Source organism: Macrotis lagotis, chromosome X (genome assembly GCF_037893015.1).
Source record: "Macrotis lagotis isolate mMagLag1 chromosome X, bilby.v1.9.chrom.fasta, whole genome shotgun sequence".
Lineage (NCBI taxonomy): Eukaryota > Metazoa > Chordata > Mammalia > Peramelemorphia > Peramelidae > Macrotis > Macrotis lagotis.
The window spans coordinates 75,037,222-75,144,466 of record NC_133666.1 but is presented as its reverse complement, the minus strand read 5'-3'; the positions used below and the strand labels follow the sequence as shown (position 1 = coordinate 75,144,466).

At 43.6% G+C, this 107,245-nt stretch overlaps 3 protein-coding genes across 8 annotated transcripts; 2 read left to right on the top strand and 1 right to left on the bottom strand.

The window, feature by feature from the left end:
- The first annotated feature begins 11,503 nt into the window (after window positions 1-11,503).
- OGT (O-linked N-acetylglucosamine (GlcNAc) transferase) lies at window positions 11,504-48,280 on the top strand. Of its 5 annotated transcripts, XM_074206750.1 has the most exons (24): window positions 11,504-11,611; window positions 13,697-13,847; window positions 15,678-15,921; window positions 20,230-20,298; window positions 23,420-23,536; window positions 29,362-29,441; window positions 31,088-31,283; window positions 31,817-31,957; window positions 32,427-32,527; window positions 32,703-32,856; window positions 32,985-33,086; window positions 33,209-33,388; window positions 33,819-33,977; window positions 35,809-35,898; window positions 36,655-36,780; window positions 37,863-38,033; window positions 38,159-38,275; window positions 38,431-38,598; window positions 40,880-40,979; window positions 41,164-41,513; window positions 45,774-45,926; window positions 46,755-47,007; window positions 47,168-47,291; window positions 47,776-48,280. In XM_074206750.1, the coding sequence occupies exons 1-24, from the start codon at window positions 11,575-11,577 to the stop codon at window positions 47,948-47,950; spliced, it is 3,558 nt and encodes a 1,185-aa protein (XP_074062851.1). In that variant the 5' UTR covers window positions 11,504-11,574; the 3' UTR covers window positions 47,951-48,280. The 5 variants fall into 5 exon arrangements, with proteins under 5 accessions (XP_074062851.1, XP_074062852.1, XP_074062854.1 ...); XM_074206751.1 differs by lacking the exons at window positions 40,880-40,979; window positions 41,164-41,513; XM_074206752.1 differs by lacking the exons at window positions 11,504-11,611; window positions 13,697-13,847; window positions 15,678-15,921; window positions 20,230-20,298 and adding an exon at window positions 20,309-22,137.
- Window positions 48,281-49,572: 1,292 nt separating this feature from the next.
- Window positions 49,573-81,090, top strand: GCNA (germ cell nuclear acidic peptidase). The gene is made up of 12 exons (XM_074201863.1): window positions 49,573-49,588; window positions 56,323-56,935; window positions 56,978-57,186; window positions 59,568-59,616; window positions 66,008-66,051; window positions 66,428-66,485; window positions 67,245-67,312; window positions 71,530-71,692; window positions 75,249-75,393; window positions 77,246-77,384; window positions 80,301-80,505; window positions 80,665-81,090. Exons 1-12 carry the CDS (start codon window positions 49,573-49,575, stop codon window positions 80,897-80,899), a joined length of 1,944 nt encoding a protein of 647 aa, XP_074057964.1. The 3' UTR covers window positions 80,900-81,090.
- A 101-nt stretch (window positions 81,091-81,191) lies between these two features.
- CXCR3 (C-X-C motif chemokine receptor 3) lies at window positions 81,192-93,546 on the bottom strand. Of its 2 annotated transcripts, XM_074202496.1 has the most exons (4): window positions 90,610-93,546; window positions 84,558-84,797; window positions 82,923-83,010; window positions 81,192-82,650 (listed from the first exon to the last, which is right to left on the bottom strand). In XM_074202496.1, exons 3-4 carry the CDS (start codon window positions 82,929-82,931, stop codon window positions 81,562-81,564), a joined length of 1,098 nt encoding a protein of 365 aa, XP_074058597.1. In that variant the 5' UTR covers window positions 82,932-83,010; window positions 84,558-84,797; window positions 90,610-93,546; the 3' UTR covers window positions 81,192-81,561. The 2 variants fall into 2 exon arrangements, with proteins under 2 accessions (XP_074058597.1, XP_074058598.1); XM_074202497.1 differs by lacking the exon at window positions 90,610-93,546 and having other exon boundaries at window positions 84,558-84,846.
- Between the last annotated feature and the right edge of the window lie 13,699 nt (window positions 93,547-107,245).

Here is a 107,245-nt window from a genome sequence, read left to right as displayed (position 1 = left end):
CTTGACTCTTATCTATCAGATTGTTCCCTCTGTAATCCCCATTTTCTCACTTATTTTCAAGCTCTCCCTGTCTTCTCTCCCCTAACCTCAAAAACCCTTCCCTTGATCCTTCCATTCCCGCTATCATCCCATATCTCTGCTGTCTCTTGTGGCTAAGATCCTTGAGAAGACCTCCACTTTGTCTTCTTCCACTCTAACAGCAACATGGGGGTGATGGTCAACCTTGATGGACTTGCTCATTCCATCTGTGCAACAATCAGGGACAATTTGGGGCCGTCTGCAATGCAGAATACCATCCTGTATCCAGAGAAAGAACTGTGGAGTTTGAACAAAGACCAAGGACCTTATTGTCTGATCTTGCTATCTCTTATACTTTGTTTCTTCCTTAAGGATATGATTTCTCTCTCATCACATTCAAGTGAGATCAAAGTATAACATGAAAACAATGTAAAGACTAACAGAATGCCTTCTGTAGGGGGTGGGGGAGGGAAGTAAGATTGGGGGAGAATTGTGAAACTAAAAATAAATAAAATCTTTAAAAAAAAAAAAACCTTTGTTCCTGCTCCTTTCATGCCAACCATAGGCTGGGATCACAGATCTAATGGATACATTGGTTCCTATACATTTCCCCACCCTGCTCATTATACTAATGAGCAAGAACAGGTAGATCTCCTTGAGCACATGCAAAGGAGAAGGGCCAGACTGGGCTGTTCTAATCTAGTTTGTAGGTTTTGGAATGGGATTAGGAGAACTCTCCCAGTTTTGTGATTGACTGGGGCCATTCCCCCTTTGTAATGGAATTCAAAGGGGCCCCCTCCACACCCTGTGAAGACCAACAAAGCCCTTCATTCCTCACAACTCTCTTCTTTTACATAACTACTCGGTCTTCACACTTCACCAGCAGTGTTTTCCTCAAATTAATTCATAATCCTCATCTTCCATAGCACTACTGACTTTTTCTATCAATATTTTTACCTCTTCATTATTGAAGCCATACACCGGTCCTAATTTGTTGATAGAATTTTGTACTATTCGAGTTATTAATTGGATCATACACGGGAGACACACCTAACTAATAGGATTCTCCCACTTAGGGCCAATAGTTAAGATACCCAGTAACTATTTCCACCTTGAACCAGTAAACCCATTCCTCCAAAGAGGTACTAAAGGGGCTTGGCCAGGTTTGGACTGGCACATGTGCCAACTTTCTGATATCCCTGGTTATCTCCTTTACCACTTTACCATTGTCATCTATCTTTAGACAACAATCTGATAAATTCAGTTTGCCACAGACTGCTCCTTCAGCCAAAAGGTAGTCTAATACCAACCTATGTTGAATAATGGCCTCTTTTGTTAGCAAGGTTTGATCATTCAGTAAGTCCAAGGCCCTAGCTGGTCATTTTTTCCACTACAGCTGGAAGTCTTATTAATCTATTCAAGGATATAAACGGGTTCCATAGCCCCAACTCCCATCCTGTGCCCAGGTAGTAGGCCCTTAAGTCTAGATAACTCTCTGACCAACTCTGTGGACAACTGGGTGTAGGCAGTGGTCCTACAAATCCAATAATGCCCCTCTAGTGCTAGTTGGTCTTCCAGGAATATAGTTTCCAACAAATGGATAATACTGTTCCACTTTACTTCCAAGGAGCCTTCTTAAATAGGTCATATAATCTTCATGATAACAGGTACATTTCCAAAGTTGCTGTTCCTCCTTCCGCTGCAAGTTTTTATACCAATGTCTTTAGAAAGGTCTCCCTGGCTCCAAAATTGATCAAACCAAATTCCTGATTTTGTGCCATTGGATCAACCCCAAGAATAGCTAATATACCTAGTGATGTTCCTTAAACTATTTCTTGCAAATGGCCATTTCAGCACTTTCCTCGTAGTCTATACTAAGTCATAATCAGTTTCCTTGAACAAATGCCCCAGTTTTCTTGTCTTTACAAGGGATTCAGATCCCATCATTAATCTCACATAAGTCTGAGACCACCTATTTCTTAAGTAGCTTTAATATATGCACCCTGATTCTGGACATGTCCAGACATTTGCTATTCCCCAGGCAAATATCCTGGCCAGTAAGTTATAAACAATAGTCACCCTGAACTGACTCAGTCATATGCCACCAGTGTCTCTCCTCTGGATTAGAATCCTGTGCCACCATGCACCTCTGATCAGGGACTGAGAATCTAGACCAGGCACAGGGGTACTGTCACCCAAGGTCAATTCTCAAACTGTGGTGAACTACCTCAAGTCCAGCAGTTAGCCATGCCAAAAAACTGGGCATTGACTTCTGCCAGCTAGACTCTCCTCCCACCTTTACTAACACCCTGTTATCTAAATCCAAGATAGGACTCACTCCCTAGATAGGATATACAGATTTATGTAGATATAATCCTGCCACCCAATAATCTCCCTCTTTCTGTCTCAATAGAAAACATTTTCACCCCGCCTCCCCTCTTCCTTTCCATAAGGAGAAGGACATAAGTAGGGGTGTCATACTTACAGAGTCAAGGGGAAGTTACAGAGAAACAATGTATACATAGGCGACAGATGGTGGAGATGAACTGCTGCAGTGTCTCCTCTTCTCTTCTCCCTTGGAGGCATCCAATGTCCTTCAGCATCTTCTGAATCTGTTCCAAAAAGTCCTCTCCAGCTCAGGTGACTAGTTGAGACCTTGTCTTCTGGGAAAGAAACGGCTTAACATCTTATAGATCAAAACCCATGTTTCCATCACAAAACAATGAGATTTCTAGAGCTTATTACAATTTACATTTTTCCTTATTGCCAATTGACACACAGACTTCACTTTTAACTTTTAACACAAACATGAGCAAACTCCCAATGAGAATGATCACATTGACTCAAGCTTGTAACACATTCAACAGTCACCTTTAGGGGCAGCTAGGTGGCACAGTGGATAGAGCACCGACCCTGGAGTCAGGAGGACCTGAGTTCAAATCCAGCCTCAGATGCTTAAAATTACCTAGCCGTGTAGCCATGGGCAAACCACTTAACTCCATTTCCTTGTAAAAACCTTAAAAAAAAAAAACCAGTCACCTTGGTTCTAAGGGTACCCAGCATCTGGTTTAAAATAAAACAGTTTTAACATTTGCTCTCAAACATCCTTAACCAAAATGCATTTTTCCCAAATATTCCCATATTTTCCTTTCCCTGATATACTTATCTAACTCACAGTCCTTTTCTCAAACTAGACCTTGAAACTGTAATTAGCCTAAGAATTTCCCATTCTTCTTATCTAAATATTCCCTCTACCACAAAAACTAAGGAAACTTAATTCCCATCTTAGCATGTAGCTAATGGCAGGTGTCATAGCCAGACACCTAACCCATCTCTGGCTATTAGATCCAATTCACCTTAAAGGAAAATTCCTTTATAGTATTTAATGTCAGTGTCCAGGCAGAGGTCCCATGGGTAAATCAAATGTCTTAGGCCAGATTTATTCTTCCAGATGAGATATTATCCAAATAACATTTTAGGGAACTTAAGTCAAAAGGGTTCAAGCTCAGCCATATGGAGAAGCCATCCCTTTGGCTGCCCATCCCTGTCACCTAACATCTTTAGCCCATTGACTTCCTTGGCTCCAAGAACATAACATTTACCCAGTAGCATTTCTTTTTGTTGACCATCCTGGTATCTGACATGAGAGAAAATCAATTAAAAGTACTGTGATCTAAAATAGTTGTTTTACCTAGTTAGAACTTCCAGGGAATACAATTCCCTAAATTCCAATTATAATCTTAATGGAGTCCCAATGAATGAAACCCCTACCTAAAGTTCTATGAGTATCCTTCCTGGGTCTTTGCCTAAAGCCTTGTATTCTAACTATGACTGGCTCTGCAAGCCTGTCTCCTACCTCTTACTAGACATCTCTTTGTGGGAAATCATATCCACTCCATCTCTTTATAAAGATGACATATCAGATTGCCCTTGGCTAGAGAAACCTTCTAGCCTGTTGTATTTTACAACAAAGAAATGCCTCCTTTGTTCAGGAGATTGCACAGAGAAATCTCAAATGATCTTGTGTTTATTGTTCTCATATTACATGCTTTTGCTTCAAAGCAAACAACCACCACTTCGGAATATACATTTTAGATCCAAACTATTCCCAATTCACATATATAGCAAGAAACTTCCATACATAAACTTGTTTACCTAGTAGCCATCCTCACCATACAAATGGTTATTTTTGTTTTTAGTAGTTTAGTAACACAATATCACATTTCTGTAACCCAGGTATTACAATTGAGTTTACAAAAGTTTACAATCCCAAATCACTTAACTTCTTGCAAAAGTTACAATAATGAGGGTGGCTAGGTGGCGTAGTGAATAAAGTACCGGCCTTGGAGTCAGGAGTACCTGGGCTCAAATCCGGTCTCAGACACTTAATAATTACCTAGCTGTGTGACCTTGGGCAAGCCACTTAACCCCATTTGCCTTGCAAAAAAAACCTAAAAAAAGTTACAATAGTGTCAAAATAGTTTAATTTTCAGCTAATTTAACAATCGAGGTTATTTACTTACTCCCATTCTGTACAAATTTCCTCAGAATGTTACAACACTAAAAACCCTCAGAGTGCTTCCCAAAACTCTAGTTGAGAAACCTTAAAAACAAGGATGTGAGGTCTGATTTGAACTCAGGTCTCCTGACTCCAGGGCCTAGTGCTTCATCCTCTGTACCACCTAACTGCCCCCTACATACAAATTACTTTTCAGAATTCTTTAAAACCATTAAATCATACCTAGCACAGCTACCACTGGCTCAGTGAAGGAGGGGCTGATTTTCACATGGGGGTCACTCTACAATACTTCCTTCTCCCCCACCTTCTGAAACTCCTGGGTCCAACTTCCAGCTATCAGGGGCGGCTAGGTGGCGCAGTGGATAGAGCACCGGCCTTGGAGTCAGGAGTACCTCAGTTCAAATGTGGCCTCAGACATTTAATAATTACCTAGCTGTGTGGCCTTGGGCAAGCCACTTAACCCCATTTCCTTGCCAAAACCAACTCCCAGCTATCCCTCTTTTAAAACTGAAGCTGAGTCCTCAGACCCCAAAATGCCTAAAACAGACACTTACACCAGACAGGACATAGAACAAAGGCACACACTCCTGAGGGAACATTCAAGCTCACTCACACAGCACTGGATCTAATCGGCTTCCTTCCCTCTGGCTTCCTTAGCTTCTAGCTAGCAGCCACGTGGCTCCCTTGCCCCCCAAACCTGGAGGCAACCTTCCCCTTTAAGACTTCTCCCTCTATACTGTTGCACTTGGTTGCCTCTTCAGTTCCTATGAATTGAATGATCATTTCTATGCAAGGAATATCTCCCTAACCTGTCCCAACTTCTCCTCAACCAACTGCCTTTCAGAATCTTCAGACTTGACATGTCCCACATTGATCTCATTCCATCACACCCCTCAAGCATCCTCCCCTTCCAAAGTCCCTACTTGAATCTCCCTTCTCCAGGAAGCCTTTCATGATCTCTGAAATGCCAGAGCCTTCCTGCCATTGATCTCACATCTTGTTGGTACCTAGTGGTTTGCATGCTGTCTTCCCCCATTCGCCTGGGAGTTCCTTGAGGGCAAGGCTATCTTTTGCTTTACTTTGTTTCCTTAGTGTCTAGTACATAGTAAGTTAAAAAATGTGTGGTGACTAACTGGCCAAGGTTCTTAGCTAAGAGTGTGGGGGAAGGGGCTGGATGCTAAAGTTTGGAAAATTTGCTATGATGAGTGAGAAAGTAAACAGAACCAGGGCCAGGTCTTGCTGCTGCTGATTCACATAAATCTGTAGAAGCCCAACCCCCCTTTTCCCCAGCTATGTTAAGCAGCACACAAATAAGATTGAAATCCTGTTCCCTCTCTCTAGTCCCCCCATTGATCTTCTCAACTTCAGTGGGGTCACTCATGCAAATGTCCCCCCACAGTCACACCAGCCAGTGCTTGCTGGACAGCTTCATGTGGCTGGCCCAGGGTCATCTTGAAATCAGTGGGTCCTGAGCTCAGCACCTTTTTCCCCAAGCCCAGCCTTTTTCTGAATTTCCCTATTTATGGCAAGGCTCTGAGCACTTTAGTCACCTAGGGACTCATCCTTGAACATGCTCCCTTGAACCTTCTTGTATTCAGTCTGTTAGCAAATATCACCTTCACACTTCTACTTCCATAACAGGTTTCATCTCTTCTCTTCTTCACCCCAATAGGTGCCACCTTCGTCCTCTTGCTTAGACTATTAGAATAGCCTCCTAATAACTTTCTTGTCTCCTGACCCTTCCCTCTGTAATCCATCTCTCACAAAACTGTCAGACTGATAGCCTTAAATCACAGGCCTGGGTCAAGAAACTTTGGTGGCTTTCTAAATATAACTCGTCTGTCATTGAAAGCCCTTCACAATCTGATTTCAGCTTGCCTCTCCAAACTCATTTCACATTGCTCCCTTCCATGGCAGTGGGGCCCTTACTCTGTCCCAAACAGTGTCATAAGTGCTGAGAATAAAGAGAAAGTTCAAAAAGATCAATCAACCAACCCCCCCAAACTGGACTTTGCCCTCACACGTAAATAAGTAGGCTAAGGGTTCTTCGCTTTTTTTTGTGGCTTGTGCCCCTTGTATTGTTTGGTGACAATTATGGACCCATCTCAGAATCACATGTAAATAATGGAAAAAAATTCTAGATTTCACTTCCAGGTTGGTGAAAATAAAGATTGAACTTTTTATTTCCAAGTTCATAGACACCCTGCACCCGATCTCTCCATGAATACCAGATTAAGAACCCTTGAACTCCATGCAAAGAAACTGAGACCTGAGACTGTTCATCATGTTCACAGAGAAGCAAAGGACTGCTTGGTATAGTTGGACCCTAAATTTCAGGGAAGGTAGAAAAGCTTAAGAAGAGTGGAAAGAGCCTGGTTAGGAAAAGCTTTAAAAGCCAAAGAACTATGGTGTCTGAATGCAGATTATTTTCACTTGTTTTTATTTTAGGTTTTTTAAAAGGCAAATGGGGTTAAGTGACTTGCCCAAGGCCACACAGCTAGGTAATTATTAAGTGTCTGAGGCCATATTTGAACTCAGGTATTCCTGACTCCAGGGCCGGTGCTCTATCCTCTGCGCCACCTAGCCACCCCCATTTTCACTTTTTAAAATTTTGTTTTTTCTTTTTTCTTCCTCATGGTTTTTTCCCTTTTGTTCTGATCCTTCTTTTACAACTTGACTAATAGGAAAATATGTTTAATATAATCATACATGAATAACCTGTATCAGATTACTTGTTGTCTGGGGGAGGGAGGAAAATGTGGAATGCAAAATCTTATCAACAATGAATGTTGAAAACTATTTTGACATGTAATTGGAAAACAATAAAATACAAAAAGAAAAGAAGTGGGAAAAAATTGCCCTGGCAGCTAAATGGTGGATAGATTTGGGTGGAGAAGAGATCTAAGGCCTCTGTGCAAAGTCCACTGCAATGTGTATCCTGCAGTCCAGCCCAGTCTACTATAATGTTTCCTGTCTCCTGTCTCTCATACCCGGAATGCTCTTAGGTTTCATCTCTGCTTTTTGGAACCTTTCCCTTCCTTCACAGCTGCTGCCCACACAAAGGCTTTCCTGCTCTGCCCCCTTGCCCTCTCTTGTGCTGAGCATTCATTCCCCCCACCTAGATCACTTCAGGGTAACTTTATGTACAGCACAGTTTTATTTGCCTCCTAGTCAAATGAATGCAGGACCTGGCACTTAGAAGACTCCAAAGGAATCTCTGCTGAATCCAATCCATCCCACTGAGGCAGGGGCAGGATTCAAATGTAAGGCTTTCTGATTCCCAATTCAACCCTTTTTTTTATCCTGTCTCTCTAATGGCGTTTATTTGACATCCAAATATGTCAAATACTGATGAGATGGCACAGGAGACAGCTCCTGGGGGACTCAGGAACAGTTTCTCTTTGGATGTTAACCATTCTGGCTTCAAGATGAGGTGGTGGATCAAAGCTGGAGAAAGGGTGGGCTTTTGACACCATTTATTTCTTCTGCAAATGCCCAGTATGGGCAGTGAATTGGAGGAAATATAAAGTTCAGTCACCTTGTGGTCCTTGCCCTCCTGGATATTACGCATCCCCTTGGCAGAAAAGAGCAGTTGTGCAATGGGAGACAAGCAGAATCAGGAAAGATGCTTTTGATTTCAGCTCTGGAGGAGGTTTAGGGCTAAGGGTGAGGCTGAGCTTGGTGGGCTAAAGGAAGGGAGGGCTGGGGATCTGGGGTCTGAAGAGCATGGGCCAAAGCAGAGGCAGGAAAGGGTCAGGAACGGGTGAGAGTTGGGAAGTGCTCCAGTATGACCAGGAGCCTGAAGTGGTTGAGATTGGAGAGAATGGCCAGCAAAGAATTTTCAGCTTGCTTTGGGACACAAAAGATGAGGAATTGAATGCCAAAGAGGGTGAGGCAGTAGAGCTAGACCTGCTTGTTTCCTGATCCCCAGTGCCTTCCTACTAACAGCCTCCCTTTCTTTGAAGACTTAAGGAGAACACAGGTTTCAAACCTGGGTGGTGGCTGGGTGGAAGTGGGGTACCTCTAGCAAAATGAAGTTGAGAGAAAGAACAGGTTTTTGAGGGAAAGAATCACATGAGTCTGGGACCTGCTGCTGGGGGACTCAGGATGGGTAGGGGGTCTTTTAGGCTGTTAGAGAAGATGGTACAGGACTTGCAAGAGTGGTCAGGCTTGGAAATAGATGGGGAGTCATTTGCATGGAAGTGGTTTAAAGAGTGAGGCCTTTTTAAGGAAGAGGGTCAAGTGAAAGAGAATTCATCAATCAGGGGCAATTTATGAGATGTTGATGCCGAGGCAGGGAGTAGTGAGAGCTGATGTGAGGAAAGGGAAAAGAATGGAGGCTAGAAGGCTCAGAAGGCTTCCAATTGGGGCTAACCCCTTCCCTCACTGTTAAGCTGTAGAGCAGTTGCTAGGAAGAACCAGCAGCCAGTAGCTAAGCATTGACCTTCCAACTACTCAAATGGTGGCTCCAGGATTACACCCACACCCACTTGCAGGAGGCTGCACCGATAGGAAATGTACTTCCCTCCTTTCCCTTTATCTTCAGCACACAGCACCAGACCTAGAAGGGATGTTTCAGGTGGGGTGTATGCTGGTCTGAACTAAACTGGTTTACTGAAGCCAGTGGAGAGCCTGTGCAAATGCAGATCCTCAACCTCTCCATTTTTGCAAAGCATCTCTATGACCCAAGGTAAATCCTTTGTAAGGGACCTTCCTTATTTCTCTGCACATCCAGTCTGTAGGCTACAACCTCCCCATCTGATTGGACCATGCTGTTTGGTTTTCTTCTGCGATTTTCCTTTTTGTCCTTGGCCAAAGGAATTGGGATTTCCGTGAATACTTTTCATGAAGTGAGACTATGCAAGCAACACAACCCTTCCATTTCCTTCATGTTTCTTTGGAAAAGGGCTCAGAGTCTAGAGAGCCTGGGGGGGGGGGGGGTCAAAAGCCTTAGTGCTGGTTGTTACTACCTGTGTGGGTAGGGCCAAGTCTCTCTTCCTTTCTCTGGGTCTCAGGTTCCTTCTCTGTAACTTGCTTTTACAGCCTTTCACTCTACTGATGTGATCTGGGCTACAGTTTATGTCAGAGCTCTTCCCTAATTTAGGATTCCCATTTACCATTAGGAATATGAAGAGGATAAAGTTAAGGAAGATGCTGATTTTTTAATTGACTTTCTTTAAAGCTGTTGCCAGTACAAGGACTGAGTCCTTTAAATCAGTATTCAGAAAAGCAAAGGTGGGTCTTTTGAAAGTGGTCTCATTCTCCACTTTGAGATGAGGAAAGGTGGCCTCAAATGTTATGGCTGGCCATTTTTACCTGGAAACTGATAATCTATGAGGTGCGATGTGACCCTTCACTATGGAGGTATTGCCGATTAGACCCCAAGTTTCCTCGTATATGGTATTTAGCCCAGCTTTGGATTGGGATTCTGATCTTAGTTTGAACTGTCCTGGGCATGATGCCTTGTCCCTTCTACAGGGAGGTGATTCTTTTCCAAAACATTTTAGAATTGTGTCCCTGGCAGGAAGGCCAGAGGGGATTCCTGTCTTAAGGGAATGTGTGTTCTCTTAGCCATCTTTCTGGAGGGGTGAATATGAAGATAGGTCAAGAAACAGAGCTGTGACAGCATGCAGCCTTCCTGCTGGAGAGGAGGGTTGGGCTAGAGAGAAAGGCAGCTTGTCAGTGAAGGGCAGCTGCCCAGGAAGGAGCTTTTGCCCAGGCTGCTGAAGGAAAGGGGACCGGCCTCTGAGCCATTTTGGCATTCTTGCAGGTCCCTTCTAACCCAAGGCCTGGAGTCTTTCCTCAGCGTTCATTGGCCTTTTCTTTGAGCCTCCTTCCCTGTGACCTTGGCTCTCCCTGCCTCCAGTCTGGCATTTTCCTGGGAAATGTTTTCCCCACGTGGTGGGGGTTCTTGGCCCTATCTGCATTTTCCCTCCTGCCCCAGTCCTTTGGCCTCTGGTCCCATCCCAGCACAAAGTCTTCTGGCCAGCCCGCTTCAAGGTCACTGGCCGGCCGGCCCTGGTGTCCCAGACGCCCCCCCCATGGGGCTCTGGGGAGGCCTTCAGCCTGCTGCTCCTGCTGCTCCTGCCGATCTGCTTCTCTCCCAGCCTCTCTCCCCAGTCTCCTGGGCCCCTCCCCTGCCCACCAGGCCTGACTTCCCCTTTCTTCCCTGAAGACACCAGAACTCGGCAGCCCCGGCCCGCCTTCCATTCTCTTTGGGTCTCTCGCCTCAACTTCCCCAGCGGTGCCCATTCCCGGGGGAGGGGAGGGGAGCCAGGGCCGGCCCAAATGGAGCGGGTGGCGCGGGGTTGGGCCGGCCTTCCTCATCCTCCTTCTCCTGGGCCCAGTCCCGGCGGGGAATGGGGGGGGGGGGGGAATGACGAAGCCCAGGGCAGGGCGGTGGCGGGGGGGGGGGGGGGGGGCAGGCCGGGAGGGGACCGCAGAGGACGGCCGGGGCGCCGGGGGGAGCGCCACCGCGTGGCCTCGCGGGCTGTCACCGAGACCCCGCCCTGCCGTCGGCTCAGTCTCCGCTCCCTGGCGCCGCGGCGCGTCGGGGCCTGGCTCCCGGAGGCCGCGCGAAGGTTCGGGCGCGAAGCCGGGCCCGGGGGGCCCCAGGGACACGCATGCGCCCCGCCCCACCTCCCGTTTGTCGCAATGCCCGTCCCCCCTCCCCCCCGGGCCGCGGAAGGCTCCGCCTGTGCTGCGGCCGTCCCGGTAGCGCCTACCGAGGGGGCCCCGGGGCCGCCGCCTCCGCCCAGGGACTCTTTGGCGGCCGCAACTAGATCCGGCCGGTGTTGTCTCGGGTTGCCAGCCGCCAGCCCTGCCGCCATTTCGAGCACCCGCCAGCCCAGGCCCCCAGCGGAGGTAACCCGGCGCAGCGGTGCTCGACTGAAAGCAGCCGCTGGCTGCGGCGTTCCACCCGCCCTGCCGCTCGCCGCCCGGCCCTCCGCGTCGCCGGCCTCGGAGGCCGCCCCGCCGGCGGCGGGACGCGGCGGCGCGGGGCTCCCCCTGCTCCGCCTTCCCTCTGGAGGCTCCCGATGGCGTCTTCGGTGGGCAACGTGGCCGACAGCACAGGTACCTGGCGCGCACCCCGGGGCGCCGGCGCCGGACAGCCCCCCCCAACCGCGGCTTCCCCCCCAAGCCCCTTTCATGCCGCGCCCCGCAGCCTCCACTGAGGCAGCTCCCCGCACAGCGCCTTGGCGCCGGGCCCGGAGCCGCTGCCAGTCACCGGCTCCGCGGCCACCCCCCCCCGACCCGCTCGGCCGCCCTTCCTTGCCCTTTCCGCACCCCCCCTTCTTGGGGGTGGCGGGGTGTGGCAGAGGCGCGGGCGGTGGGGGCAGCTTGGCCAGGCGGCTCCCCTCCGGAGGGAGCGGGAGGGGGGAGCTGGGGAGAGAGGAGGAAATTTCCAGGGGCGGCGGGCCCCACCCCGCCCTGCAGCCGATCGGGCAGCGCACCCTGAGGTGCCCGTTCCTTAGCGGCTGAAGTTGGCAGCCCTCACCCCCCCCCGCCCCGAGCTTCCTGGCTGGCCGAGGGCCATTTGACTTGTGCCCACCTGGGTCCCAGCAGCCGCCTCGCCGCCCGCTTTGTTAACTGAGCCCAGCCGGGAGCCCCGATCGCTTAGCCGCGGTCCCGGACGCGGCTGCTCCCGTCTCCCTTCTCAGCCCCCCTCCATGCTGACCCGTGCAGGGACCCGCGCCGCAGAGGAATAGCCCCCCGAGGCTCCAGGCCCTCCCTGGAGTCCGAAAAGTGGTGGGTCGAGCCATTCTCCCCCCCTCCCCCGCCGCCGCCCTTTGGGGCTGATGAGGAAGGGAGGGAGCCCTGGAGCCCGGGAACGGGGCTGAAGCTGCCCGTGGCCGGAGCACGTTCTCTCCCCGCCCCATGTGGTCGTGGGGGAGGGGGCCAGGGCACTTATCCAGCGACTCTTGCCCCTTCGATGCTTTGGGGCTGGCCTCTCGGGCAGCTGCTAGAACAGGCAGACTCCCCCCCCCCCACTTTCTTGCTCTGGCCCTACACATGCCCATAGATGGCCCTTGGCCTTGGGTCCTCCCGAGTGCGCGGCCAAAAAGGTCCTCGTGGAGGGCTCTTGGAGAGGCGCCATGATGGCTGGGGTTGGGGCTCACCCAGTTTGGGCCCCGGAGAAAGCCAAGTTCATGCCTCACACCCGAACCAAAGCTCTGGCAGGCTGCTTCACCGGGGCCCTCTGCCTCGGCCGGTGGGGGGGAACACCCAAGGTGGCCTCTAGGAATCGAGCACCGTCCCGGCTATTGGCTACTCAGATTTCTGAGGGCTCCCTTAGCCTGGCATTCACCGGGGACCCCTCGCAACAGGTCGATGTATGCGGACACGGTCTGAGAGACCCCGGGCCCTGATCTAAAACACTTGGCTGACCTACTTCCAGAATCTGGGCTTATTGAACTGCCTCAAAAATCTCAGTTTCAGCTCGAAGTTAGCTCTCTCTCTCTGCTGTTCCCCCGACCCCACTCGATGACAGTCTCATGCTTGACTTTCTGTCTTTCACCTGGAATTGGCTATTTTCCAGAAGACATTGAGCAAACCCCAGAAACCTTCCTTGGGGAAAGCATGTGAGAAAAATTCCCTAAGAAGCACACTGACCCACAAAGATGATTCCAGCCAATATCATTAAACGTTTTTCCATCTGTTTCAGAACTACATGGTTTTATCTTGTTTCTTCCTAGAACCCAATGTTGAAAGATGGTAAGGTTGGGAGGACTGTCAATCTAGAGGAAACTCCAGAAATAGCTCCTAGAATCCAATGGCACCTAGTGTCTGTTCTAAAAAAAGATCTAAAAATAACTTGGGACTAATTTCTGGCACCTGAATATTGACCTGATATCTTGTCAAGTAGTCTGAAAAAAATAAAGTCCTGGGTACAGTCCTGACACAGTAATTTTATGTTGCAGATGCAGAAGGGCCGGGGAGAGCAGGCATTGGTAGAGTTAGGACATGCTAGTGCTTTATTTAACTTCAAGAGTTTTGATCTTTTCATTTGATTTGCCCCATTTTTCTTTTTCTCTTTTTTGTGGTTTGTGCTTTGTATTTTTTTTTAATGTTTTGTGTGTCCCCTGCCCCTTCCCCCATAAAAAAGAACGATTTGGTGATTCTCCAAAACCAATGAAATATGTATGCTTTCCTCCTAAGGGTTAGCTGAGTTGGCTCATCGAGAATATCAGGCAGGAGACTTTGAGGCAGCTGAGAGACACTGCATGCAGCTATGGAGACAAGAGCCAGATAACACTGGGGTGCTTTTATTACTATCGTCCATACACTTCCAGTGTCGAAGACTGGACAGGTAGGAGACTTGCCTTTATCCCCCAGGTACTGAAATTCAAGAATCTCCCATTTTTACCAAGCCAGCCGGAAGCCGAGCTATGGCTCACTTGTCCTTCACACCTGGATGCCAAAATACTTCCGAGCTACTTTGTTTCACTCTAATACTCCTCAGGGGGAAGGCACCACTCACAGCTGCTCTTCATGTTTATCGGTAGAAACAGTTGGGGAGGGGAGGGCTAAAGGGCTAAACTTTGCAGACTTCACCACCTGGGGCCATTGTTTCCTTTTCAGGTTACAAATTGGTCTTACTGCTACTTCCTTTGATACTTGAAAGGTCTGTCATGGTAGGGAGGGAGGGGAAATGGGCATGAAAGGAAGCATATAGAGACTTGAAATGAGAGTTACTACTAAACCAGACATTTGAACCTGGGCTGAATTGAATTAAGGAACAAGTAAAATAATTATGCCAGGATATCATAAATGCTGTCTTGACACAGGGGTCTAGGGTTCCTTGCATGCTGACCTTTGGGATTATATTAGAATGGAAATCTACCTATTAAGTACTATATGTTAATCACTCTGGGGTACCAAGAATAAGAGGGTGAAATTGGAATAGTTTTTGCTCACATTCCACATCCTCATTAAAGAAGACTACTCAATACCATGGGAACAATGTAAAGACTGGCAAATTGCCTTCTCTGGGGGGTGGGGGAGGGAAGTAAGCTTAGGGGAAAAATTGTGAAACTCAAAATAAATAAAATCTTGGGCAGCTAGGTGGCGCAGTGGATAGAGCACCAGCCCTGGAATCAGGAATACCTGAGTTCAAATGTGAACTCAGACACTTCATAATGACCTAGCTGTGTGACCTTGGGCAAGACACTTAACCCCACTGCCTTGCAAAAACTAAAAAAAAAAAAAAAAAAAAATTAAAATAAAATAAATAAAATCTTAAAAAAAAAAGACTATACAGACACTCAGGGTTAGCTCCAGGATCAGAGGAAAGGCCAGATGATTCTTGGGGTCACCTTGTCATATTTGACACTACCATAGAGGATGGTCTGAAACTATCACATATTCTCCTTGGTGAGAGATATAAAATGTTGAGAAGAAAGCAACCCATCTCTGTAGGAAAGACAAACTAAATCAGCACCTATCATCCTGACTGATGTGCAGTTGAATGGCTAGCTCATGGAGTTTGTATATCTATACAAACTATACCAACATCTATAGGGATCTGTCTGGGACAGGTCCTATATCTATGTAAGGAATTTGACCCAGAAATGAATAAGAAATTGAATGGGTTAAATTGTGATTGGGAAACCAGAGTACACCTGGATTCCATATTACTTCGTGATAACATGATCCTTTCCAAAACCATTCTTCTACTCATGTAAGGTTGTGAATGCTCAACATCTAGGTTGAAAATTCGATTCATTAACACTTGATTTCCTGAGAATCTATGATCAGCTTAAGTAGAAGATCATGCTGTACTTAGAAGAATAGAGACTGAATAGTGGAGTTGTCCCCTATAGCTCTCCCCCCAACCCAGGCTTCTGAATGTGCTTTTCTTGTTTTTAAAGTTATGTGATTCCCAAGTGCCTCCCAGTTATGTGGATAATTGGCACGTAATGCCCTTGGAGGAAGCCAGAAGAGCTTGGCTTTTGGTATGTCCATTATGGAGCCCAACTTTGCCAATGAGTTACACTCTGATACTGTGGGCTTGAGGTGGTAGGGCAGGTTGGGCTTCAGGATATGTGTCTTTTGAGCTCCTCCTCCTCCTCCTCCTCCTCCTCCTCCTCCTCCTCCTCCTCCTCCTCCTCCTCCTCACTGTTCTTCTCTCTTCTTCCAGGTCTGCTCATTTTAGCACTTTGGCCATTAAGCAGAACCCACTTCTGGCAGAAGCCTATTCCAATTTGGGAAACGTGTACAAGGAGCGTGGACAGTTGCAGGAAGCTATTGAGCATTACCGACATGCACTGCGTCTCAAACCTGATTTCATCGATGGCTATATTAATCTGGCAGCCGCTTTGGTTGCTGCAGGAGACATGGAAGGGGCAGTGCAAGCTTATGTGTCTGCCCTTCAGTACAATCCTGTGAGTAGAATTTGGTAGTGCCTATCTTACTCCCACAGAAACCCAAGAAGCTGCTTTGGGGAGCTCCACTGCAAAACCAAAACAACTTTTTGTGTTTAGGAATGGGGTCTTTCTAGGAAATGAACACAGTTCCTTTAAGCTGGGCTCTTAAATAAGAAAATTCCTCTAATAAGCAGAAAATGAGAAAGATAAAATCCAACCCTTGCTAGGGATGCTTTGTCTAGTGTGATAGGCAAGGGACCAGACATTGAAATATGCACAATTCTTCTTATAGGTCATTCTGGTAAGTCTTGATGAATTCTGGAAAATTCTCTCATCCAAGTAGATGTCTGAAGTCCCTCACTATAGAACAATTGCAATGACAATAGTTAGCTTGGGGATGCTAAATCTTTGTGATGGTGATTATGGAAATCTGGCCATACATCAGTTTAATAAACACATTTCATTTGTAACACAACTGTTCAATGAACTGGCTCCATCCATCTAGTTGGATCTTAAAAATTCTGTAATGGGGGGGCAAGGTTTGAGTCGGGGCAAATCTTTGTTATCTGCCAGATAGGAGCTAGTAGGTAGGAAATTTGGTCTAGTGGTGCTACTAATTAATTTAAGGGTTCAAATTAGTTGCATAAGTGACTTAAAAGTCACTTACATTGTATGCTTTATTTACCTCTAAAATTGGATTGCTGCTCGCCTGCCTTCCTCACAGGATTATACTGCTAATGGTGACTATGTTCTATACACTTCAGCTTCTAAGTGATTTTGGGGCAGTACCTGAAAATCTGCATTGCCTCTGAAATTTCTTTAAAAAAGTGATGTCAAAGTATAAGAGATCCGTTTTTTTCCTCATTCTGTCATATCCAGCCTGCCTAGAAGGTAGAATTGCTAATGAAGTGAAAAGAGTTCACGTGACTTTTTGTTTAGTCCCCATATTTTTCCTTATAATTGAAAATCAGTCACCAGATTCATTGTACATCCGTCCTGTAAAAGATAAAAAGAAGTGTGAGAGAGAGCCCTTCCTCTCCAGGTCTTTGCAAGCTAATTGAGGAGTCATGACATGTAGAACTAGCACTAGCAATATAAGGCATTATATATAAGGTAAGTGCTGACTGAATGAATCCAGAAAACAATACTCTGTGAGTATAAGGATGCCCCAGATCTAGTGGCCATAAAGAGGGAGGGGGTAGTCTCTTTCTAAGCTACCCTGATGTTAGAAACTGTCTGAGTATTGTCTTCAGGGCTGTGTGCTGCCTTTAAAGTATTTTTAACAAGCTAAGGTACATCTAGGATGGTGTGGGAGACTGGAAACTATGCTTTCAAATGAGGCTAGATTACAAGGAACTGGAGCTGGCAGACTGGCAAAAAAAATGGCATGTGATTGTTGTCTTCATATAGCTGAAGACCTGCCAGTCATTTGGAAGAGAATTCCTCTAATACCTCTACTCTTATCTTCATTATACTAGTCACTGGCTCTTTGGATTCTCATTCTGTCAAGTCAGCAAATGAAGAAGACCTTAGCCTTCATACTCTGCTGTTATCAGTACTGGCAACTAAAGACCTGAACTAGACTTCTTATTTGATTTGGGAAGGCAAAACTAAGAGCGATAGGTTGTAGAGAGATATTTGAACACAATAAAAGAAAAACACCAGACTCTCAGAGTGAACCTGGATTGCCAGGTCTTCAATCCTGGAAGATTCATGTGACAACTACATGCCCAATAGTGGAGTGGTATTGTTTATTAAATGGGGTGGGGGGGGATGAGTGGTGGTGTTTCCTATTCCAGAATAAGTTGCCTTAAAAAATAGGTGCTTTCCAACTCTTGAGACTAATATGGAAATGAGATGATGAGAAAAGGAGATGTTAGGAAGAGAACTGTGATTTTTGAAGGACCAGCCCATTAGTGCAAAACTCAACAGAAATCTGTCCTTCCCTGCCAGAGAAGCTGAACAATGTCTCTAAAGAAAGTCAGGTCCTGGATGGTCTCATGCAGTACTCAAACCCCATGACCCAGGAAAGGACCTGCTTGTTTCCCCTGGGGTGGATTGGCAACCTTGACCTGATTTCAACTTTTTGTGATTATTCATCACAAATAAATGTTTTGGGCAACCTCAGTTGCTTTAGTGACCTTGACTGACTGATCTGTAAAGCTTGATATATTACCAGTGCCTCATGGGTCCAAGATATCACTCACTGACTTTGCAGAGCAATTGTTACATTTATATGGTGCTTATTTAACACTTTGCTGGACACTTCACAAACACGATGATCTCATTTGATCCTCACAATAATCCCAGGAGGAGGGTACTGTTCTGATCCCCAGTTTACAGTTGAGGAAATGAGTCAGATCCATGGGTTAAGTGACTTGCCTCGAGTCACATGCCTAGTAAGTGTCTGTGACTGCATTTGAGCTCCTGTCTTCCTGACTCCAGTTCTAGTATTTTTAGGGTTTTTTTTTTTTTTTTTGCAAGGCAAATGGCGTTAAGTGGCTTGCCCAAGGCCACACAGCTAGGTAATTATTAAGTGTCTGAGACCGGATTTGAACCCAGGTACTCCTGACTCCAAGGTCGGTGCCTTATCCACTACGCCACCTAGCTGCCCCAGTTCCAGTATTCTATTTACTGTGCCACCAGCTGCCTCTAAATGATCCAAGACACTCAAGACAATTTTGATTTTTGCATTGGCAAAGAAAGGCAGGATTAATGACTGACAGTCATAAAAGTGCTTTATTTTTATGAGCAGTGAGTGACCTAGGTAACTTGTAACTTAGGGGTATTTCATTTTTAATGAAAAGGTTTGTCACATTTGGGCCTGATTTTTGACTTGATTGGAAAAATTGCCCCCATCCACTGAGCTGTTTGATTTTTGCCTTTTGCATCATCAGCTTTTCAAAGCTCCTTTTAAGGTTTGGTGCATCGATGTGCTGGGAATACAAAGCCTGGCATTGTAAAGGGGCTTTTCCTAACAGTCTTGATCATGGAAGTGATGGGTCTGATTTGTGGTCATTTCTCAGCAAGCGGTAATGGACATTATGAGGTTGTCCTCAGTGCTTTTGCTGCTGTTCCTGTGATTCCCCTCCTTCCAGTGACCAGTTCATTGAGCATTGTTTTGGCATCCTGATGTCATAAGTGTAAGGAGCTCTTTGTCAGCTGAGCTCCGGAGAACCATTCATTTCTATGCTTTTGCTGCTGTTGGTTAAGTTTAGCACATGTCTCCAAGGTCAGTAAATATCTGAGTGCCTACTAGATGTACATTGATCGAAGCTCTGGAGTTTAGAAAAACTAATGGGGTGTTTTGCTTATGATCTAATGAGACTGGATACTAACATAAATGAGGCACCAGATACCAAGGCAGGATGATTTGGGTAGGCATGCTGGAGAAATGTGGCGAAAGGAAGGGTATCCAAAGCATCGTTATAAATCCTCTCCAAGGAATTCTCTTGTTGTGGACATCTATGCCACCCTACTAAAATGATCTCCTGCCGAAACCCTGAAACAAAGTCTTAAGTTGGCTTAATCAGGAGATCATGCTAGTGTGGCAGCTTGTGCTTTAAGGGCAGAGCCTCTCCCTTTCCTCATCTTGGCTTCTAGTTAAGACTTGCTGATGCTGAGAAACAATTCAGAAATCAGTACCGTGCATAGTGTCCCACTCATGGCACAGTGAAAATACTAGTTCTTGGATGACAGTTGCTAGGATATTTAATTAAGGCAGGGCCATTTATGGGTCAGGTTGTTTGTGTAAAATAGGACAAATGGTAGAAATAGTCCTTAATGACACCCTGCACTCCAGTTTGGAGGAATGTATCAGGTGAGCCACAAGTTTCTCTTAAGGAGCAGGATCAATAGTTGTCAATGGTAGTTGCCCCCCATTAGCTGCCCACTGGCCTTGCACTGAGAGGGCGAATGAATAATACAGTGGTAAGCAGCAGGGGGAAAATGAGGACAAGGAATTGAATGATTTATTCTTGCCTGATGGCTAAGTATAATGGTTAAGTTTCTAAACTTATCTAGGAAGCCTAGGTTCTAGTTATTTTTTGTCTCACAGATTGTTCTGTTTTAGTGGAAGTGCAATCTTTGGTGTGATTCAACACTGCCTTGCTTATAACGGATAATTAAATTGTCTTGAATCTGGTTATTTGGTTTATGACAGCTGATCTTTTGAGGGGCAGAGAAGCTATTTACTTAACTGATTTTCTGCTTCCACCCTAAGTGACTGGATAGAATCGAACCGTAGAACTCCCGAAATGTTATTGCAAGGTTTCTGAAGTTACGCCACTGGAGTTCAGTTAATGATAAAATGTCTCTGATTTCTAGGATTTGTACTGTGTTCGCAGTGACCTGGGGAACCTGCTCAAAGCCCTGGGTCGCTTGGAAGAAGCCAAGGTAGGTGATCATTAGAATGCATTTAAACATCAGCGTTTTGAAAACTTGAATGTACTCTTTGCCAAATCTTCAAATCTTCATTGAGCTATCTTCACAAACAGTCCTGTGAAACTGAGGAAAGCTTGAGAGCCTGAATGGCCTGAGCCTAGAGCAAGGCCAAATTTTGGCGCTCCTGCTCTAAATATGGGGGTAAAATGAGGACCCGAACATTGTGGAGCCCTTCTGCTGAGCTAGCTCCCCTTATATGATTGGGCTCCAGCAGCATCTTAACTGGGAATAAATAAGATTCCTTCAAATCTGAGACTTGCCTGCTGGTGATGAGCAGTGCTGCAGGGGCCATTGAAAGTGCAGCACTTTGTGGCTTGTAAGTGGAGAAGAAAGTCATCCAAATGATACCCTGTTAATATACTGGCACATTTCAACTTCGTATTCTTTAACCTCCCTCCCCTCCTCCCCACCTACCCCTTTTGACAGTGGAAGAAAGGCTGGTAAATGATCCCAAATTGAATGATTGGCGCGTCCCTTCCCTTCCTCCCCCCTCCCCACCTCTTTCCAGTCCTTCTGTTTTCCCTCTCTTTAGCCTCCTCCTTCCCTCCCTTCTTTCCTTCTCTCTCCCTGGCCTTACTCCCTTTCCAAAAACGTCAAAGGGCAGAAGGACGAAGCTGGTTTGTTTGGGAAATGGACTGATCGAAAGAAAACTTGCTAAAGTGGAAAGGTGGCTTTTAGCAGTCTTTGTTTCCAAAGGATGAGAATTTGAATATCAGGTTGGGTTTGAAAGCTTTTGGCCTTATTTCAAACAGAAATTACCAAATGCAATTAATTGTCTTGTTACAAGCCACCTTACGCAACCAACCGCGCTGCAGGGGTGAGGAGTGGGGAGAAACCAGAGCGCCTCTGCAACTCCCACCTGTTGCTCTGAGCCCCACGCGCATGCTGATGCGTGGAGTGTATGCGCAGCGTAGCTGTCTGTTTGATCACCTCATTGTAGGGAGACCATCTGACGGTAAAAAGCACTGGGTTCATAAATTCATGATACCAGCCATTTGGATGAACCGACATAGGTTTCCACCCTATGAATTCCATCTGACTGATAAAAAACAAGTGGAAAAGATGCCTCGTTGGTGATTTTGGGAGGAGATCTTCCAGGCCCCGTTCATTTTCATCCCACCAAGCGGACAGCTAACACGAATTGCACTTCACTGCAGCTTTAGAGACTGGTTTAGGCTGAGACACTGCGCCTGCCTTAGGTTGCTGACTTCTTTATTTCAGAGCTCTGGAGACACCTAGTTTGAAAAGCGTTAAACTGTTTTTGTGAGACCTTAGGAATAAACAAGACAACTATGGAGTGAAATGCAATGTATTTCTTTTGTAATCAGTGCATTTAAAAATTCAAGCCAGCAACTTCTTTGTAGCTAGAGCAAATTTGTTTTACAGAAATTTCAGAGCCTTTCTTCCAGCAAAGCCCCCGTCCCATCCACCTTCCCAGCCCCCACCCCACCCCTCTGCTGTATGCAATAGTCCTGATTAACCCTCTCCCTTCTGCATGACTCCCATGTTACAGACTGAGACTGTCCTCATTCCCATATGTTGTAGACATTTCCAAAGAATTTCAATTGCTTTGTTGAACTTTTACTAATGATCTTGTTTTATTTTCTCTCTTGTTTTTGGTTTTTCACCATTGATATTGTATTTAGAAGGTTTCAGGTGGGTGAAACCTCCTATTCCATGCGTAAGGTGCCTCGCTGAAGGGAGCTCGAGGCCTGGATCTAGGGCAGACACACACCTCCTCCTCCTCTTCCAGCAAGGAACGCACCGAAAAGTCACATGATGAGAAATATGGTAACGGGTTTGTAACTGCCACAGCAAAACAATTTGCCTCCATGCCTGAATCTTCTGTCTTGTGGCTTCAGAAAAAGCTTAAAACTATTTTATTTACAAGCAAGTAATGTAAGAGAATGTTTTATACTTTAGCCACAATTCTTTCAAAGAAATAAAGTTAAAAGTAAATTAAACTATTAAAAATTAATTGGAGATAATTTACTAGTAAAAGCTTCTAACTCTCCTTGTTGTTCATTTTTTTTTCCTTTTTTCTTCTTTGTTTGGATTGCAGCGTTCTGCTCTTCTGATGACGCGCTGTGACCCTGCAGTAGCGCAAAGGCTGCGCAGCGTTATTGCGCTATGCGTGCGAATGAACCCCCGGTGAACGGTTGACTAGATGAGTAATCTGATTGACTGGCTCCCTCAGTCCTATTCTGTAGCCTTTTTGGACCAAATTGGGTTTTAGCCTCAGCATTTTTGAGTCAAGCTGATCTCATCACCAACAAACATGCATTGTGGGCCTGTCTAGTAGATTAATGGATCTCGTTGGCCGTTTGCTGTGGCCTAAGGGTGTTCCGCGAAGCGCAGCAGCAGCAGCAGCAGCAGTCGCAGCGATGGCGCAGCGCAATGCTGTTAGGAGCCGCTAGCGATGTTTGCGCTCGCATTACAGGGACCTCAACCCAGGTACATTCCTGTCATGTGAGGTTTTAGCCTTCTGACCCCTCTGGGGGTGGGCCCAGTTGAAGTAGAGCCTAGCTAGAAGTTTGGCCTGATGTGGCTGACTGGGGAAGGGAATGGCTTAGTTCTTTACATGAGGAGACATTAGAGAAGGAAGAAAGCCCCTGTTGCTTGATTTGGGTTTTGCTGAAAGATTCTTTAATATTGGGGAGAACGGTTGATTTGCTGACCCCCAGAAGAAGATTTTTCTATTGATAATAAGCAGGCCCAGGAGTCGGGAAGAGAAACAATGGTGAGTGAGAGAAGTCCAGCTCTGGACTTGAGGCAACTGGCTTTCCAGGTGAGTTCCCAGCTGAAAGGTTCATCCTTCTTTGGCAGAACTGAACATGGTGGTTTGTACTTGGGTTCTGGTTGGCGCAGGCGCAGGAACAGCCAGCTGTGGCAGCGCAATTTAGTTTTGGCGCAAGCGAGCCTATGCTGCAGGGTCACTTTTGGCCGGTCAGAGAAGGAATACTGACATCGACTTTTTTTTTCCCCTTGATCTTTTTTTTTCTTTACAAATTTTCCCCTTTCCCTATACCTTTTCCCCTCCCATCTTTTTTCTTCTTTCATTAACCCTTCCAAGGCATGTTACTTGAAAGCAATTGAGACGCAACCAAACTTTGCAGTAGCTTGGAGTAATCTTGGCTGTGTTTTTAATGCCCAAGGGGAGATTTGGCTGGCAATTCATCATTTTGAAAAGGTAAGTCATTGAACTGTTCCTTTCTAAAGTATCTACATATCCAGAAAACCTGACACTTGAATCTGTTAATAAACTGTATACACTGATTGTCTCACTGTCTAGATTGGGGGGCGGGGGGGGGGGGAGTGTGTCCTGATGTTCTATGTATATATATGGATCCATCAATTCACATGCACACATATCTAGACATTCACTGCATCTCTAATGTAGCAATCCCTCAGTATAGATAGCATAAGGCCCATTCACTCTTTAGTGAGAATTCTATCTCGAGCCATTTCAAGTAGCTCCGAATTGATTAGTAATCTGTCCACAGGTGGGTCTGATTTTTATGCTGAGGATGTAGTCCTAGGTCCCCTCTGATGCACTTTAATGACACAAATGACTTGATGACAGATATTTTCACTTTTATCCTCACAGCCTTGGAGGTAGATGCTATTCCAATACCACACCACCCTCCTCTTCCTTTTTTTTTTTTTTTTTTTTTTTTGGGAACAGTTCAGGAGAATGAGGCAAGCAAGTTAAGTGATTTGTACAAGTTCAGAGAGCTAGTATCTGAAGCCAGATTTGAATTCAAGGTCATATGGACTTGTCCCTTAAATCAGTTGTTACACTCTGCTCAGAAACCCTCTGGTGCTGTGGTGATGAAGGCCAGCATCTTAAGTTGGCATTCAAGGTCCTCTGTCATCTGTACTCATCTGGGCATCCTGTTCGATCTTAGCTCAGGGAATCCTTTACATACAACCCAGCCCAGTTTGTTTTATTCTGAGCTTTTCTATGTTCAAAGTAGACTATAGAATGGATTGTACATCTAACTTTGAATCTCTCCCGTACAGCTTGGTTTTCCTTTGAATTATATAATCATTTGAACATGGCACTGTCTTCTGTCTTTAGCCGCCATCAAGTTACTATCTTGCTTCTGTTTCCTTCTGGCTTCTGTTCTCCTCTGTGCATCTTTTTAAAAAAAAGTTCTGCAGTGACCCTGTTTTTCTTTAGCGGCCCATTGATAGCCTTCCTTTCTCCCCCCTCCAATTGGCAAACCAAACCCATGTAAGAAATAGACATAGTCAAGCCAAACAGATTCCCACATTGGCTGTGTCTGAAAATATCTGTCACATGCCCGAATCCATCTCTCCTCTCTGTGGCAGGAGGTGGGTGGGGAGCTGACTTCTAGTTCAGGCCTCTGGAATCCTGGGTGGCCTTCCTAAGTCTTTCAGAGTTGTTATCATCGTATAAATTTTTCTGTTTCTGCTCCCATCACCCGGGAGCTCTGATTGCAAGTCTGAGTTTCTTATCATCAAAGAACCCTTTCTTTCCCTTCATATACCATAATTTGTTTAGAGATAGTGATGGAAATGCCAAATCAAAAAAAAAAGAAACTTATATCAACCAAACACTTGAAAAAGACACAAAACAAAAACAATTCAGAACTTAGGCTATTATGTTATCATTGTATTAAATTTTAATAAAGACTTTTAAAATAAAACTACTGCATATCTAGGCCTATGACCCAAAGAGAGCAAAGAAATAAGAAAAAGACCCATGTATACAAAACTAGCAGTTCTGTTACAGCAAGGGTCTGGAAACTAAGGGTCCCTGTCCCTTGGGCCCAGCTAAACAAATTATGCTATGAGATGAAAGCCATGCTCTTAGTTGTCTGAGAATTCTTCTCCTTTCCTTTAGGTGGTTATTCCAACCCACTTTCTCTTAGGACTGCTCCTTTTGCCCTGCATTAGTTCATATGCTTCTTCCTAAGTTGCCTCAAGTGGATTTTTAAAGAAGGCAGAGAATGGTGGTGTGTGCCAAGCACTTCCAAATGAATGCTGCTTGTACTCGGTCAAACCCAATTTGGGAGAGATTCTTTTGGATTTAGATGATTGGTCATTTGAAAGATAATTTCTATTTTCTGAGACAAAACTTGGGCCTGGGCATCAGAGGGAGTTTTCTTGCTTATTTTCCATACAATTGTGTCAGGCGACCTCTTTAAATCTGTGTGGAGCATTTCCTCCCAAAGGCACCACTCCTTTAATAAGATGGGGGCCAGGGGCATCTGGGTGGTACTGTGGTTAGAGCACTGGCCCTGTGGTCAGGAGGACCTAGGTTCAGATCTGGCCTCAAGACAGTTGGTGATTCCCTAGCTGTGTGACCTTGGGCAGGTCATTTAAACCCCATTGCCTTAAACAAATAAAAAGTAAAATAAAATGTGGGCTGATTCTCTTTGGCTTTTTATACCAGGCCTTCTCCCTTCCCCTCTTTAAAAGGTAACCCAATGACTGAATCAGCACCTGGGAATACTATCACACTCCAGTTCTTGCCCAAAGATGATGTACATACAGAGCTTGAAAGAACTGAAGAGGGTATATAGTTGAGTGACCTCATTTTATAGGTGAGGAATTGAGGTCCAGTGAGGTGAAGTGCTTGCCCAAGTAAGTACCAGAGTTGAGATTTGAACCGGGTCTTCTGATTCTGCTCTTTCAAGTGTACATACTGTCTCCTGGAGGCATTAAAATGAGCGATCCCAAATTTTGACTTCACTCCAGGCTTGGAAATCCCAAAGGTCACTTGTCTAGCCCCTTTGTTTAACTGGCATTTGACTTTTTTTTTAAAGATTTTATTTAGTTTATTGTATATTGTTATTTATTATATGTAGATTTATTGTTTCCATGTATACATTGATCCAAATTGAATGTTATGAGAGAGAAATCAGGTCCTTAAGGAAGAAACATAAAGTATAAAACAATAAGATATCAGATTTTTTTTCCTAAATTAAAGGTAATAGTCCTTGGTCTTGGTTCAAACTCCACAGTTCTTTCTCTGGATACAGATGGCATTCTCCATCGCAGAGAGCCCCAAATTGTCCCTGGTTGTTGCACTGATGGAACAAGCTAGTCCATCCAGGTTGATCATCGCCCCCATGTTGCTGTTAGGGTGTACAATGTTCTTGTTCTGCTGATCTCACTCAGGATCAGTTCATGGCATTTGACTTTTTGCCAGAGCTTTGGGAGTGACTCCCCATGGTGACTGTTTGCCCATTTCCCTTGCAATTGGGCTATTCCATGTCCTCCAAACAAAGTTGCTGAGTTGGACAAGGAAGTGAGTCTGAGCTGCAAAGGGACCTCTTAAGACAATCCAATATGTCTGCTTGGTTTAGTTTTGATTTCTTTTCAACCAAACTTCTGTATATTACTTAAAAGATGTTTCTTTGTAACTACCTACACTTGGGGCTACATCAGTGTAGTGTCTCCCCCAAACTCCAGGATTTGGATTTCTATAACTCTTAAATGTCAATTTCTAGGACATCGTGAGTAATATAATAACTCTGGGAATGTTATTTTTCTTTCAAACTAATGGAATTTTCCAACTTTGTAGATCTCACATTGAGAGGCATAATACAGTAATTTTGGTAGTGGTTATTGCAAATGGTTACAATTTCTCTCTCCTTGCAAACCCAAATAGGCTGTTCCAAGGAGGCTTGTGATTCTTGTGCTTCTTCTGAAAGGACTAGTTAGCTATGAAGTTAGAGAATCGGGGCATTACTTTAGTCTGTTACCTATCTACACTTCATCACTTTGTGCTTGATGGGTGGAATCATCAGGAAGTTGGTGCTGAAGAATTACCCATTTAGTGGCTAGGTGACCAACTTTAGCTGAATCTCCACATGTTTTTAATCTCTTGGGTGATGACCTTTGCCAACATGACCCCAGGTAAGCCAACTGCACTTTTGGGATGGTGGTGATCGTTAAGGAAACTTTCCCTCTTTGCTTCTCTTCTTATTCTTCCTAATTCTTGCCTCTTGGACCAAGAAAATAGCCTTTCAGTTACTTGAAGGCAACTCTCCTATACCCCCTAAGGTCTTTTCCCCCTTGACTCCATAATAAAACTGCCATCGAGAATAAGACTATAGATTAAAAGCTCAGAGACCTTCTATTTCTGCTTTATAGTTTTCTTTTTTTTTCCTTAAAGAATCTGAAGCATCAACTCATATACCCATGGAACCAAAAGAGAGGGTGGTGGATGGGCCCTGAAATCATTTCCATCCAGTAGAGTTATAGAGTTATAGAGATATAGAGATATAGAGTTATAGAGATAATAGAGTTCAGCAATTTTGCTTGTCCATGACCCTTTCTTGGCCCTCAATTTGGAACATTACAAACACTTCCATGACCTTTTTTCCCCCCCCTCTCTTTCTCCTTCTCCCCTGTTCTATACTCCCAACCCTCAAATTGAGAGAGAAGATAAATAAAACCTTTGTAACAGTCATCCATCATCAAGCAATACAAGTTCCTACAAATTAAAATGTGTTCCATTCTGTTTTTAAGTTACTCCCCTTGTCAGGAGGTGTGGGTAGCAGGCTCCATCATCTATCCTCTGGGAAAGAGAATCCTAGAGATGCAATGACTTGAACTTTGGTCCTCTCCCTCTAGAACCAGATTGAGGGGCAAGGGCAGATAGGTAAGACATTCTATCAACCTTCCATCAAGGTTAAAAAAGATCCAGTCATCACTTTTTTGGTATAATCATTGAACCTTGTTTGTTTAAGCATAGTATTATTTAGCCCACTACATCTTGTTTGCAAGGATTTAGTTAATCTCTATCTGTGGCTTTCTCCTGATGATAACAATCCAAAGGAAGAAATGTTAAATCGAAACCTTACAGACTACACCTTTAATAATTTGTTTATTTGTCCAGGACTTAAGTAGAGCTATGGTTTTAGAAAGCTTCCTTTTTTTTTTTCTTTAAAGTGATTTTACCTTCTCTGATGCCCATTGGAATCCCTTTCTCCCTAAGCATCAGTCTTAACCCTTCTTGGATCATCCATTTTTTTTTTAAATTTTTTTAAAATTTTTTTTGGATCATCCATTTTCACCCAGAGTAGCTTTAAAAGCAAATCTTTGGGGGTTTTTTTTTTGCCCTTAGTAATAATTCCCAAGGCTTTGCTTTGCTCACTTTAGTTTTCTGATAGTTGCTTCTCTCTTTTGTATGTTTTTCTTTTTTTTTTTTTTTTTTGTTTTGTTTTTGCAAGGTAACAGGGTTTAGTGACTTGCCCAAGGTCACACAACTAGGTAATTAAGTTTCTGAGGCCACTTTTGAACTCAGGTACTGACACCAGGGCCCATGCTCCATCCACTGTGCAACCTAGCTGCCCCCCCTTTGGTATGTTTTTATTTTGTTTTTAGATTTTTTTTTTCAAGGCAATGGGGTTAAGTGGCTTGCCCAAGGCAAGGTAAATATTAACTGTCTGAGGCCGAATTTGAACTCAGGTACTCCTGACTTAAAGGCCAGTGCTCTATCCACTGCACCACCTAGCTGCCCCTTTTGTATGTTTTTAAAGATTTTTCTTTTCTTATACTGTAATTGCTTCCAACAATTGCTCTCCCCCTTGGTACCTTAAACCCTGGCAAAAGAGTGAAGCAAAACCTTGTGATATCACACCTGAAAAAATGGACCATTCTTTCCTGTAACTCATCTTTTTCCTGAGAGGGGAAATTCTGTTTCCAAGATAAGTTACTTTGGAACCTTGGTTCATTGTTGCATCTCTCATTGAAAGGAATGAAATAAAGGAGATTAAGAAGGTTTGGTTCTGGAGGCCTTGCATTCTTTCTCAGTAAAATGAGAACTGTAGACTATGTGGGTCATATATCATTTACTGAGTAGTAAAAAATGAAATTGCAGGAGATGGGAATATAATAATTTGTACCCATAATTGAAGATACTATGTTTACCTGTACTCAGGAAACTTATATTTGAGGAGTTCTTGTGAAAACATTTTACCTAATTGTTACAAAATGGGACAGTGCACATTTTCTAAGTATTTCAATTATTTTTAGGCCGTGACTCTTGATCCCAATTTTCTCGATGCCTACATTAATTTGGGAAATGTCCTAAAGGAGGCCCGCATCTTTGACAGGTGAGGGAATGTGTGTCAGAATTAATGTTTAGGGAGATATCCTTGTTTTCTTTGGACTCCCTTTTTAGGGGGCGTTGGAATTTTTTTTATTATTATGAAAGATCTTTATTTATTTTGAATTTTACAATGTTCTCCCTTGGACTCACTTGTTAATACTTCACAGGCTTTTAGTTTATGTGTAATTTCTTTTTCTTGCTTTTTCAGTAAAATTTGACAGTTTTTTCATAGTGTTCATTGTTCCGTTGTTGGCCCTTACATAGCACTACTCCTCTGTAACTCATTGAGCTAACAATGAGCTCCTGTTTACATCATGCCTAATGGTCTTTTTTTTTTTTTTTTTTTTTTTTAGGTTTTTGCAAGGCAAACGGGGTTAAAGTGGCTTGCCCAAGGCCACACAGCTAGGTAATTATTAAGTGTCTGAGACCGGATTTGAACCCAGATGCTCCTGACTCCAGGGCCGGTGCTTTATCCACTACACCACCTAGCCACCCCATCATCACGCCTAATGGTGACCTAATATTAGGGAGGAGTTTGGAGACAGCAGGAGGGTCAAAACCCCAAACCTGGTTCTCTCTCTCCAAGCTAGCTTAGACAGCGAATGACCCAGGAGTCCTAAAGCTTCAGACCTCACACATCAAAAAGCTATGAAAGGGGGCAGCTAGGTTCAAATCTCAGACACTTAATAATTACCTAGCCCTGTGGCCTTGGGCAAGCCACTTAACCCCATTGCCTTGCAACCCCCCCCCAAAAAAAAAAGCTATGAAAGCACAGAAGGGAAATAGAAAGAGGAAGGGAAATTGTTTTGCAGCAATTCTAAGCCTAGGAATACCTTCAGGCTTAGTGGGAAGGAATACAGTGACCTGTCACCCTGTCTTTTGTGTGGAACGTAAGTGTTCTTCCGTTTTTTAATGCTATGCTTTTAAGGAGCCCAGCCTCATTGTGAAAGAGTTGCCTTTTCATTGTGGATTCATGTGGATAATTAAGTTCCCTTGTCTAGAGTTAGACCCTTTTAAAGCAATGTCTTCATAATGAACCCCCCAACTATGAAAGGGCTCTTTAACATGATCAGACTTAAAACTAGAAGACGGGGGTGGCTAGGTGGCGTAGTGGATAAAGCACCAGCCTTGGAGTCAGGAGTACCTGGGTTCAAATCCGGTCTCAGACACTTAATAATGACCTAGCTGTGTGGCCTTGGGCAAGCCACTTAACCCCATTTGCCTTGCAAAAAAAAAAAAAGAAATGTCTTCACTTTGGAGGTGTTTTTTTTTACTTTGAGATATTAATTGGGACTCAGTCTTGAAAATTCATTGGTGGCAGGTTGACATTCCAAATGTCTTCTGTGCCCCAATCACTGGGCTGACTTGCCCCCAACTTAGGTCTGGTAGAGCAATTGAATGAGATTTGTGTTACTGCCAACATAGCAGGGCAAGCCAGTCTGCTCAAGCAGTGACACCTTGTCCTTGTTAATCAACAAAGACTCAGTCTTCCATATGGTGTAGGAAATAGTTTATGGGTAGGAGAGTGTGTCTCTGAGGCCCAAATCTGGGCTCAGGCTAGAGCAGGGGCTATCATCTGGAACAAGTTTTGCCCCTTTAGAATGAAGTTAAAGCAAGTTTTTTACCTTAAATGTGCTTTTATGTTTCCAGAGCTGTAGCAGCCTACCTTCGAGCCCTGAGCCTGAGTCCTAATCATGCAGTGGTACATGGCAACTTGGCGTGTGTATATTATGAACAAGGCCTCATAGACCTTGCCATAGACACCTACAGGCGTGCTATTGAACTCCAACCACATTTTCCAGACGCTTACTGCAACCTTGCCAACGCTTTGAAAGAGAAAGGCAGTGTAAGGAGGATTTTTTCTTTTTTTCTCCATGGTCCAGGAGGCTCAAAAAAGAGCAGCATGCTTTTTTATTAGGAGTGCTGGGGAGGTAAAGGTTGAACAAAAAAGCAAGATTAAGTTGGTATTTTCAGAGGGCAAATGAGGCAAACATCCTCTCAGAACTGTCCTGTACTTCTTAGATACTAATTTCTTTTTTTTTCCTGGGAAATTTCACAGGATGGGATGAAGGATGGGCTGGGTGGAATGATGGTAATGGTAGTTAAAAAAATATTTGGGGGCAGCGAGGTGGCGTAGTGGATAAAGCACCGGCCGGCCTTGGAGTCAGGATTACCTGGGTTCAAATCCAGCCTCAGACACTTAATTACCTAGCTGTGTGGCCATGGGCAAAGCCACTTAACTCCATTTGCCTTGCAAAAACCTAAAAAAAAAATATTTGGAAAGAAACTGATTCTCCAGTCATTGACTTAAAAGTAGATAAGTATAGCATCAACTCTGAGATTCATTGGCTTCTGAATAATCTCTGTTTCATTTTCTAGGTTGCTGAGGCAGAGGATTGTTATAATACAGCTCTCCGTCTTTGTCCCACCCATGCAGACTCTCTAAATAATCTGGCCAACATTAAACGTGAACAGGGGAATATTGAAGAAGCAGTTCGCCTGTATCGTAAGGCACTTGAAGTATGTTGTGGTTTGTATTGTACGTGGTAGTGGAGTTTGGTAACCTGATTATAGCCTGGTCACATGAGCTATGAGAAGAGATAGTTTCGAAAAGGTAGTTCATTTTTGAGTGTCTCCTGGTATATGACTATGCTGTGTCCTGTGTGGGAGAAGAACAAGGATGCGATCCTCAAGGAACCTATTTTAGTGGAGGGACAAGATGTACTGAGAGATCTGAGTAAGAATGAAAAGAATTTGCCAGATGGCGTCCAATGAGTAATTTGTGACCTGATGAAAACAATACAGTGCGCCTATCAAAGTGTCCAGTTAAGAGGAGGGGAACCTACCCTTGGAGAATGTGGGAACCAGAACTGGGGGTCCTCTGCATTGCAGGCATGAGTGAGGATTGCATGGGCAAAGATGTTAATAATTAGTGCAAATGGTGAGAACAATAAACTCAATCTCAGACATTTGTGATGACTTTTTCTAGGTGTTTCCGGAGTTTGCTGCTGCCCATTCAAATTTAGCAAGTGTATTACAACAGCAAGGAAAACTGCAGGAAGCCCTGATGCATTATAAGGAGGCCATTAGGTAAGGATGTAGAGCCTAAAATTCTGGTAAGAGCCACTGAAGTGCATTAAGCATGGGAAACTAACCAGATGTATGTGGGTTTGGGATTGTGGCTTCTAGCGGGAGGATGGGGGAAAGGAATGTTTCTAAGAACTTGAAAAGGAGAAGGAAGATTTTTGATTTTCTCTCAACTCAGGATCAGCCCTACCTTTGCTGATGCTTATTCCAACATGGGAAACACTCTGAAGGAGATGCAGGATGTTCAGGGGGCCTTGCAGTGTTACACTCGTGCTATCCAGATTAATCCAGCCTTTGCTGATGCTCATAGTAATCTGGCTTCCATTCACAAGGTAACCATTAGGAGAGTTTCTCCACTTCTCTTTCTCTCCCTCATTTTCTTTGTCTCTGCCTCTTTTTCTCTTCCCCCCCTTCTTTTTTTTGGGGGGAGCTTTCATTTTTTTTTTCCTTCCACTCGTAGGATTCAGGTAACATTCCAGAAGCAATAGCTTCTTACCGAACTGCTCTGAAACTAAAGCCAGATTTTCCTGATGCTTACTGTAATTTGGCTCATTGCCTGCAGGTAAGGCATGTGAGACTACAGCTGACTAGCCTGATGATTCATTTCTCAATAAGACACATCAGAACTTAAAGCCTGTCTTTAAGGGTAGGAAATTCACTTTTCCCCCCTCCCTTCCCCTTCAGATCGTCTGTGACTGGACAGATTATGATGAACGGATGAAGAAATTAGTTAGTATTGTTGCTGACCAGCTGGAGAAGAATAGGCTTCCCTCTGTGCATCCTCATCACAGCATGCTCTATCCTCTGTCACATGGCTTTAGGAAGGCGATTGCCGAGAGGCATGGAAACCTCTGCTTGGACAAGGTGGGGCCTTTGGAATCCGGGGTTTGATTAGATCTCCACTTTGACTGCATTGGGCATATTTGCACTACTTCATAGGATGCTGTTCCATGGGATACTGCTCCCTAGGATGCCGAAATGGTTTTGTGGGATGGTTTGTTTAAAAGGTTGGGGCAGAGCGGGAAAACCTTGTTTGCTTGAATCTGTTTCCCCTCCAGGAGTGTGGCTATTCCTTTATAGTAGTTTCTAACCTACTGGAGTTGCTTCATTGACTCCAGGGACAAATCAGAGTGTAAGGCCCATTGGCCAGACTTAAGAGTTTCAGGGGGGCATTCACTTGGCTTGATAAGAAGAAAGTTTCCTAGCAGGTGAGGCTTGGAGTTGAGTTTGAATTTTTATTTATGAAGTAAGGATTCTTTAGACTTGACCAACATGTACTGGATTTCTTTGTTAGATTAATGTCCTTCACAAGCCACCATATGAACATCCAAAAGACTTGAAAGTCAGCGAAGGTCGACTTCGTGTGGGATATGTGAGTTCTGACTTTGGAAACCATCCGACTTCCCATCTCATGCAGTCTATTCCAGGGATGCATAACTCGGATAAATTTGAGGTAGGCATCGGGCCTCATTAGGCACCTTAGGCAATGGGCATTAAATGCTTCCTATGGGCCTGCCACCAAAGGACAATTCCTGACAGCAAACCCTCTGGCAGGGAGCTTAACCTCAGTAGAGGAAAGGCAGCATCGTGGACTTGTAGTCAGTGAGCTGGGTTTGAATGAGCCTCTGGGTCTTGAAACAAGTCACTTGAACTTTGGTCTCCTCTTCTTCCTTTCCTCTGCGAGGCTTCATATTAATCTAAAACCCTTTGGTTACTCTAGGACAGTACCAGAGATTCCAGAGGTAGAAATGTGCCTCAGCTGGAGTAATTGGCATCTCTTTTCCGGCTCTTGATTCCTTATTCTTTTGCTCAGGGGAATTTTACCAGAGAAAGCAGTGTGGCCCCTTGCAGAAATTAAGGAATGTTTTTGTTTCTAAATTCTTGCTCGGGGCAAGTCTCCTCAATTGTCATTTAGAGATAATGTCTGGATTGTCTGTGTTGCTCATATAATTGCATTAAGAAACACCATGTGGAACTGAACAGTTTCCTGGATTAAGGCCCATTTGGCCTTCTTTGGATGACAAATTAGATCTATGGATTGAATCTAAGGTGAAATTTGTTAGGGGTCTATGTAGAGTCTCATGTAGTAGGCTTTGTGCACCCAAGTATAAGAGGGAAAGAGCCCTGTGGTCAGACTGTAGCTTTTCCAAAAGATCTGGGACTTCTAGTGGAATCCAAAGAGTCTGGCAATAAGCATTTAAGTGATCTGTCAGGCACTGTTCCAAGGACTGAGGAATACAGAAGGAGGCCAAAGACAGTCCTTGCCCTCCAGGGGCTCACAATTTAATAGGGGAAACAATATGCAAGCATGTATATGAAGCAAGCTAGAGACAGGAGAAACAGGAAATAACTCATAGAGGGAAGGGATGAGACAAAGGCTTCTGGGGAAGGGAGGATTTGAGTTGGACCTTAACAGTAGGCTTGGAAGGTCCAGGCAGAGCCCCCCAGACCCTGGAGAGGTGTCACAGAAGGTTAGATTGAAGTGAGAAAGGAAATGCTTCCTCCTGTCCTGCCCTCCCTGGCCTCTCTCCTGCTCAGAACACATAAGGAATGTTCAATTCCAGGTACCACATTTTAAGGAAGGACATTCATAGACTATAATATATTCAGAATAGGACAATCAAGATCATTGTCTGGGATGTGAATACCAAGAGCAATGTCTTGGGTTTTAGGTGAGGGGCCTGGGCAGTGAGGCAATCTTGGGCTTGTATGGAAACACTTCATTACAATCACAGCTCTCCAAAAATGCAATGAACCTGTCTGGGGGAGGTAGGCAGTGTTATTTTCCTCTTCCCCCTCTTGGGGGAGAAAGGAAGAAAGATTCTTGTTTGTGTACACTGGTCTGGAGACCCTTGACACCTCATCTAACTGAGATTTCCCATTCTATTGGATTGGCTCAAGTTCTCAAAGTGGTCTGCTGATGCAATTTGGAATAAACCCAGGAGCCCTTGCCTAAATCCTCTTTCACATCACTTAACTGAGATGTGCTTCTACCTAGGAACTACATGTTAGAACTGCCAGCTGGGTGGTGCGGTGGCTAGAGTTAGGGCTTGGAGTCAGGACGACCTGAGTTCAAATTTGGATTCAGAAACTTAGTAGCTAAGTGACTTCTGGGCAAGTCATTCAAACCACTCTAGGATCTTTGTCAAGAAAACCCCAGATGGGGTCACGAAGAGTCAGACATGACTGAAATGATGGAACAAAATGTGTTTGAAGCAACATGAGGTTTAAGTTGTATCTCCTTTATTAGGACACTACTGACAGACATTGTCCTTGATTTCTAGGTATTCTGTTACGCCCTTAGCCCAGATGATGGAACTAACTTTCGTGTGAAGGTGATGGCAGAAGCAAATCATTTCATTGACCTTTCTCAGGTGAGCTTCTCCCAAGTAGTCTCAGACAAGGTTTCAGTGGAATCAGGAGATAGTTTTATGTCTGCGTCTAGTATTGTAAAGCACCTAGAACACTGGCCCTGGAGTCAGGAGGACCTGAGTTCAAATTCGGCCTCTTGGCCACTTCAGAATTACTTAGCTGTGTAGCCTTGGGCAAGCCACTTAACCCCACTGCCTTGCAAAAGCCTAAAACAAAAGAAAAAAAAAGACTGAGGAGGAATTAGCTTTTGATCTTTGAGCACTTTGGTTTTATTTGGACTTGAACAGCTGTTTACCTGGATCTATAGAATAAAAACCTCCCCCAACACCAGTGGAATGGAATGGTGCCTTAGTGGAGGATCCACACCCATTGGCATCTGGCTTTCCTATCTCCTGGCCTGTTTTTTTTTTGGTTCTTCTCTTGTTACCAACCCCCATTATGTACTTCAGATCAGTGGATGGTAAGGTAAGGACCAAAACTGCTGAGGAGGAAGATGCCTTGTTTCTGGCATGTTTCCTTGTTAGCCAGATGTGAGAAGCCAGAGTTGATGAAGTTGTGAGGGTTGGACTGGATGACCTCTGGGGGCCTTTTTCCTGTTCCACATTTGGAGTACTGTGAAGTTCCAGCAGAAGAACCTTTCTAGTCAGGGTCACGTGAAGTTTTCCCAATAATTTCTTGGCTAGTGGTTCTTCAGTGTTAACAGACCTTCTTGAGAAGCTTTGAAAATAAAACTGTTCTCTCCCTTTATCATTTCTTAGATTCCATGTAATGGGAAAGCAGCAGACAGAATTCATCAAGATGGGATCCATATCCTAGTGAATATGAACGGCTACACCAAGGGTGCCCGCAATGAACTCTTTGCTCTGAGGCCAGCTCCTATTCAGGTAGTGCTGCTCAGTGTTGATCATTGCCCAGAAAGAGTTGGAATTCCGGGAAGACCCTTGCTCTCTAGCTCTTGCTATATACCAGACCAATTAGATGGGCTGATGATTTTGGCTAAAAGGCCCAGATCTCTTTGGGCAGGGACCATGGCTTTATTTTAAAAAAACAAACACTATTCTGGACATTGTGGTCTCCATGTTTTTAGTCACCATCCTCTTGCTAAAGAATTGCATTCTTGGTTTAGTGTTTGCCTGTCTTTGGGACCTTTTCAGAATTTTCTATGAAGATCCTTGGTGTTTTTTTTTTTTTTGTCTTAAATGCACTTTAATCTTTGTATAAGCAAGTACAAATAGTAAAGAGTGAGATTATACTTAAGAAAATGTCTTCTCCCACCCCACCCCCAGGGCTTTAATTGGCATTTAAAAAAAAATTTTTAAATTTATTTTTATTAAAGATATTGAGTTTTACAATTTTCCCCCCAATCTTACTTCCCTCCCTCCCCCCCCCAGTGAAAGCAATCTGTCAGTCTTTACTTTGTTTCCATGTTGTACATTGATCCAAATTGGGTGTGAAGAGAGAGAAATCATATCTTTAAGGAAGAAACATAAAGTATAAGAGATAACAAGATCCAGCAATAAGATAGCTGTTTTTTTTTTTTCCTAAATTAGAAGGAATAGTCCTTGAACTTTGTTCAAACTCTGTGGCTCTTTATCTGGATACAGATGGTATTCTCCATTGCAGACAGCCAAAAATTGTTCCCGATTGTTGCACTGATGGAATGAGCGAGTCCTTCAAGGTTGAACATCACTCCCATGTTGTTGTTAGGGTGTACAGTGTTTTTCTGGTTCTGCTCATCTCACTCAGCATCAGTTCATGCAAATCCCTTCAGGTTTCCCTGAAATCCTGTCCCTTCTGGTTTCTAATAGAACAAAAGTGTTCCATGACATACATATACCACAGTTTACTAAGCCATTCCCCAATTGAAGGACATTTACTTGATTTCCAATTCTTTGCCACCACAAACAGGGCTGCTACAAGATCCTTGTTTTTAATGCATAGATATTTTGGTTGACTTTTTTTCTAGGCGATGTGGCTGGGATACCCTGGAACTAGTGGTGCACTTTTCATGGATTATATTATCACAGATCAGGAAACTTCTCCAGCGGAGGTTGCTGAGCAGTACTCTGAGAAGTTGGCATATATGCCCAACACTTTCTTTATCGGTGATCATGCCAACATGTTTCCTCACCTTAAGGTTTGTAGAGAACACAGGGATTTGGGAAATACCAAACAACTCAAGTTTTCGGTATCAGTTTGGGTAAAACTGGAAGAAAGACTCTTGGCATTTCCTTTAATGAAATCTCCTTTTCCTCCCATCAGAAAAAAGCAGTCATTGATTTTAAATCCAATGGACACATTTATGACAACCGGATTGTCCTGAATGGCATTGACCTCAAAGCATTTCTTGATAGTCTACCTGATGTCAAAATTGTTAAGGTGAGAGAGTCTTACATAGCAAAGAAAACCCCTATGGGGTTTCTTCCCTAATTTAGGGTATTAACCTTTATGTTCTGTGGAGAGTGCTCTGTGAACCTTTAAGAACTGTTAACATTGATGAGCTAGCTCCTCATTGTCATGATTGTTATTATTAGATGAAGTGCCCCGATGGAGGAGACAGCACAGACTGCAATGCAGCTCTCAGTATGCCAGTTATTCCTATGAATACTATTGCAGAAGCTGTGATCGAGATGATTAACAGAGGACAAATTCAAATAACTATCAATGGATTCAATATTAGTAACGGACTAGCAACCACTCAGGTGAGTGAGGCCTGGCAGACATCTGCTGGCTGAATTTTTTTTTTTTTTTTTTGGTTTTTGCAAGGCAGTGGGATTAAAGTGGCTTGCCCAAGGCCACACAGCTAGGTAATTATTAAGTGTCTGAGACCAAATTTAAACTCAGTTCCTCCTGACTCCAGGGCCGGTGCTTTATCCACTGCGCCACCTAGCCACCCTAAGGAATGGACTTTTGAAGTTGATTAGGGAGTTGAGACCTTCAAAGCCTCATGTTGTCTGTGAGCAGTGGCCAAGGTAGAGAGGTTGGAGCCTTGATATTCATTTCTTTCTCCTGTTGCTCCATCTAGCAGTGATGAGATAGGTGTGTGTCCTTAGCAGGATTCTGGTCATTGGTTTAGATGAGTGGATACTGCTCAGTTGGGCCTTTTTGGTTATCAGCAGGACCCCTGGGACCAGACCCAGTCTCTCATTCAAGTGAAATGCTAATTTTTGCCCAGATGGACTCTCTTGCATTCATTTCTCTTTAGGGCTCTTTCCTCCTGGTTCCTGGTCATCTTTGTCCTTGCTGAGTCCTTTCTCTCTTTTATTTTGTTTTTCTTAGCATTTATCTTCTGACAGTGTAATAATTTTCTTCTTTAAGGCAAACCACCCCCCACCACCACCACAACCAATGAACCAAAATTAAAATGATCCAAGAGCAACAGTGATTTTGGCCCCGACAAAACTTTCTTTTATTTCTTGAAACCTTTGTTGTTTTTTCCCCAGAACCATGATGCTTGGTCAACTTGCTGTTTAGTAACTCCATAGAGTGCTATCAATGGTGTTAACTGTACTTAGAGAGTGTGTGTGGGGTGAGAAGGGGGTGGTGTTAGGGCCCGGACCAGTGGTCTCCTTGGTGTACAGGGACACTGCTCTATCACTTCGTCTTACAGACTCTCTAGAGCAACAAGAAATTGAGTGACTCAGGCAGCTAGGTGGCACAGTGGATAGAGCACTGGTCTTGGAGTCAGGAAGACCTCAGTTCAAATCCAGACTCAGATACTTACTAATTACCTAGTGCATTACCTTGGGCAAGTCACTTAACCCCATTGCCTTGTAAAAATAAAGGAAAAAAGGGGGTGGAACTCTTAGGCACTTTCTCATAAAACTTGGAAACTAAGGATTCTAACTAAACTTTTGAGAGACAGAACCCACAGGGGGACTCAGTGAGGCAGCTCTCCTACTCAAGGTAACCTGGAAAAGAGCAGAAAGGCTCTGCTCCCCGGGGTTGGAGGGGCGGCTGTCCCAAAAGCTCAGGAAGCACCCCCAAAACCAGGCTCAGGCTGGGAAAATGAGCAAGCAGAGAAACAAGAGGAAGACTATTGAGAAATATTTTGCATATGAGCCCAAGAAGGATCAAAATACTCAGTCTGAAGATGAGGAAGCACAAGCTCCTGCATCTAAAGACTCTAAGAAAAACAGAAATTGGACTCAGGCTATGACAGAGCTCAAAAAGACTTTGAAAATCAAATGAGGGAGTTAGAAGAAAAACTGAGAAAAGAAAGGAGAGAGATGTAGGAAAACATGAAAATGAAGTCAGCAGCCTAGTGAAGGAAATCCAAAAAAATGCTGAAGAAAATAGCATGCTAAAAACCAGCTTAGGTCAAATGGATAAAACAGTTCAAAAAGTTATGGAGGAGAAGAATGCTTTAAAAAGCAAAATTGGCCAGATGGAAAAAGAGATAAGAAAACTCTTGAGGAGAACAAATCCTTCAGACAAAGAATGGAACACAGGGAGACTGATGAATTTACGAGAAAACAGGATTCATTACTTCAAAACCAAAAAAAAATGAAAAATTAGCAGAAAATGTGAAACATCTCATTGAAAAAACAACTGATATGGAAAACAGACTTAGGAAAGATAATTTAAAATATTGGAATACCTGAAAGTCATGATCAGGAAAAGAGCATTGACATCATTTTCAAAGAATTACTACAGGAAAATTGCCCTGATAGCCTAGAAGCAGAGGGCAAAATAGAAATGGAGAGAATCCACTGATCCCCCTGAGAAAGAGATCCCAAAAAACCAACCCCTAGGAATATCATAGCCAAGTTTCAGAACTCCCAAGTCAAAGAGAAAATATTTTACAAGCAGCCAGAAGGACACAGTTCAGATATCATGGAGCTGCAGTCAGGATCACACAGGACTTAGCAGCCAACTACATTGGAAGCTTGTAGGGCTTGGAATGTAACATACCGGAAGGCAAAAGAGCTTAGAATGCAGCCAAGAATCAACTACCCAGCAAGGCTGAATGTCCTCTTCCAGGGGAAAAGATGGATTTTCAATGAACCAGGGGACTTTCAAATGTTCCTTTTGGAATGGCCAGAGCTGAACAGAAGGTTTGATCTCCAGATACAGGACTCAGGTGAAGCATGGAGATTGGAGGAGAGGGGGGAAATATGAGGGACTTAATGATGATGAACTGCATGTATTCCTGCATAGAAAAATGACACTGGGAGGGCGGAGCCAAGATGGCGACAATAAAGGATCTAGTCTTAGGCGGTATCTGATAAAACTCATAAGCTAAGGACTCTAACTACACTTTCCAGAGACAGAACCCACAGAGGGACCCAATGAGGCAGTTCTCCTATTCAAGGTAACCTGGAAAAGAGCAGAAAGGCTCTGCTTCCTGGGGTCAGAGGGGTGGCCCACCAGAGGGGTGGCCCACTGGAGTGAAAGAACCTCAGCCTCCTGGAGGCAGCCCCAGGGCGCTGGGAGCCGCAGCTCACAGCAGCGGGGGAGTCTCCTGAGCTGCACCCCAGGGAGCAGCAGGCACAAAGTGGGGGAACAGCAGGGGACCTCCGCCAGAGGGAGCACGTGGAGCCCAGCCTTCAGGACACACAGCAAGCAACATGGTCTTTCTGCAGCCCTGATCCAGGAACAGAAGCAGGCAGAGCGGGTAAGCAGGAGCCCCCAGGGGATGAGCCCATTGAGCTGAGGGAGGGGAGTGAAAAGAGAGAGACTGCAGAGCTTTGTCCTCAGCCCCAGGAACAGGACTCTGGGCCTCTGACCACATTCAGATCCTGATTGCAGTCTAGGCCCCCCCGGAAGAGCAGCAGGCCCCCCCCCCCACCTTAGCCCCGTGGTAGAGGGAGGTGCTTATGGTCATTCACAGACCAGGAGGGGAGGACAGAGCCTTACACACTGAGACCCTTGTGGGAATGTCCCAAAAGATCAGGAAGCACCCCAAAACAGGCGTAGGTTGGGAAAAATGAGCAAGCAGAGAAAAAAGAGGAACACAATTGAGAAATATTTTGCAAATGAGCCCAAGAAGGATCAAAACACTCAGTCTGAAGATGAGGAAGCACAAGCTCCTGCATCTAAAGACTCCAAGAAAAACAGAAATTGGGCTCAGGCTATGACAGAGCTCAAAAAAGACTTTGAAAATCAAATGAGGGAGTTGGAAGAAAAACTGGGAAAAGGAAGGAGAGAGATGCAGGAAAAACATGAAAATGAAGTCAGCAGCTTAGTCAAGGAAATCCAAAAAAAATGCTGAAGAAAATAGCATGCTAAAAAACAGCTTAGGTCAAATGGATAAAACAGTTCAAAAAGTTATGGAGAAGAATGCTTTAAAAAGCAGAATGAGCCAGATGGAAAAAGAGATAAGAAAACTCTCTGAGGAGAACAAATCCTTCAGACAAAGAATAGAATTCAGGGAGATTGATGAATTTGCCAGAAATCAGGAATCAATACTTCAAAACCAAAAAAATGAAAAATTAGAAGAAAATGTGAAATATCTCATTGAAAAAACAACTGATATGGAAAACAGGAAAGATAATTTAAAAATTATTGGAATACCTGAAAGTCATGATCAGGAAAAGAGCCTTGACATCATTTTCAAAGAATTACTACAGGAAAATTGCCCTGATATCCTAGAAGCAGAGGGCAAAATAGAAATGGAGAGAATCCACTGATCCCCCCAAGAAAGGGATCCCAAAAAACCAACCCCTAGGAATATCATAGCTACGTTCCAGAACTCCCAAGTCAAGGAGAAAATATTACAAGCAGCCAGAAGGACACAATTCAAATACCGTGGAGCTGCAGTCAGGATCACACAGGACTTAGCAGCCAACTACATTGGAAGCTTGTAGGGCTTGGAATAGAATATACCGGAAGGCAAAAGAGCTTGGAATGCAACCGAGAATCAACTACCCAGCAAGGCTGAATGTCCTCTTCCAGGGAAAAAGATGGACTTTCAATGAACCAGGGGAATTTCAAATGTTCCTTTTGGAATGGCCAGAGCTGAACAGAAGGTTTGATCTCCAGATACAGGACTCAGGTGAAGCATGGAGATTGGAGGAGAGGGGGGAAATATGAGGGACTTAATGATGATGAACTGCATATATTCCTGCATAGAAAAATGACACTGATAATACTCATGAACCTTCTCAGTTAATAGAGCAGGTGAAGAGAGCTTTTATAGTTGAAGCACAAGAGAAAGCTGAATTCGAGGATAAAATATGGTGTAAAAATGGAGTTAATAGAAAAAAAGGGAAATGCAATGGGAGAAAGAAAAAGGAGAGGGGGAATAGGTCAAGAAATTCCATATAATCAGACTTTTCTTTATCATAATGAGCTATTGCAATGATATAGAAGGGGGGAAGGCAAGGGGGAATGAGGGAAACTTTGCTCTCATTAGAGGTGGCTAGGAGAGGAAACAGCATACATACTCAGTGGGGTATAGGCATTCGGAGTAAGGAGAGGGGGCGACAGGGGGAAGGGGGGGATGTGAGTGATGGGGGGATAGTGTTCAGATAATAGCACATTTTCTTTTTTACTTATTGCAAGGGGCTGGGATTGGATGGCCTGTCCAGGACTACAGGGCCAGGTGGATTCTGGGCCTAAGGGGTGGTATGGGGACTCGGGGCTTCTTGGCCCCAGGGCCAGGGATCTATCTGCTGCACCACTCAGCTACCCTACAGCAGAGTCCGAGTGAAAGGAGAGAGAAAATATAGTACATGGTAGTGGAGAAATACCAAAGGAGGGAGTTGCGATCAGCAATGGCAACGTTGGAAAAATATGGAAGTAACTTTTGCCATGGACTAATCATAAAGAATGTGATACACGCACAACAGAGTTATTGGTGTTAGAACAAAGACTGAAGCACATTTTTTAATATTATTATTTTTTTGGGGGGGTACAGGGCAAATGGGACTGGGTGGCCTGCCTGGGGCCACATAGCAGGGTGATCCTTGGGTGTCTGAGACCAGATTGGGACCCGGGTGCTCCTGGCTCAAGGGCCAATGCTCTGTCCACCACCCAGCCACCCCTACTATTATTACTATTTTATTTTATTTTGGGTCTTTTTTTTTTTTTTTTATCTCTGCAAGGCAGTGGGGATTGTGTGGCTTGAATGTCACACGGCTGGGTGATTGTTGGGTGTACGGGGTCTGATGTGGGCTCGGGTGCTCGTGGTTCCAGGGCTGGTGCTCTGTTCATTGCGCCACCTGGCCATACCTACAATTATTACTATTTTTTTTTAATTTTAATTTTTTTCTCTCCCCTTTATCGCTGAAGCAAGTCTATATTTATGGGGGGAGGGGGTATCTCGCTTACTCTTAAACAAGAATATTTTACTAATGTAAAAATAACATTAATTGTACAAAATGAGAATAAATATTAAATTAAAAAAAATGACACTGATAATACTCATATGAACCTTCTCAGTTAACAGAGCAGGTAGAGGGAGCTTTTATAGTTGAAGCACAGGAGAAAGCTGAATTTGAAGATAAAATATAGTATAAGAATGGGAGTCAATAGAAAAAAAGGGAAATGTGATGGGAGAAAGAAAAAGGAGAGGGGGAATAGTCCAAGATATCTCATATAATAAGTTTTTTTCTTCATTACAGTGAGCTATTGCAATGATATGGAAGGGGGAAGGCAAGGGGGAATGAGGGAATCTTCGCTCTCATCAGATGTGGCTAGGAGAGGAAACAGCATATATACTCAGTGGGGTATAGACATCTGGAGTAAGAAGAAAAGGGGGGGATGTGAGTGATGGAGGAGAGGATGGACCATGGGGGGGAGAGTGGTCAGATATAATACATTTTCCTTTTTACTTCTAGCAAGGGGTTGGGATTGGATGGCCTGTCCGGGACCATAGGGCCAGGTGGATGCTGGGCCTAAGGGGTGGTAGGGGGGCTTGGGGCCTCTTGGCCCCAGGACCAGGCAGGGATCTGTCTGTTGCGCCACTCAACTACCCTACAGCAAAGTCAGAGTGAAAGGTGAGAGAAAATATAGTACATGGTAGTGGAGAAATACAAGAGGAGGGCGCTGCGATCAGCAGTGGCAATGTTGGAAAAATATGGAAGTAACTTTTGCGATGGACTTGCCATAAAGAATGTGATCCACCTGCGACAGAGTTGTTGGTGTTGGAACAAAGACTGAAGCACATTTATTATTATTATTATTATTTGGGGGGGGTACAGGGCAAATGGGGCTGGGTGGCCTGCCTGGAGCCGCATAGCAGGGTGATCTTTAGGTGTCTGAGGCTGGAATCGGACCCGGGTGCTCCTGGCTCAAGGGTCAATGCTCTGGTGTCCGCCACCCAGCCACCCCTACTATTATTACTATTTTATTTTATTTTTGGTCTTTTTCTTTTTTTTTTTTTTTTTTTTTGGTTTTTGCAGGGCATTGGGGTTGGGGTGGCTTGCATGACACATGGCTGGGTGATTGTTGGGTGTATGGGGCCAGATATTGGCTCTGGTGCTCCTGTCTCCAGGGCTGGGGCTCCATCCATTGCACCACCTGGCCATGCCTACAATTATTACTATTATTTTTTTTAAAAATTTTTTCTCTCCCCTTTATTGCTGAAGCGAGTCTGTGGGTTGAGGGGGCATTCTGTTTACTCTTAAACAAGAATATTTTATTAATGTACAAAAAAACATTATTTGTACAAAAAGAGAATAAATAAATATAAAATAAAGGGGAAAAAAATAAAGGAAAAAGAAAAAGAAATTGAGTGACTTTCCCAGGCTCACCTGACTAGGGTGGCTCAGAGACTGAGCTCCAGGCCAGGCCAGGCCACCTCATGGCCCACTCTAGCTCTCTACTATTTTTCCAAGCCTCTGAGTGATCACCAGGTTACAGCCTTTGAATCTTGTTTCATTGCTTTGTGACTTGGAAACTTTTGGCAGATAAAAGTTTATTTTTATTACAGATAAACAACAAGGCTGCAACAGGAGAGGAGGTTCCTCGGACCATTATTGTTACCACTCGCTCTCAGTACGGCTTACCAGAGGATGCCATTGTGTACTGTAACTTTAACCAGCTGTATAAAATTGACCCCTCCACATTGCAGATGTGGGCAAATGTGAGTATCTGCAGCTGCTGGTCAGACCTGGTCACACTGTTTGTTGTGGTTGCTGGCAATTTCCTTTTGTTCCAGGAATGACCATTGGGGGAGAGAGAGGAGGAGTTGCTTTTCCCAGACAATCTAAACTCCTGAATGTTTTTAGAATCAGCCTGCTTTACAGAAGTGTTTTGAGTTATGGGAGTAGGAGGCAGATTGCAGTCTGATCAAATGAAGCCTTTGCCTGCTTAGGTTTGTTTGTTTCTAAGGTTTCCTAGTGCAAAGTTTGAAGTTTGAAATTTGAAATGGGAAATTGGCCCTTCTGGGAAAGCTGCTATTACTACATTGACAGACTGCGACAAAAATCTCCAAGTGCTTCTGAAGCAGCTGAGAAGAGGGAGTCTAGAATCGGTTTCATTAGGTAGGAGGAGGAAAGGCTGAGTGAGCTGCTGCTTAGATGAGAAGGATGGGGCACTCTTGCCTTCAGGAGTGGGCCTTTGAGGCAAGAGAAGAAAGAAGGGAAGTCAGAGGGAAGGAATTCGTACAAACCCAGAAGGAAATCGGCGCTTTGGGTTTAGGGATGTTGAATTTTCACTGAACTGGGCAGATCTGTGTTTGACAGGGTTTCAAAGAGAAAATTGGTTGCCTTTTCTTTGCCGAGCTTTCTTTGTCCCTTCTGAGGAGAAAGCAAAGCTAGCCTCAGACAGCCCTTTTTTTTTTGGCGGGGGGGGGGGGGTGGTGGTGGTGGTGGTGGTGGTGGTGGTGGTGGTGGTGGTGGTGGTGGTGGTGGCGGCGGCAGCATGGATGAAGGAGAGCAACAGAGCTTACTTGTCTTCTCCTGGTTTACAGATTCTCAAGCGGGTTCCCAATAGTGTGCTGTGGCTGTTGCGTTTCCCAGCTGTAGGAGAACCCAATATTCAGCAGTATGCACAGAATATGGGCCTCCCCCAGAATCGGATCATCTTTTCTCCAGTTGCTCCCAAGGAAGAGCATGTGAGGCGAGGTCAGCTAGCTGACGTCTGCCTAGATACCCCACTCTGTAATGGGCACACCACTGGCATGGATGTGCTGTGGGCAGGAACCCCCATGGTGACTATGCCAGGTAAGCCTCCCCCTCTGCTTGCCTTTGTTTGGGGGATAATCCTAAGAGGAGAGAGCTCTGTATTATTCAAGGATGTCCTTCTCAAGGACGTTTACTCTTCCAAGTCGTACTTGAGGAGATTATCTGCAAGAAGCATAAAATGTTACCCTTCCTATTTCAGGAGAGACTCTTGCTTCCCGGGTTGCTGCCTCTCAGCTCACTTGCCTTGGTTGCCTTGAGCTTATTGCTAAAAATAGGCAAGAGTATGAAGACATTGCTGTGAAACTGGGAACTGATCTAGAATAGTAAGTAATTGTTTTGATGGCTGAGGTCCCATTGTAGTGGAGGGAATAGAAGAATTTTGAGACCCTTGCAAAGTTCAGACATCCCTCTAAGCCATTTTACACACCTGAAAAAAGGTGACGCAAGTTTTGTTTTTAATGTGACCTGTCTTGCTGCCATCCTACCAATTCTCTTTCCCCTTTCCAGACCTTGAAAAGGTCCAAGTTGGGTGAAATAAGGAAAGAACCATGGCCTTTTGGCTCTAGGGTCTTGGGGGAGGGAGGAAGCAAATGAAACAAATCCTGTTGCAAGTAGTTGGGAGTGGGCAGTGAATGAAGCTTTGTTCCAGACTCTGTTCAGTAATGAGACAGTGGGAGGCAGGCCAGAGAACAGAAGTGATGCTCAGGATTTGCTTTCCAAAGCATCCCTTAGTTATGTCAGCTTAAGTCCATCTGGGACTTTTTTCGGTTTTGAGTTTATTAGCTCTCTTCTCTTTCCTTTGCACAGCCTGAAGAAAATCCGTGGCAAAGTCTGGAAGCAGAGAATATCCAGCCCTCTTTTCAACACCAAACAGTACACAATGGAACTTGAACGCCTTTACCTTCAAATGTGGGATCACTATGCAGCCGGAAACAAACCAGACCACATGATTAAGCCAGTAGAAACCACAGAATCGGCATAAAAGTTTCTGGATGCATAGGAGAATCAGGCCAAGACATGAGCCTCTCAAGCCTCTATTGCAAAGGGCAGAGGAACTAGAGACCCTTCATTTCTACCTGTCAGCTCAATGCCATGTGACCTACACAATGGTGATAAAATAGCACAGCACGACCTACTTCCCACACAATAGGGAGAGACAGTAGAGATGGGAAAGTGCTGTTCCCCAAGGAGTCTGCACACGGGTGTTGTGTAGGTATGGGAGACCTGATGGAATGGGATGCTTGGTAGGAGAGACAGAGACAGAGACAGACAGAGACAGAGACAGACAGAGACAGAGACAGACAGAGACAGACAGAGACAGAGACAGAGACAGAGACAGAGACAGAGAGAGAGAGAGAGAGAGAGAGAGAGAGAGAGAGTGTGTGAGTGGGAGAGGGAGAGGGAGAGGGAGAGATGGCCCAGCCGCTTGCAATTCTAAGGATTGATTGAATCTTCTATGAATTATTTTTTTCTTCTCTTGGGGATTGGAGCTTTTTAAAATGTTTAATTGCAGGTATTCCCATTGGCGTGTGTGCTTCTCTTTCCAGGATTTGGTTTCCAGCTAAAATGTTGTTCCTTACTCCATCAATGATGTTTCAGCTTTTGAGCCACAGATTGAGAGGGCATCTTTGCTGATGTAGGCTTTTTATAGGTTTTATAAACCACTTGAGTCTATGTCAGCCTTGGAGTGTCTGACCTGATGATTAGAGCTGCATGTGCCGTTGCTTTTGGAGGATGACTTTTGGTTCTGTTGTTTTGTTTTTGTCCTTCCAGTCTTCCTCTGCTTTTTGGTTTTTATTTAAAACAAAGGCAAAAAGAGACACATGTCCACACGTCCACACTTCCACACGTCCACATGCTGTCTTCTCAAACTCAAACCTAATTGACTTCTTTGGCAGGGAAAAGCAGACTAAGGATTTCACACAAATCTTCCATAGCGTTGGTGCTAAACGCCAGTTTTTTAGAAGTGATGCTTAATTATGGAAAGTCACAGTCAGGGTAATGGCGTAGACAAGAAATCATTTTTGTATTCCAAGTTTTGTCCCACCCCCACCCCCCCAATCCCCCATTCCCAGCGCTTACTGTTGTCAGAAAATGATAAGTGTGCACAACATTCTGGCTCCATTTGGATGGTTTGGATTGTTCTTGTTCTTCCTATTTCTCTTAGCAGAAATGAAAGCCCAGGTAAGTATTCAGTCATTTGATTCAGTAAGTCATGATTGCCTCCAATACATTGAATTAATTTCATTCAGAAATAGTGTCGTTTGAGAAGCTCTGCAGGCCCACTGCAGAACATTCAAAGACATTGCATCAAACCAGTCTTTCCATTTGGACCTTTCAAGTATGTGATGTACAGATTTTGCCTTAATAGTGGCTTGACTGCATTGCTACTTGAATTATGAATCAGACTTCAGCCCTGCGGGCGCTGGAGTGTCTTCCATGAAACCACAGGAATAGAAGTATTCCAGAATTTCAGCAAAGGGCTTTAATTTTAAAACAAGCCAACATATGAGCGCGTATCATGTCTAGCCGTTCTCTTCTTATTGCTACTTGCTAAGAAGTAAGGATTTGTCCGCTAGCATTGCTGCTTGTGGGTGATCGGCCATGGCCGAGGCCCTGGGTTGACTTTCACCTGTTTAGTAGCAGCTGATGCTTTGATGGCTCCTAGCCGACAAATTCTTGTAAAGTCGCTGTCAGATGCTTTGGGGTTCTGACACAAGCTGAGCAGGAATCCTCTGAGAATTCTGGATCCCAAATTCCTTCCAGCAGTTTGGGAACTCCCTAATTTATTCTTCACCTTTTCCGACCAGTAAAGGATGGCAGAGCATTTCCACGAATTATGTTTCATTGATTGCCGAAAATGAATTAGGATCCAAACTGTACCTTTCTGATGCCCTCAAGGCTGTGAGCTCCAACCTTTTCACATAGCACATCACTCCTGCATTGGAGAATTTTTTTTTCTGGTTTGGAAAGTATCTGCTGTGGTTGAAGCTTTGCTTAATGTAACAAACAGATTTTTGTTTCCAGGTAACATGTCTGACGAAGACTTAATTCTGAATAGAAATATAGGTATTACTGGAAACTAATTGTCTTTTCTATTGTATTCTGCTTTATCAAAACCAGTAAAATATTTAAATTGTGCTACAGAAATACAAATATTGTCTTGCAGTCTTTAAACAAATAAACAGCAACATTTTCCTCTCAATTAAAAGTCTGTGGTATGTTTAATGCTGTTGTGTACAGTTTGAGAAAGAATTTCTTCTGTTTGAGAGAATGATGGTAGTGTGGAGAATAGCAGTGCGAGGCGTGGGGGGTTGCAGCAGGGGTGCTTCTTGACTATCTTTGGCAGAGTTGTTTCATTCAAAGTATGACTTAGCTATCCTGTCCCCTGCCCTGGCTGCCTTGACAAGTGAGTGCAGAGAAACCTTTTAGCCCACAGTCCTAGAATCTCATTTACCTCCATTCCAGCTGTGAAGATGATGATGATTTATATTCCACTTGAAGGTTTACAGAGTACTCAGCAAACATTGTCATTTGATCCTGAAAACCTCCCCTGTGGTTGATGTTCTTACTCCAACTTCAGAATAAGGGGATAAGGAGATGGCATTCAGAGGGGAAGGGACTCATCCAGTGTCACAAAGCTAGTAAGTTCCTGTGGCTAGATGGGAATTCAGTTCTTGACTCCCAAGGCCAGGTCAGTACTCATCTCCCTTGGGCCACCTGCTTTGAATTTGAAGAAAGTAGAGCCCCCCCTCCTCACTTTGCTCAGGTTAATTAAGATCATTTTTTCTCTTGGCTTACTTTGTAGGTCAAAGCCTAGTTCTGTTTTTCTGCTAAAGATGAAGTCTACTTGCAACTACAAGTCTCAGCTCAATCAAAAATTTTTATTAAGCAGTTGATAATGTGCCACTGGCCCACACACTTAAGGAGCTTCCCATCTAAGGGGAGAAGAGTGCACGTAAAGGAAAGCTAAAAATAGAGGTGAAGGTGGGGGCCATAAGGGAGTGTAGGGTTAGGATAACTTTTCTACTACCTAAAAAAAAAAATCAACCTCTCCCCCCACTATTAGTATAATCCAGATTTATAGGAATTATGCCTTTTATTTCATGGCTTTAGTGTAGACGGTGTTAGAGTTGGAGCGGCCAGAACATCATCCACCTCTAAGCCAATTTGTTTTTAGGTTTCCCTAAATCCAGATGTAGGTACGTTGCCACCACCTGGGTGTGTCCCACGGATCAGAGGCAAGTTTGGTAGGCACTGGGATTTCATTGAGTGGGGGACTATACAGTTGGTCCTTTGCTGTTATAACTCTTGGGAAGATTCTAAAGGAGGGGATCAACTGACTAAAGAGTCAAGGACTAAGTGCTTCTTAATGCATAAGGTCTGGGCACCTAGGGGGCATTGCAACAACAGAATGTTGGGCCTGGGCTCAGCACTTGTCTTCCCGAGTTCAAATCTAAGGTCAGGCACTTGTAATCCTGAATAAGTCACTTAAACCTGCTTGCCAAATGAGCTGGAGAAGGAAATGGGATCTCCAAGAGTGTAAAGCAACTGGACTACAAAAGGCAAAACCCCTGGGCTAACTTCTAGAGGTAAAAGAGAGGCCTAAGATAGTTCTCTACTCCTCAAGAACCAGTCATCTAAAAGCAGCTTTGGAATGGCCCCATGGTGACATCCTGAACTTGAAAAACAGTTATTCATTGAGAAAGAAAAGTGGAAGTAATCGAAACCTACTTTCTACCTTGGTTGGGGAGAGGGGCGGCGGGGGGGGGGGGGGGGTCTTAGTAAAAGAAAGCTACCCCTGTAGTGAGGGACTGAACAAAATGGCTTCATCTGCTTTGGTCCCCAGCTTTCCTGCCAGGCTAGTCTGATTCTGGCTTCCTTTTGGGTGGTTCTTGGCACTGCCACCCTTGGGAGTGAGTTGGGTGTTCTCTTTTAGCAAGGCTCCTAGCAAACAACTGCAAAGCCGGACTTTTGGATAACTTCATCTCTTATTTTTTCTTTATTTACAAGTGATGTTTTTGTTTGAGTAAACATAATACCCCCTTCTACCAAAAAATATAGACCTTCATGAGAAATAAAAGAAAGGAAAGGGAAAAAAAAATGTGTTTCAGTCTGTTCTGATACCATCAGCTCTGTCTGGTGGATCACATTCTTCATGATAAGTCTGTCATAAAAGTTACTAACATATTTTTGCACTATTGCTGATTGTAATTGGCTCCATCCATTCCTCCCCACTACCATCTATTATATTTTCTCTCTCACTGTCCCTCTTTTAAAATGTTCTGTAGGGTTATTAATGAGGGTGAAGGTTCGCTCATTCTTTGTTGCCTTCCCCCTTCTCATATCATTGTAAAAGCTCATTATAAAAGATATATATATATATATATATATAAAATATGAATTTTTTTAGCCTATTCCACCTCTCCTTCCTCTTACTCCCATTACATTTCCCTTTTAGCCATTGACTCCATTTTTACAATATATTGTATCTTCGGATTCAGCTCTCCCCTGTGCTGCATCTATAAAAGCTCTTTCTACCTGCTCTAGTAAATGAGAAGCTTCTCATGAATATCATCAGTATCATTTCTCTATGCAGGAATAGATGCAATTCATCATTATTAAGTCCCTCCTATTTTCCCCTTCTCCTCCACTCTATGCTTCACCTAAGTCCTGCATTTGAAGGTCAACCTTTCTGTTCAGCTCTGGCCATTTCAACAGGAACATTTGAAATTCCTCTGGTTCATTGAAAGTCCATCTTTTCCCTTGGAAGAGGATGTTCAGTTTTGCTGGGTAGTTGATTCTCGGTTGCATTCTAAGCTCTTTTGCCTTCTGGAATATTATATTCCAAGCCCTATGAGCTTTTAATGTAGTTGCTGCTAAGTCCTGTGTGATCCTGACTGCAGCTCCTTCTGGCTGCTTGTAATATTTTCTCTTTGACTTGGGAGTTCTGGAACTTGGCTATACTATTCCTGGGGGTTGGTTTTTTTGGGATCTCTTTCTTGGGGAGATCGGTGGATTCTCTCCATTTCTATTTTGCCCTCTGCTTCTAGGATATCAGGGCAATTTTCCTGTAGGAATTCTTTAAAAATAATGTCAAAGGGGGAAGCTAGGTGGCATTAGTGGATAAAGCACTGGCCCTGGAGTCAGGAGTACCTGGGTTCAAATGTGGTCTCAGACACTTAATAATTACCTAGCTGTGTGGCCTTGGGCAAGCCACTTAACCTCATTTGCCTTGCAAAAACCTAAAACACAAAACAAACAAACAAAAAAAAATGATGTCAAGGCTATCTTCCTGATCATGACTTTCAAGTATCCCAATAATTTTTAAATTATCTTTCCTGAATCTGTTTTCCAAATAAGTTGTTTTTTTCAATGAGATGTTTCACATTTTCTTCTAATTTTTCATTTTTTTTTTTGGTGTTGAACTATTGTGTCTTGGGTTCTCATAAAGTTATCAGCTTTCTTTATGCCTGTGGGTACACAGGCTATTCTAACAGCCATGACACAAATCATCTCCAAGTAAACTGCCACCTGGACAGTCTCAGGAGCTGGCTTGCCACCCTGAGAGATAAGGTGAGCTGGAGTCCTTGGGAGTTGGACATTCTGCCCCACTGTCCAAGGGCACTAGACACAGCTGTGCCTTATCATCTCCTCCCTAACGTATCCTCCTATCCTGTAATGCAAGAAGCTGCACATACACATTGCTTGTACCCCTAACAATTACCTCATTATTCTTTCTTCTACCCCAGAAGACCTAACAGTATATATGTAATAGCTAAGCAATAATAAAATTGAGCTGGAGGCATAAGGCTTGACTCCTTATTCTCAGCTCCCCTCCTGGAGGGAGGTCGCCGCTGTGGGCCCCAAGGAAGCAAGCCACAACATATGCCCATTCTACATCTGAAGGATTTGTTTTCCTCAGAGTTTTCTTATCTCTTTTTCCATCTGGCCAATTTTGCTTTTTAAAGCATTCCTCTCCTCCATAACTTTTTTGAACTGTTTTATCCATCTGACCTATGCTGGTTTCTAACATGTTATTTTCTTCAGCATTTTTTTAGATCTCCTTGACTAAGCTGCTGACTTCTTTTTCATGTTTTTCCCGCATCTCTCTCATTTCTTTTCCCAATTTTTCTTCTATGCTCCTCACTTGATTTTCAAAATCTTTCTTGAGCTCTGTCATAGCCTGAGCCCAATTTCCGTTTTTCATGGAGTCTTTTGATGCAGGAGCTTGTACTTCATCATCTTTAGATGAGTATTTGATCCTTCCTGGGATCATAGACCATGTATTTCTCAATGGTGTTTTTCTTTTGTTTACTCATTTCTCCAGCTTGTGCCTGGTTTTGGGGTGCTTCCGGAGCTGCAGGCTGGTTTCCCTTGATTCTTTTTTTTCTTTTTTGTAAGGCAGTGGGGTTAAGTGGCTTGCCCACATAGCCACAAAGGTAGGTAATTAAGTGTCTGGGGCCAGATTTGAACTCAGGTTCTCTTGACTGCAGGGCTGGTGCTCTATCCACTGTGCCACCCAGCTGCCCTGTTTCCCTTGATTGTTGCTTCAGGTTCTGTGGCTGGTGCTCCTCACTCTGCAGTTATTGTGGTGTAGCATATTTCTCTCATGGCCCCTTCAAGCTGTTGCCAGTGATCCCTGTGTTGGGCAGGGTGCTTTTTTTCCAACCTCCATTTTCAGTGAAACACACCTTTGCCACTGAACTTTTAATTTATCTTGGAATTGGAAAATGTATCAATCAATCTTTCTGTGGGTTTTGCCCTCTAAATTTTGGGTAGAGTCATCATTTGTTTGCTTTTTGGAGTTTTGGGGAGGAGGATGTTCTGGGAAATGCTGCTTTCACGCTGCCATCTTGGCTCTGCTCCTGGATCCCTCATATCTTAAACATTAGAGAGGAGCAAAGGCAGCCTGTGCAAGGCCTACTTCTGGGTCACCTTGTCCACTCTGCTTCCTATAAGCACTTTCTCCTGAGCCTTCATAGCTTCTCTGCCTAGCTGTTTTTGACTTCTCTACTCATTCTTTTCCTCACATCAACTGTGGGTACTAGTCTCATGCTAGACTCATTCTGAGCAGTAATTTAGTTGGACCTTAACTTGGAAAAAAAAAGCAAAAAGGCCAGAAGCATGATTGGAACAGCTGTTGGAGCCACTGGAGTCCTTTTCCCAGTTTAAGAATTATGATTTATCATGTTTCTGGTGTTCTTTGTCAAATCCCTGAAGCCATATTTAAATGAGCTGCTGGACAACAATACCAGGAGGCTTTCTTCATCTCTAATGTTAACTATATTTTTCTTCAGCTAAAAATGAATTAACTGAAGGTTTTATCTATGAAATGTTATTTTGTGGGGTTTCGGCCAACCCATGGTGGATGGGATCATTACAGACTCCAACCCTTTATATGGAGTTTTGGCAATATACAGAAGAGACAATGAAATAAACGAATTCTGGCAAGTTACAGGTCATTATAAAAAGGGGTCTGTAATGTGACTTATAACTTCTTTTATCCCGTGACAGTGTCATTTATGGTAATAATGGCAATGAGAGTGAAGCAAGACTATTGTCTCTTTTTCTGGATCCAGCTGTGCAAACTAAACTTGCAAGCTAGCAGAGGAAACAGGAAACAGACCATTGTGAAACAGCTAGAATCTGTGTTCAGCTCCTTATGGATAGAGATACAGACTTTGAAGGGGGCAGAGGTTAATATTCAGGTTTGCAAAGTGTGCTTACCACCAGTGAAGCCTTGTAAGGTCACTTGATCAGCGGCTGACAGAAGGCTTTTTCTGCCTTTCAGCTGCCCAAATGTTCACACCCAAAAAGTATGGCCCTTTGACAAATCAGTTGTTTTGCCCTGCTGAAGCATCCTTTAATAACCTAGGGACTGTTCAGGGATTCGAATAGGCATTCTGGGAAGGGGGGCCTAGAGGAGAGCACCACAGTCAGGGGTCCCCCTGGTTCACTGTAGGTTTCAGGAGACAATGCAAGTAGAGGCAAGCCATTTTGTTTTCATCAGCCTTTGTTTGATTGACCCTCTACCTCCCCCCACAAGCCAATTGCTTGGCTCAAAGTCATGGAGAGAGAGCTGGTAGCAGTCAGTCAGCTGGCCATGCCCATATTAGCAATTCTCCCCTGGGGTCCCCCCGGGCCCCCCCCCCCCCCGCAGGGTCGGAGCCAAGCTCTTTTTTCGTTTAGTTTGTTGTCACAAGGCAGTGGAGTTAGGTGGCTCGCCCAAGGCCGCACGCCATTCTTCAGTGGCGCAGGTCGCATTGCCACTCAGGTCCTCCTGCCTCCAGGGCGGGGCTCTGAAGTCCTTTTACCAGCCAAGTTAAGTGGGGGGTCTGCTGCGGGGTCCAGGGGAGGCCGCCGTGCTGCACGGCTGGCTGCCGAAGCTCCAAGGAGCGGCAGCGGCCCAGCCGCCTGGCCGGGGCCAGCTTCTCCCTGCCCCCGCTCGGGCCTGCCGGGGGCGGCTTCTCCCAGCTTGGCCTGGTCCGTGCAGGCTTTTCCCCGCTCCCTGCTCGGCCCGCCCCGGTGCGGCTTCTCCTCGCCCCCGCTCGGGCCCGCCGGATTCTGCTTCTCCTCGCCCCCGCTCGGGCCGGGGAGGCTTCTCCTCGCTCCCTGCTCGGCCCGGCCCGGGGGCGGCTTCTCCCCGCCCCCGCTCGGGCCCCGCCGGATTCGGCTTCTCCCCGCCCCCGCTCGAGCCCGCCGGATTCGGCTTCTCCCCGCCCCCACTCGGCCCAGCCGGAGGCTTCTCCCCGCTCCCTCTCGGGCCCGCCAGATTCGGCTTCTCCCCGCCCCCGCTCGGCCCAGCCGGGGGCGGCTTCTCCCCGCCCCCGCTCGGGCCGGCCGGATCCGGCTTCTCTCTGCTCCGCCCGGCCGGGGGCGGCTTAAGCCGGTCCGGCCTCCCCTGTCGCTGTCGCTTTGAGGAACGCGTTCCAGGAGAGGCCCCGCCCCCTTGCGCCTGCGCAGTGTAGGCTGCGGGGGCGGCTCCCTTTTTCGAACCCTGAGGCAGCCGCGGCGACGGACCATTGTCTCGGGGGCTCTACGGCATAGGGGCGGGGCCGTCGGCAAGATTCGCAGAGACTGCTGTGGTGGCTTTCAGCAGGCTGAAAGCGCCGGAAGAGGGGCCGGGCCAGCGCTCCATCCCAGAGAGCCTCGGGAGCTGCTCCTTCGCTCGGCGACGGCGACGCCACCGGAAGGGGCTCGGTCTACAAGTAAGCGGTAAATTCAAATGGCGGCTCGGCCCATAGCAGCCGAGCCGCAACCTCGGGGGGGGATTTCTCGGCGGGGCCCGGGGCGTCATGGCGAGAGGGGCGACCCGGGCGGCCGAGGAGGCCCGCCCCGGTGAGGAGGGGGCGAGCACACGGCCGCCTCGGCCTGCCTTACCACGGGGCGAAGCGGGGGCGGGGGCCGGGGAGGGGCGGGGGGCCGAGCCCAAGGCCGCGGGGGGAGGGGAAAGGGGGGCAGAGCCGCGGGGAGTGGGGGAGCCCCTCGCCGGGGCGGCGGGGGGAGGGGGAGCGAGCACGTGGCGGGGGGGCGGGGGGGCCCGAGGGGCCGGAGCCGAAGCCGAAGCCGAGGGCGGCCGAGCAGGGGGAGGGGCGGCGGAGGAGAACCCCGGAAGTGCCGGAGCGGGCCTTCCCTCCGCTCCCTGGCCTCCGCCTCTTCCTCGCTAGGGCCGCGGGCCCGAGGGAGCCCCAGCCCCCCCCCCCCCAACTGGGCCAGCGGCCCGGCGCTCCGGGGCCTGCGACCCGGAGCTCCCAGCCCGGCCCCCCGCTGGCCAATGGCTAGAAAGGAGGCCTTGGGGCCCCGGCCTGAGGGCTAGGGGGGAGGGGCTACCGAGAAAGCTGGAGAAGGGGGCCTGGCCCTCCTTGCGGTTCACCCGGGCCTTCCTTTGATCTTAATTGGTGTCTTGGTTTTCGGGCGGGGGGGGGGGGCAAAGAAGGGCCGGAAACCTAGCGACCCTCGCCCCTTCTCTTTCTTTTTTTTTGTTTTTTGTTTTGGTATTTTTTGCAAGGCAATGGGGTTAAGTGGCTTGCCCCAGACCACACGGCTAGGTAATTATTAAGTGTCTGAGGCCGGATTTGAACCCAGATGCTCCTGACTCCTGGGCCAGTGCTTTATCCACTACACCACCTAGCCACCCCATCATCACGCCTAATGGTGACCTAATATTAGGGAGGAGTTTGGAGACAGCAGGAGGGTCAAAACCCCAAACTTGGTTCTCTCTCTCCAAGCTAGCTTAGACAGCGAATGACTATGCCACCTAGCCGCCCCTTCACCCCTTCTCTTACTTGCTCCCTCCTTCCCCAGAGCCGCAAAGGCAAGCCAGGCAAATTCCCCCATTTGCCCTGTAGAAAGAAGTCTGGCGGCCAGCACCTAGAACCTGCCACCAAATGAGTCATGGGGGCCGAGCCGCCTCTGTGGTCTTGTGGGGGACTAGGACTCATTCTGAAATCTTTTTAGCTTTTTGCACTTATCCTGGGACAGATTGTTCTGCCAGCCTGCTCACCTCGCTCTGCATCAGTTGATGCCAGTCTCCCCAAGGCCATTTCTCAAGGGGTGATACCACTGCTTCTCTTGGAATGGAGCAAACCATGGACGGTTCAGGCTATTCTCCACTTCCACTTACCATGACAGGAAATGCTGCTCTAAATACTTTGGGACTTACCACTCTGCTTTCTAGGATTTATTGCGTGGTCTGCATCTGCTGATGACTGCCCAGTCAAAAGCTTTATGGCCATGGTTCCAAATGACTTGCCAGAATGACTGGACTACTTCACAGCTCTCCGAATAACTCTCTTTCCCTCTAACATTGCCATATTCCCTTTTTGGGCATCTTTATTTTAGTAGGATGACTGTGGTAGATCTTAAAATTGCTTTAGTTTACTTTTTTCAAATTTATTTCTTTATTTTGAATTTTATAATTTTTCCCCTAATCTCACTTCCTCCCCCCACAGAAGACAGTCTGTTACTCTTTACATTTTTTTCTAATTATTAGTTCAATCTTTTTTTTTATGTCAGTTGAGGAATAGTTCTTGTTTTTATAAATTTTATATCTCTAGATTAAGGGACTTTTATCACAGAAACATCTTCCAAAGGTATTTTCCCCAAATAACTTTCCCCTCATACTTTTTAACTACATTGATTTTACTTCTAACATAAACTTACAAATCCATGTAATCAAAATGGATAATTTTATTGTCATTAATCATTTCCCCTTGTAGCAAAATGTACTTTCCTGATGACTTTTTTTTGCTCATGTGTGGTGTCATTTTTGTACCAAGTCATTTACCTATCTTGCTATATGGCCTGACATTTGGTCGAGAACTTTATGCTTCAGGGTTTTTCCTCAGAAGTTTTGTTGAATAGTGAGTCCAACATGTCAAGGGAAGGGAGATGGTAGATAGCCATTTTCTCTTGGCTCAAACAGCTCTTGACCAGGGGAAAATATGTCTCACAAGTTTCTGTTTCTATAAACTTTGCCAGTTTTGAGATAAATAGGAATTAGGAATGTGGTAGGGCAGCTATGGCTATTTTGCCCTTGTTTCCTGTGCCTTTTCCTCTCCACCTAAAACAGCATGTGTCCTATGTTTTTCCTACAGATATGGAGACTGAAGAAAAACATGAAGAGAATAACCAGCAGGCTTCTCGGTAAGAGAAATTCAGGAAACTCTGTTTCCTGTTCTGCTCATGTCTCTGGCTTGACTCTCCTCTGAGCTGATGTGACAGTTATTCCCTCATTTTCTCCCTAAGGACAACGGAGAAATAACCGGAATTTTAAAATGACAACTCTAGCAAGAGCATAGGCAACGTTCTGGAGTTCTTAGAGACCTGAGTTTGGAATTCAGACACCTGGATTTAACCTTTCTGTTATTTCTTTAGTTCCAAGGAAGTTTCTTTGCTTTTCTGAGGGATTATGCTAAATGATTGCTGTTGTCTCTGCCAGTTCACAATCCTTGAATTGAACCGAATTATTTCTTCAGACTGGCAAGTAGTCAAGATTGTTATCCCAAACCTTGATTTGAGAAGTTCAAAACACTATTTACTATGCCTTGAACACAATAGCCAGCAGCATATGGCCCTTTAGTGGGAGGCATCATTTCTCTTTTCTACAGAGGAGTGTAAGCTTGTTGAGGGCAAAAACTGGAACAGTTTCCTTTTTGTCTTGCATTCCCAGATTTTAGCCTGGCACACAGCATAGATAATGAATACATATCTAATCTTTTTTTTTTTTATTGTTGTGTTTTTTTATTTCGTTAAATACTTTCCAGTAACATTTTAATATGATGCCAACACATTCAGGAGAGTTGTGAGCTGTGTGTTTGACACCTTTCACATAGTTCAGACAACTCATTTTTATACATGAGAAAACAGTTCAAAAAAATTGTCACTTGCCCAAGGTCATACAGGTATAGATAGCAGGGAGATCTTTTAAAAAGATGGTACAAATGGAATGGAATGAGAAAGGGGAGGGAAAAGGTGGTGGTGGTTGTTTGTCTTTCATTCTTTTTTATTTTTTTTGATTGAATTTTTTTTTCAATTACATTCAAAGGTAGTTTTCCACATTTCATTCATATGCAAATTTATGAGAGCCACATTTTCCTACCACTCTCCCTTCCCTCCCCACTCCCCATGGTAGTAATCTAATAAAAGTTGTGCATGTGCAATTGTGTTTAACATATTTCCATATTATTCACATTGTAAAAGAGGAATTAGAACTAAAGTGAACATACTATGCATTCAGATTCCATAGTTTTTTTTTCCTCTAGATGTGTATGGCATTATCCATAGCATGATTGTCCTTGATCCCTGAACTGCCAAGAGCAGCTGCATTCCTTAAGGTTGACCATCTCACAGTGCCATTGTTAATATGTATTGTGTTCTCTTGGTTCTGCTCACTTCACTCAATATCAGTTCATACGAGTCTTTCCATGCTTCTCTAAAGTCTGAAAATAATACTTCCAGAACTAGTAATACTTAATACATGTTGTTGAATTCTAAAGTGAATGTTGTCACTGCACGTGATTTTTTTTTTTTTTTTTTTTCAGTTTTTGCAAGGCAATGGGGTTAAGTGGCTTGCTCAAGGCCACATGGCTAGGTAATTATTAAGTATCTAAGCCGGATTTGAACCCAGGTACTCCTGACTCCAGGGCCAGTGCCCTATCCATTGTGCCACCTAGCTGCCCCAGCACCTGAATTGTTAATGAAACATTTTATTGTTGAAAACGGATATTTGGGCAACTCTTGATGCTCTGCTAACATCGCTGTCAAGTTTGTTACTAATTAGTAGTAAGTGGTTACCATTTTTATTGAGCTTCTCATAAATTGAGATTTTAAGCAGCTAAACCTAATGTTGTACCAACCACACTATCTAGAGCAAGCTATTTCTAATGCTGACATGGGAGTGCTGGGGGAAAAAATCAATGCTGCCCCTGTTGTTTGAAGGTTATTTTACTTGAATTGGAAATTAATGCTGGGATGAGGGGATAATCAGTAGGTCCTGGGCTGCTTATTTCTAGGAAAACTTAATGATGCTAGCTGGGAACTTGGAACTCAGAAACTTCAGTGAAGTACTTGTTGAGAAGACGTAAGTCATTCAGAGTTGATCATGGTTACAGTATTGCTGTCACTGTGTACAACTTTCTCCTGGATCTGTTCCCTTCACTGTGCATCATATAAGACTTAAGTCCTGAATACTGTCCAGTTTCCCCATTTTACCCTACTCCAATGTACTATTCCCCAATGATTAAGGTTGGTCCAACAAAAGGTTTAGCTGCCTAAAATCTCAACAAAATGGTACCTACTTAATACTACCACCACCACCACTACTACTACTAATAATAATGGTAAACTTGACAGCAAATGTCATCCTGCTCATGTTTGGACACGGTTGTTCTTTCGTGTTGGCTCTCATGTTTCTTCCTGTGTATGTATACAGACAACAGTGGCAACTTTCCAATAATTAACAGTATGATGTTTTCTGTACCTTGTGGCTGTCTGTATAGTTATGTCTGCATGTCTGTTTTATAATTGAAATATACTTCTAATTCTGTAGTGTTCTAATTCGTCTTCGATTCGCTTTGCATATTTAGTAATAGACCTTTCCATATTTCTGTATATTAATTTGTATTTTTCATTTCCTGTGTCTAGAATGCTATCCAATTGTATTTTTTGCATTTTTACAACATTTTTAAAGTTTTGATTGCCACATTCTATCTTTCCTTTTCTTCCCCACTTCCCTCTCTTTGAGATGGTAAGCAATCAGATATAGGTTATATATGTACAATATGTAAAATATTTCCATATTACATTTTACAGAAGACAATTTGAATAGATAATTTTAGAAAAAAATAGCCTGCTTCAGGCTGTATTCAGTCACTATCAGTTCTTCCCCTTCACTATGCATCACTTCATAGAAGACTTTCCAGCTTTTTCCTGATAATACCCTGCTTGTCATTCCTTACAGCATAATACTTCATTATAATCATACCACAGCTTGTATAGTCATTCCCCAAATGACAGACGTCCTTTCAATTTTAAATTCTTAGCCACCACAGAAAGAGCCACTGTAAATATTTTATATACCAATAGGTTCTTTCCCTCTTTTTCTGTGTCACTGGAATACAAAACTGGATCAGAGGGTATGCAGTTTTCTTGCCCTTTGGGCATAGTTCCAAATCCCTCTTCAGAATGGTTGGATCAGTTCACACTCCAACAGCAATGCATTAGTGTCCCAGTTTCCCCCTTCAACATGATCATTTTCCATTTTTATCATTTCAGCCAATCTGATAGGTGTGATACCCCAAAGCTGTTTAATTTTCATTTTTTCTGTTCAGTAGTGGTTTTTTAAAATAACTTCATATGATGATAGATAGCTTTCATTTTTTTGTCTGAAACTGCCTGTTCATGATATCCTTTGATCATTCATTAATTGGGGAATTACTTATATTTTTATAAATTTGACTCAGTTTTCTATATATTTGAGAAATGAGGCTTTTATCAGAGATACTTATTGCAAAAATTTTCCCCATTTTCTGCTTGCCTTATAATTTGATTGCATTGATTTTGTTTGTACAAAACCTTTTTAATTTTATATAATCAAAATGAATTGTTTTACATTTTGTAGTGCTCTCCATATCTTCTTTGGTCCTAAAGTTTTCCCTTATTCCAAAAATCTAACAGAGAAACTTACTATTACATGCTTTCTTAATTTGCTTTATAGTATCACCTTTTATTTGTAAATCACGTACCCATTTTGATCTTATCTTGGTGTGAGATGTTGGTCTATACTTAGTTTCTGCCATACTGTTTTCCAGTTTTCTTAGCAGATTTTTGTCTTGTTGGTTACCACTTTATAAGAGAGTTTGAGATCTCATATGACTAGACCACCTTCTTTTACAATTGTTTTTTTCGATTCCCTTGTTATCCTTGAACTTTTATTCTTCCAGAACAACTTTGTTGGTATGTTTTCTAGCTCTAGAAAGTAATTTTTTGATAGTTTGATTGGTATGGCACTAAAAAATTAGATTAATTGAGGTAGAATTGTCACTTTTAGTATTTTTCCAGTTGTTTAGATATGACTTTACTTGTGTGAAAAGTGTTTTATAGTTGTGTTTCTATAGTTCCCAGGTTTGTCTTGGCAGGCAGGTCGACTCCCAAGTATTTTACATTTTCTGTAGTTATTTCAAGTGGAATTTTTCTTTCTGTCTCTTACTGCTGGACTTTGTTGGTAATATATAGAAATGCTGATAATCTACGTGGGTTTATTTTGTATCCCTCAACCTTGCTAAAGTTAATAAATTCAAGTAATTTTCTAGTTGGTTCTCTAGAATTTTCTAAGTATAACATTATATCATCTGCAAAGAGTGGGTTAATATTTGTTGATGATTTTAGATGGAATAACACTTAAAAATTTTAAGGGAAGCTCCATTTATTCCCATGCTGTCTAGTATTTTTAATAGAAAGGGGTGTTGTATTTTGTCAAAGGCTTTTTCTGCATGTTGAGATAGTCATATGATTTCTTTTGGTATTATTGATGATGGTCAATTTTGCTGATGGTTTTCCTAATATTGAACCAGCTCAACATTCCTCATATAAATTCCATCTGTTCATAGTATATGATCCTTGTGACATATTGCTGTAATCTCTTTGCTAGTATTTTATTTAAAATGTTTACATCAATATTCTTTAGGAAAATTGGTCTTAAATTTTCTTTTCTGTTTTGGCTCTTCCTGGTTAGGGTGTGAGGACCCTATTTGTGTTGTTAAAGAAGTTTTGTAGGACTCCACCTATTTTTCCAAAGAATTTATATATAGTATTGGGATGACTTCTTTTTAAATGTGATAGAATGTGCTGGTCCTGGGGATTTTTTCTTAGGAAGTTCATTGATGCCTTAATTTCTTTTCTAAGATTGGGTTACTTAAGTATTTTATTTCTTCTGTTAATCTGGGTAATTTATATTTTTGTAGATATTCATCCATTTTACTTAGATTGTCTATTTACTGACATAAAATTGGGCAAAATAGTTCCTTGCAATTCCCTTAATTTCCTTTTCTTTGGTGGTGAATTCACCTCTTTCATTTTTGATACTAGGAATTTGGTTTTCTTCTTTCCTTTTTAAGGTTTTTTTAAAAATTTTTTTTGCAAGGTAGTGGGGGGGGGATTAAGTGGCTTGCCTGAGGCCACACAGCTAGGCAATTATTAAGTGTCTGAGGCTGGATTTGAACTCAGGTACTCTGACTCCAGGGCCAGTGCTCTATCCACTGTGCCACCTAGCCACCTCCATAATGGTTTTCTTACTTTCAGTTTTATTGATCTCTCCTTTGATTTTCAGTATTTTCAATTTGCTTTTCTTAATCTTTATTTATTTAGTTTTAGATTTTTGCAAGGCAATGGGGTAAGTGGCTTGCCCAAGGCCACACAGCTAGGTAATTCTGAAGTGTCTGAGGCCGAATTTGAACTCAGGTCCTCCTGACTCCAGGACCAGTGCTCTATCCACTGCACCACCTAGCTGCCCCTCAATTTGCTTTTTAATTGGGGATTATTTTTCACTTTGCTTTTTTAATTGGATATTATTTTTTTTCTTTTTCTAGGTTTTTTAGTTGCAGGCCCAATTCATTCATCTGCTTTTTCTCTATTTTATAGAGTAAGCAATTTGATTAAATATCTCATATGTCCCACTTTAGCTGCATCTCATAAATGCCAGTATGTTGTCTCATTTTCTTGAATGATTATCTATTGATTGTTTCTTTGATTTGTTTAATCCATTTGTTTTTTAGGATTACAGTTTTAAATTTCCAATTATTTTTTCCTCTCTCTTTTTATTGTCTATTGTGGAGTAGAATAATTGAATAAAGTTTTTTTGACAACATAGAAACTGGTTTGGACCTCTAATTGAATAGAAAGGGGTAACTGAGTTGGTTTCAGCACTGAATTCAATTTCCTCGATTCACCACTTGCCATTGTAATTCTCTCAATTCCTTTACCCAGTCGTAGTTTGCTCATCTAGACCAGAGGTTTTTTAAGTTTCTTTGCAGATTCTTGTGCCAACATGTAATCCTACTACAGTCTTTATTATCTCAGGGTGGACAGGATTGTTTTATCAGTCCCAAATGACCCTCACAAGGAGTTTGGTTTCTTGGAGAGGAAAAGCTGACTTTACCGTCTTGGTATATAGTCTTCTGGTTTTCATAAGGAACTATGTAAATGATGCCCTTCCACCTCTCTGCTTGTGACCTTTTTCTCAGGGTTCAGATGGAAATCTCTATTGTAGACATTTTCCCAGATGATGAAATCAATTGTGAAAAGTGTAATGGAACAAGAAAGTTAAGATCCCATGGTGGGGAGCCTGAGTGGACTTCTCACTTGTCAGGGTCTTAATCGTATGTTGAAGGTCCAAGCAAAGTTCTTTTAAATTTTTTTTATCTCTTATTTCCAGACACAGAAAATGATGCTCAGATTCATTTGAAAGCACATGATGTTGGTGTTCCTGGAAATTAAATAAACAAACACCTGTTTTAATTCCTCCCTTTTATGTTTGCAGTCCTGCAGCTTTCGAGTCTAGCAGTGATGAAGAGTTTGAAATGGGTAAGTAGAGCCCATTCCGCTATGATTTACAGTTTCATTGACAGATTAGAGGACATGATTGTAGATCAAGTTATGCTGTTATGTGGAGAGATTTAGCATGAATGGACTGCAGGTTAGTCAGAACTCTGTGTTAAAAATTTGAAGAGTCTTGCTTTTTTTCCTGGCCGTGCTCTGCTTGTTGTCTTGGGTCCCTGACCTTTCTTTTCCTTTTGCTTTGCCTGAGGACCAGCACCTGCTGGACAGCTTTCCACAGTCTGAGCTTTGTGACTTTTCCTGTGTCAGTGTCCTTTGGCTGTTTGACCAGATTTTGCTAAATTGTTATTTTTCAAATGTAATCTGTTATTTAATGCTTAATGTTTCCTTCTTTATGATTTAGTGTTGTCCAAAATAAAAATTCTGAAGATTTCTTCATGTTGGGAGAAAAGAAATGACCAGTGAGTATGAGAATTATGGAAAGAACTTTTAACTGGGCAATGTGTATAGTGGACATGGAGTTTGGAAACTGTAGGTTTGACTCCATCCTGAAATGTTTATTAGTACTATGACTTTGAGCAGGTCACTGTACCACCCTGGGCCTTTGTTGACTCATGGGTGAAATGAAGAAACTGGACTAGATGATCTCTCAAGTCCCTTCTGGTTCTAACCTTGCATGATTTATAAGAGGATTTTATAATGCAGACTTTAAGGGCAGAGTATAGTGTAGGAGTCGTAAGGGACTTCAGTCACCATCTAGGCCAGCCCATACCACAGTCTGACATATTAAACATATGTGTCTTCTCTTGAGGTAATGGAATCTCAAATTCTTGTTTTGTGGGGGAACTCTCGTTGTGAGTCTTTTTCTTTATGCTAGACCCTAAATCTGCCTCTTTGCATGACAGACCTTCACATACTTGAGGATGGTGATCATGTTTTCTCTTCACCAGGCTAAGCATTCTTGACTCTTAACTCATATTTCTATGGCATGATTGGGAGCCCCCTTCCTTGTCTCAGTTGCTGTTTTTCAGATTCTTTAAGTATTCATCCTAAAACATTGCATCCAGAACTGAGTCAGTAGTTTATTGACTAGTATTACTGTTTTATGGCTAGTCAGTAAACTTTGCACTCCTATGGATAATTGGGTTAAAGAAAAGTTGCATTTACATTTGCACTAGTCTTGAAACTTGCCTTACCAATTCTCTAATACTGCCTTGCAGATGGGATGAAGCTGCCAGCTCCGTTGATGAGTCGGTGAAAGGAAAAAAATCTAGAGAGAAATCCAAAGGCAAGTGGTCTCTCCTCCTTTCTTAACACTTAACTCAACCTCAGAGCAGTGTTAGCCAAGGCGGAAGTCCTTCCTCACACACCCAGAGCTCTCTGTGTACCCTGTTGTACTCTGTTCCAAAGAAATAAATTTTCCTGGGTTCCTCTGAAACACTCTTTTGCCTTTTCTTGCATTACATTTCATATGCCAGCATTTGTTCAGTCGTTCTTAATGTGATACTCTTTCTTACTTTTGCTATACAAAAAGAGCTGCTCTAGATAGTTTTGTACTTAGGAATCCTTTTCTTCTTTCTTTGATCTCTTTGAGATCTAGGCCTAGTAGTATTGCTGGTACCAAGTGTGCACAAGTTCTGTGAGGCAAAGTATGTGCCAGTTGAGAGACTTAGTGAGAAGAGTTCCAAATTTTTCAGGAATTTCTGCACCAATTTGCAGCTCCAGTGACAGTGTATAAATGTGCCTATTTTCCTACAGCCTTACCAACATTTGCATTTTTTCCTTTTTTTTTGGTTATCTTTTCCAATCTGATGAGTATGATTGTAGAACCTCAGACTTGCTTTAATTTGACTTCTTCTGATTATATTTTATTTTATGATATTATAAGATATTGTATGATTTGAAGCATTTTTTTCCCATATGGTTCATATTTCTTGATAGTTTGGACTTCTTCCTTTGAGAATTGCTAAATTATATCCTTTAAAAACCATCTATTAGATAATGGCTTTTTCCCCCCATTATTTATTTATTTATTTAAAAGTTTTCTTCAGTTTCTTATATATCTTGAATAGGAGACCTTTATCAGAGAAATTTCTTGCAAGGATTTTTTTTTTTTCCCCGCTAAAGATATCCCTTTTCATTTTAACTGCATTGGGGGCGGCTAGGTGGTGCAGTGGATAAAGTACCGGCCCTGGAGTCAGGAGTACCTGGGTTCAAATCCGGTCTCAGACATTTAATAATTACCTAGCTGTGTGGCCTTGGGCAAGCCACTTAACCCCATTGCCTTGCAAAAAAACAAAACAAAACAAAACATTTTAACTGCATTGGTTTTGTTTATGCCAAATCTGCATAATTCTATGTTATTGAAATGGTCCATCTTCTCTCTTGTGTGCGACCCCTTCTGTCTCTCATTTGCTCTTGTTGAGCCTTGCAGAGGAAGCATGCCATCTGTTAGTTGCCTATTCATTTTGAAATTTGGGGAGTTTGTCATGACAGCAAAGTCCCATTTTGGTTTACAAATTGAATTTTTTTTTTATTAAGAACTTAACCATCTCCAAATAAAATGAGCATGTCTACATACAAAGCAAAACAGAAAGAGAGGCTTACACCTGCAAATCTCTAGGATATACAGCTTGCTTTTCCTTTTAAGGATGCCACAGATAACATTCAAAGTTGCTCTGATTATCTTTCTTTCCTTTTGGCCTTTCTTCCATTCTCTTCTCTGCATTTGCAAAAAAAAGTGGTAAGAAGTCATTGAACTCTCTTTTTTTTTCTTTTTTTTTTCCTGGGGGATGCCTCTCATCACCCCATCCACCTGCCCACATGGGGGGGGGGCTGGGGGGCTGCAGAGAAAAGAAAAATTCTTATAAAAATTGGGCATACTCCAGCAAAAAAAAAAAAATGAGCTCATGATCAGAGTTCTGCCTCTCATTGTGCCCCCTGGATCCCTTGGGCCTCTGGCATCATGACCCATTGATTTGAGTTCTTAAGTCCTGCAGCTGTTTTGCTTTACTTTGCTATTGTTATTGCATATGTTTTTCTCTTGGTTGTGTTCTCTTCACCCTGCATGTTTTGAAACTTGCCCCCCTTTTCCATTTCTGTTCCGTCCCATCCAGATCTCCCAGTTTGTTCAGCTACTCCTCCTATGATAGGTTTTCACCTTTGGTTTTCAGGTTTTGGCTGTAACCATAAGAAACTGCTAGAGATATTTTTGGACCGAAGGTTCTTTGTTGTCTTTCTTTGGTCTCTCAAGGCCTAGTTAGTGGTATCACTTAGTTAAAGAGTCTGCCTGACTTTGTGACTCTTTCCACCTTGTTTGTCCTTATGATATGTTGTTATTGTACAAATTGTTCTCCTGGTCCTGGGCTCATTATTTTACGCTGGCTTGTCCCAATCTTGCCAGGTTTCTTGGACACCATCCCTAATTTCTGACCATTTCTGTTTCCTTCTTTAGCCCTGTGTGGTAACAAAACAAGTATGCCGATTTCCACATTAGTAGGCAGCTGACTGATGGTGACATGCTAAGTCTGACTTCTTTGACACTCCTTGGGGCAGCAAACCTATTTAAAATTGTGCTGCTGGATACCACCCCACTCATTGAAGGACCCCAGTGGTGGATGCCATGTGGGGCTGCACTTGTCTTCAGAACCAAAGCTGTGGACCCTGTTCAGTGGGTTTGCACTCCAGCCTGGCTCTGAGTCAATTGCCAGTCTGCAAATTGGGTTAAAGATTCTTCCTTCATGGGGGAAAAAAAAATGAGGCTGTACCCACTGAGGTCCTGCAGTAGACTTTACCCTGATTGGGTTTCTTGACTAGCTGCTATGGGAAAGAATTTCTTAGTGTCTAAATTTCAAATTCCTCTCCACTCCTTCAAAAGCCAAGAGACTGCCTTTCAGCCTCAGTACCAATATACCATTTTTGAGATCTGATGCTCAATTGAGATTTTAGCTTCCATTAGCAGATGGTGGGAACCACTGTACCCTCCTCACCAAACTCTTCTTCCATAGAGCCACTGAAATAAGTAGACAGCTCTTCACTGTATCTAGAGAGAATTTGGAACTCCAGTAAGGGTAGGATGGACTCTAATAGGTCTCAGTCCATCCTGTTTATTGCTGCTTCCTGGTTGGTCATCTCCTTCATTCATGCTTCGCTGAGGACTCCAAGCCAGGCCTCTCTAGCATACCATTTCCTCTGGTTGCTCTTTTTAGGGACATTTCATGAACTCTAGATCTTCCACTTTGTTACCAGAGAGGGAAATTCCAGGAAAAATCCCTGAAAAGTTAAAGGCCTCTAGAAGGACTTTAAGTAGAATCAGGTAGAAGGAAAAAACCAGGTTTTCCCCATCTTCACCAAGCTATAGACAGTAGCAAATTTCAGCTGATTGACTGCAAGAAATAAGCAGCATTTTAAACAAACACGGAATTGGATCAGAAAAGTAGCAATCTCCAAATGGTCCTGAAAGGTAGCAGGACATTTGAATGGTGATTTGAGGAAAAATCCCTCTCGATGTTCATTTGTCTCTGGTTAGGTCTCTTAAATGGCCAGCTTGGCCTCTGCTACTACACTTGAGCAGCAGTTGTTATCAACTAGAATCACAGCGAGCCTTTCTTTAAGGGCTTTCAAGTTTGCCTTACAGGCATTAGCTCATTTGATCCTCACAACAAATTTGGGATTCTTATTCTCATTCCCACTTTACATGGATAGGTAAACTCAGTTTCAAGATAATCCAGATAAGTATGGCAGGATTTGAACCTGCAACCTCCCGTCTCCTAGTCCAGTGCTTGATGCACTCTGCTGTGCTCAGGAATTAGGTCTTTTCTCTTGGGAGATTACAGTTCTCGATCCCAATTTTGGACTGCTTTGGCTCACTTTGTGCCCTGGCCCACAGTAAGCACCTCCTCTGTGCTAGTGGATGTACTGTCATTGACCATTACTGTCATTTTCTTCCTTGTTAACACTACCAGAATAGGAAACAAAAGACTTAAGTTTTGTGGAGAGGGCAGGTCAGCAGATTAGCCCTTCCTCTTAGTTAATGTAACCTGCACCCTGTAGTATAGATTTGTCTACAGTAAATTTTACCCAGTGTGGGCTGGACTTGAGACAGGAAGCTTCTCCTGACTAGCTCTACTCATCTTACCATCTCTGGGCCTTAGCTCTCCATCTTTCAAAAGAGGATGTTGAGCTCGATGGCCTCTGAGGGAGCTCTCAATGAAAGACCTGTGATCCCCCAGTTACTTCCTCTTCCTGGGTCTCAGGAAGTTACTTCCTTGGGGTCTCCCCCAAGCAGGGGGAGTAAATAGCTTCTAAGTTCCCTTCCAGCCCTAAATCTAATCAAGATGCTTTTGAATGTAGATATTAGGCACTGTCTTCGTCTGGGTTAGACTTTCAGGTTCTCCTTGGTGCATATGTCTTGTTACCTGGATGCAAGTTAACTCATTCTATTGAGATTATTCTGATATCCTTTACACTCAGCAATTTTCTAGTCCATTTTGTTTGTGCTTTTAGAAAAGAATTCCTTCAAGACTCCTTCCGGTGATGTGTCCAGCTCAGTTCAGGACTCAGGGACCCCCACGCTTGGCTTTTCAGGCATTTCAGGGACAGTGCCTACCTTGTTGACTCCCCCAGTCATAACAGCCAGAAACCCATCTGCTCCGAAAAGCAGTCAAAGGTATGTGATGGCTCATGATCGAAGTCCTTGGTATGTGCTCCGCCCTGTCATATGCTGGCTTTTATGGGAAATAGTGCAAAGGTTGAAGGCACAGTCTCCACTGTTGATCTTATGGTCTTAGTGGAGGAGAGAAGATAGAACCGCACAGGAGTCAAGTAACAGTAGAAGGACATATATAATTAAATCCAAAATGAGTGGTACCAGTAGGTGCTAGTTCAGGGAATCAGGGAAGGAAGAGCTCACTATGGATTAGCTCCTTCCCTTCTCCCCTGTTGTATTCCTTGGTCACTTTGTAGGCTTAATGTTGATGCACAGTACTGATACTGTGGGGAACTGTTGGTGCCTCTAATGTGGACACATAGAATGCTTTAGGGCTTCGTAGAGGCCCAGTGTGCTTATACCTGTCTGAGTCTTGTTCTCTTTTTGTGTTTGTAGACACATTGTTTTCCACAAATTGAGTTTGGGGTAGAAATATTCCTTCAGCATATTTACTGACTTTATGACTTTGGACAAATCACTTCACCCCAATTGCCTGGCATCCAGGGCCATCTCCAGGCGCCTTGATTCCTATCTGGCCACTGGTTCCAGATGGCTCCAGAGGAGAAAGTGAGGCTAGGGACTTAGCACAGCCCCTCCCCTGTCCCCCCTCTCCGATCCAATTCACTTGGATCACTTGGGCGTCACTTTCTGCTTTCATGGTCTTCTTTGAGAACTGAGGACAAACAACAACTCCCTTAGCAGTATCCTGGAAGGGATTGAGGTTGAAAGCCCCATTTGCTTTTTTGCCCTGCTTGGTACTTGCCCCACCTGAGGTAGAGTTTGTGCTTAATAACTTTATGAGAAAATCCTAGCCTTTTACTCCCCTGAATCCCTTATACCATTATTGGGATTGTTCATCCTGCTCTGGGATCTTTTCAGATGGTCGTTCCCTCCCAAGTTTTGTTCTGTTATTTAACTTAATTCAGCCAGAACCTATTGAGTAATTAAAGACCTTCATCTGGGCCAAGTTTCATGCTACCTGCTTCAAGGAGTTTGCAACATGGTTCCTAGCCAAATGATCTCTGAGTCTGGTGTCAGGCAGAGTGTCCCAAATGCCAGGGGCATTAGAGACAGAGAAGTGAGCAACTCACTGGGGCCTGAAGGCAAGGAAAGCTTTATGAAGGAGTTTTTGAACTTGGGTCCTGAAGGATGGTTAAGATTTGGATAAAAGGAAGAATAAAGGTGAAATTAAGGTCCCTCAGGAGACCTTCAAGAATGGGGTCAAGCTCATAGGTCTAGATTCTTCTATTCCTTTACATCAGTCCCTCCTCACAACATCAGCTCCAGTCTTCCTCTCACCTTTGAGGGACAATGAAAACATTTTGACATTAGTGGGATTCTTAAACCTCTACTTGGGTCAAGCCTAAGCCAAGATGGGTTTTAAGCTTTCAGTCAGTGGCCAGTGTTAAAAATGCTCCATCATTGATGTGAGAGTCTGAACTGTTACCCAGGTCCTTTAGGGTCTTCCCAGTGAGTCTCATGTCAGCTTGGATTCAACCATCTGCCTTCAGCTCTTCCCTTTGATACAGGGCCATCCTTGTGTCTTACCTTAACTCTGGATCCTGGCCATTTAGCTGTGGCCTGTCCTCATTCCAGGCTCTTTTCTTCCCAGCATCCTCCCCCAGGTATGGATCTAGACCACCCACTGATGTCCAGATGAAGGTTCAGAAAAAGGTGACCAACCTAATGGCTTCTTTGATGTCACCAATCGCCCTCTTCTCTTAGATGTTCTCCTTTCTCTAAGTTTTTGTGACATTGATGTCTCCTGTTTCTTCTCCTCAGGATCATTTGCTGACTCTTATCCAGGTCATGCCCACTGACAAAGGTGTCTTGAGGCCTCTCTGCTTCTTCCTTGCTACCAGAGCTGGCAAATGTGGTTCCTGCCTATCCCTCTGGGACTAGATTAAAATGTAATTGGGAATTATTTAACAAAATCAGTAAAACTAGAACAAAACACAGCTACCACTCCCATTTGCAAAGCAAGTCAGCAAGCAGGCCCACCGGGATCCTTTTGTCTAGATAAGTGGCCCCCGCTACTCTGCTCTCTCCCTTGGTCATCTCATCCACTTTCTTGGGCCCAATTGGGCATCTTCATGCTTTCTTTTAAATCAGTCTTGTTGTCTCATACTGGCCATGACCGGACTTAGGACTTACCATCTTTAACCACAGATTGTTTCCTCTTCCTAGCTTTACTACTCCATTGCCATCCTTTTGCATTCACCCCCATATATCCAATCTGTTGTTAAGTTGTTTTTCCTTTCCGACATCTCGCCCACTATTTTGGTGAAGTCCTCTGTCGAATGGGGCACCCAGACATGGCCCCCATGCTGTGCTACTCCTTTCTTTTCCTTGGAAGCGTCAGAAAGGACCTGCTTGGATCCCCGGGCTTGGATCCGTTGGCAGCTTTCAAGGATTGCATGGCTGGAGAGCGCAGCCCAAAGCCTCCTGGGTATTGTGCCAGTCAATGATAGTACAGTCTTAGATATGGAGCTGAAATGGACCTGCCGAGGACTTGGAGACCCTTGGAGGATCAAATTCATACCGAAAAGGATCCCTGTGGGCTGCATGCTGACATAAAAAAGCCCACAGATCTCCGCCATCTATGCCATTTTGCATTTTTTATTTATATTTTTTGTTCAACATTTCCCAATTACCTTTTCATTTAGCTTGGGCAGCCTATTGTTCGATACCTGTGGAGTAGAGAAGGCTTTGGAGTCAATAAGCAGGTGCCTACTATATACTAGTAACTGTCCTAAGTGCTGGGGTTTACAGTCTCTGTCCTCAAGGAGCTTATATTTCAATGGGTAAAGACAACACCTAAAAGGAAATTGAAAAAGTAAGGGGTGAGGGAAAGAGGGTTCCAGGAATGGATCCTGGAGAGAAATGAAGGAATGAACGTAGCTCCTTCCTTCTGCTGGAAGTTCTAGAGGAATTGACCAATCAGGATGGGGCCACAGGGGCAGGAGGGGTCTTCCAGGATGCTGGTAAATGGTTGGGAAAGAAATCTGGAGAGTTAGAGCATCTCTTTGCCATTTAATTTTCTGTATGACTTTGGGCAAGGAGCCTCATCACTTGGATTTCAAGGACTAGATTTGGAGTCAAAAAGATTTGAGTTTGGAAGTTGGCCTCAAACAATAGCTTGAGAAGCTCATTTACTTATCACTGCCTCAGTTTCCTCCCCCTTCCATGGGGGGAGGGGAAGAAAAAACAAACCCATGTAACAAAATAAATTTCCACATTGACCTCGTCCTCAAGATAAATATTTCATTCAGTCTAACCTTTGAAAGTTTCTTCCTGATAAGGCTTTAGGTGTCCAGTCAGAAAGGAGGAGGCAGAACGTGCTAAAGGAAGACTTGGCTGGCAGCAGCTTAGATCTGGGCTCTAAAATCGAGGGAGGAGCTGAGATCCAGACCCCAGACTTGCAGGCCTGAGAGAAGGATGCCATCATACAGGAAGAGAATGCTTTTGGGTCCTCAAACTTTTTGTTGACCCAGCTGAGGTAACTTTGTCTCTGCAGGATGAAGACATGTGCGATGGATGGCTGCTTCTTAGCTGAGCTGTCCGATCCCACATCTGATTATGTGAAGGATTTTCATCAGAAAAAGGAGGAACTGACTTGGAAACTCTATCATTTGTTCAACGCTACCATCTTTGGCAAACAGGTATGTTGGTGTGGCAGTTGGCAAAAGAGCATTATGGATCATGGGCAAGGTGGATTAGAGATCAGGCCCAGGGAGGGGGACAGAAGGTAGGGCTGGAGGGATAGGATTCAACACACACACACACACACACACACACACACACACACAATCAGAGAGAGAGAGAGAGAGAGAGAAGGGAACACATTCCTTAAAATTCCTGGAAAACAATTTCAGCACGTTATTGATGACATCTGGAGAGACAGGTAGATGGGAAGAGAAGAGAGGATCAGAGAAAGAGACAGAAGTCAGAGAGGTAGGAAGAGAGACAGACTAGACAGAATCAGGGAGAGGGACAGAGAGAGATAGAGGGTGAGAGACAGAATATTAGAGGAAGAGAGAAGAGGAGAAAGACAGGGAGAGAGTCAAGGGGGTTGAGAGGGAGAGAGGAAGAGAAGGAGAATATCAGAGAGGAGGAGAGAGAAGAAAACAGGGAGAGAGTCAAGGCGAGGTGAGAGCGGGAGGAGAGAAGAATAGAGTATCAGAGTATATCAGAGATGAAAAGAAACAGAAAGGGAGATTAACTGAGGCAGTAGAGGAGGGGGTGCAGATTGATAGAGGAAGAGACCAAGGAAGAGAGAAAGAAACACACAGAGAGGCAGACAAGCTGAGAGAGACAGATTTGGGGGAGGGGGGAGAAGATCAGAGAGATAGCAACCAGGCAGAGAGACAGGAGACAGGTGGGGCTGTCAGCCAGAGAGAGATATACATGTGGGGGGGGGCAGACACACAGAGAGACTGAGCAAGAGAAAGGTAGGGAGACTAAGGAGGGGGCCAGAGAGAAAGAAGAAATGCTTACTTGTTAATGGAAAAATGAAATTCATGGGTGCTCTGTAAGCTTGGTCACTAGGTTTGAAGCTTGTTTGACTTGGAGTCAGGAAAAGTTGTGTCTGAATTTGTCTCCCCCCCCGCCCCCCCTAAAGTACTTCATCTCTCTCAGACTGAATATCCTCATCTGTAAAATGGGAATAACAATAGACCCTCCTTCTCAGGGACTTTGTGAGCATCAAATGAGCTAATATATGAGAAAAATGGGAATGGGGCCTCTGCCCTTCTTTCCCCTTTACTCCTGCCGGCTCCTCTATAGAGCCCTCTACAATCTTCCCGGATGGAAGTCACCAAGTTCATGGGAGCTCACACAGTCCTGGACTTTGTTATTTATTTCTGGCCAGTCCTGTCCAACTCCTGGTGATCCCGTGTGGGGTTGGCTTGGCCATGGCCTTCTGCAGGCCTACACTTTACCAAGTCTTAGTCATATCTGCGTTTGTGTCTTAGCTCAGGGCAGCTCCAGGGGGCCTTATTTAAACCTTTTCCGTCTTGAGGAAAAGCTTTTGTTTTGTGGCACTTTGAACCAAATGTTTTCCCCAGGCTCATTGTAGAGTTCTCTCCAGTTGGGCCCCACAGTCTGGGCTCCAAGCAGATCATCTTTTATGTCTGCTTCAGGTGAGGGGGCTTCTAGGAGTGGAGAATTTCCCAGTGTTGAGCTGAAGTCTGAAGCCTTCATCCTCCTGGGCCCTCACTCATTCTTGGGATCAGGGGGGAGGAGGGGTTGGCAGCCTTTCCCTTCTCTGCTACTGGCAGGCTTTTTTGTACTTGCTTTGGTCACAATCTCTTTTGACCAGAGGAAGTCAGTGAAGGAATGAATGAAAAGCAGGAAAAGATAAGAGGAGGCAGCCCTTGCCCCAAGGAACTTTCACTCTAGCAGAGAGACACAGGCCACTAAGGGAAGGCAGAGCAGGGGGTGGGGAGCCCACAGGGTCTCCCTGATGGGCAGAGGGACCTCTGACCCCCTTTTTCTTGTGTTCTTTGCCCTTAGTTACCGGAGAAAATGAGCATAAACTGGAATAAAAAAATGCGTACAACAGCAGGATATTGCCATTTTTCAGGCAAAGAATGTATCACCCATACACGTAGTGTCCGAATTGAGCTTTCTGAAAAGGTCTGCGATTCTGCAGGTAACGAGGAGTGGGATGGATGGGGTGGTCCACAGTTGGCACTGGCTCACTTTAGCTTAGACTGAAGGCACCTGACCTGGAAACCTCAGAGCCATTTGGATGCTTCCTATTCTTTCTTGTACCCACTTCTTCCTCAGCCTGCAGTTCTATGGTTAGCACCTTGGTCTAGGTCCCTCACCCTCTCACTTTGGGCTCCCTGCTTCCTTCGCTTTTTTTCCTTCCAGTCCAAGGCCATGAGTGATGTTCTAGGAAAAGCCTTGAATTTGGAATCCGAGGAGCCTAGGTGACCTTGTCCAAGACTATTCTCCCCCACTACTGGGAGTCATTTTTCCTTCTTTGTAGAATGTGGGGACTGTATCTGCCAGGTTCTTTTCAGTTGGAAAGCCTCTGATCAGCATCCAGTTTGGCAGTACATCAACCGTGCTAGGTTTCCAGTGCACGTCCTCCTTTTTCCTTAGCCAAACCAAATGGAATTCCTGGCAAGAAATGAATTTGACCAAAAGTAGGCAGTAGCAAGCAGAAGGGCAACAAGGTGGCATGGTGGAGAGAGCACAGGGCCTGGGGTCAGGAAGTCTCATCTGCCTGAGTTCCAATCCAGCCTCAGACACTTCCTACCTGTGGGACCCTAGGCAAGTCACTTTGCCCTATTTGCCTCAATTTTCTCCTCTGTAGAACAAGCTGGAGAGGGACATGGCAAAGGACTCCAATGTCTTTGCCAAGGAAAGTCCACATGGAGTCATGCAGAGTCAGTCAGAGCTGAAGTGACTAAAACAATAACAAAGGCAGAACAGGGAGAATGAGTCAGCAAAGCCAAGTTAGTGGCTGAATTAACTCCATTTACCACGTGTCTCTACTGGGCCACTTCAAAAGGAAGCCCTGAAGCTGAACTTGCTTTTGGATTTGCCAGCTATGGCAAAGTTCTTAAAGACATCCTCCCCCATTGGCTGCTGCTTTTTTTTTTTTTTTTTTTTTTTTTTTTTTTAGGGGGAAGGCTGCCTTTTTAAACAAATGATTTACTTTTAGGTATGCATCCTCTAAGATGAGGCCTTTTGGCTGTTAAGGCCTTTTCTCCTTTTCCCTCTTTACCAGTCTCCTATGCTGGTCCAGGTCACACCCAGTAACCCTGTGTGGCCCTCAGGGCCCTGGCTGGGCCCCTTTTCTTTTCCTCCTGTATTGTTTCACTTGCTGATCTCAGCAACTCCCGTGGGTTCAGGTATTCTCTCTATGCTGCTGATTCTCAGATCTCCCTATGTGGCCCAGTGTTAAATCTCTTGGACATTTGATTTGGATGTCTAGGAGATATCTTCAACTTGACATATCCAAACTCAATTTCTTTCCCCCCAAACACCTTCGTTCTTCCTGATGTCCTGTTCCTGTTGGGCTCACTGCCATCCTCTCAACCTCGTGACCTGGGGCCATGTCCTCCTCACTTCACACACCTCACCCCCCTTATCTAATCAGTTGCTGATTCTATTTTTGTAACAGCTCTTAAATACTTACTTCCTTGTGAGCTCCACCACTCTGCTGCAAGCCCCCATCACTCACTGTATTACAGTAGTTTTCATCCCGTCTGACACTTTGCACCCCTTTGGGATTTTCTTGGCAACTCTAGCCTTGACACCTTCGTACTCTAATTCATTTTCCACTCATTCATTTCCACCTCTTGCCAAAGTGACCTTCTCAAAGTGGAAGTCTGTGTCACCCTGCCTCTAGTCAATAACCTCCAGTGGCTCCCGGTCACCTCCAGGATCACGTGTCAAATCTTCCTTTTGGTGTTCAAAGTCTGGTCCTCCCAGGGCAATTATGAGATTATTGGTAAGTGGAGTTTTTGAAGGTGAATGGTGAGATCAGAAACTGGATTTGCTGAGGGTTTTGAATCAAGTGAGAGAAAAGGAAGTAGAAAAGGAAGTAGAGGTTCGGAGTGCAGATGGCAGCAGTCTCGAGGAGTTTAGCTGAGAAGGGAAGGTTTGGGAGGAGAATATACCACAAAGTCCAATGGTGATGGTCAGGGTTTTAAGGATGGGAGACATGTAAGCATGTTTGTAGCCAGTACTAGAAAGGGTTGTGAAAGCAGCTGTGGGTAGAGAGCCAGCTAGAGGCAGGGATTCAAGTGCAGAGGAAGCTAGTAGGGATTTGGGAATGAGGTTTCTACAGCAGTGGCAGCAGTGATGTCAGAATGACTGGGGAAAGCACAGAATAAGAAGGGAGAACTATGCCATCTATTGAGCGATAACTGAAGCAATCTGTGGTTGGAGATGGGTCTGCCAAAGGATCCTGGGATTAGTGATGCCCTGGCTTGAAGACTAACCTTGTAGTCCTATGGTGAGGCATCCTTTGAGATCCTATGAAGGGCCCTCTCATTAGGAGGAGCAGGAGAAAGGTATTCAAGCCTAGTTGGGAGGCAGTGGTCCCTTCTCTGACCTGGAGAATTCTCCCCCCCCCCCCCCCCCCCAGAATTCCTGGCAAGAAATGAATTTGACCAAAAATAGGCAGTTGCAAACAAGAGGGCAACAAGGTGGCACGGGGGAAAGGAGGAGCAGAGACTGGGAACACACTGGTGCTGGAGAAGGCCCAAGAATCCCCTAGGGCAGGCTCAAAGAAATCTGGAGGCCTGTGCCAAGGTCTTACCTTCTCTGGGCTTCAAGGGCCCTGAACTCTTGTGGCCATTTGGTTGCTGTGGCTCAGCTGGCTGTTCCCTCCCCAACTGTTACCCCACAGTGCTTGTTGCTTTGATTGCATGTTTAAATCAAAAGTTCTCTCTCTGACGGAGAGGTAGTGAGTGAAATTGCATTTTTCCATCCTCTGAAAAGAAAATAATGTGGATTATGTATGTGTACATTTGACTCAACTGTCTAGTTCATGGGGGATGGAGGGACTAAGGGCTGTTTCATCACTGTCTTTGTGCTCTCTTCCCAGACCGTCTCCGGGATACATTGATCCACGAATTATGTCATGGTGCCACCTGGCTGTTTCATGGTGTCAGAGATTGTCACGGTCCTTTCTGGAAAATCTATGCCCAGAGATCATCATCGGTGCACCCCGAATTGCCTGTGGTTAAACGATGCCACACTTATGAGATTCACTATAAGTTTGTGTATGAATGTACAAAGTGCAAGGCCAGGTAAGGGCATCCCTTTGCCCCTCCCCTTCTTGCCTTTTCTTCATTGGCCAAGTCTTTGGCCTTTCCCTCACATCTGGCCTGGGAAGGACTTAAGGCAGTTTCTCAGTTTGCTCCCCTCCCCCTTCCCCCATTGACATGATACCTGTTTTCACATTTCAGGCTTGGCCGTCACTCCAAGTCAGTAGATACCGGTCGCATGGTCTGCTCTCTGTGTCGGGGTTCTCTGCACCTGCTTCCACCTAACCAGAGTACCAGCACAGCAGAGTCAACTCTGCGCACTACAGCTATCGATCAAACCAAAAGGCCCCGACAGCCTGCCCGGCGACGCAAAAGGGCCAACTTGAGCCACCAAGAAGTGCCATTAAAGAAGAAAAGAAAGAGCCAGAAGTCCTAAATGACTCAGATGGAGGATTGCTCCAGTAAAAATCAAGTGCTCACTTGAGTACTTTCCTTGTGCATGCATTTTCTGTTGTGCTTTCTTAGCCCTGACCCAGTAACAGTGGGATTGTGTTAGTGAAAACGTGGTACCTCCCTCTCCTTTTGCCTCTGTGGATATCAAAGGTGTTGGGCTCTGGACTCTATTCATTTGGGGGAAATGGGGGGGGGATCCCAGAGGAGGGGAGTTGGGGCTTCTCAGATGGGGGCTGGTAAGAGTTCTTTTTTTCTCCCAGAGAAAAACTAAGCACTTAAGCATTGGAGTTTATTGTGTAGACAAAAAAAATCCTTTCAGACTAGTCAAGCCTTTTATTTTGACACCCCCCAGCCTGGGTGCTTCCCAAGGTTCTCCCCAGACTCTCCTGGCATTCCTCCCCTCCCTGCAGCTTCTGAAGCCCCAGCGTGCTCTTTTTCAGGGATCCTGGGCCTAGGCCAGCTCCAGCCTTGCCTCCACTCAAGGCTGGGTCAAAAACCCACCTCCAAAGAATAGTTCGGTGCCTATGTATGTTCATAATTGAAGGCAGAGGTTCATGAAAGTAAAGGTGTCCTTTTTCTTCCTGGAGACAAGGCAAAGGAGACCTGCCAAGGCTGACATCTGTGGAGGAGCGGGAACAGGTATCTTTACAGACCTGAGTAGGAGGCTTCTGTGGTCTCAGACCAGGAGGAGTCCCGCCGTGAAGATGACGGAGTTGGCCGCAAGAGAGCCTCCTGGCCCCGGCAGCCCAGCCTCGCTAGCAGCATCTGCATCTGACCTCGGAACTTGACCCCTACAAAAGCATAGAGCAGGGGATTGAGGCAGCAGTGCACGTAGCCGAGGCCCGAGGTGATGGACTTGGCTACGTCCAGTCGGCTCTCCCGCTCACAGTCCCTGCTCACTGCGTTCAGGTCAATGAGTATATCCACCAGGATGGCCAGGTGGTAGGGTGTCCAGCAGAGGGCAAAGGCCACCACCACGGTGACCACTACCCTCATGGCCCGAAGCCTCCGCTGCCCCCGAGAGCCCAGCAACACTAGAAGAATGTGAGTGTAGCAGTAGGCCATGATGAGCAGTGGGAAGAGGAAGCCAACCAGGAACTGCAGAATGTTCAAGGCTGTGCGGCCAGTCTGGGGAAAGTTATGAAAGCAACGTGTGGTGTTGAGGCGAGGTTCGTGCTGGGCCGATAGGAAGAGCAGGTCCGGAAGGGCCAACAGCAGGCAGAGTCCCCAGACAACGACACAAGTGAGGACCACATGTGTTCTAGGGCCCCGCCGGTAGAGCTGAGTGGCGTGAACAATGTTCAAGTAGCGGTCAAAGCTGATACAGGCCAGCAAGAAGGCCCCTGCATAGAAATTGATATTGAAGAGGGCCCCAGCCACCTTACAGAGACCGGAGCCGAAGACCCACTGATGAGCGGCCTGCACGGCCCAGAGAGGGAGGGTCAACACCAGCAGCATGTCAGCCAGAGCCAGATGGAGCAGGAAGGTGTCGGTACCACTCAGAGCCTGGGGCTGCCGCAGGAGGACAGCTGCCACGGCTCCATTGCCCAATAGACCAAAGAAGAAGAGAAGGCTGTAACAGGTGGGCAAGAAGGCCAGGTCGAAGGTCAGGCTGAAATCATGGCTGCAGGGTGGAGAGGAACAGCATGGAGTGGACTCGTTTTCTGGGTAGTCGTAGGGGAAGCTACTGTTCTCCAGAAAGCTGAGATCATACAGTACCAAGTGGTCACTGACCTGGGAAGATAAGGGAGGGATTGGGCCCCAAGACCTCAGCAGGGGAGGCTGCTCCCTACCCAGTGGTCCCTTGCTCTGCCCCAGGAGCTTTTCCCTCCACTCCTGCCCTTGTGTTGGACCGAGGTCGCTGGCAGCCCAGCACCACATTAGAAGTGGCGCCTAGGGCTGTCTACAGAGTAGCTGCTCTTTGGGACCCCCCACCCCCCATCTACCACTCTGAGAGCCTCCTGGGCTACAGTTCAGCCCAATCCAGCCAGTGTCCAGATACTTACAGGGGCCATTGTTGCAGTCCTGGAGCTCGGCAGCACAAAAAGTCACCCCGGGGGGATTGGAGGCTGCCCTCTGCCTGCTGCTGGCCACCTGTGGGATTGAAATCTGGACTGAACCTCCCAGGAAGTGAGCACTACACATACACACATATATATGCATGAAGTTTGTGCCCTCCCACTCTTGCCACACTAGGCTGGCTTAGACAGGAACAGCTCTCAGGTGATCAATCTAGATGTCTCAATTCAGTAAGGAGAGACAGGGGTTAAGGGGTCTGGGGTCACTCATGCAGTTTTGAACCCAGAGTGTATGACCCAGAGACAGTCTTCTCCCCCTGTACTAACATAAGTCTGTTTCCTAGGATTCACTCGCAAGCAAAGGAGGGGATGGCCAAAAAGCTCCATCTTTGGACTGGAGAGAATTTCTCTGGCCATTTATCCTAACCCATCCCTGAGCACAAAGCCCTTCGCCAACAGCCATCCATAACCAGGGGCCATTAGTTTCCAATGAATTTCTTCCACACAGTCAATAATTGAAAGGGTAAGGGAGGGACAGGATGTGATGGATTCACAGAAGCTGCTGGGAAAGGGGCAGAAAGGCAAGGAAGGCCCTGGAACTCCTCTCCTCCAGTCTCTCCTCCAGTCTCTCTGTGCCTTTGATTAGATTCTCTCCTAAGAATAGAAAAGGCCATGGGAGGTTGGGGGGGTTTTCAATGATGCAGGAGAGGTGACTTAGCAAGTGCACTGCCAGGAGTGTTCAGCTCTAGAAGCAGAAAGAAACACCAAACAGTGCCTTATGCTGTTCCAGGAAATCTGGGGGAGGGGTCCTCTTGCAGGGGATTCTCAGAAGTGCCAACTACAGCAGACCCTGACAAGTTCCAGCAGAATACAGGAAGTCAATGCCTGGACTTCCACTCAGGATTACTAGGTTTACATTCTAACTTTGTGTGTTCATCAATGAGCCATTTTGCTTCAGTTCCCTCAATGAAGGTGCTTAGCTTGAGGAAGAGCTGTGCCCCCCCCCCCCCCCCCAGCCTCTGGCAGAAGCGTGGCTACAGTGGAAGCTCAAGTCAGGATTTGAACCCAAGGCCATCTGTGTGACTCCTTCCTTAGAGGTCCCTTAGGTCTGATCAGAGTAAAGGGAGCCAGAGACCAGGGAGGGTAAAATGGTGACCCCCCCCCCCCCCAGAACCCAGGAGGCCCACCTCCCACCAGCTGATGAACAGGGAGGAAGACTGAGGCTGGGAGAGGGAAGGAGGCAATGTGTCAGTCCCCCACCCCCAACTATGAAGAGAAATAGGCTGGGCCTGGAGGGAAGGAAGTTACTCAGAATGAAGAGGCTCCAGGTCCAAGTTGTGGCCAAGGTGTGAAGGGTTCTACTAGGCACCTGTATCCTCTCCCCTTCTAGGCCTCCTCCGGGCAGGAAGGTGGGGGGCTGATCCAGCCTCTTGTTGTTTTCACACCTTCAGGCTGTGGTTTGGGGGGAAGGGAACATGAGAGGGCCTTCTGACTTAAGTGCCCCAAGTCTGGGTTTTGCAGAGGAAACAACTCAAAAGGGAAGGTGGGGGGTTCTCTAATCCTGGAGGTCTTCTCACATCAGTGGTTCCCTGAGCCCCCCCCCCCCCAAACCCACTTTCTGACCTGAGAAGGCCAAAAACCTTGGCCAGGAGAGGGGAGGGGCAAGATCTGGCAGTCCTTGCTCTTAGTGCTTCTGGAGCAGTGGGGTCAGTCCCTCTAGACCAGATGGGCTTCTGAGGATCCTTGTAGGTAAGAGACTCCGCCAAAGGATTGATTTGTCTGTGGAGAATCAAGCTTCTCAGAGCTTTCAGCTGGTGCAGACGATGGGGGCACAGGGACATCTGGGCTGCTTGGGCTTGGGATCTGAGAAATTGAAGAAAATGGGAAGAAATCAGAAAAGGGAAACCTCAGGCCCCACCAGCCTGGTCCTGCAGCCAAGACAAGCTAGGGTACAGTATGGCTGAGGGCTGGGGCTTCTGGACTGTGGCCACAAGCTCCCCAGGCAGTGGCTTTATTTCCTGCCCCCAGCCCCAGGAATCGAACTGCAGAGAAGGCTCAAGGCAGCTTGTCCTGCCACATTGAGTTTGGAAGATCCCTCCCTTGGCCAGGGCCCAGGCAGGAAACTCAGGAGAAAGCTTGGGGTTCACCCTGTAGATCTCAAGCTCAAGTATCTAGGGGAGAGTAATGGAATCCAGGAGAGTGAATGAGCTCAGTGATTAGCAAAGAAAAATAAATGGGGGGGGGGTGAAATGGGATGACAGTGGGCAGAAGAGAAGGGAATTCTCTTGTGATAAGCAGGGTGATGCAGTGACAACCAGAGAAAGGATGCCAGGCAGGAAGATCGAGATGGGTACGAGAAAAGAGAGCCACGTGGATAGGCAGTGAGAAAGATGGAAAGGAGATGAACAAGAGTGGGGCTTGGAGACAAAAGGGTAGACAGAGAAAGCAGATGTGAATGTGGGCCAGCATCTGCATAGGGACCAATCTAGGAGCAGGTGAGCCTCTAATTGGGGTTTCCTAGGTCAACACCAGGGACACATGGTGATGTAAGGACAAGGGATAGCTTGGTGCCTGCTTACCTTCTTTGGGACTGGGGGGGGGGCAAGTAGGAAGCCCTGACAACTTTTACTACTCATTCCTTGGCCTGCTCCTTTAGGATAAAGAAAAATAAACTGTCTTTTTCCACTTTAACAAAAAACGGTTTACTTTTGGTGTTCAAAACAAAACCCATGACATCCTGGCCTCATTCCTGCTTATCACTCAACATTTGTGCCAGAGAAAACAGTTAAGCCACATCACAGGGTAGGCCCCTTTGAGATGGTTGCTTTTGTAATTTTAGCACCTCACAGAGCTAATGACCGTTTGTATCAAATCTCTGGAGTTCTCCATCCCCCAAATTTTCCATGCAGCTGAACTAGATTCCATCATTGGGAGCATTTAACACCGACAATACAGAGAAGTGATGTTCTAAGTCAACACGCTTGTTCCTCCCACTGAGTTTTCTGATTGCTCCAGTGCCTATGTGTACAACTCGCCATGGATCCAAGGAACTGGAGCTAACATTTCCACCAAGCGCCTTCATCCAATATCTCGGTGGGGGAAATGAGAGAAAACCTTCCACTCATAATGAGGAAAGGCCCTTTATTTCTGTCCTTTTTCAATATTTTAATTCTTTTGCATTTTTTTTGCAATGCAAATAGGGTTAAGTGGCTTGCCCAAGGCCATACAACCAGGTAATTATTAAGTGTCTGAGGCTGGATTTGAACTCAGGTCCTCCTGACTCCAGGGCTGGTGCTCTATCCACTGTGCCACCTAGTCACCCCTAAATTTTTTTTTTTAACATGAATTAGTGCTATATGTTGGGAGGCTCTTTAGTAACAATTTAACTTTTTTTTGGATAACATGATTGATGATGTTTTGAATTTTCTGAATCCGTTTTCTGATCCATTCTTACCCTCTACCCTCAGGCTCATGAAATTGGGAGTTCTGTGAGAACAGGGACTGGGTTTGATGACCTCTTGATGTATCACAACTGCTGAATTCCATCTAGTCTTTGAGACTCCAGTGGGAGTTTTCTGGTCAGAGATGGCAGAATGGTCCATTTCCATCCTAGCACATAGTAGGTTCTAAAGAAACTAGAGAAAATCACTTGTGGCCCATCCTGCCAGAGCGTCTTTGCTAAGACTCTAGGCATTGATGTCTGCATGAACAGTCATAAGTGATATTGTTGAGCAGAAAATACAAATGCAGCAGAATCAAGATGGCAGAGTAAAGGTAGGAATTCCCATAAGCTCTCCCCCAGACCACTCCAAATACCTTTAAATTATGACTCTAACCAAATTCTACACTGGCAGAACCCACAGAAAGATTGAGCGAAACAATTTTCTGGCCCAAGACAACTTGGAAGATCCAAGGGAAAAGTCTGTTACAAAAAACGCTGCTGTGTAGCTTATACCCACACTGGGGTGAACCAACTTCAGCTATTCAGGAACAGCCCACAGGATGCCTGGGTCTCTGGGGGAACCTGAGTCTGTGGCAATTGTGGCAGTTTCTGGACCTCTCAGTCCAGGGAATTCCAAGGACAATTGGGAAGCTCAGGAGGAAAACTGCTGTACCAGAGTGAATGCAGAGCCCAGGCCAGCGCAGGTCTCAGTGCAGACCTGGCCCTAGGGACCCAGAAGTTGGCCTGCATAGCTACCCAGCAACTGCCTCCAGAGCAATCAGCCCATATATGGTAAGGAGGTCAGGGGAGACTGCAGAGGTCTTTCTCCTATTCCTGGGACAGGACTCTGCTTCTTTGCCCATACTCAGAGCCAGGTCACAGTCCAGGACCCAGTCTGGAAAAGGAATTTTATTGCCATAGCATAGCAGGGACTCTCATGGCTCCCGGGCAAAGAGGAGTGCTTGTGGTCATCCACAGACTAAAGCACAGGCCTCCCATAAAACCGGAGGAATTGAGGTGTGTGGGGGGGATGATCACTGAAAATAGCAGCAAAACCCCCCAAAACTTGGGACAGTGCATCCTTTACCCTGGAAGCAGAGCCCCACCTTAACAAATAGTTAAAATCAAGCCATAAACTGGGGAAACAAACAACAGAAGTAAAAAAAAAAAATCAGATCCTAGATAATTACTTTACTCTTATGGAAGATCAAATCACACACTCAGAAGATGACAAAAATCAAAGCTTCTGTAGCCAAAGTCTCCAAGAAAAAATAGGAATTGATCTCAGGTTATGGAAGAGCTCAAAAAGATTTTGAAAATCAACTAAGGGGTGTAGAGGTAAAATTGGTAAAAGAAATGAGAACAACAATGCAGGAAGACAAAAAAGATTGAATCAACTACCCCACAAAACTGAACATACTCTTTCAGGGGAAAAGTTGAACTTTCAATGGAACTGGGGAATTTCAAATATTTTTGTTGAGATGGCCATAGTTGAACAGAAAGTTTGATGTCCAAATACAGGACTCAGGTGAAGCATAGAGAGGGTGGACAGGAAGGGCAAATGATGAAGGATTTAATGATAATCTGGAACTGCTTGTATTCCTGCATAGGAAGATACTGATAACTCACATGAACCTTCTGATTTACTAGAACAGTTAGAAAGAACATATGTATGAAGGTTCATTATAAAGAGGGAGCCAATGGGTGAAAAAAAGAATGTACTGGGAGAAAGAAAAAGGAGAGTGCAATGTGTCTAAGATATTTCATGTAAAAGAGGCAAGAAAAAGCTTTTGCAAGGCAGTGTAAGAGGGGAAGGTGAGAGGCAGTGAGTGAACCCTTATCCTCATCAGAAGTAGCTCAGAAGGAGCAGCTAGGTAGCACACTGGATAGAGAGCATAGGCCCTGGAGTCAGGAGTACCTGAGTTCAAATCTGACCTCAGACACTTCATAATGACCTAGCTGTGTGGCCTTGGGCAAGCCACTTAACCCCACTGTCTTGCAAAAACTAAAAACAAAACAAAAACCCAACAACTTAAAAAAAAAAGAGCTCAGAGAAGGGAAAGGGATAGGAGAAAGGGGACAAGGGGGACAGGAAAGATTTTGAGAAAAGGGTATTCAGATATAACACATGAGGAGGGACAGGGTAAAAGGAGAGAGAATAGAATAAACAGGGAAGGGGGTAATGGAGGGAAATACAGCAAACAATAGCAATTGTGAGCAAAAAATTTTGAAAGAATTTTTTCTGATGGATTTATAATAAAGAATGCTCTCTATCCCAAAGATAGAGCTGATGGGGTCTGAATACAGACTAAAGCAGACTGTTTTTCCCCCCCTCACTATTTTTCTTGTAGTTTCTCTTTCTTTGGAAGGGGGGAAGGGTTTTTTACTTTTACAACATGACTATTGTAGTAATGTTTTTCATGGCTACACATTTATAACATATACCAAGCACCTTGCTTTCCCAATGAAGGGGAGTGGTGTAAAAGGAAAGGAAAGAATTTGAACTCAAGATTTTAGGAGTAAATGCTGAAACTTCCTTTTGCATGTAACTGGGGGGAAATATAAAAAAAACAAAACTGAAAAAAAGGAGAAAATACAAACCCAGTAAGGCACTGAGGACCCTCCTAACCTTATTTCATACTATAGTATTTCTGACTTCATTTCCTCTTATTCCCTTTCAAAAAACCAAAGTGACCTCCCAACTCCACCTAATCCTCCATGCCAAGAATGTACTCTTTCAGGATCCCAGTCCTTCTTCAAGGTTCAGTTTAGAGATTACTTCTTCCATGAAGCCTTCCTAGGCCTCCATTTTTGAATGTTCTCTTCCTCTTCAAATTGTTTTGGATATTTCCTTTTCTTTGTATGGACAGTTCCCCACCTCCCCAACCCCTCCATCTCCAAGAGAAAGACTCCCATACAGAAACTAATTGGTGTTTACCTCCAGAGGCCTAGCACTATGTTTTGTACAAAGTTATGGGCTTCAGATGACTGTGATTAGTTGGACTGAAAGAATCTGATACACACTTAGAGAGAACAAACACTCTCTTTACTCATAGCCCACCCACCTCCATGATGACAATTTCTAGCATACCTGGCCTACCATGCTATATTCAAACTCAAAACTTCAAAAACCACAAATTCACAGTTCTTTTCCTTTTATTGTATTTTCTTGACCATTGTTGTTTGAATCTGATTCAAGTAGTACTCTGACACTTTGCCACCTTTTTTAGTCTCCTCTCACACAGGGGACACTTCTCTAATGCCCTCGGGGTCATCTCATACTTTCATTCTTTGGAGTCTGTGGTATTTAGTAACTCAAAAATCATACAGTATCACCAGACATACGGGCCTTTGTTTCTTAACAACATTAAAAGCATCACATGCCAAACCTAAACTCAGACAAGGCAACAATAAAAATTGGCATGGCTAAAACAGCTAATTAGGAAAACTACACTATGCTCAAAAAGATAACTTTTTTTCCTTTGTTTTTGCAAGGCAATGGTGTTAAGTGGCTTGCCCAAGGCCACACAGCTAGGTCATTATTATTAAGTGTCTGAGGCTGGATTTGAACTCAGGTACTCCTGACTCCAGGGCTGGGTGCTCTATGCATTGTGCCACCTAGCCACCTCCAAAAGACCATATCTAATGAACTATCAACACATGTGCTAAAATATATAGCATCTAAGACCTCAAAGGAAAAGCAAATTCAATTTCATCGAGAAAAAGAAAGGAAAAACACTAACCCTACCCCATAGTATTCCCCTTTTAGGCCTAGATATGAGAACAAGAAGATAAAAAAAGTCAAAGACCTGAAGACTTTTTTTAGGAAAGTTAGAAATGATAGATATTTGTCAATTCCTGAAAGGCAATTAAAAATGGTATACATAAAAAAATAACAAAAATAGTATACATATTTCTTAGCCACATATACATATTGCTAATATATATATATATATTGTTAGCATACATATTTCTAAGCATTTCTTGGCATTTTTAAAAAATAAAACTGACTATATGCTAGGGTTTAGAAACAAATAGAAAAAAAAGCCATTTTATTTCATCCACAGATTGAAATTCTTGACCTTAAGGTGGCTTGCCTCTGTGGAAAAGGTACACATTGAGGGAAAAGACAACGGTCCATTGATCTGTAGCACAGATCTAGAGAGTTGTAAGGGATCCCAGGGGCTATTTAGCACAACTAATCAACAAAAAAGAATCCCCACTATAACATACCTGGTAAGTGGTTGTCCAGCCTCTACTTGAAGACAATAAGGATGGGGAAGCCATTGCCTCTTGAGGAAGTTCATGCCATTCACTGACATTTTTCTTGGAATCTAGTCAAAACTGGCCCCTTCACAATTTCTGCCCATTGCTCCTATAGCAAAACAGAACAAATCTAATCCTTCCTTCACATAATAGTCCTTTGAACATGTGGATGCTATCATCTTCTCTCAGTCTTCTTTTCTACAGGAGAGAGTAAGAATGGAGAAGAGCTAGAGAACCCCAAGCTGTATATCACCCAACCAAAAGACCATCTTTAACTTCTAACTTCAATCCAGGTGAAACATCTCCAATTTTATCAACCAATCTTTATAAACAATGGACTGTAGGCCCTTCCCCATTCTGTTTGTCCTCTTCTGGACATGGAGGGTCCAAAAGTAAACACAATTCTCTCTTTCTATTCCCAGACTGTATTAGTTTTTGGAGCTACCATATCACGTACTGGTTCACACTGTATTTTCTGGCCTCCAGAATAACCAGGCCTTATCCAGAAAAATGATTTATCTAACCACACCTCCTCCATTCTGCCCTTAGGAAGCCGATTTTTTTTTTATTTTTATGCTCATATACAAGGCAGTAGCTATGTGGATGCAAGGACATTATCCTCTAAGGCTCCAAGAACCAGAGATGATAGTGATCCCCATAGAAAAGGGGACTCAATGAGAGCAGGGCTTCTGCCACAGAAAAGGGTTGCAAACAATTGGGAGAACAGAAGCACATGAGCGGCACCTAGTGGTAACTGATCATATTACCTGGTGTTTTAGGAGGAAGACTTGTTAATGTATAGCCATTGTACCAGGATTCTTTGTGATTGTTATTGAAATTTTATGAGCAAGTTACTGAAGGAGATGTCCAACTTGGCAGAAACAAAATCTACAGTATTATCACAATTGGAGCACCTCAATCATATTCTGCTAAATAGGCTGGGGACCCTGAGGCTCAGTGGAAATCAGCACATAGAATTCCTAGGCTCAGTGGAAATCAGCACATAGAATTCCTGGGATGAGTCTTTAATACAACCAAGAATGAGGCCACAGACTTTACTCCAAATGTACTGATGTTTAACAATATCAAGTACCTGGTATCGAAAGCTTTGGTGTTTTAGGGGATGGAGAGTATCTAGAGAGCCCCAAATTGCATGTCATTGAATCAAGAGAGCAACTGAAAGAGACCTACTTTAACTTTGAATCAAGCAGAGGTAGGATTCCCAAATTTATAAAATCTTGTTTCAGAAAATAAACAGTGGAGAGCTGAACAAAAACTTAGCCACCCTCCCACCAGAGTCATTTTCAGAGTTGCTACTCACCGTGGGTGTCCACCTGGCATCCAATTCTCACCTGCTGCAGATTGACTGGATTTCTAGGGGCTGTTCAACTGTTTGTCTTAATAGGTGATTTGGCTGACTTTTCGGAGACACATTGGCTGACGTTTTTGAGGCTCCAGTTTCTTTTGTCAGAATTGCCATCTGACTATATACCTTTCCTTCTTGTACTTGCTGACTTTTTGTTTGTTGTTTTTTTTTTCCGTATGTTTTTGCAAGGCAAATGGGGTTAAATGGCTTGTCCAAGGCCACACAGCTAGGTAATTACTAAGTGTCTGAGACTGGATTTGAACCCAGATACTCCTGACTCCAAGGCCTGTGCTTTATCCACTGAGCCACCTAGCTGCCCCGCTTGCTGATTTTTTTACCCAAGTATAAAACTTTATTATTGATCCCTACTAAATTTCATCTTATTAGAATCAATCCAATGTTTTAGTCTGTCATAATCTTTTTAGATCCTGCCTCTATCATCCAGTCTGTTATCTTGCAACTTTGGATTATAAAAAGTTATGATTTTTATATTGCTAAGGATATGTGTAATGCATTTAATAATAAAATTTCCTTTCTAGAGATACTTTTCAGAGGCAAGCTGTGGGGCTAGAAAAAGTGAAAAGAAAGGAGTTCCTCAATCATGATGGATCCTGCCTTGTTAAGTGAAGTGGATCAGTCTGACCCGAGTTGCACCGTAATCCCTAAACTATACAATCAACTCAGATGTTCACACAGGACTCCAACTTGGATGGTCATAACTGACGTAATCGTTATATTGTCCTTCATGGTGGACATGTCCTGGGAGCATGATTCAAGCCCAAATTGGATTGTTCTCTGATCCACCTGCCCACTTAGATTGCATATCAAAGATCTGGCTCCACCATAGCAAGGCAGAGCTCCAAGGAATGGTGTAATCCCATGATGGGCAAATTAATAAATTGCTACTGATATACTGGCACTCTATCTCTGGTCTGCTTTGTCACAACCAGGTTAGACTTGGTTAACAGTATCATTTGCAAATTTGATGAGCATAATAAACAGGTACTTTCAGTCAAAAGTCCTTTTAGCTTGAGAAACAAGAAGACTATGAGAAGAATCTACCTAGCATATTCTCTTTGTGAAAGAAAGACCAACAAAGGGAAGAAGTGGGGTGTGTGTTGGGGGTGAGGAAGACAGTGCGTTGACTATGATGAACTTAAAGGAAAGAGGACTGAAACCCAGCTGGGGCCAATCCTGTCTCCCCAAAGGATACTCAGAGCAGGAACGTAAGCTAGTGAACCAAGTCCCCTAATGAGAGGAGGTTGAAGTAGACTTTTAGTCCAACTTTTTTGGTTTTCTACATGCAAAGAAGGAGGAGCCAGAAAGTAGTAAAGAGGGAAATAAATGAAAGATTGAAATAACCCAAGATCTCTAGGGAAAGACCCTCAACAAAAGATCAGAGCCCAAAGCAAATAACTTAAAAGAAAGGGTTTGAAAACTAGAAGGATGATGAGTAAATCATCAGAGAATAGAAAGTTCTCTTCAAAATATTACAAGGTAAAGGAAAGTAAAAAATTTCTGATGAAACAAAAGAATACCTGTGAATTCTCAAAACAGACCAGAACATCCAGAAACTCCAGAATGGTTCAAAACAGAAATGAAATCTGCATAAGATGAAATCAGGAATGAATAACAATCACAACTTAGAGTACTCAATGCAGAATTTTCAAAATTCAATTAACAGATGAGAAAAAATATTGACTCCAAGATAGAGAGCTGCTTTAAAGAACTGAGGGAATAAAAAATTTTCAAACATAAAAATACTAAAGTAGAGGAAGACCTGTCAAAAGAGAAGAAAACACTGAAAGAGTAGAATTGCATTATGGAAGGACTTCTGGCCAAGATGGTTGCCTGAAGAGGAGATGGGCCACCAAGCTGTCACGTACCTACTCCAACAAATGCCAGATAATAATCATGAAAATATGAGAAATAAAATAGACCAGCACAGAATTGCACAAAAGGTAACCTCCAAGCAAAAAGTCTCCTCAGTGTCACCAGAGACAAGACACTAACTTAGCAGCCTTTAAGGTTCTGTTTACAGAGGCAACCAGAGCACAGTGGATATCTGGGAAAGCCCCAGGGTGAGAACTGTGAAAACCATAGGAAGAAACAGCAGGCTGTATCACTCCTCTTAGAGGTAGACATCCAAGACTCAGAGGTTCGTGTCTAGTACTTAGAACCTCAAAAATCCAGGGACCCTAAGAACTGAAGGACCTTCCTCCCAGGAAGTAGAAGTGAAGACATGATTAAATCAAAGACAACATTTAGAGCTAAGGAAGGGTAAGAGGAGAGTGTGTGTGCGCACAAACACGGCATGCATCTGCTGAAGACACAGAGAGGAGAGATAAACTCCTTTCTGTCTCTGGCTTGGTTGTCTTCCTAATTCAGTAGTCTTCTTTCCTGGGTCCAGGGATGCAGAGGGTTATCTCCTCTTGTGCTTTTACCTGCCACTTAGGATCATCGACACAAGGAGGCAGCATCTCCTGATTCTCTCTCTCCCCCTGTTGAACTTCATTTTACTACTGTACGGGTGGCTGGATGCAGGGAGGAGAGGGAGAGAGGGAAGGAAAGAGAGAGACACAGAGAGAAAAAGAAAGAGAGAGACATAATAGTCTCCAAGATGATGATCTCTTCACTGTGGTCCTCAGCTAAAATCTGGAAAAGAGGCAGAGTCTGTGATGGTTATATCTGGGGGGCAGAGACAGACAGACAGACACAAGAGAGAATCTCAGTGATAGAGAAAAAGACAAACAGACATAATCTCCTTCAAAATCTCTTTCCTGTGATCCTCTTGGGTAAAACCTGGAAAAGAGAAAGAGGCAGAGTCTGTTTTGGTTAGATATGGAGAGAGAGAGAGAGAGAGAGAGAGAGAGAGAGAGAGAGAGAGAGAGAGAGAGAGAGAGAGAGACAGAGAGACAGAGAGAGACAGAGACACACACAAAGAGATAAAGAGAAAAGACAGAAAAAGAAAGAGACCAAGAGACAGAGAAAGAGAGAAAGAGACAGGGAAAGGAAGAGACAGAGAAATAAAGAGGAAGAGAAGAGAAAGAAAGAGATAAGAAAGAGATAGAAAGAAAGAAATAGAGACAGAGAAATAAAGAGGAAGAGAAAGAGACAGAAAGACATAAGAGACAAGAGAGAAACAGATAAAGAGACAGATAAAGAGACGAGAAAGAGACGAGAGAAGAAAGACACAGACAGAAAGAGAGAAAGAAACAAGAAAGAGACAGAGGACGAGAAAGAGATAAAGAAACAGAGAAAGAGACCCAGAAAGAAAGAGGATGAGAAAGAGAAAGAAAAGAGAGACAGAGAAAGAAAGAGAAAAAGAAAGAGACAGAAGAGAGAGAAAGAGATGAGAAAGATTCAGAAAGAGACAGAGGAAGAAAGAGGATGAGAAAGAGATAGAGAAAGAAAGAGACAAAGAGATAGACATGAAAGACAAAAGAAAGAGGAAGAACAAGGATGAGAAAGAGACAGGGAAAGAGGATGAGAAAGAGATAAGAGACAGAGAAAGAAAGAGACCGAGAAAGAGACCCAGAATGAAAGGATGAGAAAGAGATAGAGAAAGAGACAGAGAAAGAAAGAGGATGAGAAAGAGACAAAGAGACAGAAAAAGTGACAGAAAGAAGAGACAGAGAAAGAAGAGACAGAGAAAAAGAAGAGACAGAGAAAAAAAGAGACAGAAAGAGACAGAGAAAGAGATGAAAAAGCGATAAGAGAAAGAAACGAGAAAGCAAGGAGAGAGAGAAAGCGACGAGAAAGAGACAGAGAGAAAGAGACAAGAAATAGATGAGATACAGAGAAAGAAAGAGGATGAGAAAGAGACAAAGAGACAGAGAAATAAAGAGATGAGAAAGAGATAGAGACAGAGAAAGAGACAGAAAAAGAAAGAGAGACAGGGAGAAAGAGAAAGAAAGACAGAGAAAGAAATAAAGGAGAAAGAGACAATGAGACTGAGAAACACAGAGAAAGAAACAGCAAAAGAAAGAGATGAGAAAGAGAGAAAGAAAGAGGACGAGAATGAGACAAAGAGACAAAGAGGATGAGAAAGAGATAGAGAAAGATGAGAAAAGATGAGAAAGACAGAAAAAGACAGAAAAAGAGAGATGAGAAAGAGACAGAGAGACAAGAAAGAGACAAAGAGAAAGATGAGAAAGACAGAAAAAGAAAGAGAGACAAAGACATGAGAAAGCAAGACAGAAAAAGAGACAGAGACAGAGAAAGAGATGAGAAAGAGACAGAAAAAGAGAGAAAGAGACAGAGAAAGAGATGAGAAAGAAAGACAAGAAAGACAAAGACAGAGATGAGAGAGAAAAAGAGACAGAAAGAGATGAGAAAGAAAGAGACAGAAAGAGAAAGAAAGAAAGAGATGAGAAAGAGACAGAGAAAGAGAGAAATAGAGACAAGAAAGAAAGACAGAAAGAAAGAGACAGAGAAAGGGACGAGAAAGAGACAGAGAAAGGGACAAGAAAGAGACAGAGAAAGGGACGAGAAAGAGACGAGAGATAATAAAGAGACAGAAAGAGAAAAAGACTGAGAAAGAGACAAGAGATGAGAAAGAGATGAGAGATGAGAAAGAGACGAGAGATGAGAAAGAGTCGAGAGATGAGAAAGAGACGAGAGATGAGAAAGAGACCGAGAAGAGACCAAGAGACAGAGAAAGAGAAAGAGATGAGAAAGACAGAGAAAGATAGAGACTGATAAAGAGATAAAGGATGAGAAAGAGACCGAGAAAGAGATAAAGAGACAGAGACAAGAGAGAAAGAGACCAGAGAGAGAGAGAGAGAATCACAGTGATAAAGGTCTCTCTAGGTGATTGTTCTTTTTACTGAATCTTAGAAAAGAGAAATTTCTAATCTGCTTAGTCAAACATTGGTCATGTCTTTTCTGCAGTTTTGTGGGAGAGGGAGAGAGATATGAGAGACTCTTTCTCCATTCCTACAACCTTTCTATTTGTGACATGGCCCAGAAATATACAGTGTCCCTCTCTATATGTCTTCTGTCCCCTCTTCATAGTCAATTTTCTATTGGCTGGACATGTTGGGCCGGGGGGTGGGGGTGGGATTAGAGGAAGGGGAAAAGAGAGATAAAGAGAGAGAAAGAACTAAAAAAGGTAAATGTTTCTCTTCCACGTTATCATCTCCTATCTGTTGTCCTTTTCGCCAGACCCAGGAAAAGGAGAAAGTCTAAAACTTCTCCTAGTTCCTGGGGACAACAAGCTGTTCATCTCTTTGCTGGAGAGAGAGGAGAGATAACATTATTTCTAGCCCTGGCTTCGTACTCTTCCTGATGAAGTAGTGTTCCCTTCTGGGCCCAGGGAGGCAGCAGCCTCTTTGGTCTTCAACTTCCACCTGCAGATTGGGAACATGGACACAAGGAGGGGTACCTAGCTTTTGTGGAGGCATCTCCATGTTAGCTCTTTTCTATAGTACTGCTGGCTTGATCTGGGAAGGGAAGAGAGTGTGAGAGCAAGAGTGAGACAGAGGGAGATAAGAGACAATGACAGACATGGCTCACCTCATTCCTGTCTTCCTCTTGGTCAAAACCAGGAAGAGATAGAGTCCCTGTTAAGTGTATCAGTGGAGAGTAGAGACAAAGACAGAGAATTTGACAGAGGGACATAACATTCTTCTTCAAACTGATTTTTTCCATCTTTCAGATCTCTTGGTCAAAACCTGGAAAAGAGAATTTCTGTTGACTGGATCTGTTGAAGAAAGGGAGAAAGAGAGAGGGAGGTTGAGAGGGAGGGAGAGAGAGAGAGAGAAGAGTGAGGGAGGGTGAGAGACAAAGACAGACAGGGATGGGGGGGAGAGAGACAGACATAATGTTCTTCTTCAAGCAAATTCTCCTTCCTATGCTCTTCCTGCCTAAATCCTGGAAAAGAGAAACAGTCTGCTCTTCGTATTCTACATTGTTTATGTCTTTCACACAATTTCCTGTAAGACAGGGTCACAGACATGGGCAAGAGACTCTTTTCTCCTCTCCAAATATCTATCATTTTGCTGACATGGCCCAAATTTTTGGATGACCCCCTATACATGTGTTCTGTTCTCTCTTCAAACATAGGCTTCAGGGTGGCTAGGTGGTACAGTGGATAGAGCACCAGCCCTGGAGTCAGAAGGACCTGAGTTCAAATCCGACCTCAGACACTTAATAATTACCTAGCTGTGTGGCCTTGGGCAAGCCACTTAGCCCCATTGCCTTCAAAAAGAAATAAAAAAAAGGCTTCTACTGACTGGGCAAACTGGGCAGGGGCAAGGGTTAGAGGAAGGGGAAAAGAGAGACAGAACAAAGAACTAAAAAAAGAAGAATGTTTCTCTTCCAAGTTATCATCTCCTCTCTGTTGTCCTTTTTTACCAGACCCAGGAAAGGAGAAAGTCTTCCGCTTCCTGTAGGTCCTGGGAAGAAGCTGGTCATCTCTTTGCTGGAGAGAGAGGAAAGATACCATTCTTTCTCACTCTGGTTTGATACCCTTCCTGACAAAGTAGCATTCCCTTCTGGGCCCAGGGAGGCAGCAGTTCTTCTGGTTTTGTGCCTTTACCTGCAGATTGGGAATATGAACACAAAGAAGGGTACCTAGCATCCCCCTTTTGTTTATACACCCCAGGGGCATCTCCATGTTGGATATCACTTTCCTATAGTGCTGCTGGCTTGAGAGAGAGGGACTTAGAGAGAGATAGACAGACAAACTGACCGACATATTTTCCTTCAAGATGATGATCTCTTTCCTAAAACTTGTAAAAGAGGCAGACTCTCTGTTGGTTAAATCTGGTGGGGAAAGGGAGAATGAGAGTGTGAGAGACAGAAAGACAAAGATAGACACAGAGAAGGGGAGAGATACACACAGAGAGGGAGACAGAGAGAGAGAGACAGAGAGTATGAGAGGAGAGAGTATCAGAGAGAGAAAGAGACAGAGTCACAGTGATAAAGGTCTCTCTAGGTGATTGTTCTTTTTACTAAATCTTAGAAAAGAGAAATTTCTAATCTGCTTAGTCAAACATTGGTCATGTCTTTTCTGCAGTTTTGTGGGAGAGGGAGAGAGATATGAGAGACTCTTTCTCCATTCCTACAACCTTTCTATTTGTGACATGGCCCAGAAATATAGGGTGTCCCTCTCTACATGTCTTCTGTCTCCTCTTCATAGTCAGGTTTCTACCGGCTGGACATATTGAGCAGGGGGAGGGTTTCTAGATATGGCTTGGTAGTCTTCCTGATGAAGTAGGGTTCCCTCCTGGGCCCAGGAAGGCAGCAGATTCTCCTTCTGGTTATGACCTAAAGATTAGGCTTATGGACACAAGGAAGGTTTCACTGCATTCCTTCTAAGGCACAGGGGGCATCTGCATATTGGCTATCATTTTTGTATAGTTCAGCTGCCTTGATCCTTGGAGGAGAGAGAGAGAGAGAGAGAGAGAGAGAGAGAGAGAGAGAGAGAGAGAGAGAGAGAGAGAGAGAATGACAGACAGATATGGCTTTCTCCTTTTAGCTGAATATCTCATTCCTGTCCTCCTCTTGGCCAAAACAGAAAAGGAGATAGTCCCTGTTGGTTGGATCTGTGGAGAGTAGAGACAGAGACAGGGAAAGTGACAGAGAGACATAATATTCTCCTTCAAGATGATTTTGTCCTTTTTTCAGGTCTCTGGGTCAAAACCTAGGAAAGAGACAGTCTCTGTTGGGAAGAGGGAGAGAGAGATAAGAGTGAGTGAGTAAGGGAGGGTGAGAGAGAGACAGAGAGAGGGGAGGGGGAAGAAATAGAGAGACAGAGACAGAGAGAGAGAAGGAGGGAGGTGGGGAGGGAGGGAGAGAGAGAGAAGAGAGAAGGGGGAGAGAGGGAGAAAGAGAGACACAGAATTACAGACCGACATGGCTTTCTCCTTTTAGCTGAATATCTCATTCCTCAAAACAGAAAAAAAGAGATAGTCCCTGTTGGTTGGATCTGTAGAGACAGAGAAAGTGACAGTCAGAGAGACATAACATTCTCCTTCAAGCTGATTTTCTCCTTCCTTCAGGTCTCTTGGTCAAAGCCTAGAAAACAGACAGTCTTTTGGGAGAGGGAGAGGGAGAGAGAATGAATGAAGTTTCTACTTTGCCTTGGTTTTCTTTTCACAGTGGTCTTATTCCCTTCAGGTTGAATAAAAAAGTTTTTCCCAGAATGAAGACTACTGCATCAGGAAGACTCCAAAGCCTGAGTTAAAAAAGAGCTTTACCTGTCCTATCTCTCTCTCCACTTGGAGAAAGGGTGAGCAATGGGAGGTGGAAGACTTTCTCCTTTTCTGAGTCCAATAAAAGGATGACTGAATGGAGATAATAGGTTGGAAAAGAAACATTCTATTCTTTTTTTCCTCTTTGTCTTTCTCTTCCCCCTTCCTCCAACCCTTCCCTTACCTAGTCTGCCCAGCCAGCAGAAGCCTGACTGTGAAGGGAAGAGGGAAGACATGTACAGGGGGGGTCACTCAACATTGCTGGGTCATGCCAACAAATTGGAGCGGGGAAAGAGTCTCTCATCCACATCTCTGTTCCTTTGTCCTACAAAAACTGTAGGAAAGAGAGACTCTTTTTCAGAACTTCAGAACCAATAGTACCACAGGAAGGAAATGATCAGCTAGAAAGATTGTTTGTCTGACTGTCTTCCTGTCTCTCTCTTTTTCTATTTCTATCTCCAATTGTATAGGTAACTGTCTTTCTCTGCCTGTCTGTTTCTGTCTCAGTCTCTCTGTCTTCCCATGATCCGACCAAAGAGACTCATTTACACACACTCTTTCTCTCCCTCCCTCTCTCTTTTTCTTTCTCCCTCACTTCCCCCCCCCTTCCTCTTGTTGTGTCATTATCTATGTCTCTATCCTTCTCTTCCTCTGTCACTGTTTTTCTCTCTTTGTTTTCACAGTTTTAGAGAATGGGAGTGGGGGGGGGGGATCAGATTGTTCTTTTCAAAATTCACACCAGAACTTAGCTAGGACCAGACCTTATTGGAAGTTGTAGATTTTGAGAGAATGAAGTTTATTCTCCTATTCCTTCACCAGCTGTTCTTTTCTTAAGTCTAGTCTAGCCCTGGCAGGTCCTTTGATCTTCCTTTCCTGAGCTCGGTTTGCCACTCTCTCTCTCTCACTCCATATATATGTATGTATGCATGTATGTATATTTCTCCTCAGGGATTTCTCATTCCCTCCTCACTCTTAGAAATCTCATCACTCCCTCTTCTTTCTTTCTTCTATCTCTCCCTCTGTGTGATCTAAGATAGCATCAATCAGCTCCATCCTCCCATTTTTCTTTGTAGAGGCTGTCTTTGTATCCATCTTTCTGCTGACCTTTCTTCATTTTGCTAAGAGTTGGGGAGGGGCTGGTTCACAGGGCCTAGAGGCTTCACACAGCTAGTTACTTATTAAGTGTCTGAGACTGGATTTGAAACCAGGTACTCCTGACTCCAGGGCCAGTGCTTTATCCACTGCGCCACCTAGCTGCCCCTATTTATTTTAAATCCTAAGAAGTGTCTTGTTCATCACCAAACAATTAAGAGTATTATAAAAATATTTTGTTGATACTAAAGACTTTTTTTTCTAAAGGATAAAAATACCTTTAAAGGATTAGGTTTGTGCTTCAATCTTTTAAGGAATATAAAAATTGTTCCAAATCAAAAACTATTAATTGTGTGTTAAACAAGTTTTGATACTAATTACTATTTGACTGTAATAGTAAGATCTGTTTAACAACCATATGTGCTAAAATTATAAAAGGGAACATTCAAAGGAAATAATAAATACACTGAAATATGATTGAACAATATAATAAAAATGATAAAGGCCATAAAAATCACAAATTCAGAGAAACAGAAATATTAAATGCATCCTTTTCAGAGCATGATGCAATAAAAATTACATGTAATAAAGGGCCATGAAAATATAAACTAAAAATTAATTGAAACTAAATTACCTAATTTTAAAGAATAAGTGGATCAAACAACAAATCAAAGAAATAATAAGCAATTATATCCAAGACAATGACGATGATGACACATTATACCAAAACTTGTGGGATGCAGCCAAACTAGTTATTAGGGGAAGTTTTATAACTCTAAATGCTTACATGAATAAAATAAAGAGGAGATCAATGAATTGGGCATGCAACTAAAATAGCTAGAGAAAGAACAAATTAAAAATTCCCAAATAAATATCAAATTAGAAATTTGTAAAATCAAAGGACAAATTAATAAAATGGAAAACAAGAAAACTTTTGAACTAAAAGAATTGGCTTTATGAAAAAAAGAATAAAATTGATAAATCTTTGCTTAATACAATTAAAAAAAGAAATAAGAAAACCAAATTATCAATATCAAAAAGGAAAAGGGTGACTTTATCACCAATGAGGAGGAAATTAAAGCACTAATTCAAAGCTATCTTGCCCTACAAGCTAATAAACCTGACAATATAAGCAAAATGTAAGTTGCCCAGATTAACAGAAAAGGAAATAAAATATTTAAATAATCCCATTTCAGAAAATGAAATTGAAAAAACATCAATGAACTCCCCAGATGAAGTTACCAACCTACCAAACACTTAAAGAACAATTAATTCCAAATCTATATAAACTATTTGAAAAAATAAAGTTCAAATTCCTTCTATGACACCAACTTCTACTTAAATTTATTATTTTTTTTACTAATTTATTCTTTTTCTTTTTCTTTTTTTAAATTTATTTTTAATTAAAGATGTTATTTGAGTTTTACAATTTTCCCCCAATCTTGCTTCCCTACCCCCCACTGCCCCATGGAAAGCACTCTGTCAGTCTTTACTTTGTTTCCATGTTGTACCTTGATCCAAATTGGGTGTGATGAGAGAGAAATCATATCCTTAAAGAAGAGAAGTCTAAGAGGTGACAAGATCAGACAATAAGATATCTGTTTTTTTCTAAATTAAAGGGAATAGTCCTTGAACTTTGTTCAAACTCCACAGCTCCTTATCTGGATACAGATGGCACTCTCCTTCGCAGACAGCCCAAAATTGTTCCCGATTGTTGCACTGAAGGAATGAGTGAGTCCTTCAAGGTTGAACATCACTCCCATGTTGCTGTTAGGGTGTACAGTGTTTTTCTGGTTCTGCTCATCTCACTCAGCATCAGTTTGTGGAAATCCCTCCAGGCTTCCCTGAAATCCCGTCCCTCCTAGGTTCTAATAGAATAATAGTGTTCCGGGGCGGCTAGGTGGTGTAGTGGATAAAGCACTGGCCTTGGAGTCAGGAGTACCTGGGTTCAAATCTGGTCGCAGACACTTAATAATTACCTAGCTGTGTGGCCTTGGGCAAGCCACTTAACCCCATTTGCCTTGCAAAAAAAAACCAAACCAAACAATAGTGTTCCATGACATACAAATACCACAGTTTGCTAAGCCATTCCAAATTGAAGGACATTTACTTGATTTCCAATTCTTTGCCACCACAAACAGGGCTGCTATAAATATTTTTGTACAAGTAATGTTTTTACCCTTTTTCATCATCTCTTCAGGGTATAGACCCAGTAGTGGTATTGCTGGGTCAAAGGGTATGCACATTTTTGTTGCCCTTTGGGCATAGTTCCAAATAGCTCTCCAGAAGGGTTGGATGAGTTTACAGCTCCACCAACAGTGTAATAGTGTCCCAGATTTCCCACATCCCTTCCAACAATGATCGTTATCCTTCCTGGTCATACTGGCCAATCTGAGAGGTGTGAGGTGGTACCTCAGAGAAGCTTTAATTTGCATTTCTCTAATAATTAATGATTTAGAGCATTTTTTTCATATGGCTATGGATTGCTTTGATCTCTGCATCTCTAAATTGCCTTTGCATATCCTTTGACCATTTGTCAATAGGGGAATGGCTTTTGGTTTTAAAAATATGACTCAGTTCTCTGTATATTTTAGAAATGAGTCCTTTGTCAGAATCATTAGTTGTAAAGATTGTTTCCCAATTTACTACATTTCTTTTGATCTTGGTTACAGTGGTTTTATCTGTGCAAAAGCTTTTTAATTTAATGTAATCGAAATCATCTAATTGGTTTGTGGTGATATTCTCCAACTCTTCCTTAGTCATAAACTGCTCCCCTTTCCATAGATCTGACATGTGGACTAGTCTTTGATCTTCTAATTTGCTTATAGTATTGTTTTTCATGTCTAAGTCCTGTAATTATTTGGATCTTATCTTGGTAAAGGGTGTGAGGTATTGGTTTAATCTAAGTTTCTTCCATATTAACTTCCAATTATCCCAGCAGTTTTTATCAAAGAGGGAGTTTTTATCCCAATGGCTGGACTCTTTGGGTTGATCAAACAGCAGATTAATATAATCATTTCCTGCTTTTACACCTAGTCTATTCCACTGGTCCATCACTCTATTTCTTAGCCAATACCAAACAGTTTTGATGACTGATGCTTTATAATATAATTTTAGATCGGGTAGGGCTAAGCCACCTTCTTTTGCACTTTTTTTTCATTAAGCTCCTGGCAATTCTTGACTTTTTATTTCTCCATATGAATTTACTTACAATTTTTTCTAACTCAAAGTAATTTTTTGGAATTTTGATTGGTAGGGCAAAAAACAGATAGTTTAGTTTTGGTAGAATTGTCATTTTTATTATGTTAGCTCTACCTATCCATGAGCAGTTGATATTTGCCCAGTTATTTAAATCTAATTTAATTTGTGTGAGAAGTGTTTTATAATTGTTTTCAAAAAGATTCTGAGTCTGTCTTGGCAAATAGACTCCCAAATATTTTATATTGTCTGAGGTTACTTTGAATGGGATTTCTCTTTCTAGCTCTTCCTGCTGTTTCTTGCTAGACATATACAGAAAAGTTGAGGATTTCTGAGGGTATATTTTATAACCTGCAACTTTGCTAAAATTGCTAATTGTGTCCAGTAGTTTTTTGGATGATTTCTTGGGATTCTCTAGGTAAATCATCATGTCATCTTCAAAGAGTGAGAGTTTTGTCTCTTCCTTCCCAATTCTAATTCCTTCAATTTCTTTTTTCTTCTCTAATTGCTGATGCTAACATTTCTAATACAATATTGAATAGTAGTGGTGATAATGGGCACCCTTGTTTTACCCCTGATCTTTTTTTTAGGTTTTTGCAAGGCAAATGGGGTTAAGTGGCTTGCCCAAGGCCACACAGCTAGGTAATTATTAAGTGTCTGAGACCACATTTGAACCTAGGTACTCCTGACTCCAAGGCCGGTGCTTTATCCACTATGCCACCTAGCCGCCCCTCACCCCTGATCTTATTGGGAATGCCTCTAGCGGCTCCTCATTGAATATAATGCTTGTTGATGGTTTCAGATAGATACTGCTAATTATTTTAAGGAACAGTCCATTTATTCCTACACTCTCTAGTGTTTTGAATAGGAATGGATGCTGTATTTTGTCAAAAGCTTTTTCAGCATCTATTGATATGATCATATGATTTCTGATAAGTTTGTTGTTGATATAATTGAGTATACTAACAGTTTCCCTAATATTGAACCAACCCTGCATTCCTGGAATAAATCCTACTTGATCATAATGTTATTACCCTAGTGATAACTTGTTGTAATCCTTTTTCTAAGATTTTATTTAGGATTTTTGCATCTATATTCATCAGGGAAATAGGTCTATAATTTTCCTTCTCTGTTTTAACTCTTCCTGATTGGTTAGAGTTAGGCAGAGTTCCATCTTTCCCTATTTTTCCAAAGAGTTTATATAGAATTGGAACCAATTGTTCCTTAAATGTTTGGTAGAATTCACTTGTGAATCCATCAGGCCCTGGAGATTTTTTTTAGGGAGTTCAATAATGGCTTGTTGAATTTCTTTTTCTGAGATAGGGTTGTTTAGGTATTTAATCTCTTCTTCATTTAACCTGGGCAATTTATAGTTTTGTAAATATTCATCCATTTCACTTAGATTATCAAATTTATTGGCTAGAGTTGGGCAAAATAATTGTGAATTATTACTTTAATTTCGTCCTCATTGGTGGTGAGTTCACCTTTTTCATTTATGATACTAGCAATTTGGTTTTCTTCTTTCTTTTTTTTAATCAAATTGACCAGAGGTTTATCAATTTTATTGGTTTTTTCATAATACCAACTTTTGGTTTTATTCAATAGTTTTTTTTGCTTTTGATTTTATTAATTTCTCCTTTAAATTTTAGAATTTCTAATTTGGTATTTAATTGGGGATTTTGATTTGTTCTTTCTCTAATTTTTTTAGTTGCATGTTTAGTTCATTGATTTCCTCTTTCTCCAATTTCATGTAAGCATTTAGAGCTATAATATATCCCCTGAGAGTCAATTTGAATGAATCCCATAGGTTTTGGTATGTCGTTTCATTATTATCATTATCTAGGATAAAATGGTTAATTCTTTCTATAATTTGTTTTTTGGTCCACTCATTTTTTAAATGAGGTTATTCAGTTTCCAATTTGTTCTGGGTCTATATCTCCTTGGCCCAGTATTACATATGACTTTTATTGCATTGTGATCTGAGAAAGATATATTCACTTTCTCTGCCTTTCTGCAGTTGATCATTAAATTTTTCTGTCCTAGTACATGGTCAATTTTTATATAAGTTCCATGTACTGCAGAGAAAAAGGTATATTCCTTTCTATCCCCATTCAGTTTCCTCCATAAGTCTACCATATCTAATTTTTCTAACAATCTATTTGCCTCCTTAACTTCTTTCTTGTTTATTTTATGATTCAATTTATCTAGATCTGATAGCGGGAGGTTGAGGTCTCCCAGTAGTAGAGTTTTGCTGTCTATGTCTTCCTGTAGTTCTTTCAGCTTGTCCTCTAAGAATTTGGGTGTTGTCCCACTGGGTGCATATATATTCAATATTGAAATGACTTTATTGTCTATAGTACCTTTTAGGAGGATAAAGTTTCCTTCCTTATCTCTTTTAACGCTATCTATTTTTGCTGCTGCTTTGTCTGAGATAAGGATTGCTACCCCTGCTTTTTTTACTTCAGCTGAAGCAAAATATATTTTGCTCCAACCTTTTACCTTTACTCTATATGTATCTCTCTGCTTCAAATGAGTTTCTTGTAAGCAGCATATTGTAGGATTCTGGTTTTTAATCCACTCTGCTATTTGCTTACGTTTTAAGGGAGAGTTCATCCCATTCACATTCAAGGTTATGATTACTAATTCTTTATTGCCCTCAGTTCTATCTTCCCTCTGTTTGTATTTTTCCCCCTTCCCCCACCCCTTTATCCATCTTCCTCAGCATTTTTCTACTTAAATTTATACTTAA

Bases quoted from the DNA above. Each gene is read 5' to 3' on its own strand.
- OGT (XM_074206750.1), top strand. From the start codon at position 11,575: ATGGCGTCTTCGGTGGGCAACGTGGCCGACAGCACAG. The intron at 33,978-35,808 runs GTAGGCATCGGG...CTTGATTTCTAG, and splicing joins ATAACTCGGATAAATTTGAG to GTATTCTGTTACGCCCTTAG. The intron at 36,781-37,862 runs GTAGTGCTGCTC...CTTTTTTTCTAG, and splicing joins TGAGGCCAGCTCCTATTCAG to GCGATGTGGCTGGGATACCC.
- GCNA (XM_074201863.1), top strand. The intron at 57,187-59,567 runs GTAAATTCAAAT...TTTTTCCTACAG, and splicing joins GCTCGGTCTACAAGTAAGCG to ATATGGAGACTGAAGAAAAA. The intron at 59,617-66,007 runs GTAAGAGAAATT...TTATGTTTGCAG, and splicing joins AATAACCAGCAGGCTTCTCG to TCCTGCAGCTTTCGAGTCTA.